Below are 144179 nucleotides of genomic sequence, written 5' to 3'. Positions count from 1 at the left end.
TATACTTAAATATCAACCTTCACTCTAATTATAGTCTCTGTTCTATACTTGGATATCTACCTTCACTCTAATTATAGTCTCTGTTCTATACTTAAATATCAACCTTCACTCTAATTATAGTCTCTGTTCTATACTTGGATATCTACCTTCACTCTAATTATAGTCTCTGTTCTATACTTAAATATCAACCTTCACTCTAATTATAGTCTCTGTTCTATACTTGGATATCTACCTTCACTCTAATTATAGTCTCTGTTCTATACTTAAATATCAACCTTCACTCTAATTATAGTCTCTGTTCTATACTTGGATATCTACCTTCACTCTAATTATAGTCTCTGTTCTATACTTGGATATCTACCTTCACTTTAATTATAGTCTCTGTTCTATACTTGGATATCTACCTTCACTCTAATTATAGTCTCTGTTCTATACTTGGATATCTACCTTCACTCTAATTATAGTCTCTGTTCTATACTTGGATATCTACCTTCACTCTAATTATAGTCTCTGTTCTATACTTAAATATCAACCTTCACTCTAATTATAGTCTCTGTTCTATACTTGGATATCTACCTTCACTCTAATTATAAGCCAGTCTTTGTTATATACTTAGTTATCAATATTTCGGTCAAGTAACTTTTTGTAAGATGACTTTTTGCAGAAAACTAAATGAATTAGTCAGTGTGAGCACGTAAAGCCAGTACGGCTGCATGTGGAATCTTAGGTCAGAGAAGAAGGATAGTCCCTTACTACACAACAGTCTCACATATCCTAGACAAACCAAACAAACTCAAGTCAGCGCAATGTTGGAACTCTGTAATGCTGCTTGACACGTTCACACAGCGCCGCCTTGCGTTTTCAGCTAACAGGTTGTATTGTCATGTACCATTTGGTTTGTCCTCATTTTCATTCGTCTTCCATTTTCCGTTTCCTCTTCCTCCTTTTTTTGTGCCTGAACACCTGTTGTTTGAAGATGCAACAGTCTTCCGTTGTGTGTTGTCAGGATCACAACTATGGCGCGCCCCCTCCCCCCACCCCACCCGCCTCCCCGCTCTCCCAAACCATCATTCCCCGCATGGAGCTCAACCCCGCCTCCCGCTACCATGACAACGCCACCAATGGCGGCCAGGAGGAGAACTCTGCCGACAGCGAAAGCTCGTCGGAGGAAGACGGGGCTGTGGCCAGCTGGTGCCACTGCAGCCTGACGCAGGATGGCTTCCTCATCAAGTGCGAGAGCTGCAGGTGAGATAACGTGTTCCTGAATACACTCTGTTGATGTGTAGAAGTGCCGGATGATTTTATACGTTAGCTATATTTGTGTGCGTCACCTCTTCTATTTGTCTTACATGAATACACAGACATACTACAAGTCATATATTGAAATAGCAGATCTGCAATTTCCTGGTTGTAATATTGTTCTGTGATTTCAGGGGGCTGGACAGAAGGAAAGGACTGTATGGCCAACGCAGGAAACCAGAAAATGTATCAGGTATTGTGAAGGGTACTTGACACAGACTGCATAACATGCATCTTAATGTCCGTCTTTCAAATATGGAACACGCATGCAGCCACAACATTAATGCTTTGGCAGTACGTACAGTTGAAGTCGGAAGTTTACACATTAAAACTAGTTTTTCAACCACTCCACAAATTTCTTGTTCACAAACTATAATTTTGGCAAGTTGGTTAGGACATCTACTTTGTACATGACACAAGTCATTTTTCCAACAATTGTTTACAGACAGATTATTTCACTTATAATTCTCTGTATCACAATTCCAGTGGATCAGAAGTTTACATACGCTAATACGGAACCCAAACCGGCGTGCGCACATTTATTTTGTCCCCCCACACCAAACGCGATCACGACACGCAGGTTAAAATATCAAAACAAACTCTGAACAAATTATATTAATTTGGGGACAGATAGAAAAGCATTAAACATTTATGGCAATTTAGCTAGTTAGCTTGCACTTGCTAGCTAATATGTCCTATTTAGCTAGCTTTCTGTTGCTAGCTAATTTGTCCTGGGATATAAACATGAAGTTATTTTACCTGAAATGCACAAGGTCTTCTACTCCACCAATTAATCCAGACATAAAACGGTCAACCGAATCGTTTCTAGTCATCTCTCTTCCTTCCAGGCCTTTTCTTCTCTTGACTTTATATTGCGATTGGCAACTTTCATAAATTAGGTGCATTACCGCCACTGACCTCGTTCGTCTTTCAGTCACCCACGTGGGTATAACCAATGAGGAGATGGCACGTGGGTACCTGCTTCTATCAACCAATGAGGAGATGGGAGAGGCAGGGCTTTCAGCGCGATCTGCGTCAGAAATAGAACTGATTTCTATTTTAGCCCTTGGCCACGCAGACGCTCGTTGGCGCGCACGAGCAGTGTGGGTGCAATAATTTAATAACAGACTTCTTTTACAACGCTCGCACACGCAAAGCAGGTGGTGTAGTCCGCCTGTTAGTTGACTGTCCCTTTAAACAGCTTGGAAAATTCCAGAAAATGATTTAATGGCTTTAGAAGCTTCTGATAGGCTAATTGACATCATTTGAGTCAATTGGAGGTGTACCTGTGGATGTATTTCAAGGCATACCTTCATACTCAGTGCCTCTTTGCTTGACATCATGGGAAAATCAAAAGAAATCAGCCAAGACCTCAGAAACAAAAATGTAGACCTCCACAAGTCTGGTTCATCCTTGGGAGCAATTTCCAAACGCCTGAAGGAGGAGACGCGTTCTGTCTCCTAGAGATGATTGTGCTTTGGTGTGAAAAGTGCAAATCAATCCCAGAACAGCAGCAAAGGACCTCGTGAAGATGCTGGAGGAAACGGGTACAAAAGTTTCTATATCCACAGTAAAACAAGTCCTATATCGACATAACCTGAAAGGCCGCTCATCAAGGAAGAAGCCACTGCTCCACAACCGCCATAAAAAAAACAGACGGTTTGCAACTGCACATGAGTACAAAGATCATACTTTTTGGAGGAATGTCCTTTGGTCTGATGAAAGAAAATATAACTGTTTGGCCATAATGACCATTGTTATGTTTGGAGGAAAAAGGGGGAGGCTTGCATGCCGAAGAACACCATCCCAACCGTGAAGCACGGGGGTGTCAACATCATGTTGTGGGGGTGCTTTGCTGCAGGAGGGACTGGTGCACTTCACAAAATAGATGCCATCATGAGGCAGGGAAATTATGTGGATATATTGAAGCAACATCTCAAGACATTAGTCAGGAAGTTAAAGCTTGTTCGCAAATGGGTCTTCCAAATGGACAATGACTTAAGCAAAATGGCTTAAGGACAACAAGGTCAAGGTATTGGAGTGGCCATCACATAGCCCTGACCTCAATCCTATAGAACATTTGTGGGCAGAACTGAAAAGGCCTGTGTGAGCAAGGAGGCCTACAAACCTGACTCCGTTAGACCAGCTCTGTCAGGAGGAATAGGCCAAAACTCACCCAACTTATTGTGGGAAGCTGGTGGAAGGCTACCTGAAACGTTTGACCCAATTTAAACAATATAAAGACAATGATACCAAATACTAATTGAGTGTTTGTAAACGTCTGACCCACTGGGAATGTGATGAAATAAATAAAAGCTGCAATAAATCATTCTCTCTACTATTATTCTGGCATTTCACATTCTTAAAATAAATTGGTGATACTAACGGACCTAAGACAGGGAATTTTTACCAGGATTTAATGTCAGGAATTGTGAAATGGAGTTTTAAATGTATTTGGCTAAGGTGTATGTAAACTTACAACTTCAACTGTACATGTATTTTGCCACTTGGCCTCAACCTCATGTAAACGCCATGGGCCCGTTTTCCTGGACACAGATTGAGCATAGGCCTGGACTAAGAAGATCAAAGGAGAATCTCTATCTCTAAGTAGCTTTTTAGTACTGGACTAGGCTTAATATTAGTCCAAGAAACCTAAGTGTTCACTGTTGACGGGCCCAGGTACCTGTGCATGCTCAAGTCTCTCTTCTTGTTTCTAGTGGGAGAGAGCAGTGCCACGGAGAGTGGCGACGAGGAGGTGTCGCCCGCCACAGTGTCCTACACGGCCACACAGCACACGCCCACCAGCATCACGCTCACTGTCAACCGCGTCAAGCGGAACAAGTCCAAGAAGAGGAAGAAGAGCACGGAGAAGGCCCGCGGAGTGCCCAAGGGCAAGAAGATCAAGGTTGGTACTAGGAAGCGAGGGCCCAATTAACACTGCAAAGAGTCCTACCTGTGTGCTAAATGCGAGGCATGCCAGGCAAAAGTGACGTGCTTAAATGTAGTGCTAGTGGAAGGTGTCAGCCGCCACGTGGGCTAAATGTAGTGCTAGTGGAAGGTGTCAGCCGCCACGTGGGATAAATGTAGTGCTAGTGGAAGGTGTCAGCCTCCACGTGGGCCAAATGTCAAGCTAGTGGAAGGTGCCAGCTGCCACGTGGGCCAAATGTCAAGCTAGTGGAAGGTGCCAGCCGCCACTTGCACCAAATGTAGTGGTAGCAGCGGCAAGTGTTGACAAAATGCCACACGAGCAAAGTTTGAAAAGGGTCTGAGTGTGCAAATGCATAACTCGCAGCTAGTAAGAAGACCAAGATCGCAAAGTTTCCTGTTTAACTTGCTTAGAAGGTTGATCTGACCGTACTCGTATATGTAATTGATAGTTTGATCAGATCAGATGATACTCGTGACTGGAAAAAAACGTGTTATAATATGCCCAAAACAGATGTTGTCAAAATTGCGTTTTATTTTTTTTAAGATAACAGGTAATTACTGAGTAAAAATCGTATCAGGAAAATAACTACTTGGCACACCCCAGCTGAGTATGCCTATTTTCGACCTCTAGAGGCCAAGAGAGGAGTTGCAGTCCTTTTTCTAGTGGCAGAAATAGTTATTTTTGGTACATTATTTTCGAGTAAACTCCGAAATGTCTAAACGTTGAATACAGACTGTCTGAAACTTTGTTTTAAAGTTGTAAGTGGACTCTGAAATGTGGCCAAAACGTTGAGTAAACAAGTGTCTGTCTTTACAGGCCTTCAGAGAGGGTTCTAGAAAGTCCATGAGGATGAAGGTAAGATTCGTTCACTCCTGAGGATCTTCTGTTTAGTTATATACCAATGTATACTACTACACATTTGAACTTCACAGCGTTAGTGTACAGTGGCTTGTGAAAGTATTCACCCCACTTGGCATTTTTCCTATTTTGTTGCCTTTTAACCTGGAATTAAAATATATTTTGGGGGGGGATTTGTATCATATGATTTACACAACATGCCTACCACTTTGAAGATGCAAAATATTTTTCTTTGTGAAACAAACATGAAATAAGACAAAAAAACAGAACTTGCACATGCATAACTATACACCCCCAAAGCCAATAGTTTGTAGAGCCACCTTTTGCAGGAATTACAGCTGCAAGTCTCTTGGGATGTGTCTCTGTAAGCTTGGCAAATCTAGCCACTGGGATTTTTGCCCATTCTTCAAGGCAAAACTGCTCCAGCTCCTTCAAGTTGGATGGGTTCCGCTGGTGTACAGCAATCTTTAAGTCATACCACAGATTCTCAATTGGATTGAGGTCTGGACTTTGACTAGGCCTTTCCAATACATTTAGATGTTTCCCCTAAAACCACTTGAGTGTTGTTTTAGCACTATGCTTAGGGTCATTGTCCTGCTCGAAGGTGAACCTCCGTCCCAGTCTCAAATCTCTTAAAGACTGAAACCGGTTTCCCTCAAGAATTTCCCTGTATTTAGCGCCATCCATCATTCCTTTAATTCTAACCAGTTTCCCATGGGGATGATATTCTCGGGGTGATGAGAGGTGTTGGGATTGCGGCAGTCATAGCGTTTTCCTTGATGGCTAAAAAGCTACATTTTAGTCTCATCTGACCAGAGTACCTTCTTCCATATGTTTGGGGAGTCTCCCACATGCCTTTTGGCGAACCACAAACGTGTTTGCTTATTTTCTTCTTTAAGCAATGGCTTTTTTCTGGCCACTCTTCCGTAAAGCCCAGCTCTGTGGAGTGTACAGCTTAAAGTGGTCCTATGGACAGATACTCCAATCTCCGCTGTGGAGCTTTGCAGCTCCTTCAGGGTTATCTTTGGTCTCTCTGGTGCCTCTGATTAATGCCCTCCTTGCCTGGTCTGTGAGTTTTGGTGGGCGACCCTCTCTTGGCAAGTTTGTTGTGGTGCTATATTCTTTAAATGTTTTAATAGTGGATTTAATGGTGCTCTGTGGGATGTTCAAAGTTTCTGATATTTTTTATAACCCAACCCTGGGCTTTACTTCTCCACAACTTTGTCCCTGACCTGTTTGGAGAGCTCCTTGGTCTTCATGGTGCCGCTTGCTTGGTGTTGCCCCTTGTTTAGTGGTGTTGCAGACTCTGGGGCCTTTCAGAACAGGTGTATGAACTCAGCAAAAAAAGAAACGTCCTCACTGTCAACTGCGTTTATTTTCAGCAAACTTAACATGTGTAAATATTTGTATGAACATAACAAGATTCAACAACTGAGACATAAACTGAACAGGTTCCACAGACATGTGACTAACAGAAATGGAATAATGTGTTCCTGAACAAAGGGGGGTTAAAATCAAAAGTAACAGTCAGTATCTGGTGTGGCCACCAGCTGCATTAAGTACTGCAGTGCACCCCCACCTCATGGACTGCACCAGATTTGCCAGTTCTTACTGTGAGAACACTGACATTCCTGTCTTGCAGGAAATCACGCACGGGACGAGCAGTATGGCTGGTGGCATTGTCATGTTGGAGGATCATGTCAAGATGAGCCTGCAGCAAGGGTACCACATGAGGGGGGAGGATGTCTTCCCTGTAACGCACAGCGTTAAGATTGCCTGCAATGACAACAAGCTCAGTCCGATGATGCTGTGACACACCGCCTCAGACCATGACGGACCTTCCACCTCCAAATCGATCCCGCTCCAGAGTACAGACCTCTGTGTAACAGGCATTCCTTCGACGATAAACGCAAATCCGACCATCACCCCATGTGAGACAAAACCGCAACTCGTCAGTGAAGACGTCCTGTCTGGTCCAGCGACGGTGGGTTTATGCCCATAGGCAACGTTGTTGCCAGTGATATCTGGTGAGGACCTGCCTTACAACAGTTCTACAAGCCCTTAGTCCAGCCTCTCTCAGCCTATTGCGGCCGGTTTGAGCACTGATGGAGGGACTGTTTGTTCCTGGTGTAACTGGGGCAGTTGTTGCCATCCTGTACCTGTCCCGCAGGTGTGATGTTCAGATGTACCAATCCTGTGCAGGTGTTATTACACGTGGTCTGTCGCTGCGAGGACGATCAGCTGTCCATCCTGTCTCCCTGTAGCACTGTCTTAGGCGTCTCACAGTACGGACATTACAATTTATTGCCCTGGCCACATCTGCAGACCTCATGCCTCCTTGCAGCATGCCTTGGGCACGTTCACGCAGATGAGCAAGGGACCCTGGGCATTTTTCTTTTGATGTTTTTCAGAGTCAGTAGAAAGGCCTCTGTACACGGAACCCAAACCGGCTGCGCGAGAGCGCCATCGTGCGCTATCGTGCATACATTTATTTTGTCCCCCCACACCAAACGCGATCACGACACGCAGGTTAAAATATCAAAACAAACTCTGAACCAATTACATTAATTTGGGGACAGGTCGAAAAGCATTAAACATGCATGGCAATTTAGCTAGTTAGCTTGCACTTGCTAGCTAATTTGTCCTATTTAGCTAGCTTACTGTTGCTAGCTAATTTGTCCTGGGATATAAACATTTAGGCTGTTATTTTACCTGAAATGCACAAGGTCCTCTACTCCGGAAATTAATCCACACATAAAACGGCCAACCGAATCGTTTCTAGTCATCTCTCCTCCTTCCAGGCATTTTCATCTTTGAACTTCTACTGTGATCGGCATCTAAACTTTCATAGTATTACCACGACTACCGGCAAAACAGTTTGACTTTCAATCATCTACGTGGGTATAACCAATGAAGATGGCACGTGGGTACCTGCTTCTGTAAACCAATGAGGAGATGGGAGAGGCAGGACTTTCAGCGCGATCTGCATCAGAAATAGAAAGGAGTTATATTTTATCCATTGGCAACGCAGATGCTCGTTGGTGTGCGCAATAATTTAATAACATTTATTTTGCGACCCACGCGACGTGTCCGGTCTGGTCAGCAGGTTAGTGTCCTAAGTTTTCATAACTGCGACCTTAATTGACTTCCGTCTGTAAGCTGTTAGTGTCTTAACGACTGTTCCACAGGTGCATGTTCATTAATTGTTTATGGTTCATTGAACAAGCATGAGAAACAGTGTTTAAACCCTTTACAATGAAGATCTGTGAAGTTATTTGCATTTTTACGATTTATCTTTCAAAGACAGGGTCCTGAAAAAGAGACGTTTCTTGTTTTGCTGAGTTTATATTCTGAGATCATGTGACACTTCGATTGAACACAGGTGGACTAATTATGTGACTTCTGAAGGTAATTGTTTGAACCAGATCTTATTTAGGGGCTTTATAGCAAAGGGGGTGAATACATATGCACGCACTACTTTTCCATAGTATTTTTTTTTTTAAAGTTATTTTCATTTCACTTCACCAATTTGGACTTTTGTGTGTCCCAATTACATCAAATCCAAATAAAAACCCATTTAAATTACAGGTTGTAATGCAACAAAATAGGAAAAATGCCAAGGGGGATGAATAGTTTTGCAAGGCACAGTATGGGGGGGGGGGGGAAGACTAAATGTTGTCATAAGTGCCACTTTCTGTTGCACCAGGAATCTATTGAGTGACCTCTGTTCCATTGAGCATAACACAGACACCAATCACCTTATTGTGACACGGTGAAGGTGATCTAGAACACAGACACCCACCCATGATAACACATAGGTCCCTAAACACTTTGACATGGTATGGCTCCACAGCAAGAAGAAACAAACCCGTTGTAGACCTGAAATGGTCATTTTTGAAAAAGGTCTTAGAATGAAGGTGAATTAAAAAAAAGAAAAGTATATTTATTTTTACCACGACACTGCTCTGAAGTAAACTCTCCTCCTCCCCTCCCCCAGAACTCCACGACGGAGGCCAGCGCGGTGGACGAGACTACAGCGGAGGGCTGGGAGAGCCGCATCCGCCAGTGGACGGACCAGTACGAGGAGGCTACAGCCAACCAGTACAGCGCCGATGTCCAGATGCTGCTCCAGCTGCACCGTGCCGTTGCCGCCGAGGGCGTGGCGAGTGAGACTACCTCACCGGCCCAGGTCAACGCCTCGGCGGACGCCATGGACACAATTAACCGTACAGAGCTGGCGTGCAACAATACGGTGCTGGGCTCTCAGATGCAGGTACAGCTGGGGCGGGTGACGCGTGTGCAGAACCACAGGAAGGTCCTGCGGGCGGCTAGGGATCTAGAGCCAGACACCCTGATCATCGAGTACCGGGGCAAGGTCATGCTGAAACAGCAGTTTGAGGTCAACGGACACTTCTTCAAAAAGTAGGCATTTTCTGAAATAAGGTTAAATATTCATACGCTGTAAACTGCACTAGTGTTTTAAAAATGTTTTATGGAGGAAATGTATGCTGTATTCAGGATAAACATTAGCACTGTAAAATATTATGTAAAAATGCACATTTTGACATTGTTTTGACTTTTTTTTATTTTTAGGCCCTACCCCTTTGTGCTGTTCTACTCCAAATTCAACGAGGTGGAGATGTGCGTGGACGCGCGGACATTTGGGAATGATGCACGCTTCATCCGGAGGTCCTGCACGCCCAACGCAGAGGTCAGCCATCTTGGTTTTGTTTGTTTGTTTTCTTCAAGAAAGGCATTGGGTTCATCTCTATCGTCTCTTCCTTTCCTCATCTCCAATCGTTAGTTCAATTCACTCATCTCAGGTGAATTTAGGTCAGTCAATCAATCAAATGTATTTATAAAGCCCTTTTTACATCAGCCGAGTCACAAAGTGCTGTACAGAATCCCAGCCTAAAACCTCGAACAGCAAGCAATGCAGATCTCACCTATCCAGATCTCTGACATCAGTGTAGATGAAGGAAAGGAGATTAGGAGAGCAGGCCACTCAGGACTATTGAGACGCACCCTTCTAGAGGGAAATGGATACAGTTATGATTATATCTCCTAGATAGAAGACACGCCTCTGTCTCCTCTCCAGGTTCGTCATATGATCGCAGAGGGCATGATCCACCTCTGTGTCTACGCTGTCACGCAGATCCCCAGAGACGCAGAGGTCACCATCGGCTTTGACTATGACTTCAATAGCTGGTCAGTGTCAATTATATCTATAAAGGCCTTTTTACATCAGCAGTTGTCACAAATCACACAAGACTGTTTCTCTCGTCTGTCTCTTGACTCCAAAGTGTCCAGCATCTTTGGGGTTCAGAAAAGTGTGATCAAAATCCTATGTTTTATTATTATTGCAGTAACTATAAGGTGGACTGTGCCTGCCACAAGAACAACCAGCAGAACTGCCCTGTGCAGAAGCATAACCTGAACCCGCGCGAGACCCTAGGCTGCCCCGGCACGGGTTCGCTGCCCCCACCCTCCCAGCTCACAGGGCACACGGGGGCAGAGACGCGGCGGCGGAAGGCCCGGCGGAGAGAGATAGAAGGGTCAGGCGGCGGCCCAGGACTGGGTGGGATGTCGGACGACAGTAACCAGCCGCCCGAGGAGAGTGGTGAGGTCCGGGAGACGCTGCAGGGCAACGGCAGCCTGGGCAACGGCAGCCTGGGCAACAGCGATGTTGAGGTGTGTGTGAATCTTAGTGCAAAGGTGTGTGTATACAAGCAGTTAATGTTGAGGTGTGGCAGTTTGTAATGGAATGTGGTGCTGTCCTACTAAGACACATGGGGTGTATCCACTGTGCAGTGAAAATGTCCCACATTTATAATTCACAATGTGTATGTGTGTTACAGGAGGGCCTCCTCAAGCAGGAGGAAGGAGAGGAGGGCGAGCTGGACCAGAACGGAGTCCTCATCTCCAGTAGACAGGTATATGCTGCCGACATCACAGCTTTGACATCATTTCCTGTCACACTGACCAACCCACTGTCATAATATGGAATCATAGTATTAGTCTTCAGTTCGTAATCCACCCTCTCTCTCTCTGTAGAAGAGGACGTCTACCACAGGGGGTATAGATGAGCCCAAACAGGAGGGCCTGGATTGCGAGGAGTGGAGCAGAGGGAACCCCACAGGGAGTAACCCCACACCCCACCAAGCAGGGGTGGGGATAAGCACCCGTCGTGCAACTTACTCGACTGTGAGTCGGACTTCCCTCCCCCTTAGCGCCACATTCTCTTTTTGAACTTGGTGTCTAATTTTCCAATTTAATTTATCCCTAAACAGAATCTCCCTCTCGGTCTCCAGGAACCATCCTCAGCAGCCGATGCAGACAAGACCCAGACGTCTGCCGCTCCCCTCCCGGCCCCCCTTGCTCCCCCCAAGCCTCCCCCGGCCCGCTCCTCCAAGCCCCGGCCTAAGAGCCGTATCTCACGCTACCGCTCCAGCTCGTCACAGCGTGCCCGGCGCCAGCGGCAGGCCCTGGCCCAGCAGCAGGCGGCCCTGGAGCAGGGGGTGGCGGCTGAGATGCAGGAGAGCCCCCTGGGGGCCCCTGGTTCAGAGCTGGGCCTGGTGGACGGGGCACTGGGAGTCGGACAGGTCTTAGACGGAGAAGGCCTGAGTGCTCTGAACAAGGGCAACCTGCCCAAGACCAAGAAGGTGAGAGGGATGGGCCTGGCTTCCAACCACCTTTTGGGGGATTTAATCATTATTATTAATTGACTCTTTATTAAACCAGGAGAACTCTTTTGAGGTTAAGAATCTATTTTTCCTTGCTGAATTACAGAATTATAGGCTAATATCAACACAATAAAAATATCACACACAAACTTGACAATTTGTCCCTAAAAAGTCTCCCCCCACCCTCCAGTATCTGGTGACAGAGTGGCTGAACGACAAGGTGCTGGACAAGGCAGCCCAGCAGGAGGTGCCCACGGTGGAGCGGCAGCTGCGTATCACCACCGACCCCACGGTGCTGGCCACCACCCTCAACATGCTGCCGGGCCTGACGGCCTCGCCGCTCATCTGCACAGCGCCCAAGCACTACGTGCGCTTTGGCTCGCCCTTCAACCCCGAGCGCCGGCGCCGGCCCGTCAGCGTGGACGCAGCCTACGGCTCCTTCAAGAAGGTACCGGTGGAGAGAGACAGCGCTGTGGGAGTTGTCATAAAGTCAGTTATGGGTTCAATGGAGAATAGGGTAGATGGGAAAATGTAGTGTAATGTGCAGCAGGTGCTCGAGAGGCTGTTGGTCTCCTTTCCCCTAAAGTGTGCACTTGTTCACTTCCCTTCATAAATGTGAAAGAGTTTCAGTATATTGTCTCAGGCTGATATCTATTTGTATCTGTGTTCAGAGATGGATCCAACAGGCCCAGTGCGAGAGTGGGCCGTGCTCGGGAGGCCTGGAGGACGGCACCGAGTCCACCTCCTCTCACCAAAGTAACAGCAGCAGCTCCACCCCCAACCCTTTCAAAGCAGGTGTCTACCACTTTTTAGTCTGTTCACTGTCTACTAACAAGTCTAGTAGTGTTTGTAATCTAGTACAGATCTGATTTCAAATACGTTGAGAATTCGTTTTAGGCTGGGTTTGCACTTTTGGTACTTTTCTATTGGTTCCACTGCAACATCCAAACTCAATTAAGCACAGATACAATATTTGAAAGGATTTTTAATAGTTTGAAGCCACGTCTGGTGTAGTGTTCTTGCAGTTGGAGGTTATTTCAAATTGATCTCAAAATAAATGTTGATTCAACATAGATTAATAACCAATTGTTTTATCTACTTTGCCCTAATTAGTCAACCATGCAAGTCATTTAATTTTAAATGAACTTAACACCAAATGAAGATCCTTTTAATCATCGTCTGTTCAACCTCTTTCGTGTCGTCTGAGATTCCCAAAGATTGAAAAGCAGCTGTGGTCATCCCCCTCTTCAAAGGGGGGGACACTCTTGACCCAAACTGCAACAGACCTATATCTAACCTACCCTGCCTTTCTAAGGTCTTCGAAAGCCAAGTCAACAAACAGACTACTGACCATTTCGAATCCCACTATACCTTCTCCGCTATGCAATCTGGTTTCCGAGCTGGTCATGGGTGCACCTCAGCCACACTCAAGGTCCTAAACGATATCTTAACCGCCATCGATAAGAAACAATACACTGCCATATAACTCTCCTTCCGTGGCCTCCAACTTAAATACAAGTAAAACTAAATGCTCTTCAACCGATCGCTGCCTGCACCTACCAGCCCGTCCAACATCACTACTCTGGATGGTTCTGACTTAGAATATGTGGACAACTACAAATACTTAGGTGTCTGGTTAGACTGTAAACTCTCCTTCCAGACTCACATCAAACATCTCCAATCCAAAGTTAAATCTAGAATTGGCTTCCTATTTCGGAACAACGCATCCTTCACTCATGCTGCCAAACATACCCTTGTAAAACTGACCATCCTACCGATCCTCGACTTCGGCGATGTCATTTACAAAATAGCCTCCAATACCCTACTCAATAAATTGGATGCAGTCTATCACGGTGCCATCCGTATTGTCACAGAAGTCACATATACTACCCACCACTGCGACCTGTACGCTCTGGTTGGCTGGCCCTCACTTCATACTCGTCGCCAAACCCACTGGCTCCAGGTCATCTACAAGACCCTGCTAGGTAAAGTCCCCCCTTAGCTCGCTGGTCACCATAGCTGCACCCACCTGTAGCATGCGCTCCAGCAGGTATATCTCTCTGGTCACCCCCAAAACCAATTCTTTCTTTAGCCGCCTCTCCTTCCAGTTCTCTGCTGCCAATGACTGGATCGAACTACAAAAATCACTGAAACTGGAAACACTTATCTCCCTCACTAGCTTTAAGCACCAGCTGTCAGAGCAGCTCACAGATTACTGCACCTGTACATAGCCCATCTATAATTTAGCCCAAACAACTACCTCTTTCCCTACTGTATTTAATTTATTAATGTATTTTGCTCCTTTGCACCCCATTATTTATATCTCTACCTTGCACATTCTACCACTGCAAATCTACCATTCCAGTGTTTTACTTGCTATATTGTATTTACTTCGCCACCATGGCCTTTTTTTTGCCTTTACCTCTCTTATCTCACCTCATTTCCTCACATTGTATATGGACTTATTTTTCTACTGTATTATTGACTGTATGTTTGTTTATTCCATGTGTAACTCTGTTGTTGTATGTGTCGAACTGCTTTGCTTTATCTTGGCCAGGTCGCAATTGTAAATGAGAACTTGTTCTCAACTTGCCTACCTGGTTAAATAAAGGTGAAATAAAATAAATAAATAAAAATCGGGATAAGCTGGCACCTGTCACCGCAGATAATCTGAGGCTGTTGCTTTCTTTCCGCTCGCCGCTAAAAAGAACTGGCGGCACCCCCCAAGAAGCGGCGGTCCATTTACGGCCCAGAGGCGGAGGCGGCTCCACCACTTCCCGGCTCAGAAGAACACAGTCTGCTACTGCGGCCCCTATCACCCATCACGCCCCCGTTGCCCTCAGACCACCCCTTACTCAGCCCCACCTCCTACGCTGCCCCCGCGCTGCTGGGTCGTTACGGCGACGAGGAGCACCGGCTGTCCAACGGCTATTCACCGCTGCCCTCGCTGCCCACCAGCCGCTGCAACACGCCGCTGCAGTTTGAGGTACTGGGGACACGGAGAACGCCCCTAGAACACACACAGACACAAATATGACATACTGAAATACACACACACACACCTACAAAACGATGGGCCACCCTAACAGGAAAATTCAGCATTGAACTACAGTGCATATACATGGTTGTTTTCATTGTGCTAACTATCTGTTTGTAGTGGTTTTTAATGTGTCTCTCTCCCTCTTTCCTACCCATCCAGAACATATCGTCTCCAGAGGCCTCTCCTGTGCACAGGCCGGAGTCCATCTCTCCAGAGGTAGGTACCCCACAGACCCAGAGCAGCTGTCAGAGCACTGAAGCCAGGGCTAGATGACTTTCACTTTAGTCTCACGGGACAGGGAACACGGGCCGGTGAGGGCAGTTTTGTGTCACAGTGTTCATCTTGTAACTCTGTTCTCTGCTCCACCTATAGCCGTGCCTGCGGCCCGACTTTGACGCCCAGTGCTGCGCCCTGCAGTTTCCAGACCTCTCCCTGTCCTCAGGCCTGGAGAGCCCCGTGCCTGCCATGTCGGATGACTTCACTCTCCTCTCGGCAACGGGGCCTCCTCCCGACACACAGAGGCCGCTCACCCCCTTGACACCGGGTACCCCCTCCGAGTCGGCCCTGCAGGCCAGAGAGCAGAGCTTCAGGACGGAGTTCAACCTCATCTACACCTGCTCCCCACTCAACGCCAACCTGGGAAACCTTGCCCCTGCTGCCCCCACCGACAGGCGCATCAGCCAATCAGAGGGCAGCTATTCCCCGGCCGAGTCCTTCTACAGCACCGTGAGTGGCCAGGGGATCCTGGCGGAGGCGGGGTCTGACTCGCTGTCGCCCTACGGCGAGCCGCACTATGGCGGCAGCTACCCGGATGGCGGCACGCCACCCCACCACACCAGCAACCCACCACAGAAGAAGAAGGCAAGTCCTCCAACTCGCTCAGCTTCTTCCTGCTTTAGTTTTTTTTCACCCTCAGAAATGAAACTGTTAATGAAGATATTTCTGTTCGAATTACATTCCCAAATGGGGGTACGATAGGTAGGTCATGTCTGTAGTGAACGTGTGGAAGTAGTGCCTACTTGCTTATTGGTATAAAGTCTGAATTTGAGTGGAGAGTGGTATTGAGACTGTGGTATGAAAATTTAAAGGATACTCAGTCATTGTGTGGTCTTTACTTTCTTTGTGTTTTCTATTCACTATGTGTCAATTGGTCTCAGTGACTCCACATCAAGATATAAATAAATCAAAATAGACCTGGGGTAATTATTTTACCAAAAGGCTACTTCGTTTTTTTGTTTTTTTAATTTATTGTTACATTGATCTTTTCTATTGTCTGTCAGTTGGCTGCATGGACTTTCACCTGTCTTCAGAATGGAATACTACGGGACTTCCCACATTTCTCTTTATGTACTGTCTCCTACTGCAGCTAGCCCAACAGGTTGTGTTGTCTACCCTGTCACTCCCCCTATGCTCCTCCTGAAACCTTTGCCAAGTCTTTCTTCCACTGTTTTTTCCAAGGCAGAGGGCCATCCTGCAAACCGTTAGTCTGCTGACAGGACAGCCAGATTACCAGGCTATAGCAGTAAGACGTGAATACAAGACAGTACAAAATATGGTGAATATTTCCATACGACCATTTAGAAGTGTGCATGTAAATATTGTTTTGCATTTGCATACAAACCCCACCCCCGTCCGCCAAACCCCCCCTCTTCTCCAAAAACGTACCATGAGTATCATCAATTTATCTAAACATCTCTATATCTAAACATCCGTTTATCTAAACATCTCTATATCTGAAACATGGTCACCCCATCAGCTCGGAGTGCCATACAACGAGGCTGATGGTTCATGATATCATCTTCAGCCTGGCGAGTTTGGGCCGGGCCTTGCTGGCTTCACTGGCCATTTGTCTATGGTCCACCTCATCCATAGTTCTGTCCTCCTGTGCCTGCATCCTCTTTCACCAGCCTTGACCCACACCCAAGTCAGATCATACCAGCAGTATGGCCAATTCCCATCTAAGAACCATACTAGCTGCCCTTCAAGAGGCACCCCCAAGGGTCCAAGGACAATCAGAAGGCCCATAAAATAAGCCTTCGGAGCCTGAAACTGTTCTAAGGGCCCAATTGGAATCAAAAGGCCCTAACAAATACAGTAGTCCTCAGATCCCAAGATCCTAGTGCGTGGCCATTCTTCAAGTCCTAAGGCCCTGATGGCAACCCTATGGGTCTAGGTGGGGCCCCCTGAGTGCCTCCCCCTACCCTTCTCTCTGCCCTCTTTTGGTTCAGCTCACCGCACCCCGATAGCCCTGATATCGGACCGTCTATTCAGCCAGCCTGCTCCATATCTCTCACCCCCCATCCCCCTGGACCCTCCTTAAGTCTCCTGCCTTTGCCATGACAACATTCCGCCAGACTGTTCTCTCTCTCATTGTCTCTGAGTGTGATTGACTGTTCTCTCTCTCATTGTCTCTGAGTGTGATTGACTGTTCTCTCTCTCATTGTCTCTGAGTGTGATTGACTGTTCTCTCTCTCGTTGTCTCTGAGTGTGATTGACTGTTCTCTCTCTCATTGTCTCTGAGTGTGATTGACTGTTCTCTCTCTCATTGTCTCTGAGTGTGATTGACTGTTCTCTCTCATTGTCTCTGAGTGTGATTGACTGTTCTCTCTCTCATTGTCTCTGAGTGTGGGTATGTGTACTGTAGTGGGTGTGGGTATGTGTACTGTAGTGGGTGTGGGTATGTGTACTGTAGTGGGTGTGGGTATGTGTACTGTAGTGGGTGCTCTGTGGTTCTGTTTACATTCTCCTTCTTTTCGTGTCTGACCTCACAGTAGTTGCTTTGTTTGATGATGACAACGACCAGTTGCCTGTTGATAGATTTTGACCGTTACTAACTATCCGTAAAGCACAGAAAGGCTTCAAAAGCAAACAGAAGGTCGGTGCGTGAACATGATTACTTCCCGATTCTGGTAATGGCACTGATACCAATAATTTGGTACAAAAAATTTATTTTGGTTACCATTCAGCAGGTGGTTGGTCCCAACACTGTAAGGACAGAATGCTGAAGCTATACTGGATTGTTTCTTCGTCTTTTGTCATATGACTCGTTCCAATGGTCATCCCTCCCAAGGTATTGTTTTTTACACCTATCAACTTCAGATAACCACTCCAACAGAGGATGAGGTTGACCAATCATAGAACAAAATAGAACTTCCAGGATGGTAGAAGTATTAAATCGTTGACCAGTGCTGGTTGCTCTTTCCGGTTAAAAGGATCTACACAGTCTTCGCAATGGATCCGACAGAGATTAGTTTGCGTTGCTCTCGACATTATGTAGTTCTACATACTTTTGTGCTCTTGAATTTTTGGAACGCCACTCATACGGAGCTCGGTAGCTCTAGTTGAGTAGACTGCGACATCACTGTGGAGAGCCCTTTAGGATTTGGGAACATTTAGGATGTTTGGTCTTTTGGACAATCAGTTGGTAACATGTAAGCGAACGTACATTCAAGGTAGAGTCGTCTTAATAGTTGATATGATGCATGACGTTGTCTGTCCATACCGCTCTGGTGGTAACGGGTGTCGCAATGCAACCAGTGGTATTGTGTGACACCATGGCGTGTGTAACCTCATGGCACTAAGCCTGTACATATGGCTGACCTAGGTTATTTTTCCTCGACTCCTCAGGTGTCTCTGCTTGAGTACCGTAAGAGGAAGCAGGGGAGCAGCAGGGACCCCGAGCACGGGGGCAGCTCCCTGGGCACCCCCACCCGCCTCGGCTCCGTCTGTGCCAGCGCCGAGTCCCCCAGAGGCCCCCATTCCCTCCACTTGCAGCCCTCGTCCTCCCCCCACAGCTCCTTCTCCTCCCCCCCCCAGATGGAGGAGGTGAGCCCCCCAGATAACCACCACCACACCACCACCTCCCACGCCCCGGGACCTACACAGCAACAGCAGCCCAGGGATCAGGAGGGCATCAGCCACTGGTAAGACTAGATATCGCTGCCACACCACGTTCTCTCACAGTACTTTGTTTCCTGTCACTGTTTTCAGGCATATCCACCTTTGCTGTCGCACGTTTTGTATGTTGTGGGGTTGACTGGTGTTTGAGACTATTTGCTTGGTAAGGTGGGACCATTAGCAACCTGAGCCCTGTGTGGTGTCTCCAGACATAGCCAGCTCATCTAAACATAAACCCCTGATTGAACGTACTGTACATGACGGTGTTGGTGTTGTGCTTTGATCCAGGATGGTGCCCACAACAGTAGAGCGGCTGAGGGAGGGCCAGGGCGTCTTAGAGCGGGTACTGAGGGGCTCCCTCAAGATGGACCGCGTGCTGAAGAGGACGGATGGCTCGGCTGCTGACAAGGACCCTGGTACTGTACTCGTTTTCACTACCAGTTTTTCTCGTTTTCACATGAATGTGGTGTAGTAGAAAATTCAGACCAGATGTCCTCCTGTCCACGTTATTGTCTGAAATGTAGATATCTAGGTGTATTTAGGCTGAAGGCCAGGTTTGTCTTGTCTGAAATGTAGATATCTAGGTGTATTTAGGCTGAAGGCCAGGTTTGTCTTGTCTGAAATGTAGATATCTAGGTGTATTTAGGCTGAAGGCCAGGTTTGTCTTGTCTGAAATGTAGATATCTAGGTGTATTTAGGCTGAAGGCCAGGTTTGTCTTGTCTGAAATGTAGATATCTAGGTGTATTTAGGCTGAAGGCCAGGTTTGTCTTGTCTGAAATGTAGATATCTAGGTGTATTTAGGCTGAAGGCCAGGTTTGTCTTGTCTGAAATGTAGATATCTAGGTGTATTTAGGCTGAAGGCCAGGTTTGTCTTGTCTGAAATGTAGATATCTAGGTGTATTTAGGCTGAAGGCCAGGTTTGTCTTGTCTGAAATGTAGATATCTAGGTGTATTTAGGCTGAAGGCCAGGTTTGTCTTGTCTGAAATGTAGATATCTAGGTGTATTTGGGCTGAAGGCCAGGTTTGTCTTGTCTGAAATGTAGATATCTAGGTGTATTTAGGCTGAAGGCCAGGTTTGTCTTGTCTGAAATGTAGATATCTAGGTGTATTTAGGCTGAAGGCCAGGTTTGTCTTGTCTGAAATGTAGATATCTAGGTGTATTTAGGCTGAAGGCCAGGTTTGTCTTGTCTGAAATGTAGATATCTAGGTGTATTTAGGCTGAAGGCCAGGTTTGTCTTGTCTAAAATGTAGATATCTAGGTGTATTTAGGCTGAAGGCCAGGTTTGTCTTGTCTGAAATGTAGATATCTAGGTGTATTTAGGCTGAAGGCCAGGTTTGTCTTGTCTGAAATGTAGATATCTAGGTGTATTTAGGCTGAAGGCCAGGTTTGTCTTGTCTGAAATGTAGATATCTAGGTGTATTTAGGCTGAAGGCCAGGTTTGTCTTGTCTGAAATGTAGATATCTAGGTGTATTTAGGCTGAAGGCCAGGTTTGTCTTGTCTGAAATGTAGATATCTAGGTGTATTTAGGCTGAAGGCCAGGTTTGTCTTGTCTGAAATGTAGATATCTAGGTGTATTTGGGCTGAAGGCCAGGTTTGTCTTGTCTGAAATGTAGATATCTAGGTGTATTTAGGCTGAAGGCCAGGTTTGTCTTGTCTGAAATGTAGATATCTAGGTGTATTTAGGCTGAAGGCCAGGTTTGTCTTGTCTGAAATGTAGATATCTAGGTGTATTTAGGCTGAAGGCCAGGTTTGTCTTGTCTGAAATGTAGATATCTAGGTGTATTTAGGCTGAAGGCCAGGTTTGTCTTGTCTGAAATGTAGATATCTAGGTGTATTTAGGCTGAAGGCCAGGTTTGTCTTGTCTGAAATGTAGATATCTAGGTGTATTTAGGCTGAAGGCCAGGTTTGTCTTGTCTGAAATGTAGATATCTAGCCTAGTTTGAAACAGAAGACGGTTGCTGAATTAAGGTTCAGAGGTTTCAGGGAATGTGCATGCATGTACCATCTGTTCTCCTGTTAAGCTTGTGTCCTGTTGTGTGTTATCCCAGATGCAGACCGGTATGAGATCCAGACAGTTCCCCTGGCCTCTCCCATGAAGAGCTCACAGACATACAGCCCGTCTGTCTACACGTACCAGGTATTGTACTACATCATTTGGGAGAATTTAGTGTTTTGTTTTGTCTGGCCAGCGGTGTAATCATTTCTTAAAACAGCTTCAAATGAAATGTTTTGCAACGAAAACTAGCGTTTCTGTTGGACAGGCTCAGCAAACCGAGAGCGACCTACCTGAATCTGTCCAATAGAAACACTAGAATAAAAATAAAATACGTTTTGTAACTGTGTGTGGGGGGGGGGGTGTTCATTTGTTTGAGGTGTGTACTGGGTGTCAGGTTCATTATAAGTCATTTGTGTGTGTTGTCATTCTAAGGTGCAACCCCCCTTATCGGAGAGCCACCAGCAGACAGTGGACAGTCCGGCCTTCTTTCAGCAGAGCGCGTCCTCTCCATTCCATGGCTCCTACAGCCCCTCGGCCCCCCTTCCCTCAGTTCAGGGCTTCTACCCTCGCCTGTCTCAAGACCACTCGCAGCATCATCCACAACAGCCACTCAACTCCTCGCCCTCCTTCCCCAACCAGACAACCTCCTCTGCAGACTCAGCCCTATGTGCGGCTTCCAGACCACCAGGAGGCGCTCTGCACCAGTCGAGCGGCAGCAGCAGTATGGACGGGTCACACACGTACAGCGCCGGGAGCCAGCTAAAAGCCAGCCTCTTGAACAGCGGGTTGTCAGGGTCTCCTACCCCTGGCTCCAGGGCTCACGGCAACCCTAAAACAGACTTGGGCGCCAGTGTGGCGGGGAACCACACCTCCAGACTGAGCCAGCAGCTGGCGTCCCGGAGCCTGAAACCAGGCAGCCCCGGGCAGACGGTGCTGCAGGCCGGCTCCAGGCTTCTGGCGGCCACCGCCGGCCAACACTACCCGCAACGCGGGGCACCACTCAGTCCGTTCCAGCACCCCCCCATACAGGGGCCAGGAGTAAGGACACAGTCAGGAAGCGTTTAGGATGTTGTGTGTGTGTGTTTTTGAGTGAGTGAAATAGTGTACCTCCTCTCCTAAACTCTCTGGAGAAACTAGGCTTGGGGATATGTACAGACCTCCGAGGAGCCACGACTCTGCTTCTTGTATTTCTCCTTATTTTCTGTCTTTCTTTTTGCGGAAAACAATTTACTGTGTTCTGCGTCAAGCTAATCGAGGAACTTCAACATCCTCAAGGAATCAATGAAAAAATAGGAAGAAAATACATGTTCAACAAAAGAGAAACCATTTGTAATTTGAAATGACCCTGACATGAACAGACTGTGTAAAACAGGCTAAGTAGATGGTGAAACTCAACCATGAGTATCTATCTGTACAGTGTTTATGTTTTTGAAGAAATGTACCTGTTGTTTTGGTACCTGGTTTGATAATGCTGAGATTTTGTTGAGGTAACTTTTTGTTATTTGGCCAGCAGCAGGGTCAGTCCTGCAGTATACATGTGTTTAGTTTGGAAAGGGTAAACGATACCAGCAAGAGCGTATGTGTATATCATCCGTTATAAAGATGCAGAGAGGGGGGCAGCTATGAGCTCCCTAAAAATCATTCCATATGATTTCCAACTTTTTGTGTAAAATGTTTTTCTGAAAACTCTTGATCTGTTTTTCACTGTTCTTTGATTTTCTTCTGCTCTTTGTTTTCCTTCCCCACTTGACTGTTTTGATTTGCTATATTACTACTTCACAGTAGATTTGCTATATTGTACTTGAGTCAAACAGATCTTGTAATTCATGGTGCTGCAGTTGTTTTCGTTTTAAGTTATTTACAGTTAAATCCAGTTATGTTTCACACAAATCGGTTGATTCAACTCGCCATCTGTAATTTGGAATCAAACTTTTGCCAGAAATGCATCCTAGTAATCGTTAACACCTTTTTGTGCTGGAATGCAGTGACAGTGAGAAGTAAGAAGAAAATATATATATATATATATATATTTTTTTTTTTACTCCGTTGTTGGGTTTGTCGTCTCTTTTGAATCCTGTCGGATTAGTTTTATCAAAATGTACTGAGAATATATTTTTCTCTCCTTCTAACCATTCCTTGCATTCCATATGCCACCTAAGAAAACAGGAGGATGGTTTGAACGGTATAAAAAAAGCTGCTGTCTTCTCCTTATTTGTTGCTGCTTCAAGAAGTCTCACTTTCCACAGAATGCTGTACCCCCATTTTATTAGGGTCCTTACCAACTGAATACTAAACAAAAAGATGAAAATCACAACGCAAAATTAGTCATGTGCCATGACCACAGCATTGGGACTTTCAATCAACGTTAAATGACATTGCTGATGCACGCTGGGAGTTGTAGTACCCTAGTGCCAGGAAGATGGAAATCGTTCTGACTGGACATTCTAATTTGGTTGGGAGTAAATGTCTTTGGGGCCCCAGGAACCACACTGGGGCTTCGGAAAGCGGGACTGGCCAGCTTGACCGGACACTTGACCTTTCTTCTTATTGCCTCATCCACAGACGTAAGGTACTCACTGTTTGAATGAATGTTTGACAGAAGACTTCCCGAGAAATGTCACCCAAAATTACCAGCACCTTAAATAAAGAAATAACCCCTAAAATGAAACAAAAATGACAATGTATGATCATGTGTACTTGTATCAAATGTGTTAAACTGTAAAGAGAAATCTAGTACACTAAATTTGCCGCATGATATTTATTTTCTGGGACTGACAGATGGTCGGATTGGGATGATTAGGTCTGTTGACAAAGTCTTTTGTTTTTACTCTTCACTTTCGACTACCAGAGAAACTGGACACTGCATTTTGGGGGGGTGACGTTTAAGTCGTTTTTATTTTTTACACAACATAGTGGTGACTATGTGGACTCCCCCATCCAAAAGAGAAAAAAGCAGAAGAGATGTAATGCATTTTCATAATAAAATACTGATGATGATGTATTTAGAAAAATGGCCATGTTGATATTTCATGCACTATGGTATCCGTTCCCAAAAACCTGTTGAGGAAATATTTGACATTTCTTTACACAGTATGTAACACTGCCATGTTTTATTAGAAATAATTGATTATATACATATACTGTATATACAGTGACGTGAACGGTGAAATATACCCTTAGCCTGAAAAACCAGTCGACGGGTGAGGCTAGGGAGTTGCCCTGTAAGGCTTAGTAAACGCCACAGTCAAGCTTTCTGCTGAGCAATTCATCACTGACAATTGTGTGAAGAGACACGCTCTGCCATGCACAGCTCAAATCTCAGTGCGGGTCAAGTCGCAAAGAGTTTGCGGAGCCTGTATGGAGCGTGCATAGTAGAGTGTAAATCCAGCCTCGGTTTGTGAAGTTGACCGATGGCGCTCTCGCTTCCTCACATTGAAAACATAGCGGTCTGCGACATACAGAAGACTGAACACCTACGAAGGAACCGATAGGAAAATATCACGGATATAACTATAGACCTTTGTAACACTGCATGGCAATGAAGGGTATCTGGTTGAGATTTGAGGGCCACACTCGGGCAGTGCCGGGTAATAGCGTCGACGTCTAGAAGCACGCCGTTTGTCTTGTCACGAGGTCAAATCAAACTTTTATTTGTCACATGCTTCGTAAACAACAGGTGATACAATATTGACATATTGTCGGAGTCCTCATCAAACTACTCAGTTGGCCGCTTACGCCTCGATCACGCCGTCATTGCATTTTGGTACACCAGAAGTACATTCCTTTCCAATGGAACGCTGTTTGCTTTGCAGAATTGCAGAGGCCGTTAGTGTGTTTTGTGTGATGCATAAATTGGATTTCTCGAACGTATGCGTCAAACTGCGTAGACTGCTCGACAGAAATGGTAGCAGAAAGTTCATGTTGAACCATTGTTGCACACAAATCCAGATGATGCCGCTTACTATTTTGCGCTATGACACTATCGGTGTGATCAAGGCGTTTACAACTCTATCACTTACAACTCTATCACATTTTTTATTTAACCTTTAACTATGTTAATCGGTGTGTACAATGGTACGCATCATCTGGATGTGTGCAACAAAAGTTCAACATTCACCTTCTGCTACCATTTATGTCACGCCGTCTACGCATACGATTTGATGCATACTGTAATGAAACAGCAGAGACCAGGTCTCGAGCCCGAGGTCAGGCGCGCTATCGACTGCCGCAAAAGCATGCTCGAGCGGCAGAGTCGATTTCCGCGGTTATAAACCCAGGGTCGTTACACATACGTTCGACAAATCGAATTTATACATGAAGCACTGTAACTGCCTCTGCAATGCAGCAGGGCAACCACAGCTTTCCATTGGAAATGTAATGTACTTTTTGTGTACCGAAAAATAATGACACTGTCGATGTGATCAAGATCAGTGGTCACTAAAGTAAGGAGAGGAGGTCAGGAAGCTGAGCACTCATATTGGATGATAGGACACTACTGTACAGTCAGAGTATGTTGCTTCTTCTTATGGTACTTGTGTTTTAAAATCTATAGGAATTTGAATCTATGCCCATTTGGAATCCGTGCCAATTGAGGTCCTTCGGTCCCACGTTTTAGTAACATTAGCACACACACACACAATCTGTCCCCCTACACACATTTATTGAAACGAAGGACAAAACTTTTGGAGTTGGGTCGTTCAATTTGGGAATTGGTTCCTTTGATTGAACAAGTTGATAAATTGAAGGTTGGATGTGGTCAGTTCTCTGCATGATAACTACTTAATTGAAGAGGTTGTCCACAGCCAGAGTCTTGAGATCGTGTATGTTGACCGTAAGGGGGCATAGGTGTCAGTCTGCCTTCACCAGATCCAGCTGTAGGCTTGACACTCCACCTCCGGGACCTCCTTTTAACCACGCGGTAGCCACACTCCGTTGGAACTTGTTGGGCCATGTGGTAGATTTCATCGGTCTGGGGATATGAACGAAAAAAAGACGTGATATTGGGAAAAACGGAATTCATGTTTGGTTTATATATTGGACTTGCATACTGTCACTAATTTGGTCCGTTTACTCACGAGAGACAGAAGTAGCCATTTTCGTGGCAGTTGCACTTGTTACAACCCCTGTAGAAGGTCTGTCCAGGCTCAAACGAAACCTCTTTGTAGATACACGGACCTGCAGTCAATGAATACAGAGAACAATTGATAACGGTACAGGTTGTTACATTGCACTTTCAACTGTAATCTGGCTATGGCATGCACAAATGCAAGGATTTGGAAATACACTCACGAGAGATTTACGTGATCCCAAACTATACTGGCCAGCATTACTTCAGCTGGCCAGTAGAGGGAGATGTTATATTAAACTGCTGAACGGTAAAGCCTTCCACACCAAAGAAGAGGGGACCCAAACTTGAGAAATAGATTCATTCAATGTACAGTACCAGTCAAAAGTTGACACACCTACTCATTCAATGATTTGTATTTCTTTTGACTAGTTTATACATTTTAGAATAACAGTGAAAACTATGAAATAACACATGGAATCATGTAGTAACCAAAAAAAACGTGTCAAAATATATTTTATATTTGAGATTCTTCTAAGTAGCCACCCTTTGCCTCTTTGCACACTCTTGGCATTCTCTCAACCTGCTTCATGAAGTAGTCAGCTGGAATGCATTTCAATTAACAGGTGTGCTTTGTTCAAAGTGAATTTGTGGAATTTAATGCATTTGAGACAATTGGTTGTGTTGTGACAAGGTAGGGGTGGTATACAGAAGATAGCCCTATTTGGTAAAAGACCAAGTCCATATTATAGCAAGAACAGCTCAAATAAGCAAAGAGAAATTAGAGTTCATCATTACTTTAAGACAGTAAGATCAGTCAATCCAGAACATTTCAAGAACTTTGAAAGTTTCTTCAAGTGCAGTAGCAAAAACCATCAAGCGCTATGATGAAACTGGCTCTCATGAGGACCGCCACAGGAAAGGAAGACCCAGAGTTACCTCTGCTTCAGAAGGTAAGTTCATTAGAGTTACCAGCCTCAGAAGTTGCAGTCCAAATAAATGCTTCACGGAGTTAAAGTAACAGACACATCTCAACATCAACTGTTCAGAGGAGATTGCGTGAATCAGGCCTTCATGGTCGAATTACTGCAAAGAAACCACTACTAAAGGACACCAATAATAAGAAGAGACTTGTCTGGGCCAAGAAACACAAGCAAAGGACATTAGAACAGTGGAAATCTGTCCTTTGGTCTGATGAGTCCAAATTTGCGATTTTTTGGTTCGAACCGCCGTGTCTTTGTGAGACACAGAGTAGGTGAACGAATGATCTCCACATGTGTGGTTCCAACCATGAAGCATTCTGCAGCGATACGCCATCCCATCTGGTTTGCGCTTAGTGGGACTATCATCTATTTTTCAACAGGACAATGACGCAACACACCTTCAAGCTGTGTAAGGGCTATTTGACTAGGAAGGAGAGTGATGGAGTGCTGCATCAGATGACCTGCCCCCCACAATCACCCAACCTCAACCCAATTGAGATTGTTTGGGAGGAGTTGGACCGCAGAGTGAAGGAAAAGCAGCCAACAAGTGCTCAGAATATGTGGGAACTCCTTCAAGACTGTTGGAAAAGCATTCCAAGTGAAGCTGGTTAAGAGAATGCCAAGAGTGTGCAAAGCTGTCATCAAGGCAAAGGGTGGCTACTTTGAAGAATCTAAAATATAAAATATATTTTGATTTGTTTAACACTTTTTTGCTTATTACATGATTCCATATGTGTTATTTCATAGTGTTGATGTCTTCACTATTATTCTACAATGTAGAAAATTGCAAAAATAAAGAAAAACCCTTGAATGAAAGAACTTTTGACTGGTACTGTGTATGAAAATGCATTATCACATTTAATTTATGGTACAATCTTTATCTAGACTGATTTGTTGAGGTTTTCTGGTAATTTGTGGGGTTATGTTGAGTAGTTTGTTTTGTCAGGTCACTTCAATTGATGGAAGAAATATGTGTGAAATGTTTCTATTTGACCCCAGCCAAATTAGATTATTTATAGGGTTATATTGTTTCTATTTGACCCAAACCAGATTAGATTTATAGGGTTATATTGTTTCTATTTGATCCAAACCAGATTAGATTTATAGGGTTATATTGTTTCTATTTGATCCAAACCAGATTAGATTTATAGGGTTATATTGTTTCTATTTGATCCAAACCAGATTAGATTTATAGGGTTATATTGTGTCACACCCTGGTCAAAGTATTTTGTGTTTATCTTTATTTATTTGGTCAGGCCAGGGTGTGGCATGGGTTTTTGTATGTGGTGTGTATGTATGGGGATTGTAGCTAGTGGGGTGTTCTAGCTAAGTCTATGGCTGTCTGAAGTGGTTCTCAATCAGAGGCAGGTGTTTATCGTTGTCTCTGATTGGGAACCATATTTAGGCAGCCATATTCTTTGAGTTTGTCGTGGGTGATTGTCCTTAGTGTCATTGTTCTGTGTTAGGTTCCACAAGTATAGGCTGTTTCGGTTTTCGCTAAGTTTATTGTATTGATTCGTGTTTTACGTTTGTTCATTAAAACATGGATCGCAATCTACACGCTGCATTTTGGTCCGACTCTCCTTCACATACAGAAAACCGTTACAGAATCACCCACCACAAAGGGACCAAGCAGCGTGTCAACAAGCAGGAGCAGCGCGAGGAGATGCGCAATAAGGATTTCTGGACATGGGAGGAAATCCTCGACGGGAGAGGACCCTGGGCTAAACCAGGGGAGTGTAGCCGCCCAAAGGTGCAGCGAGAGAAGAAACAACAGGCGCAGCCCAAAGAGGAGTACAGTAATGAGTATACGATTTGGGAGGAGATCGACAGGTGGGCGGCCGACCCAGGGAGAGTGCCGGAGCCCGCCTGGGATTCGATGGAGCAGTGCGCGGAAGGATATAGGAGAATGGAGTTTGCGAAGCAAGCAAGGCGGCGCGGACGGAGGCCCCATAGTCACCCCAAAAAATTTCTTGGGGGGGGGGCTCAGGGAGAGTGTGGCAGAGTCAGGAGCCAGACCTGAGCCAACTCTTCCTGTTTATCGTGAGGAGCCAAGGAGGAGACCAGAGCCGGTGTTGGAGGTGAGTGAAACAGAGACTGTGAAGGAGTTAATGGGGAAATTGGAGGAGAGAGAAATGAGGGAGTTGCTGTGTTGGTGCATTTTGCATAGAATTCGCCTGACGGAACGTGTCAGGGATTTGATGGCACCTGGGTTAGCGCTCCATACTCGTCCTGAGGTCCGTTTTAGTCGGCTGGTGAATTTGGTTCCAGTCTCACACATCAGGCCTCCTGTGCCCATCCCTAGCCTTGCACGTCCTGTGCCAGCACCACGCATCAGGCCTACAGTGCGCCTCGCCTGTCCAGCGCTGTCGGAGCCCTCCTCCTCTCCAGCGCTGTCGGAGTCTCCCGCCTGTTTAGCGCTGTTAGAGCCTTCCTTCTCTACAGCACTGCCGGAGTCTCCCGCCTGTTCAGCGCAGCCAGAGCCTCTCTTCTCTACAGCACTATCGGAGTCTCCCGACTGTTCAGCGCAGCCAGAGCCTCTCTCCTCTCCTGCGCTGCCGGAGTCTCCCGCCTGTTCAGCGCAGCCAGAGCCTCTCTCCTCTCCTGCGCTGCCGGAGTCTCCCGCCTGTTCAGCGCAGCCAGAACTGCCAGTCTGCATGGAGCAGCCTGAGCTGCCAGTCTGCAAGGAGCTGCCAGCCTGCAAGGAGCTGTCAGTCTGCATGGAGCAGCCTGAGCTGTCAGTCTACATGAAGCAGCCAGAGCTGCCAGTCTGCAAGGAGCTGCCAGTCTGCAAGGAGCTGCCAGTCTGCAAGGAGCTGCCAGTCTGCAAGGAGCTGCCAGTCTGCAAGGAGCTGCCAGTCTGCAAGGAGCAGCCAGTCTGCAAGGAGCTGCCAGTCTGCAAGGAGCTGCCAGTCTGCAAGGAGCTGCCAGTCTGCAAGGAGCCGCCAGAGCTGCCTGTCTGCAGGATGCCGCCAAAGCTGCCAGTCTGCAAGGAGCAGCCAGAGCTGCCAGTCAGTATAGAGCTGCCAGTCATCATAGAGCAGCCAGTCTGCAAGGAGCTGCCAGTCTGCAAGGAGCCGCCAGAGCTGCCTGTCTGCAGGATGCCGCCAAAGCTGCCAGTCTGCAAGGAGCCGCCAGAGCTGCCAGTCTGCAAGGAGCCGCCAGAGCTGCCAGTCTGCAAGGAGCCGCCAGAGCTGCCAGTTAGCATGGAGCAGCCAGAGCTGTCAGTCAGCATGGAGCAGCCAGTTAGCATAGAGCAGCCAGAGCTGCCAGTCAGCATGGAGCAGCCAGTCAGCATGGAGCAGCCAGAGCTGCCAGTCAGCATGGAGCAGCCAGTCAGCATGGAGCAGCCAGAGCTGCCAGTCATCATGGAGCAGCCAGTCAGCATGGAGCAGCCAGAGCTGCCAGTCGACCAGACTCTTCCAGATCTGTCAGTCGACCAGACTCTTCCAGATCTGCCAGTCGACCAGACTCTTCCAGATCTGCCAGTCGACCAGACTCTTCCAGATCTGCCAGTCGACCAGACTCTTCCAGATCTGCCAGTCGACCAGACTCTTCCAGATCTGCCAGTCGACCAGACTCTTCCAGATCTGCCAGTCGACCAGACTCTTCCAGATCTGCCAGTCGACCAGACTCTTCCAGATCTGCCAGTCGACCAGACTCTTCCAGATCTGCCAGTCGACCAGACTCTTCCAGATCTGCCAGTCGACCAGACTCTTCCAGATCTGCCAGTCGACCAGACTCTTCCAGATCTGCCAGTCGACCAGACTCTTCCAGATCTGCCAGTCGACCAGACTCTTCCAGATCTGCCAGTCGACCAGACTCTTCCAGATCTGCCAGTCGACCAGACTCTTCCAGATCTGCCAGTCGACCAGACTCTTCCAGATCTGCCAGTCGACCAGACTCTTCCAGATCTGCCAGTCGACCAGACTCTTCCAGATCTGCCAGTCGACCAGACTCTTCCAGATCTGCCAGTCGACCAGACTCTTCCAGATCTGCCAGTCGACCAGACTCTTCCAGATCTGCCAGTCGACCAGACTCTTCCAGATCTGCCAGTCGACCAGACTCTTCCAGATCTGCCAGTCGACCAGACTCTTCCAGATCTGCCAGTCGGCCAGACTCTTCCAGATCTGCCAGTCGACCAGACTCTTCCAGATCTGCCAGTCGACCAGACTCTTCCAGATCTGCCAGTCGGCCAGACTCTTCCAGATCTGCCAGTCGGCCAGGATCTGCCGAAACCGCCAGCCAGCCAGGATCTGGTAGATTCATCAACCTGCCTGAGCTTCCCCTCAGTCCTGAGCTTCCCCTCAGTCCCGAGCTGCCTCAGTCCCGAGCTGCCCCTCAGTCCCGATCTGCTCCTCAGTCCAGTGGGGTTCTGGGTGAGGACTACTAGGCCATGGTCGGCGGCGAGGGTGGACTATCCAGGGACGCGAGGAGAAGGGACTAAGACATTGATTGAGTGGGGTCCACGTCCCGCGCCGGAGCCGCCACCATGGACAGACGCCCACCCGGACCCTCCCTATTGTTTTGAGGTGCGTTCGGGAGTCCGCACCTTAGGGGGGGGGTTCTGTCACACCCTGGTCAAAGTATTTTGTGTTTATCTTTATTTATTTGGTCAGGCCAGGGTGTGGCATGGGTTTTTGTATGTGGTGTGTATGTATGGGGATTGTAGCTAGTGGGGTGTTCTAGCTAAGTCTATGGCTGTCTGAAGTGGTTCTCAATCAGAGGCAGGTGTTTATCGTTGTCTCTGATTGGGAACCATATTTAGGCAGCCATATTCTTTGAGTTTGTCGTGGGTGATTGTCCTTAGTGTCATTGTTCTGTGTTAGGTTCCACAAGTATAGGCTGTTTCGGTTTTCGCTAAGTTTATTGTATTGATTCGTGTTTTACGTTTGTTCATTAAAACATGGATCGCAATCTACACGCTGCATTTTGGTCCGACTCTCCTTCACATACAGAAAACCGTTACATATTGTTTCTATTTGATCCAAACCAGATTAGATTTATAGGGTTATATTGTTTCTATTTGACCCCAGCCAAATTAGATTTATAGGGTTTTCTACTTTCTTTCTTTCACACCAAGGTAGAACGGAACATATAGAAGCCCCTTGAAATAAGGAATTTATTGTCTTCAGGGGAGAACTGACTAAACATTTAACTGTGTTAAAGTGACTCTTCAGAACGTTTGTATAATTTCAGCCAGTAGTTTTGAAAGTGGTGCTCATGAGCCAAAACGGGTCCCTGTTTTTCGTCTACTACGTCATTAAATTGTGTACATCGTCCTCCATTTAGTTTATGTTACCTCCTGCACATTTTTATATGTTACGGATCTAATTCGTACAATATGTTACAAATGTGTTGTGCTTAATATCTCAGACTGCATATTCCAATTGCTCAGATTCTTAAAAATAGACAACTCTTACATGTGCACCAAAGGATGAATGGCAAGTTACCAGAAACATGTTACCCTTCTCTGGTAGTAAACTAATGTGCTACCTAGAACCATAACAGGTTCAGAACCCTTTTTTTTTAGTTCCAGGTAGAACCTTTTTATGAAAGGATTCTTAAAGGGTTGTTTGTTGGGTAAAATGTTTCTAGTTGGAACCAAAAAAGGTTCTCCCGCAGCGACACCTGAAGAACACTCCATTAACCCTATTTTCTAAGAGAGTATTTAATCAAGGTTGTACTTCATCTGCGAGTCTGTAGATGGCTGCCTGGGTCACTTGACAAGTCCAGATGAGACTGAGGGACAGACAAAAAGCCCAGAGACAGACTGACATGCTGGGTCCAAATGCACGTCTCCTCCACGCCATGCCAGCCCGACTCCACTCCAAAAAGTCACAAGAATAAAGAAACAAAGAAATCTCTCTGAGGAAGAAGCAGGTCTTTACAATCCACTAACCTCCCGACAGCAGATGCTAATCGAGGGGAGTGAGTGAACATGTGTGTTTTAGTGAGAGAGCGTGAGCGCTGGAGGTCGGTGTGTGAAGAAGCTGGGAACAGGTTCTTTAAGCGAGGGCGGGACCAGATGGTTTGTCTGAGCCCTGTCAGAGTGTGGAGGTCTTAATTCTCACTGCTCAGCGATCCCTCACTCCAGATTGCCTTTATACCCTGTCCAACACCTGCTCTGACAGCCAAGGTACTGCACAGCGAAAAAAGAGAGAGGGAGAGAGCGAGAACGGGGGGAGAGGGTGGGACTAAACAGACATTTCTGTGCTTGTTTCTTTCCTCCCTCCTTTTCCACTCCTGTCTGTTCCATTCCACTCCTGTCTGTTCCATTCCACTCCTGTCTGTTCCATTCCACTCCTGTCTGTTTCATTCCACTCCTGTCTGTTCCATTCCACTCCTGTCTGTTCCATTCCACTCCTGTCTGTTCCATTCCACTCCTGTCTGTTCCATTCCACTCCTGTCTGTTCCATTCCACTCCTGTCTGTTCCATTCCACTCCTGTCTGTTTCATTCCACTCCTGTCTGTTCCATTCCACTCCTGTCTGTTCCATTCCACTCCTGTCTGTTCCATTCCACTCCTGTCTGTTTCATTCCACTCCTGTCTGTTCCACTCCTGTCTGTTCCATTCCACTCCTGTCTGTTCCATTCCACTCCTGTCTGTTCCATTCCACTCCTGTCTGTTCCATTCCACTCCTGTCTGTTTCATTCCACTCCTGTCTGTTCCATTCCACTCCTGTCTGTGCCATTCCACTCCTGTCTGTTCCATTCCACTCCTGTCTGTTCCATTCCACTCCTGTCTGTGCCATTCCACTCCTGTCTGTGCCAGGGAGCACCCCACACCCCCAAAGATGTTGTGGGGGTGCGGAGGAGTATTTTTCTCCGCTCAAACAGGAGTAATAAAGGCCTAGTGCACACATTTATGTTTTAATCAGGGGGTGCTGCACCCCTACTTCCCGCTACTATGCCCCCATCCCTCATTGTCTGGCTCGCTCATCTCCATTCTGGAGCACTCTCACTCCGGGTCGACTGGGGTATTGGTCCATCTTGCTCTATCTTGCTCTTGCTCTGGGCAAAGGGAAAAGTTCCACTAAATATTTAGATATTTCTTCTCACTCATTGGGTTTATATGAGCAAAGCACAGCTTCCAGAATCGTAACGCTAGGTGTGGAATGTGGACCGCTTAGTTTCAGGAATGTCCTGTGGGTGTCTGTGCGGTGGAGTGTATAGTACTGTAACACGCTGGGTAGCTTCTTCACATGAAAAACACGACAAAACACACACACACACACACACACACACACACACACACACACACATACACACTCAGCCAACCACAGCTGAGGTCTTACGTGGGAACAGGCTGTCTTGTACCTCTATCTGTCGTCACTGCCACACTCTGAATAACAATCACTCAGATGGGAAACTCTGGAGAGCTAACAGACGGAATGGGAACAACAGCCTCTCCGTGTACTAACCCAGTCACCATGACTCAACCCCTTTTTCAATCCCTCCATTCAAGTCTGGGACATGGGTGGCTCCTGACCTGTTTTTTTTGGCCACATTAAGTAGTGTTTATTCCCATTTCCCACCCAACATCCTAACCAATAATTAGCAGCAATCCTACCTTCTGGCCCGACCTCAAGATCTTTGAAAATTATCCAAGCCAGGAGGGTACTTGGCTATATACTGCATCGCCGGTGATGTTGTTAAATGTGTCAGTTTTTAATGAGGAGAACCTCCTCCATGCACTCACTGTGTCATTAGAGCCATTACATAACTGGTTAATTATACCAGCTGATGAAACCAGCTCTCTCATTTTATCTTGTTGTGTCATCCAACCTGTCTCCAGAAAGAGAACCAGTAGATGCATACAAATCAAATCACATGCACCGAATGCAACAGGTCTAGTAGACCTAAATGTGAAATGCTTACTGACAAGCCCTTAACCAACAATGTCGTTTTTTTTTTAAGAAAGAACAAAAATAAAAATGTGCCTCCTATATTGGCTATTCCCAAACTGGAATGTTTCAAGCAGACCACCATAGTCCCTGTGCCCAAGAACACCAAGGTAACCTGCTTAAATGACTACTGCCCTGTAGCACTCACATCTACAGCCATGAAGTCCTTTGAAAGTCTGGTTATGGGTGAACAGGCAGTGGCTTGAGTGGTTATTGTCCTTGATGATATTTTTTGCCTTCCTATGACATCAGGTGTTGTAGGTGTCCTGGAAGGCAGGTAGTTTGCCTTCTTCACCACACTGCCTGTGTGCGTGGACCATTTCAGTTTGTTGGGGATGTGAACACAGAGGAACTTAATACTTTCCACCTTGTCCACTGCTGTCCCGTCGATGTGGATAGGAGGGTGCTCCCTTTGCTGTTTCCTGAAGTCCACAATCATCTCTTTTGTTTTGCTGACATTGAATGAGAGGTTATTTTCCTGACACCACACTCCGAGGTTCCTCACCTCCTCCCTGTAGGCTGTCTCATCGTTGTTGGTAATCAAGCCTACCACTGTTATGTCGTCTGCAAAGTTGATGATTAGGTTGGAGGCGTGCACGGCCACGCAGTCGTGGGTGAACAGGGAGTATAGGAGGGGGCTGAGAACGCAACCTTGTGGGGCCCCAGTGTTGGGGATCAGCTGAGTGGAGATGTTGTTTCCTACCTTCACCACCTGGGGGAGGCCCGTCAGAAATTCCAGGAGCCAGTTGCACAGGGCGGGGTCGAGACCCAGGGTCTCAAGTTTAATGATGAGTTTGGAGGGGACTATGATGTTGAATGCTGAGCTGAAGTCAATGAACAGCATTCTTACATAGGTATTCCTCTTGTCCAGATGGGATAGGGCAGTGTGCAGCGTGATGGCGTTTTGCATCGTCTGTGGACCTATTGGGGAGGTAAGCAAATTGAAGTGGGTCTAGGGTGACAGGTAGGGTGGAGGTGATATGATCCTTGACTAGTCTCTCAAAGCACTTCATGATGGCAGAATGATGGCAGATGCTACGGAGCGATAGTCATTTAGTTCAGTTACCTTAGCTTTCTTGGGAACAGCAGACTGCGATAGGGATTGATTAAACATGTCCGTAAACACACCAGCCAGTTGGTCTGCGCATGCTCTGAGGACCCGGCTGGGGATGCCGTCTGGGCCGGCAGCCATGCGAGGGTTAGCACATTTAAATGTTTTACTCACGTCGGCCATGGAGAAGGAGAGCCCACAGTCTTTGGTAGCGGGCCGCGTCAATGGAACTGTATTGTCCTCAAAGCGCACAAATACGTTTTTTAATTTGTCTGGAAGCAAGACGTCGATTTCCACGACGGGACTGGTTTTCTTTTTGTAATTCGTGATTGTCTGTAGACCCTGCCACATACATCTCGAGTTTGAACCGTTAAATTGCGACTCCACTTTGTCTCTATACTGACACTTTGCTTGTTTGATTGCCTTGCGGAGGGAATAATTTCACTGTTTGTGTTCGGTCATATTTCCAGTCATCTTGCCATGATTAAATGCAGTGGTACGTGCTTACAGCTTTGCGCGAATGCTGCCATCAATCCACGGTTTCTGGTTAGGGAAGTTTTTAATAGTCACAGTGGGTACAACATCTCCTATACACTTCCTTATAAACTCGCCCATCGCGTCAGCGTATAACATCAATGTTATTATCTAAGGCAACCCGGAAGACATCCCAGTCCACGTGATTGAAGCAATCTTGAAGCGTGAAATCCAATTGGTCAGACCAGCATTGGATAGACATAAGCATGAGCGCTTCCTGTTTTAGTTTCTGCCTATAGGAGGGGAGCAACAAGATCGAGTCATGGTAAGATTTGCCAAAAGGAGGGCATGCATCGCGGAAGTTAGATTAGCAATGGTCGAGCATGTTACTCGCTCGTGTACAGCAATCGATATGCTGATAGAATTTAGGTAGCCTTGTTCTCAAATTAGCTTTGTTAAAATCCCCAGCTACAATAAATGCAGCATCAGGATATATGGTTTCCAGTTTGCATAAAGTCCATTGAAGCTCATCACTAAGCTAAGGACCCTGGGACTAAACACCTCCCTCTGCAACTGGGTCCTGGACTTCCTGACGGGTAGGCAACAACACATCTGCCACGCTGATCCTCAACACTGACTCCTCAGAGGTGCATGCTAAGTCCCCCCCTGTACTCTCCGTTCACCCACGATTGCGTGGCCAAGCACGACTACAACACCATCATTATGTTCGCTGATGACACAACGGTGGTAGGCCTGATCACCGACAATGATGAGAAAGGCTATAGGGAGGAGGTCAGAGACCTCGCAGTGTGGTGCCAGGACAAAAACCTCTCCCTCAAAGTGAGCAAGACAACCAATCTGATCATGGAATACAGGAAAGAAAGAGCAGCGCAGGCCCCCGTTCACATCAACTGGGCTGTAGTGGAGCGGGTCGAGAGCTTCCTTGGTGTCCACATCACCAACAAACTGGCATGGTCCAAACACACCAAGACAGTCGTGATGAGGGCACGACAATGCCTATTCCCCTTCAGGAGACTTAAAATATTTGCCATGGGTCCCCAGATCCTCAAAACGTTCTACAGCTGGCAAATGCTTTGCATCCAACTGTAAGGCGCTACAGAGGACAGTGCGTATGGCCCAGTACATCACTGGGGCCAAGCTTCCTGCCATCCCGGATTCTATACCAGGCGGTGGCAGAGGAAGGCCCTGAAAATTGTCAGAGACTCCAGCCACCCAAGTCATAGACTGTTCTCTCTGCTACTGCACGGCAAGGGGTACCAGAGCACCAAGTACATGTACATATTACCTCAAATACCTTGACTAACTTGTACCCCTGCACATTGACTCGGTACCGGTACCCCCTGTATATAGCCTTGTTATTGTTAATTTATTGTTACTTTTTTTAAACTTTTAGTTTATTTATTAAATCATTTCTTAAAACTGCATTGTTGGTTGTCAGGGGTGGCAGGTAGCCTAGTGGTAAAGCGTTGGGCCAGTAACCAAAAGGTTGCCGGATTGAATCCTCGAGCTGACAAGGTCGTCGTGATCTGTCGTTCTGACCCTAAACAAGGCAGTTAACCCACTGTTCCCCGGTAGGCTGTCAATGTAAAGAATTTGTTCTTAAATTTCAAGAAAAAAATGGTTAAGTAACCATTTCACGGTAAGGTCTGCATATGTGACAAATAACATTTGATTTGGAAGGGAGGGCGCATTTGAAAGAGTATTCAAAAACTTTGCCTTGATGGGATTCAATCAGCTTAATCTCTTGACTAGACAAAAGTGTGGCATGATACTGGGTGTAGCAGGACACCTTGGTGCTGGTTCCGCTGGCAGTGCCATCCCCTGGCAGTGCCCCGTAATCAAAGTGAAAGGGCCCTCCACAGGGGTCCTCTGTGGCAGCTGGCTCCTCTCACAACCTGTTGGCCACTCTCACAGCCTGTTGGCACTGCTCAGGCCTGTGCCCCCTTCATCCTGCCATCTCATTGGCCCAGCCCGTGGGGAGCCCCCTCAATTCGGCCGTCCCATTAGCCCAGCCTGCAGACAGATGACGGCCTGCTGCAGCCAAGTGCCAGGCTGACCATCTGGGTCTTCTCCTCTCTTTTTCTCTCTCTATTATCTCTTTCTCTCTCTCTCTTCCCTTCTTTCTTTTTTCAATTTGCCCAGTTTTGCATTCATTTTCTGCACTCTTTCTCACTTTCTCTCTGTATCTTTCCATTTATCTTCATGCCTCTTTCTAGCCATACCTCTATCATGTTATGTTTAACTGTGTGTCATTCCAGCATTTCAAGCTTCAGTCATAGAGTAAACAGTAGTGTGGAGATCTTTTTAATTGATAGTTTACTGCGGTGTCCATTGATTAAACAGTAGTAAGGGTCATGAGTCTATTGTATTAGTTTGAGGGCATCAGTCACCTTTTATGTTTAAAATGATAACGATAACATGAGACACTAACTGGGTCTTCTACTGTAAACAGATACATTTGTGTACAGATAAATTTCGTTTGGCAGACTGGACATGAAGACAGGAAGTTTGGTCTGTCAGACAGGAAGTGAAAGACCCAGGGTTACACCTCCAGCTTCAGTCATCCTTTTTTTAGTCGTCCCTTCTACCGCTCCTGACCTCATGTAGTGTCATCATCCCTGTCCTCATCCCAGTTGACCCCTGAACACTTTGGGCACACACCACAGAGGGGGGGGCGGACTCTGTGGGTCAGATTAAATCAAGCTTTATTCATACAGCACATTTCAGACAGGCAACGCAACACATTGTGCTATACAGAAAAAACGAATAGAAAACACTGAAAATAAAAGCTATTTATTACACGATAAAAAACTAAAGAATGACAAAAACTGAACAGCTAAAAAGCACCCCAAGGAAAACCAAAGATACAAATATTAGTTTTAAGATCTTTTTGAAATATGTCCACAGTTTCGGCCCCCCTCAGGTTCTCTGGCAGGCTATTCCAGAGGCTGGGGGCATAGTAACTAAAGGCTGTCTCTCCATGCCGCTTGTCCTAGGCTTTCGGATAGTTAAAAGGCCAGTGCCAGAGGACCTGAGGAACCTACTGGGTACATAACTTAAAAGCATGTCTGATATGTATTGGTGTGCACAGTCATGGATTGATTTAAAAATCAATAGAAGAATCTGAAAATGCACCTTGGCAATGTTCCTCAGGTGGTAAAAAGCTATTTTGGTCACATGTGATTCGAAATTGAGTTCAGAATCTAAAATAACAACTACATTTTTTACCTGGTATTTTATCTTTATTGCCCGTGAATTAAAATGTCTATCTCTGTCTCTATCAACAATAAGTACCTCGGTCTTGTCTTGATTTAGCTGGAGGAAATTGTAAGCCGTACAAGTTTTTAAATCTAAAAGCTAAAATCCTCTAGTGACACAGAAATGTAAAGTTATGTATCAATTCCTTGCTTTCTGATAATGCTGCCAAGAGGTAACATATGCAAACTGACCAGTACTGGACCCAAAATGGAACCATGTGGAACACCACATGTGTTATGTATTTTCTCTGAGTTATGTTCACCAAGGGTGACAAAAAACTCTTGACCGGTTAAATAGGTCCTAAACCAATTTAGAACTGGACCGGAGAGGCCACCCCACCTCTCCTGTCTGTCCAGAAGGACATCATGGTCAACAGTGTCGAATGCAGCACTTAATTCCAAAAATACAAAGAGAGCTGTACAAAAAAAACACCAGTCTCATCTGACATAACGTGCTGCACACTCCCCCAGTCATCTTTAAGACGCTATGCCAAGGTCTAAAAATAGCGGGGGCTAGCGCTCCCTAACCGATTCAGTGGGGTGGAGTGATTTGTGTGGTGTGCCAGGAGATGTTTCCACAAGGTTGGGTTTCATGTTCATGCGTTTTACAGAATGTCCAGAGTACAGACCTCCTCCTCTCTTTGCTTGTTGATTCTGTATCCACTCCCTCCCTGCGTGGAAAGACCTACTGTTCCCACAAAAGCATTCGCCTCTGAAATGGAGATTGTTTGTCTCTGAGGCCTGTGCATGAGAGTCGCATGGCATCTTGTGCCTCATGTTCTTTGCTGTGAGCTTTAGCTTTGAGAGTATATGTGACCTCTGACCTATAGGTTAAGACTTAGTTCTGTTTCAGTCAGATCATACAATAGAAAGACTGAGGGCACAATTCAACAAATGCAGCATTGCAGTATGTATGCACTGTAAACATGTTTTTGGTCGCTGTAAAACAAAATAGCATTTAGAACACCCTTGACAGGTACTGTCAATGCTTCCAAAATAGCATTTAGAACACCCTTGACAGGTACTGTCAATGCTTCCAAAATAGGACAACGTTTTGCACGTTACTATGTCAAATTCAACTGAATCTCTCTCATTCCCTCTAAAGTTGTCTCTCTCCTCTTTATTTTTGTATATATTTTTTTTACCCCTTTTTCTCCCCAATTTCGTGGTTTCCAATTTGTAGTTATAGTCTTGTCTCATCACTGCATCTCCCGTACGGACTCGGGAGAGGCGAAGGTCGAGAGCCATGCGTCCTCCGAAACACGACCCTGCCTAGCCGCACTGCTTCTTGACACATTGCTTGCTTAACCCGGAAGCCAGCCGCACCAATGTGTCGGAGGAAACGCCGTATACCTGGCGACCGTGTCAGCGTGCATGTGCCCGGCCGCCACAAGGAGTCACTAGAGCTTGATGGGACAAAAACATCCCAGCTGGCCAAACCCTCCCCTAACCCGGACGACGCTGGGCCAATTGTGCGCCGTCTCATGGGTCTCCCAGTCACGGCTGGCTGCGACACAGCACGGGATCAAACCCGGATCTGTAGTGACGCCTTTAGCACTGCAATGCAGTGCCTTAGACCGCTGCACCACTCGGGAGGCCCTCTCTCTTCTTTCTAATAATAATTTGGTGGGCGCTTATATTTGTCCTATTTCACAGATGTACAACTGTATTAATATGCATGTGTGAATTGGAAATGTGTTTTTTGCACCTCCCAACTCTCCCTAAAATATGTGCTTTGATTGAAACTAAACACTGGTAAGCTTTGCTACAGTTTGTTAACACCGTCTGCTCTAATCTGCTCACTGTACATCATTCAAAACAACACTGTAGGCAACTTCTAATCAACACTGTCTAACTCAATAAGATCTAAATGCATATCCCCATGAAACTGATTGAGAACAAATGGTTGGTATGTAAACTCAGCAAAAAAAGAAACGTCCCTTTTTCAGGACCCTGTCTTTCAAAGATATCAAACAATCGCATAGTATGCTTTCTTTGTAATAGCTACTGTAAGAAAACAAACAACTTTCTGGTAAGAAGAGGGGCGGGGGCGTATGCCTTATGACTAACGCGACATGGTGTGATGAAAGAAACATACAGGAACTCAAATCCTTCTGTTCACCTGATTTAGAATTCCTCACAAACAAATGTAGACCGCATTATCTACCAAGAGAATTCTCTTCGATTATAATCACAGCCGTATATATCCCCCCCCAAGCAGACACATCGATGGCTCTGAACGAACTTTATTTAACTCTTTGCAAACTGGAAACCATTCATCCGGAGGCTGCATTCATTGTAGCTGGGGATTTTAACAAGGCTAATCTGAAAACAAGACTCCCTAAATTTTATCAGCATATCGATTGCGCAACCAGGGGTGAAAAGACCTTGGATCATTGTTACTCTAACTTCCGCGACGCATATAAGGCCCTGCCCCGCCCCCCTTTCGGAAAAGCTGACCACGACTCCATTTTGTTGATCCCTGCCTACAGACAGAAACTAAAACAAGAGGCTCCCACGCTAAGGCCAGTCCAACGCTGGTCCGACCAAGCTGACTCCACACTCCAAGACTGCTTCCACCACGCGGACTGGGACATGTTTCGTATTGCGTCAGACAACAACATTGACGAATACGCTGATTCGGTGTGTGAGTTCATTAGAACGTGCGTTGAAGATGTCGTTCCCATAGCAACGATTAAAACATTCCCTAACCAGAAACCGTGGATTGATGGCAGCATTCGCGTGAAACTGAAAGCGCGAACCACTGCTTTTAATCAGGGCAAGGTGTCTGGTAACATGACCGAATACAAACAGTGCAGCTATTCCCTCCGCAAGGCTATTAAACAAGCTAAGCGTCAGTACAGAGACAAAGTAGAATCTCAATTCAACGGCTCAGACACAAGAGGCATGTGGCAGGGTCTACATTCAATCACGGACTACAGGAAGAAATCCAGCCCAGTCACGGACCAGGATGTCCTGCTCCCAGGCAGACTAAATAACTTTTTTGCCCGCTTTGAGGACAATACAGTGCCACTGACACGACCTGCAACGAAAACATGCGGTCTCTCCTTCACTGCAGCCGAGGTGAGTAAGACATTTAAACGTGTCAACCCTCGCAAGGCTGCAGGCCCAGACGGCATCCCCAGCCGCGCCCTCAGAGCATGCGCAGACCAGCTGGCCGGTGTGTTTACGGACATATTCAATCAATCCCTATACCAGTCTGCTGTTCCCACATGCTTCAAGAGGGCCACCATTGTTCCTGTTCCCAAGAAAGCTAAGGTAACTGAGCTAAACGACTACCGCCCCGTAGCACTCACTTCCGTCATCATGAAGTGCTTTGAGAGACTAGTCAAGGACCATATCACCTCCACCCTACCTGACACCCTAGACCCACTCCAATTTGCTTACCGCCCAAATAGGTCCACAGACGATGCAATCTCAACCACACTGCACACCGCCCTAACCCATCTGGACAAGAGGAATACCTATGTGAGAATGCTGTTCATTGACTACAGCTCAGCATTCAACACCATAGTACCCTCCAAGCTCGTCATCAAGCTCGAGACCCTGGGTCTCGACCCCGCCCTGTGCAACTGGGTACTGGACTTCCTGACGGGCCGCCCCCAGGTGGTGAGGGTAGGCAACAACATCTCCTCCCCGCTGATCCTCAACACTGGGGCCCCACAAGGGTGCGTTCTGAGCCCTCTCCTGTACTCCCTGTTCACCCACGACTGCGTGGCCACGCACGCCTCCAACTCAATCATCAAGTTTGCGGACGACACGACAGTGGTAGGCTTGATTACCAACAACGACGAGACGGCCTACAGGGAGGAGGTGAGGGCCCTCGGAGTGTGGTGTCAGGAAAATAACCTCACACTCAACGTCAACAAAACTAAGGAGATGATTGTGGACTTCAGGAAACAGCAGAGGGAACACCCCCCTATCCACATCGATGGAACAGTAGTGGAGAGGGTAGCAAGTTTTAAGTTCCTCGGCATACACATCACAGACAAACTGAATTGGTCCACACACACAGACAGCATTGTGAAGAAGGCGCAGCAGCGCCTCTTCAACCTCAGGAGGCTGAAGAAATTCGGCTTGTCACCAAAAGCACTCACAAACTTCTACAGATGCACAATCGAGAGCATCCTGGCGGGCTGTATCACCGCCTGGTACGGCAACTGCTCCGCCCTCAACCGTAAGGCTCTCCAGAGGGTGGTGAGGTCTGCACAACGCATCACCGGGGGCAAACTACCTGCCCTCCAGGACACCTACACCACCCAATGTCACAGGAAGGCCATAAAGATCATCAAGGACATCAACCACCCGAGCCACTGCCTGTTCACCCCGCTATCATCCAGAAGGCGAGGTCAGTACAGGTGCATCAAAGCTGGGACCGAGAGACTGAAAAACAGCTTCTATCTCAAGGCCATCAGACTGTTAAACAGCCACCACCAACATTGAGTGGCTGCTGCCAACACACTGACACTGACTCAACTCCAGCCACTTTAATAATGGGAATTGATGGGAAATGATGTAAATATATCACTAGCCACTTTAAACAATGCTACCTTATATAATGTTACTTACCCTACATTATTCATCTCATATGCATACGTATATACTGTACTCTATATCATCGACTGTATCCTTATGTAATACATGTATCACTAGCCACTTTAACTATGCCACTTTGTTTACATACTCATCTCATATGTATATACTGTACTCGATACCATCTACTGTATCTTGCCTATGCTGCTCTGTACCATCACTCATTCATATATCCTTATGTACATATTCTTTATCCCCTTACACTGTGTACAAGACAGTAGTTTTGGAATTGTTAGTTAGATTACTTGTTGGTTATTACTGCATTGTCGGAACTAGAAGCACAAGCATTTCGCTACACTCGCATTAACATCTGCTAACCATGTGTATGTGACAAATAAAATTTGATTTGATTTGTAAAACGGACAGTGCAGTTAGATTAACAAAAATGTAAGCTTTCAACCGATATAAGACACTTGTATGTACCTAAATGTTTAATATCCATAATTTTTATGATTATTTATTTGAATTGCGCGCCCTCCAGTTTCACCGGAATTTGTCCCCCAAGCGTAATGCCTAGCCCACTAGAAGTTAATGCAGCTGGTGGCCCCACCAGATATTTTGACCCCCCTTTGTTCAGGGACACATTATTCAATTTCTGTTAGTCACATGTCTGTGGAACCTGTTCAGTTTATGTCTCAGTTGTTGAATCTTGTTATGTTCATACAAATATTTACACATGTTATGTTTGCTGAAAATAAACACAGTTGACAGTGAGAGGACATTTCTTTTTTTGCTGAGTTTGCATAAAGTAGAGAATCCTGCACATGTGCAGAAGCTTTGGGACCTTTAGCTGTTGGGAAGAGAGGTCCTGAAAAGACAGATCAGCAGCCAGTGATTTTCATTGTTCAACTATTTTACCCCTCAGTCGCCTACCTCACTTCAGTGCATGTATCCTAGCGGGAACAATGACTTCAAATGCACAACAGTCAAACCTCTGGGGTATTATCCTCCCAACAGGGTTAACAGGGTCATAGCTATATGAGCCCCCCTCCCCCCGCAGTAATGCAGGGAGCCCTGGGGACACAGCTTCGTCATGAACGATACTGTTGATCAGTTACAGTCCACTGGCACTCAGATGGGACCAGAGGATGGCACTCGGGCACCCAACACCACACGCCCGTCAGCCCCTATCCTCCTTTCTAACAGAGGGGACTCCACCACAGACCGTTAGCTAGCTGCCATAATGCTTGCTTTATAGGGCTCTATTGTCCCTCCATCAGGACCTAATGGCCTGGTACTCGGGGCTCTATTGTCCCTCCATCAGGTCCTAATGGCCTGGTACTCAGGACTCTATTGTCCCTCCATCAGGTCCTAATGGCCTGGTACGCAGGGCTCTATTGTCCCTCCATCAGGTACTAATGGCCTGGTACTCAGGGCTCTATTGTCCCTCCATCAGGTCCTAATGGCCTGGTACTCAGGGCTCCATTGTCCCTTTAACCATTAGGACCTTAAATGTGTCATGTATTGTCATGTTGTGTCTTGTTTCTGTCCTTTCTCTTCACCCTGTCTCCCTCTGCTGGTCGTACTAGGTTACCTTTTCTTCCCCTCTTTCCCCCAGCTGTCCCTTGTCTTCTCTGACTACCTCGTTCACCCCTTTTCCCACCTGTTCCCTTTTTCCCTCTGATTAGGTCTCTATATCTCTCTCTGTTCCTGTTCCTGTCTTTGTCGGATTCTCGTTTGTGTTACTCATGCCTGAACCAGACTATCGTCATGTTTGCTGCAACCTTGTCCTGTCCTGTCGGAATCTGCCTGTCCATCTGAGCCTACATGTGTTTCGTCATTAAAGAAACTCTGTTTTGTTAATTCGCTTTTGGGTCCTCATTCACGCACCTGACAGAAGAATCCGACCAAGAATGGACCCAGCGACTTCGGATCCTCTCCACTCTGCCGTCGAGATCCAGGGAGCGATGCTAGGCAGACACGAGCAGGAATTGTCTGCTGCTCGACATGCCGTTGAGACCCTGGCCGCCCAAGTCTCCAACCTCACAGAACAGGTTCACCATCTCCGCCTCGATCCACCGGCCACTTCCAGGGCTTTCGAATCTCCGGAGCCCAGAATCAATAACCCGCCGTGTTACTCTGGGAAGCCCACTGAATGCCGCTCGTTCCTCACCCAGTGTGATATTGTGTTTTCTCTCCAGCCCAACACTTACTCCAGGAGCACAGCTCGTATCGCCTACGTCATATCTCTCCTTACTGGACGGGCTCGTGAGTGGGGCACGGCAATCTGGGAGGCAAGGGCTGAGTGTACTAACCAGTATCAGGACTTTAAGGAGGAGATGATACGGGTTTTTGATCGTTCTGTTTTTGGGGAGGAAGCTTCCAGGGTCCTGTCTTCCCTATGTCAAGGTAATCGATCCATAACAGACTAGTCTATTGAGTTTCGCACTCTTGCTGCCTCCAGTGACTGGAACGAGCCGGCTTTGCTCGCTCGTTTTCTGGAGGGTCTCCGCGCGGAGGTAAAGGATGAGATTCTCTCCCGGGAGGTTCCTTCCAGCGTGGATTCCTTGATTGAACTCGCTATTCGCATAGAGCGACGGGTTGATCTTCGTCACCGAGCTCGTGGAAAGGAGCTCACGTTCTCCGTTGCCCCCCTCTCCGCATCACTACCATCTTCCTCTGCCGGCTCGGGTGCTGAGCCTATGCAGCTGGGAGGTATCCGCATCTCGACTAAGGAGAGGGAACGGAGAATCACCAACCGCCTCTGTCTCTATTGCGGTTCCGCTGGTCATTTTGTCACTTCATGTCCAGTAAAAGCCAAGAGCTCATCAGTAAGCGGAGGGCTACTGGTGAGCGCTACTACTCCTGTCTCTCCTTCAAGATCCTGCACTACCTTGTCGGTCCATCTACGCTGGACCGGTTCGTCAGCTTCCTGCAGTGCCTTAATAGACTCTGGGGCGGAGGGCTGTTTTATGGACGAGACCTGGGCTCGGGAACATAACATTCCTCTCAGACAGTTAAGGGAGCCCACGGCCTTGTTCGCTTTGGATGGTAGTCCTCTCCCCAGGATTCAGCGTGAGACGCTACCTTTAACCCTCACTGTCTCTGGTAATCATAGCGAAACCATTTCTTTTTTAATTTTTCGTTCACCTTTTACACCTGTTGTTTTGGGCCATCCCTGGCTAGTTTGTCATAATCCTTCTATTAATTGGTCTAGTAATTCTATCCTCTCCTGGAACGTCTCTTGTCATGTGAAATGTTTAATGTCTGCTATCCCTCCTGTTTCCTCTGTCTCTTCTTCACAGGAGGAGCCTGGTGATTTGACAGGGGTGCCGGAGGAATATCACGATCTGCGCACGGTGTTCAGTCGGTCCAGGGCCACCTCTCTTCCTCCACACCGGTCGTATGATTGTAGTATTGATCTCCTTCCGGGAACCACTCCCCCCCGGGGTAGACTATACTCTCTGTCGGCTCCCGAACGTAAGGCTCTCGAAGATTATTTGTCTGTAGCTCTTAACGCCGGTACCATAGTCCCCTCCTCCTCTCCCGCCGGAGCGGGGTTTTTTTTTGTCAAGAAGAAGGACGGGTCTCTGCGCCCCTGCATAGATTATCGAGGGCTGAATGACATAACAGTGAAGAATCGTTATCCGCTTCCTCTTATGTCTTCAGCCTTCGAGATCCTGCAGGGAGCCAGGTTTTTCACTAAGTTGGACCTTCGTAACGCTTACCATCTCGTGCGCATCAGGGAGGGGGACGAGTGGAAGACGGCGTTTAACACTCCGTTAGGGCACTTTGAATACCGGGTTCTTCCTTTCGGCCTCGCTAACGCTCCAGCTGTCTTTCAGGCATTAGTCAATGATGTCCTGAGAGACATGCTGAACATCTTTGTTTTCGTTTACCTTGACGATATCCTGATTTTTTCACCGTCACTCCAGATTCATGTTCAGCACGTTCGACGTGTCCTCCAGCGCCTTTTAGAGAATTGTCTTTTTGTGAAGGCTGAGAAGTGCACTTTTCATGCCTCCTCCGTCACATTTCTCGGTTCTGTTATTTCCGCTGAAGGCATTAAGATGGATCCCGCTAAGGTCCAAGCTGTCATTGATTGGCCCGTCCCTAAGTCACGCGTCGAGCTGCAGCGCTTTCTCGGCTTCGCAAACTTCTATCGTCGTTTCATCCGTAATTTCGGTCAGGTGGCAGCTCCTCTCACAGCCCTTACTTCTGTCAAGACGTGCTTTAAGTGGTCCGTTTCCGCCCAGGGAGCTTTTGATCTCCTCAAGAATCGTTTTACATCCGCTCCTATCCTTGTTACACCTGACGTCTCTAGACAGTTCGTTGTCGAGGTTGACGCGTCAGAGGTGGGCGTGGGAGCCATTCTTTCTCAGCGCTCCCTCTCTGACGACAAGGTCCACCCATGCGCGTATTTTTCTCATCGCCTGTCGCCGTCGGAACGTAACTATGATGTGGGAAACCGCGAACTGCTCGCCATCCGCTTAGCCCTAGGCGAATGGCGACAGTGGTTGGAGGGGGCGACCGTTCCTTTTGTCGTTTGGACTGACCATAGGAACCTTGAGTACATCCGTTCTGCCAAACGACTTAATGCGCGTCAGGCGCGTTGGGCGCTGTTTTTCGCTCGTTTCGAGTTCGTGATTTCTTATCGTCCGGGCTCTAAGAACACCAAGCCTGATGCTTTATCTCGTCTCTTCAGTTCTTCAGTAGCCTCCACTGACCCCGAGGGGATTCTCCCTGAGGGGCGTGTTGTCGGGTTGACTGTCTGGGGAATTGAGAGGCAGGTAAAGCAAGCACTCACTCACACTCCGTCGCCGCGCGCTTGTCCTAGGAACCTTCTTTTCGTTCCCGTTCCTACTCGTCTGGCCGTTCTTCAGTGGGCTCACTCTGCCAAGTTAGCCGGCCACCCTGGCGTTCGGGGTACACTTGCTTCCATTCGCCAGCGTTTTTGGTGGCCCACCCGGGAGCATGACACGCGTCGTTTCGTGGCTGCTTGTTCGGTCTGCGCGCAGACTAAGTCCGGTAACTCCCCTCCTGCCGGCCGTCTCAGGCCGCTTCCCATTCCCTCTCGACCGTGGTCTCACATCGCCTTAGATTTTGTCACCGGACTGCCTTCGTCAGCGGGGAAGACTGTTATTCTTACGGTTGTCGATAGGTTCTCTAAGGCGGCTCATTTCATTCCCCTTGCTAAGCTTCCTTCTGCTAAAGAGACGGCACAAATCATCATCGAGAATGTTTTCAGAATTCATGGCCTTCCGTCAGACGTCGTTTCGGACAGAGGTCCGCAATTCACGTCTCAATTTTGGAGGGAGTTTTGCCGTTTGATTGGGGCTTCCGTCAGTCTCTCTTCCGGCTTTCACCCCCAGTCTAACGGTCACGCAGAACGGGCCAATCAGACTATTGGTCGCATCTTACGCAGTCTTTCTTTTCGTAACCCTGCGTCTTGGTCAGAACAGCTCCCCTGGGCAGAATACGCCCACAACTCGCTTCCTTCGTCTGCGACCGGGCTATCTCCTTTTCAGAGTAGCCTCGGGTACCAGCCTCCGTTGTTCTCATCTCAGTTCGCCGAGTCCAGCGTCCCCTCCGCTCAGGCTTTTGTCCAACGTTGCGAGCGCACCTGGAAGAGGGTCAGGTCTGCACTTTGCCGTTATAGGGCGCAGACTGTGAGAGCTGCTAATAAGCGTAGAACTAAGAGTCCTAGATATTGTCGCGGTCAGAGAGTTTGGCTCTCCACTCAGAACCTTCCCCTTAAGACGGCTTCTCGCAAGTTGACCCCGCGGTTCATTGGTCCGTTCCGTATTTCTCAGGTCATTAATCCTGTCGCAGTGCGACTTCTTCTTCCGCGATATCTTCGTCGCGTCCACCCGGTCTTCCATGTCTCCTGTGTTAAGCCCGTTCTTCGCGCCCCCGCTCGTCTCCCCCCCCCCCCCCCCCCCCATCCTTGTCGAGGGCGCACCTATCTACAGGGTCCGTAAGATTTTGGACATGCGTCCTCGGGGCCGTGGTCATCAGTACCTAGTGGATTGGGAGGGGTACGGTCCTGAGGAGAGGAGTTGGGTTCCCTCTCGGGACGTGCTGGACCGTTCGCTGATCGATGATTTCCTCCGTTGCCGCCAGGTTTCCTCCTCGAGTGCGCCAGGAGGCGCTCGGTGAGTGGGGGGGTACTGTCATGTATTGTCATGTTGTGTCTTGTTTCTGTCCTTTCTCTTCACCCTGTCTCCCTCTGCTGGTCGTACTAGGTTACCTTTTCTTCCCCTCTTTCCCCCAGCTGTCCCTTGTCTTCTCTGACTACCTCGTTCACCCCTTTTCCCACCTGTTCCCTTTTTCCCTCTGATTAGGTCTCTATATCTCTCTCTGTTCCTGTTCCTGTCTTTGTCGGATTCTCGTTTGTGTTACTCATGCCTGAACCAGACTATCGTCATGTTTGCTGCAACCTTGTCCTGTCCTGTCGGAATCTGCCTGTCCATCTGAGCCTACATGTGTTTCGTCATTAAAGAAACTCTGTTTTGTTAATTCGCTTTTGGGTCCTCATTCACGCACCTGACAAAATGCAATAGAAAATCACATCAAACACTTAATCAAAACAGTATAGTGCTTTTAAAACTCAACTCACTGTGATTGATCAATCAAAAGGTTCAACAACAGGTTGACACGGAGTGGAAAACATAGTCATTGTGGATGTTGTTTCAAAGCCAAACACAATGAAATGGTGCCCTTTCGAAGGTGATGATTAATTCAAAACACTAATATGCATATTAGAGCTCATGCATAGGCCTATATTTTTTATTTTTTTTATTTTACCTTTATTTAACCAGGCAAGTCAGTTAAGAAGAAATTCTTATTTTCAATGACGGCCTGGGAACAGTGGGTTAACTGCCTGTTCAGGGGCAGAACTACAGATTTGTACCTTGTCAGCTCGGGGGTTTGAACTCACAACCTTCCGGTTACTAGTCCAACGCTCTAACCACTAGGCTGCCCTGCCGCCCCAAATATATGAGCCCAAGGCCAAAAAAATCCCTGAATTACAATAATGATTTAGACATCATACAATACATAGCCTACCACATATTACGCATTGCAGAGAAACCTTTTTAAAAAATGATTTAGGATGTCTTTGGTACATAATTGGTCTAGCCTATAATTCAAAATTAAACAAATTCGAGTAATTGTCTTTGAGTGTGGACTGTATTATTATGCATACTGGGTGGACTGGTTACCTTATGCTACGCTCCAAACGTTCTATCCTTGAGCTCTCAGTATAGTGAAGCAGGTCTTCGGATGTTGTACACATGAAATTGTCATTCCAAACATTACCCGCAACGTTATTTTCCCTTTTGTGCGACTAGAGCTGTTTCTCCGATCCAGCTGTTCCATTCTCTGTAGCCTCTGCAGAGTTCCCAACAACCAGCTGTTCCATTCTCTGTAGCCTCTGCAGAGTTCCCAACAACCAGATGTTCCATTCTCTGTAGCCTCTGCAGAGTTCCCAACAACCAGATGTTCCATTCTCTGTAGCCTCTGCAGAGTTCCCAACAACCAGCTGTTCCATTCTCTGTAGCCTCTGCAGAGTTCCCAACAACCAGATGTTCCATTCTCTGTAGCCTCTGCAGAGTTCCCAACAACCAGATGTTCCATTCTCTGTAGCCTCTGCAGAGTTCCCAACAACCAGCTGTTCCATTCTCTGTAGCCTCTGCAGAGTTCCCAACAACCAGATGTTCCATTCTCTGTAGCCTCTGCAGAGTTCCCAACAACCAGATGTTCCATTCTCTGTAGCCTCTGCAGAGTTCCCAACAACCAGATGTTCCATTCTCTGTAGCCTCTGCAGAGTTCCCAACAACCAGCTGTTCCATTCTCTGTAGCCTCTGCAGAGTTCCCAACAACCAGATGTTCCATTCTCTGTAGCCTCTGCAGAGTTCCCAACAACCAGATGTTCCATTCTCTGTAGCCTCTGCAGAGTTCCCAACAACCAGCTGTTCCATTCTCTGTAGCCTCTGCAGAGTTCCCAACAACCAGATGTTCCATTCTCTGTAGCCTCTGCAGAGTTCCCAACAACCAGATGTTCCATTCTCTGTAGCCTCTGCAGAGTTCCCAACAACCAGATGTTCCATTCTCTGTAGCCTCTGCAGAGTTCCCAACAACCAGCTGTTCCATTCTCTGTAGCCTCTGCAGAGTTCCCAACAACCAGATGTTCCATTCTCTGTAGCCTCTGCAGAGTTCCCAACAACCAGATGTTCCATTCTCTGTAGCCTCTGCAGAGTTCCCAACAACCAGATGTTCCATTCTCTGTAGCCTCTGCACAGTTCCCAACAACCAGCTGTTCCAGTTTTCAGGGGAAATGGAAAGAGACTGTGATACGACTTCCGTTTTTGGACGAAAGCAAGGTCATGGCTAGAAGGTTCCGGCTTTTGTCAAATTAACGTCAGATTTTACTTTTTGTAGCAGGTTAGGGGAATTTACGCAGCAGGTTAAAATAATTAACGTAGCAGGTTAGGATAATTAGGTTAAGGTTAGGAAAAGTGTTAGGGTTAGCTAAAATGACAAAAATTAATTTGACATTAATTTGCCAAAAGCTATCTTCCTTTTTTAATTTGTATTTATTTATTTATTTTATTGGAGAAAAATCAGCATACATACAAGAAGTATACAAACAGACAATGATAACATATGCTAGGGGGTACAACAAATGACAGATTATACAAAGACCTTAAAAGATGCACACATATTGATTGTTTTATCAGCTTTCTTATTAGAATAATGTATAATGGTCTTAATGCACTGCTCATATTCCTTATAGAAAACACAGAAGAGTGTTTTTTTTATTAGTGAATTTACATTTATGAATATTACATTTTGCCATTAGCACAATTCGATTTATAAGGTCAAATTGTTTTTCTTTATCTTTATTACAGTTAAGGAAACCGAGCAGCACATTCTCCCATAAAAAAACAAAAGTCATCAAGGATATTAACAATTATACAACTGTGAATATCTTTCCATAATTGTTTTACATGTAGACGATGCCAAAATAAATGTGAAACTGTTTCTGGATGCTCAACACAAAAAGTACAATCAATGTTAATGTATTTTTTGTCTGTCTTCCTTCCAGCCATGACCTGTTAACAAGGTGACACACCAATATAACTCCTCCACATTTACTGGACTGAACAATACAGAAGAGAACCTCGCCCAACAGTTGTTTTTCTTCTCTTCAAGACCGATTATCCATGATATTGATCAGATACTCCATTGGCCTCTCTAACAATTAAAATAAATGTCTTTAAAAAATGGAAGGCAGTCAGAAGGAGGCAAGATCAGGTGGGACCATTCTAGCCAATGAGAGGGCAAATACGCATGTGATAACAGGCACAACTCCAATATAAAGTTGTTGTTTTTTCGATTTTTTTCTCAAGGTTGCCGGGATGTCACTGAAAACCGGCACCTGCTAGAGAATACAGATTGTGGGCCCAGTTATCCCTCTCGCTTCATCTCTTCCTCTCTGATATAGGGGATCTAATGAACAAAAATATAAACGCAACATGCAACAATTTCAAAGATTATACTGAGTTACAGTTTATATAAGGATATCAGTCAATTAGATTAAATTTAGATGAATTATTTAGGTTGTAATCTATGAATTTCACATGCCTGGGAATACAGATATGCATCTGTTGGTCACTGATACCGTAAAAAAAGGTAGGGGTGTTGATCAGAAAACCAGTCAGTATCGGGTGTGACCACTATTTGCCTCAAGCAGCGCAACACATCTCCTTGGCATAGAGTTGATCAGGCTGTTGATTGTGGCCTGTGGAAGGTTGTCCCACTCCTCTTCAATGGCTGTGTGAAGTTGCTGGATATGGGCGGGAACTGGAACACGCTGTCGTACACGTTTATCCAGAGCATCCCAAACTTGGTCAATGGATGACATGTATGGTGAGTATGCAATTAATAGAAGAACTGGCCGATTTTCAGCTTCCTGGAATTGTGTACAGATCCTTGTGCCAAAGGGCCATGCATTATCATGCTGAAACATGAGGTGATGGCGGCAGATGAAGGGAACGACAATGGGCCTCAGGATCTCATCAGATTCAAATTGACATCGAAAAAATGTAACTGTGTTTGTTGTCCGAAACTTATGCCTGCCCATACCATAACCCCACCGCCACCATGGGGCACTCTGTTCACAACGTTGACATCTGCAAACAGCTCGCCCACACAACACCCTACACACTGCCATCTGACCGGTACATTTCAAAAATGGGATTCAACTGTGAAGAGCACACTTCTCCAGCATGCCAGCGACCATCGAAGGTGAGCATTTTCCTACTGAAGTCGGTCACGACGCTGGTGAGGACGACAAGCATGCAGATGAGCTTCCCTGAGACTGTTTCTGATAGTTTGAGAAGAAATTCTCCATTCGTTCAAACCCGGGTGGCTGGTGTCAGACGACGTGAGGCCGGTTGGACGTACTGCCAAATTCTCTAAAACGACTTTGGAAGCGGCATATGGTAGAGAAATGAACATGAAATTCTCTGGCAACAGGTCTGGCGGACATTCCTGCTGTCAGCATGCCAATTTCACACTGTGGCATTGTGTTGTGTGACAAAACTTAGTGTCTCCAGCACAAGGTGCACCTGTGTAATGATCATGCTGTTTAATCAGCTTGTTGATATGGCACACCTGTCAGGTGGATGAATTGTCTTGACAAAGGAGAAATGCTCACTAACAGGGATAGAACATTTCTGGGATCTTTAATTTCAGCTCATGAAACATGGGACCAACACTTTACATGTTGCTTTTATATTTTTGTTCAGTGTAGTTTCAGGAGTTTATTTTACATAGCTTACATTCTCCTGGTAGCCTGCTGCCACAGGCAACTGCCCAAACAAAGAAAACACCAAGATAAAGCGTCTTAATAGGGCGTTGGGCCACCATGAGCTGCCAGAAATCAAATCAAATCAAATGTTATTGGTCACATACACATGGTTGGCAGATGTTAATGTGAGTGTAGTGAAATGCTTGTGCTTCTAGTTCCGACCGTAACAACTACCTAATACACACAAGTGTAAAGGAATTAATAAGTACATGTACGTATAAATATATGGATAAGCGATGGCCGAACGGCATAGGCAAGATGCAGTAGATGGCATAGAGTTTATTTTATATTTATTTCACCCAGTGATCGGTTAGCCGCTCAGATAGCTGATGTTTAAAGTTAGTGAAGGAAATATAAGTCTCTAGCTTCAGCGATTTTAGCAATTCGTTCAAGTCATTGTACAGTATATACATATGAGATGAGTAATGTAGGGTATGTAAACATTTATAAAGTGGCATTGTTTAAAGTGGCTAGTGATATTTTTATTACATCCAATTTTTTATTATTAAAGTGGCTAGAGATTTGGGTCAGTATGTTGGCAGCAGCCACTCAATGTTAGTGATGGCCTTGAGATAGAAGCTGTTTTTCAGTCTCTCGGTCCCAGCTTTGACAAACCTGTACTGACCTCGCCTGCTGGATGATAGCGGGGTGAACGGGCATTGGCTCTGGTGGTTGTTGTCCTTGATGATCTTTTTGGCCTTCCTGTGACATCGGGTGGTGTAGGTGTCCTGGAGGGCAGGTAGTTTGCCCCTGGTGATGCATTGTGCAGACCTCACTACCCTCTGGAGAGTCTTACGGTTGTGGGCAGAGCAGTTACCGTACCAGGCGGTGATACAGCCCAACAGGATGCTCTCGATTGTGCATCTGTAAAAGTTTGTGAGGGTTTTTGGTGACAAGCCAAATTTATTCAGCCTCCTGAGGTTGAAGAGGCACTGTTGCGCCTTCTTCACCACACTGTCTGTGTGGGTGGACCATTTCAGTTTGTCCGTGATGTGTACGTCGAGGAACTTAAAACTTTCTACCCTCTCCACTACTGTTCCATCGATGTGGATAGGGGGATGCTCCCTCTGGTGTTTCCTGAAGTCCACGATCATCTCCTTTGTTTTGTTGACGTTGAGTGTGAGGTTATTTTCCTGACACCACACTCGAAGGGCACTCACCTCCTCCCTGTAGGCCGTCTCGCGTTGTTGGTAATCAAACCTACCACTGTAGTGTCGTTGTCACGCCCTGACCTTAAAGATCCTTATTTATTCTCTATGTTTGGATAGGTCAGGGTGTGACTCGGGTGGGAGAATCTATGTTTTCTATTTCTTTGTTGTTTTTGCTAAGTCTGGTTCCCAATCAGAGGCAGCTGTCTATCGTTGTCTCTGATTGGGTATCATATATAAGTTGTGATTTTCCTTTTAGGTTTTGTGGGTAGTTATTTTCTGTTTAGCTGTTTTGTTGCCTGACAGAACTGTGCACTTTTGTTTTTTCTACTTTGTTATTTTGTTGCGGTGTTCAGTTTATTAAAAATCATGAACGCCCACCACGCTGTACCTTGGTCTCCTTCTTCAACCCATGAGAGTTGTTACAGTCGTCTGCAAAGTTGATGATTGAGTTGGAGGCGTGCACGGCCACAAGGTAATATGATCCTTGACTAGTCTCTCAAAGCACTTCATGATGACGGAAGTGAGTGCTACGGGGCGATAGTCGTTTAGCTTTCTTGGGAACAGCTTTGATGCACCTTGGCATACATTCTACATGTGTCTGGAACTTCCTGTGGGGAAGCACCCCATACTTTCAATCACAGGAGGTTGGCGGCACCATAATTGGAAAGGATGGGCTTGGGGTAATGGCTGGAGCGGAGTAGGTGGAATGGTATCAAATACATCAAACACAAAGGGGGCGGAGATCAGAGTTTCTTATGAGAATTCTACCATCTGTTCTATTGACCAACGTACAATCACTGGAGAATAAACTGGATGAGCTCCGTTCGAGACTATCCTACAATAGGACATTAAAAACTGTAATATCTTATGTTTCACGAGTCGTGGCTGAATGACGACACAGATAATATACAGTTGGCTGGGTTTTCCGTGCATCAGAAGGACAGTTCAGCTACCTTCGGAAAGACGAGGCGTGGGGGGGTCTATTTGTCAATAACAGCTGGTCTATGTCAACAATGTCTAATATTAAGCTTGTCTCGAGGTATTGCTTGCCTGTGGTAGAGTACCTCATGATAAGCTGTAGACCGCACTATTTTCATCTATATTTTTCATAGACGTCTATTTACCACCACAAACCGATAAGGCCATAAGCAAACAAGAAAATGCTCATCCAGAAGCGGCGCTCCTAGTGGCCGGGGACTTTAATGCAGGCAAACTTAAATCTGTTTAACCTCCTTTCTAACAACATGTCAGATGTGCAACCAAAGGAAAAAAACTCTAGACCACCTTTACTCCACACACAGAGACGCGTACAAAGCTCTCCCTCGCCCTCCATTTGGAAAATCTGACCATAATTCTATCCTCCTGATTCCTGCTTACAAGCTAAAACTAAAGCAGGACGTACCAGTGACTCGCTCAATACGGAAGTGGTCAGATGACACGGATGCTAAGCTACAGGACTGTTTTGCTAGCACAGACTGGAATATGTTCCGGGATTCATCCAATTCATACAGGACTAATATTGAATCCTACTACACCGGCTCTGACGCTCGTCGGATGTGGCATCGCTTGCAAACTATTACCGACGACAGAGGGAAACCCAGCCGCAAGTTGCCCAGTGACGCGAACCTAGTAGACGGGCTAAATGCATTTTATGCTCTTTCGAGGTAAACAACACTGAAGCGTGCATGAGAGCACCAGCTGTTCCGGACGACTGTGTGCCCACGCTCTCCGTAGCCAATGTGAGCAAGACCTTTAAACAGGTCAACATTCACAAGTACGCGGAGCCAGACGGAATACCATGACGTGTACTCAGAGCATGCGTGGACCAACTGGCAAGTATCTTCACTGACATTTTCAACCTCTCCCTGACAGAGTCTGTAATACCTACATGTTTCAAGCAGACCACCATAGTCCCTGTGCCCAAGAAAGCGAAAGTAACATGCCTAAATAACTAGCACCTACGTATTTGTAGGTTTTCTTTTTAGCTTTGTTCATGTTTGAGTGAGTGGGAACTAAACAACGAAAATCATCTCGTACAAGGCAGTCAGACGGCAGGGACAGCCAGGCACCTGTAACATGTGCGTTGAGAGTCGGGAAGCAAGTTCAGGTAGTGAGTGTTTTAATAAATAAATGAAACAATAAACATGTAACACAACCAATACACAGACATGAAAACAGAGTAAATAACACCTGAGGAAAGAACCAAGGGGTGTGACAGATATAGGGAAGATAATCAAGGAGATGACGGAGTCCAGGTGAGTGTCATGAGGCGCTGGTGCGCGAGACGATGGTGACAGGTGTGCGGGATAATCAGCAGCCTGATGACCTAGAGGCCGGAAGGGGAGTTGTGTCCAAACGTATATATATATATATATATATATATATATATGTTGTTTTTTTTGTAGATTTTTGTTGGATACATCTTAATTTTATCAAATACTACTAAATGGGGTTAAAGTTAACTGAATGCATTATTATAATATTTTCCAGGTTGTTACAGTGTCTCTCTCCACCATAATATGAAATCATGGGAAAGCACGATATTCAATTGATTTATTAATACCTTTCTTTAAAACAACAACAATGTAAAACTGGTGCACGACAAAGTCTGTCACAATGGCCTCTCCTGCTGTGACAATTCTGCATAAACATTCCATTTTCATAACATTGAGAGACATCCAAGCATCTCATTAAGATAGAAAATAACATTACAACTATAGTAAAGCAAAAATAGTAAAGTCTGAAAAGAAAAGCATTCAACACACAATGCACATCAAAATAAATTGATGAATGAATTAAAAAGTATTCCACAATTTCCATTTTCTTGTTTTGGCATAGCTTGATCAAAAAAAGGAAAAACTGATTCTTAAGAAAAGTCAGAGTAAAAGTGACAGTGCATGTGACTACCTCAAACGCTCTTAACTGTCAGACATGGGTAGAGAGTATCACGTATATTGAAGTTACGTTTCATCACGTTTCTAGAGATTACAATTTACTGATAGGTCGCTTTGGAGCTAAAACAGAGAGTTGTTGTTAAAAAAAAATTCTGTCTAATTATAATAAGAACCGAGTTGGAGAGATATTTAATGTCAGTCACAGGAAAACATGAGGGAGAATATCAAAATGAAATAGGCCCCCATTCGAACCCTCCCAATACATTTCAATATACTTTACAATATGGAGATGGTAGAAGTTCCTCTGTTTTTACATACTGTACACATTGAATTAGAACTGATGTGAGGCTGGTGCTGGAGTAAAAATCTGCTCTGAAAAGACTTTAAAAATTCTGCGTCTCAAATGGCATCCTATTCCCTATATATAGTGCACTACATAGGGAACACGGAGACAAAAGTAGTGCACTACATATGGAACACGGAGACAAAAGTAGTGCACTACATATGGAACACGGAGTCAAAAGTAGTGCACTACATATGGAACACGGAGTCAAAAGTAGTGCACTACATAGGGACCACGGAGACAAAAGTAGTGCACTACATAGGGAACACGGAGACAAAAGTAGTGCACTACGTAGGGAACACGGAGACAAAAGTAGTGCACTACGTAGGGAACACGGAGACAAAAGTAGTGCACTACGTAGGGAACACGGAGACAAAAGTAGTGCACTACATAAGGAACACGGAGTCAAAAGTAGTGCACTACACATAGAACACAGAGTCAAAAATTAGTGCACTACATAGGGAACACGGAGTCAAAAGTAGTGCGCTACATAGGGAACATGGAACTAAAAGTAGTGCTCTAGATAGGGAACACTGAGTCAAAAGTAGTGCACTACATAGGGAACACTGAGTCAAAAGTAGTGCACTACATAGGGAACACAGTGACCATTTGGAAGCTCTGTCCTGAAGAAACCTTCAGGATGTTGTCATTCCTGCAGCTCTTTCCCCACACTGGGCAGTCGGGCCAATGGGTCACGAGAGTGGTTTACAGGAGACTAGCCCAATGAAACATTCAATGAAAGGTGTGCCACACGCCACTATTCAAAACAAAACAGCCTAGTGAGGTCACCCCTACTGCACAAAACACCGGTCTCTCTGCAAAATATAAATCTCCAAATATTTGTAAGGGTCCAAGTACTCGACCATGAGGTACTCCCGTACACCTGCGTCAACTTGGGCTCTTGTTCCATTAGTGCCTATAGACCAGAGGTAATTTGATGGACAGGTGTTGATATGCACAACCTCGTAACACTATAGTTGGGAGTCAACTCAGTCCTCGTCATATTGTCTTTATAAACATAATCAGAAAAGAGTACAGACATGTAGAAAACAGGTGAAAGGAAATGAATACTAAGCACACCAAATTATATATTTTTGTTATATCTGTTCCATTCTTATCCCTCTGTGGTCAGTTGTCACACCAGTCGTTATCCACCTGAGGGGCATGGGGACTAAAGGGCCTGAGGACAGGGCCTGAGGACACACTTTCCTTCAAACGAGTCTCGCTAAGCAGAAACAGTTGGTCTGAAAATGGCCTTGGCCCGGGGGGGGAAAAAAAGTTATCCAAAACACTATGATGATCCTCATTCAAATGCTACCAAGGAAACATAGATTTTTGCATTTACAAGTTCTCATTTTAGAACGGCTGATCCACAGGAGCCGAAGGAAGGAGGGATGGAGAGAGGAGAGGATGAAGAAAGGGTACCTGCCTCTGACTGACGTCTACAGTAGGACGTTGACTGTGTTTGTTTGTCAGGCTTTGCTGCCAATTTACTGGGTTCCTCCTCCTCCCTTTGTTGATCTTCATAAGCTCACCCTCTTTTGTTATTTGCCACATCTCAAAAAAAGAGGAGCACTTACATCTCCTCATCTATATTGGAGGTTCAAAGATCAAGGATGGGGGGGATTGGGAAAGCAGGGATGGGAAAGCACCACGGAGGAGTCCGTCGACCACCTAAAGAGATTGCTTTGATTCCCTCCACATCCAACATGACCTCTATTGTTGCAGCACTGACTTCTCCAAGACATGTCAAGAAACTTCATCTAAATCGCCATTGGAGAACAACCCTGGGATATCCAGGATTTATTTGATCTGAGATCCAAAAATGGTATCTGGGATCGGAAAATGGGATCTGTTATCCCAAAATGGTGAGCTCTCATTGGTCAAAAATGGAGTCAATCAACCACCGTGCGCAATGTTGGTGGAGAATTAAGATTAGAATTCAGGGAGGACCTACAACTGTCTGTATGTCCTATGACTGCAACTGAGCCTTACAGTAAGAAGATCTATGAAAAGTGTGGGGCAAAATCTCTGGGCATCTGAGGTATCAGCAACTAACATACACTCTTCTCTACTTTACTCTAGTCTACACAGGTTGAATAGTATTAATATATTCTTAATTATCTCCCTGAGAGAATACTCAGATCTGCATCCACAATACTAACATGACCTAATGTGGGTGTAGACAATGGCACGGTTTTAGAGGCCCTCCTCTTGCCTGCAGAGACAATAGGAGGGCCTCTAAAAGGAGGGCCTCTTTTGCTGTTGTATAGCTAATTTCATGCAATTATACACATTTTGTCATGGGGCTGAGAGGAAATTTGCTGTTTTAAGGCTAATTTCATGTAGTTCTACACATTTTCCCATCGATTATGCTGTGTTTTTATGACTCAAACAAAATCAATGTGGCCCAATGCCATAGTTTTTATTTAGGTGATTGTTAGTTCTCATAGATAATAAAAATATATATTCTCCATTATCTTTTCTACATCTGTTATATCTGCTTTTAGTCATTTACATTTACGCTGAGAACTTTTTACCATCCTGAAAATTATATATTTTTCAATAAAACATAATTCAGTCTTATTTTTCCTATTTTTTCAGTGGCGGCCACACTGCTATGGAGCTTGTTGTGTCTAGGTCATGGAGCTTGTTGTGTCTAGGTCATGGAGCTTGTTGTGTCTAGGTCATGGAGCTTGTTGTGTCTAGGTCATGGAGCTTGTTGTGTCTAGGTCATGGAGCTTGTTGTGTCTAGGGAATGGAGCTTGTTGTGTCCAGGGAATGGAGCTTGTTGTGTCTAGGTCATGGAGCTTGTTGTGTCTAGGTCATGGAGCTTGTTGTGTCTAGGTCATGGAGCTTGTTGTGTCTAGGTCACATGGAGCTTGTTGTGTCTAGGTCATGGAGCTTGTTGTGTCTAGGGAATGGAGCTTGTTGTGTCTAGGTCATGGAGCTTGTTGTGTCTAGGGAATGGAGCTTGTTGTGTCTAGGGAATGGAGCTTGTTGTGTCTAGGTCATGGAGCTTGTTGTGTCTAGGTCATGGAGCTTGTTGTGTCTAAGGCATGGAGCTTGGTGCCTCCAGACCATAAGAGTACTGTAAGCCGTTTTTGCAAGCCTGAGTTAGATGCAGCATACAGGGCTTTGTCTTTTGGTGGGACGAACAAACAGAACCATTGGAACATGACGGTAAGAGAAATGGGCCCAGAACAATTATGTGGTCGAAATTCAGTAGAATGAAAGAGCTGAGAGCAGTTAGGTCTTGTTTCTTTTCAATGCCTGTCAATTAATTCGGTCCATCATTACCACTGTCCTTGCCCCTGATGACTTGTGTTGGTTCTGGGATGTTGGTCGATGAAATTACACGGAGGGAAGAGATTAAATTATGCCGATAATCCACATTTTTCCCAGATGCTGATCAAAAAGAGGTTGCTATTCCAAAGGGTTTGGAGGGATGATAATAATGGGGTAATACTTGCTATGAGTCTTTTTACCCTGTTTCCATAGAAACACATTTTCTTGTGTATTTCTTGGAACCAGACTTCATATACAAAGAGGGGAAGATGAAAATCTGTCTGGATAAAAATATGTAGATTTTCATATAATACACCTGCCGCAAGAATTATCATCATCAATTACTTAATTACCTTTGTTACAGTAATATTATGTGATAATTAATTAATACTGTATATCATTTATTATTTTCCCAGAGTTTTATAAAGCTGATAATATTATTCCTTTTTATCGTAGTTCTCTTCAAACAGACATATTTTCTCTTCCATTTCCTTTCTATTTTTACAAACAGCTGGATGGAGCCTCCACTTCAAGGCCGATGGTTGGACCTGAAGAGCTGAGGTGGACAAGCAGAGGAGAGGAAGGGGAGGAGGGGAAGGTTGGGGCGGATGCTCAGTGGAACAGTTGGACACCATATCGTGGATCCTTGGTCTCCCGGATTTCAATCTGGGGAAAAAAGAAAAGCGAAAGGTAGAGAGAGGAATAAGGAAGTAACAGGAATGGATCTGGTATGAAATAAGGCTAGAGAGAGAGAGGAATAAGGAAGTAACAGGAATGGATCTGGTATGAAATAAGGGTAGAGAGGGAGAGGGGAATAAGGTTATTAGATCAACTCCCAGAGCTGACAAGGTAAAACTCTGTCGTTCTGCCCCTGAACAAGGCAGTTAACCCACTGTTCCTAGGTCGTCATTGTAAATAAGAATTTGTTCTTAACTGACATGCCTAGTTAAATAATGGTAAAATAAAAAAATACAGCGGATATGATATGTCTTGGTGGATTTGAAGGGATACGCATGAAACATGAGTCACTGTCAGTAACTGAGGTGTGGAATATGAAAGGAACTTAAAAACAAAGAAACATACAAATGTAAGGTCATTTAAAGGTCACAGCTGAGTACATTTTCTCTGACATTTCAGACCAAATAGATAGAAACAACATTTCATTATGTTTTTGTATGGGACCATCTTGTATATAACTTTTGTTATGTTTGATATTTATACCGGTATATTGAGTAGGATTCAGCACTACGACAGTAATAACCAGTCACTGCGCTACAGCACATAACAAAATCTGATGTGCCTCAGAACATGCATCTGGTCACCTTGTTTACATGCAATTGTCTTTTTGCCTGGTTATAAAAATAGTGTTTACATAAAAGAATATGCATGTGCTTGACTTGTTTTGTCCTCAACGCTTTGCAGAAAACACACAAAGAAACCAAGCTGACGTTTTCAAACGAACAGCCATTAACATTCCATACAAAACAGCTACATTGCTTAATGAGCAAAGTAATGAGTCAATTAATTAAACCCACATTGCGTGTCACACCCTGCCCTAACTCCACATCGTTAGTCCGCTTGGACCTGAGACTACATGAACTTCCTGTTTGTGACTCAGTGTGCCTGGCGGTGGATAATAACAGCTGTAGCACTTTGCCGTGATGACTCTTCCTCTACGCTATTTTAATGAAAATCAGATTATGCCAAATGTGAGTCCAACAGGGGCGGTGCTGAAAGTTAATAGGTGGAGGGGAGGGAGGGAGGAGAAAAAGGGCATAGTGTTATTAATCTGTTCAGAAGCCCAGCTCCACCTCCTCCGCCCGAACAGTTGTCACATTTGGCTAGGCCACATGAGGCACCAACTGGAACATAACCAACCCCCCCCCCCCCTCCCCTGTCCATATTAGGAAGAGGATGTGAACAGAGTGGTACCTAGATGTCTATTTTCTGTCTGTATTTTTCGACGTGCTAATTGAGGAGTTGGCTTTTAATATGAAAACATCACGAGCAGGAACCATATGAGGAGAGGTCGAGGGAGGGAGGAAACAAAACACCAGTACTACTCATTACAGAAGTGAGCAGATCAAAACATCTGAAACAGCAACAAACAGGTTCCTGGTGCATGCTAGGGTTCGTTACATGCACATTGGTTGATTGAGTGGTCATATTCCCCATCATATTGATTAAATGGGGGAAGCTGATTGGTCTTACTCTGTCCATCTTGAGGGTGGAGCCAAGGTGGAGATGCTGGAGGGGAGGAAGGTAGTATTAGCCCTGTGCATCATCACGACAACAATAGGTACAGCTATTGTCTACCACACCCGATTACTTCTGTCACCTGACTAGCATCTATAGCACTAAACAAACATGCAGTGGGGCAAAAAAGTATTTAGTCAGCCACCAATTGTGCAAGTTCTCCCACTTAAAAAGATGAGAGGCCTGTAATTTTCATCATAGGTACACTTCAACTATGACAGACAACATGAGAAAAAATAATCCAGAAAATCACATTGTAGGATTTTTTATGAATTTATTTGCAAATTATGGTGGACAATTGGTGGCTGACTAAATACTTTTTTTGCACCACTGTACATATTTCTAGTCCACTATTATGGAGAAGAGGTGCAAAAAACATAGCCAACCAGTGCCTAGTAGTTTGATTTTATTGGATGATTTATGGGACAAAACTAGCCTATCTATATCCTCTATGATAGTTCAAGTTCTTACTGCGGCCTTGAGTCAAAATGACATGGATGAGTCCACACATTAACCCAGCGTTTCCCAAACTCGGTCCTCGGGACCCCAAGGATGCACCTTTTGGTTTTTGCCCAAACAATACAAGGCTGATTGAAATGATCAAATCTGGATGATTCGATTATTATTTGAATCCGCTGTGTAGTGTTAGGGTAAAAAAATATTAACGTGCACAACTTGGGGTCCCGAGGACCGAGTTTGGGAAACCACCTTTTGGAGTGCTGTATAGCATCCAAATTAGGAAGTTGTCAGATCTCAGACAAAACACCCTATCACGACTTCCTAATATGGATACTGTACTGCTGACTAAAATGCATTACAAAAATGATCCAAAATCTCTTTGTGGAGCAGTGTCGTCAGCTCACTACAGTATATTAGATACCAGCCCTCTGTCTCTCTCCATATCGTAGGCTGATTCTATCATTACTTTCACCACCTGACGAGGACAGTTGTCTCATTCTACGTGCAAATAAAAAGGCCTTAAGCTTTCATTTCGTCCGTTTCTATTGACTGAGGCATTTTTATCGACTGAAGTCAACGTTTTCAATGTAGAAAATCTACTGTGGGCAAGGAGTTCATTTTTGCACTCGTCTAATAGAAAACCTTACTCTGATGTTACTGTCTCTCCTTGAACAACGATAACCTTCCCTCCTTTTCATCCTTAACCAAGAAAGAGCCTTTTTCCAGATCAAGCTGAAAACAGTTCTTAAAATACCCTAACATTAAGTATTCACATATTCAAACACAATTCCTTTTCATTGTGAGACTTTTTTCCCAGCACATTAAAAGTTCCTTTTCTGTGGAATACAAAGTGGTGGACACGTTTCTCCCCTTGAGCATCACTACTAGTGCTTTTAACACTTCATTTTTCATGGGCCCCGGTGCTACTGCTCACAGCTTACATATTTGTGTTTATGAGAGCTTGTTAATGGGACTCCGCTCGAAAATAGGCTAGCATTTTCCTCTCCCTTTCTCTTTCTCAATTTAAGCAGCTTTATTGGCATGGGAAGCATATGTTTACATTGCCAAAGCAAGTGAAATAGATCATAAAAATGAACATTACACTCACAAAAGTTCCAAAGGAATAGACACATTTCAAATGTCATGTTATGTTTATATACAGTGTTGTAACGATGTGCAAATAGTTAAAGTACAAAGGGGAAAATAAATTAACATAAATATGGGATGTATTTACAATGGTGTTTGTTCTTCACTGGGTGCCCTTTTCTTGTGGCAACAGGTCACAAATCTTGCTACTGTGATTATACCTCATTCCTGTGGGAGTGCATCCTGCCCCAGGATCTACTCTTCTCGCTAATCCACCTGGTCAGCAGAGGTCACTGTACACACCACATACACGACCACACAGCACAGATACCTTACAATCACAACACACCACAGATCACAAACAGTCAACAGCAGTTTGACTTACCCTGGACACTGCGAAATCTGTGAAGACAGAAGTGGAATTGTTTTGAGTCAACCTTCTTCAGTAGGATTGATATTGATGCAAATGGGAGTGGGGGATGATTTTTGACTGCACATGTATATTCTATCCAAATTTTTTTTTCTAATTTTGTCTTTTTTGGGGTGAATTTCATAATATGGTCATACATACAGAAAACCATAACCTTTAACCCTTATCAAGACAACCCCCTTTTACAACAAACATACAGAGAAACTGATTAAATAGAAAATAGTAGAACACTGATAGAAAAGGAGATGAGAGAGGCTGAAGGGAGGAAGACTGTTGCAGACCACTGATCCCTTATACACTGAATAGACTACTACAATGCTCTACTTTCCGGCTACCCGGATAAAGCACTAAATAAACTTCAGTTAGTGCTAAATACGGCTGCTAGAATCCTGACTAGAACCAAAACATTTGATCATATTGCTCCAGTGCTAGCCTCTCTACACTGGCTTCCTGTCAAAGCAAGGGCTGATTTCAAGGTTTTACTGCTAACCTACAAAGCATTACATGGGCTTGCTCCTACCTATCTCTCTGATTTGGTCCTGCCGTACATACCTACACGTACGCTACGGTCACAAGACGCAGGCCTCCTAATTGTCCCTAGAATTTCTAAGCAAACAGCTGGAGGCAGGGCTTTCTCCTATAGAGCTCCATTTTTATGGAACGGTCTGCCTACCCATGTCAGAGACGCAAACTCGGTCTCAACCTTTAAGTCTCTACTGAAGACTCATCTCTTCAGTGGGTCATATGATTGAGTGTAGTCTGTAGTCTGTGCCGTGGCGGAGGTCTTTGTGGGCTATACTCAGCCTTGTCTCAGGATGGTAAGTTGGTGGTTGAAGATATCCCTCTAGTGGTGTGGGGGCTGTGCTTTGGCAAAGTGGGTGGGGTTATATCCTTCCTGTTTGGCCCTGTCCAGGGGTGTCCTCGGATGGGGCCACAGTGTCTCCTGACCCCTCCTGTCTCAGCCTCCAGTATTTATGCTGCAGTAGTTTATGTGTCGGGGGGCTAGGGTCAGTTTGTTATATCTGGAGTACTTCTCCTGTCCTATTCGGTGTCCTGTGTGAATCTAAGTGTGCATTCTCTAATTCTCTTCTTCTCTCTTTCTTTCTCTCTCTCGGAGGACCTGAGCCCTAGGACCATGCCCCAGGAATACCTGACATGATGACTCCTTGCTGTCCCCAGTCCACCTGACCGTGCTGCTGCTCCAGTTTAAACTGTTCTGCCTTATTATTATTATTCAACCATGCTGGTCATTTATGAACATTTGAACATCTTGGCCATGTTCTGTTATAATCTCCACCCGGCACAGCCAGAAGAGGACTGGCCATCCCACATATGCTCTCTCTAATTCTCTCTTTCTTTCTCTCTCTCGGAGGACCTGAGCCCTAGGACCATGCCCCAGGAATACCTGACATGATGACTCCTTGCTGTCCCCAGTCCACCTGACCGTGCTGCTGCTCCAGTTTCAACTGTTCTGCCTGTTCATGCTGGTCATTTATGAACATTTGAACATCTTGGCCATGTTCTGTTATAATCTCCACCCGGCACAGCCAGAAGAGGACTGGCCATCCCACATATGCTCTCTCTAATTCTCTCTTTCTTTCTCTCTCTCAGAGGACCTGAGCCCTAGGACCATGCCCCAGGAATACCTGACATGATGACTCCTTGCTGTCCCCAGTCCACCTGACTGTGCTGCTGCTCCAGTTTCAACTGTTCTGCCTGTTCATGCTGGTCATTTATGAACATTTGAACATCTTGGCCATGTTCTGTTATAATCTCCACCCGGCACAGCCAGAAGAGGACTGGCCACCCCTCATAGCCTGGTTCCTCTCTAGGTTTCTTCCTAGGTTTTGTCCTTTCTAGGGAGTTTTTCCTAGCCACCGTGCTTCTACACCTGCATTGCTTGCTGTTTGGGGTTTTAGGCTGGGTTTCTGTACAGCACTTTGAGATATCAGCTGATGTACGAAGGGCTATATAAATACATTTGATTTGATTTGATTTGAATATACCAAATATTATGAACACTTGCTGTTTCCATGACATAGACTGACCAGGTGAATCCAGGTGATCCCTTATTGATGTCACTTGTTAAATCCACTTCAATCAGTGTAGATGAAGGGGAGGAGACAGGTTAAAGAAGGATTTTTAAGCCTTGAGACAATTGAGACATTGATTGTGTATGTGTGCCATTCAGAGGGTGAATGGGCAAGACAAAATATTTAAGTTCCTTTAAACGAGGTATGGTAGTAGGTGCCAGGCACACATACACAATCCAAGAACAATGTCAAGAACTGCAACGCTGCTGGGTTTTTCACACTCAACAGTTTCCCATGTGTATCAAGAATATGCTGTTCCTTTTTATTATTACTTTTTATTGTAGTCTACTTGGTAAATATTTTCTTCTTCTTGAACTGCACTGTTGGTTAAGGGCTTGTAACTAAGCATTACATGGTAAAGTCTACACTTGTTGTATTCGGCGCATGTGGCAAATAAAGTTTGATTTGAATGGTCCACCACCCAACGGACATCCAGCCAACTTGACAAAACTGTGGGAAGCATTGGAGTCAACATGGGCCAGCATGCTTGTGGAATGCTTTCGATACCTTGTAGAATCCATGCCCTGACGAGTTGAGGCTGTTTGGTATACTCAGTGTAGACTAAATGTTGTTGACATAAGCACAGGGGGCAGACTTTGCTATGTTTCAGGGGGTTTCGGTTTAAACAGACCCTCAACAGCATTTTGAAACAGGCGCCCAAATCGCTAAGTCCGCCCCTGCATATGCATTTATTACTGTTTATGTTTATACAGAGCTTAAACATGTTTGGTAATCTGTATGTAGAGTCCTTCCTTATATTAAATAATGTCTGAATGTAGGCCACAGACACCACATCACAGTTCTGTTCAAACAGTTCTGTGTCTACTTATGCACAAGCCCAGTGTCAAATTGAGAGTAGTTCAATATGATAATAATAATGGGAGGAAATCCAATTTTGCAAAGAAAAGTATACATTATGGTATAAAGTGCCTTCAGAAAGTATTCATATCCTTTGACTTATTCCACATTTTGTTGTGTTACAACCTGAATTCAAAATTGATTACATTGTTTTTTTCTCAAACCATCTACACACAATACCCCATAATAACAAAGTGAAAACATGTTTTTAGATATTTTTGCTAATTTATTGAAAATTAAATACAAAATATCTAATTTACATAAGCATTCACACTCCCGAGTCAATACATGTTAGAATCACCTTTGGCAGCGATTACAGCTGTGAGTATTTCTGGGTAAATCTCTAAGAGCTTTCCACACCTGGATTGTGCAGCATTTGCCTATTATTCTTTTTAAAAATTCTTCAAGCTCTGTCAAATTGGTTGTTGATCACTGCTAGACAATCATTTGCTGTTAAAATACAATACTAATAGTTATACTTAACTGGAACAAACTGATTGAAGCAAGATGCTTTTTGAGGCAAACACACTCACACAGTTCTGGGTTGCTCATCTACAACAGGAAGTGGTCTCCTACCTGTGTCACGGCTTCTATAAGTAGTGGGTGGAGGAGTCAGGCACAGAGAGAAGGGTAGTTCACAAGATGTGGATCTTTATTTTCCAAAAACCCAGAGAGACGGTCACGCCACACACACAACGGCGCGTAAAGACCCAGTCCAAACAAACAGGACGAAACTGATCGGAAAAATGAATACCACAAAATAATCACACACCGTAAACAGAAAAACAAGCCTGCACAACAGCCGGCGGGCCTACCGGGTTTAAATAGCCCACAACCAAAACACCAAACAGTTGCAACCAATCAGACACAACTAAATGAAACAGGAAAGGGGATCGGTGGCAGCTAGTAGGCCGAGCGCCGCCCGAACAGGAAGAGGCACCAATTTTCGGCAGGATTCATGACAACCTGACTGAGAAAGCAGGAGATGGTCCAGTTTGGCACCACATACCTATGTGAGTCAGGGTTCTCAACTCTGACATACTTAGAAAACAAGAACAGAAACAGTTTCAAGGCTGAGCATGATGTCAGTGTTGTACTGTCAAAAACAGAGCCCAGAATAGACATGTTGCTGTTAAAATACAATACATATTTTTTTCTTCTGAACTGGAATAAACTGATTGATTACATCACACAGATATAGACCAGAAAATGACTGTTTGTGTGTTTCCTGATCTATATCTGTGTGATGTGATCAATCAGTTTATTCCAGTTCAGAATAACAAATACGTATGTATTGTATTTTAACAGCAACAGTTCCAACCTAGACTTTCTTTCAACAATAATGTCTACAGTAAATGTACAGTAGGCCTGATCATTTTTCATCTGTACTGTTACTTAGGGTTGCACTATCAAAAAGCCTGTGTGTGTGTTCTGTTATTCATCTGTGTGATGTGATCAATCCGTTTATTCCAGTTCAGAATGAAAATGATTTATTGCATTTTAACAGCAACAGTTCCAACCTAGACAGATATGTAAGTGTTTAATGGGGGAAAATAAACATTCATACATATTTATATGGATATTTCAATTAATTGCCTTTTGTCTATATTGCATTTGTTTTAGGCACAAGGGCAATGAAATGTACCGATATTTATGTATAGTTGCATATTTTCCTAAGCTTGGGTCCCAGGAAAACACAGCAATTATCATTTGGGTCCCAGGAAAACACAGCAATTCTCATTTGGGTCCCAGGAAAACACAGCAATTCTCATTTGGGTCCCAGGAAAACACAGCAATTCTCATTTGGGTCCCAGGAAAACACAGCAATTATCATTTGGGTCCCAGGAAAACACAGCAATTCTCATTTGGGTCCCAGGAAAACACAGCAATTATCATTTGGGTCCCAGGAAAACACAGCAATTCTCATTTGGGTCCCAGGAAAACACAGCAATTCTCATTTGGGTCCCAGGAAAACACAGCAATTCTCATTTGGGTCCCAGGAAAACACAGCAATTCTCATTTGGGTCCCAGGAAAACACAGCAATTCTCATTTGGGTCCCAGGAAAACACAGCAATTCTCATTTGGGTCCCAGGAAAACACAGCAATTCTCATTTGGGTCCCAGGAAAACACAGCAATTCTCATTTGGGTCCCAGGCTGAAAAAATGTAAGAACCCCATGCTTTAGTGCCTTGTTGCAAACGGGTGCATGTTTTGGAATATTTGTTATTCTGTACAGGCTTCCTTATTTTACCTCTATCAATTCGGTTAATGTGGAGTAACAACAATGCAGTTGATCCATCCTCAGTTTTCTCCTATCACAGCCATTAAACTCATAACTGCTTTAAAGTCACCATTGGCCTCATGGGGAAATCCCTGAGTGGGTTCCTTCCTCTCTGGCAACCGAGGACACCGATATCTTTGTAGTGACTAGGTGTATTGATACACCATCCAAAGTGTAATTAATAACTTTGCCATGCTCAAAGTTGATATTCAATGTCTGCTTTCTTTATTTTTACCCATCTACCTATAGGTGTCCTTCTTTGTGAGGTATTGGAAAACTTCCCTGGTATTGTAATTTAATCTGTGTTTGAAATTCTCTGCTCAACTGAGGGACCTTACAGATAATTGTATGTGTGGGGTACAGAGATGAGGTAGTCATTAAAAAAATCATGTTAAGCTCTATTAGTGCATACAGAATGAGTCCATGCAACTTACTACGTGACTTGTTAAGCACATTTTTACTCCTGAACTTATTTAGGCTTGTCATAACCAAGGGGTTGATTACTTATTGGCTGAAGACATTTCAGCTTTTCATTTTGTATTAATTTGTAACCATTTCAAAAACCATAATTCCACTTTGACATTATGGGCTATTGTGTGTAGGCCAGTAACCAAACAAATCTAAACGTAATCCATGTTAAATTAAAGCTGTAACACAACAACATGTTGAAAAAGTGAATGCACTGTATTTCACTGCTATCGCTGGTTAAACCAATTGTTTATCCCCAAGGGTTGTTGAGTGAGACTATTCCTCTTGGCTGGCTCAAATAGGTTTTGTCCAAATTCTGGCCTCCCGCGGTGAGAACCTCTAGGAGGTCTGGTGTGGGAAACGAGAGGGAAACGCTCAGAATATTGTGGCTGGAAAATATCCCTCGCAATCCATCGGACACACAAACATGTCCACATCTGCTCGTTGATGCGCCATTGTATCTAATTCAAACAAAAATATAATTTAGGCAACTTTTTCATGTATATTTGTTTTCAAATTGCATTCCAGGGTGTCATATTTTCAAGACCGAGAAAATACCAAGTGTTCATGTCGCAAAGAAACGAGCCATGATGCTGTGAATGAATCTATTTTATCTGATCAATTTATGTCAAGGTATTCCAACATTTCTCTGCCTCTGGTCTTGTGGGTTGGTTTAATTAACCCTGCAAATGAACACTAGCAGTGAACATGTGTCGGCACTAGTTAGCCATGATGCTAATGGCTCCCTGTCTCCGGCTAGTGTAAAGGGTTGCGCAGATCGAATCTGGTATCAGAGAACTGGCCATCACCCTAAATATATCTTCTTTAAATACTCTGACAGTAGTAGTTCCTGCTTCCGAGCCGGCCTGTCAGAGTAGAGATCAAGTGTGGTTTAAACTTACTCAACCTATGTTGATTGTTGGCGCCCGAACTGGTCCCAGCCTCCAGGCGCTCCCATTGGCAGGTGTAGTTGTTACTGGGCAGAATATCTATGCGCTCATACCCTAAATACCGTTATCTCACATCTGGTTCTTGTTACTGCTAAGTTTGAGTTCTAACAAAAGACAGTCTGTTTTAACTGCCTACGTGTTGTACATGTCTCCCACAACTACAGATGCCTCAACACCAACCTCCACAACCACACTGCAACCCCCCTACCTCATCTTGTGCAAGCCCAGACGCACCCTTCCACATCCTTTACCCCCTCCTTGAACCAGATGAAACAAAATTAGCATCCAGTGGATGGATGATGGGGAGAGAGAAAGATTAATCGAGGGGGAATGATCGGAGGAATATGAGAGAGAGAGAGGGAGGAATATGAGAGAGAGAGAGAGAGAGAGGGAGGAATATGAGAGAGAGAGAGAGAGAGAGAGAGAGAGAGAGAGAGAGGGAGGAATATGAGAGAGAGAGAGAGGAATTTGAGAGAGAGAGAGAGAGAGAGAGAGGGGGGGGATATAAGAGAGAGAGAGGGAGGAATATGAGAGAGAGAGAGAGAGAGAGGAATATGAGAGAGAGAGAGAGAGAGAGAGAAGCCTCCTGCTGGATTATGACACGTAACCATGGAAACATATTAGAGGGCTATGACGGGGTGTTGCTGCACAGTCGATAGCATGCGGGGGGGGGGGGGGGGGTGTTGTTAGACATTTTTCTTAATGCAGTTTGACACACTGTCTTCTCCTGCCTCTGATCATGCTGCAACATCCCTCATCACGATGCCACCAATATTTTTGGTAAATCGTAAAAAATATACTGATGCACCAAATGTAGATAGAGCAACGTTGCCTCGTTATTCAACTCTAGAACACGGAAATATTTCATAGACAAAGGTTTTGTAAAGGGAACAGTGAGTAGATTATTAAAAACCTGGATGATGTAATGCACCCGACATCACAATGCATTTCACAGAAACTGAAATGCAATATAAAATATGTATGAACATGTGTCTGTCCCCTTGGTACACAAAGACTTTAAACATCACAATTTTCAAGTCCAACAAGCAGGAAAACCAGCCCTGGCTGTGCAATCTACAAGAAAAACAGTCCTGACCTGGGATAGGGTTCCCCCTGCGGTGATGCATTGGCTTTCCTCATGTAACAGGCATGAGCTCTCATGTCATTGTGGTAGCTGTACTTAGTCGTTTTCATTTTGAAATAGTTTTGGATAGCTAGCCTTTGAGCTGAGCTAGCTACATGGTGGCTTGTTTGTGCCAAAAGTTTTACTCAAAACATTGAAACTTGATTTTCAATGCAATAATAAAAAAGAACAGGGCTGCTTTTGAAATATAATTAAAACATAACTACATAGCACTTTGTAAACCCAGTACATTGCTTGATATATGAAAACAATTAGCATTAGCCACTGGTGTCTCAATATATAGAAATAATAAAAAATAATATACTGTCATGAAACAGCAGGGAGCAGGTCTCAAACCCTCGACCTTCTAGCCCAAGGTCCGACAGTGCCGCAGAAGCATGCTCGTGCGGCAGAGTCGATTTCCACGCTTATAAACCCAGGGTCGTTACAATACAGTATATGTCATTTAGCAGACGTTCTTATCCAAAGCAATTTACAGTTATGCATGCATTTTTTTAATAACCTGCCCATCTGTATAGCCCATCTGGTCAATACCTTAATTTTACGATCCTGCTGCCAAAATGTGGTAACAAATAGGAATTTTGACGCATAATTCAAAGAAAAGCTGTTAGCCTAGATTAGCATTAACCTAGCTGTTAGTCTAGATTAGCATTAACCTAGCTGTTAGTCTAGATTAGCATTAACCTAGCTGTTAGTCTAGATTAGCATTAACCTAGCTGTTAGTCTAGATTAGCATTAACCTAGCTGTTAGTCTAGATTAGCATTAACCTAGCTGTTAGTCTAGATTAGCATTAACCTAGCTGTTAGTCTAGATTAGCATTAACCTAGCTGTTAGTCTAGATTAGCATTAACCTAGCTGTTAGTCTAGATTAGCATTAACCTAGCTGTTAGTCTAGATTAGCATTAACCTAGCTGTTAGTCTAGATTAGCATTAACCTAGCTGTTAGTCTAGATTAGCATTAACCTAGCTGTTAGTCTAGATTAGCATTAACCTAGCTGTTAGTCTAGATTAGCATTATCCTAGTTGTTAGCCTGGATTAGCATTATCCCATTTGTTAGCCTAGACTAGCATTTGGCTAACTGTTAGCGTAGATTAGCATTAGCCTAGCTATTAGCCTATAATAGCATTAGTCTAGCGGTTAGCTTAGAATCATTAGCGCCTCACCTTTCTGTTCTACTTTGAGCTGCTCCTCCAGCTGGAAGTCATTCTGCCGGTTGCCCAAAACGAAGGCCAGGAAGGAGAGGATGAGGGCGTCCATGATGCCAACGACGGCCAGCATGTAGGCCCAGCGCACGGAGCAGTTTCCCAGCGTGTACTTCCCTGTCTTTTCGCCACACATGTCGCGTACCACCTCCGCATCCCAGCCATCCGGGAAGATCATACAGCCCAGGAGCAAACACACAGCTATGGGGAGAGAGGAGTTCTAGTTTAACGACCACACTGCTGCTGTATGTTTTAGCGTACTTGAGACAGGGTGAAGTACGCTATACATACAAAAGTATGTGGACACATCTTCAAATTAGTGGATTCGGCTGTTTCAGACACACCCATTGCTGACAAGTGTATAAAATCGAGGACACAGCCATACGATTGTTTATCCCATGTGTAACTCTGTGCTGTTTTTGTCGCACTGCTTTGCTTTATCTTGGCCAGGTCGCAGTTGTGAATGAGAACTTGTTCTCAACTGGCCTACCTGGTTAATGCTGCAGTAGTTTATGTGTCGGGGGCTAGGGTCAGTTTGTTAAATCTGGAGTACTTCTCCTGTCTTATCCGGTGTCCTGTGTGAATTTAAGTAGGCTCTCTCTAATTCTCTTTCTCTCTTTCTTTCTCTCTCTCGGAGGACCTGAGCCCTAGGACCATGCCTCAGGACTCCCGGGAATGATGACTCCTTACTGTCCCCAGTCCACCTGGCCGTGCTGCTGCTCCACTTTCAACTGTTCTGCCTGCGGCTATGGAACCCTGACCTGTTCACCAGACGTGCTACCTGTCCCAGACCTGCTGTTTTCAACTCTCTAGAGACAGCAGGAGCGGTAGAGATACACTCAATGATCGGCTATGAAAAGCCAACTGACATTTACTCCTGAGGTGCTGACTTGTTGCACCCTCGACAACTACTGTGATTATTAGCCATGTTCTGTTATAATCTCCACCCGGCACAGCCAGAAGAGGACTGGCCACCCCTCATAGCCTGGTTTCTCTCTAGGTTTCTTCCTAGGATTTGGCCTTTCTAGGGAGTTTTTACTACTTCATTCAATAGGGGTTTCAGTACATTTATCTAAAGCCATCCCTTTAAATACGGTGTACCTTTAAGTTAGAATTTTGTCGTCAGACTAGAATATATTGAGAGAACAGGTTCAGAATATTAGGGATCAATGAAATAAAGACATCTAAATATATGCATCTAAATAAATAAAGACATCTAAATATATGAGCGCCGATCTACGGGCGCCGTACTACGGGCGCCGATCTACCAGTGCCTATCTATGCTGTGGAGGTAGAAGGTCCTTTGATCCACTGCTGTCACACACACTCACACACCGAGGAGGAGAGGAGGCAGAGCGCTTTTTTTATTATTGATAATGAAGAAGAGGGAGAGAAAAAGATGGTGAGAGGAAGGGAAGGTGGGAGGGATGGAGGGAGGGTATGTGGGAGGGAGTGAAGGTGGGGGAATGGATGGAGGGAGGGAGGGAGGGAGTGAAGGTGGGGGAATGGATGGAGGGAGGGAGGGTATGTGGGAGGGAGTGAAGGTGGGGGAATGGATGGAGGGAGGGAGGGAGGGTATGTGGGAGGGAGTGAAGGTGGGGGAATGGATGGAGGGAGGGAAGTGGAGGAACAGAGGGAGGGAGGGAAGGTGGAGAAATAGAGGGATGATGGGAGGGAGGGATGGAGGGAGAATGCCAGAGTGAAAGAAAGCCTCAAAGGAGTAGAAAAGAAAGGGAGGATGAAAAAATGATTGGCATAGAAAGGATACAGTCAGAAAGGAGAGCGAAAATGTGGAGAAGAACCCCAAAAAAGAGAGGGGAAAGAGATGGAACAATTGTGAGAAAAATAAGATAGAAGGATATTTAGGGCGTCTGATATGAAGAAGGACATGATATTGATTCAGATTCATCATTACTATGACCCCCCCGCCCCCCCCTCCTTTCCTCTTCCCCAACCTCATATACTGTACCTCCCTGAAATTGATTCATAACACTGTGTCCTATGGGCATCTGTCCCCTTTGTCTGGAGCAGGATTTACAACTGTTCTTCGGTCACATAACAAGGAGAACTGGCCCTCGTCTTTCCCTGCTTTCATTTAGCCACACACACACACACACACACACACACACACACACACACACACACACACACACACACACACACAAACTCACACATGCACAACAGACACATGCAAACATAAGTGTACTGTAGAAACACACACACACATACACACAAAATCTAATAATTAAACACTAGATACACAACAGCAAACACCTTTATTTTTCTGGCCTGATTAGCATTTTAATGACTGAGTTTCAATTAAAACCACCATCGTAACGGGTTGCTTTCTCACGCACTATTCATCATGCCCTGGGGAGCCACTTCATCTCTTTCTCTCTCTCTTGTTCTTTGTTTGTTTGTTTCTTTCTCTCGCTACACTAACCACAATGTATTCCACTTTGGTGAACACAAATAAAATGTTTATTTCAGTGTAGACTAATAATAATAATAAACTAATAACCGATAATATCCTCTAGACTCAGGCATAACATTTTAGAAGTTATATAAGTTCATTAGATCACACTGGAATGGTGTACTAGTAACGTTATATTACTTCATTAGATCACACTGGAATGGAGTACTAGTAACGCTATATTACTTCATTAGATCACACTGGAATGGAGTACTAGTAACGTTATATTACTTCATTAGATCACACTGGAATGGTGTACTAGTAACGTTATATTACTTCATTAGATCACACTGGAATGGAGTACTAGTAACGCTATATTACTTCATTAGATCACACTGGAATGGAGTACTAGTAACGTTATATTACTTCATTAGATCACACTGGAATGGAGTACTAGTAACATTATATTACTTCATTAGATCACACTGGAATGGAGTACTAGTAACGCTATATTACTTCATTAGATCACACTGGAATGGAGTACTAGTAACGTTATATTACTTCATTAGATCACACTGGAATGGAGTACTAGTAACGCTATATTACTTCATTAGATCACACTGGAATGGAGTACTAGTAACGTTATATTAGTTCATTAGATCACACTGGAATGGAGTACTATTAACGTTATATTAGTTCATTAGATCACACTGGAATGGAGTACTAGTAACGTTATATTACTTCATTAGATCACACTGGAATGGAGTACTAGTAACATTATATTAGTTCATTAGATCACACTGGAATGGAGTACTAGTAACGTTATATTACTTCATTAGATCACACTGGAATGGTGTACTAGTAACGTTATATTACTTCATTAGATCACACTGGAATGGAGTACTATTAACGTTATATTAGTTCATTAGATCACACTGGAATGGAGTACTAGTAACGTTATATTACTTCATTAGATCACACTGGAATGGAGTACTATTAACGTTATATTAGTTCATTAGATCACACTGGAATGGAGTACTAGTAACGTTATATTAGTTCATTAGATCACACTGGAATGGAGTACTAGTAACGTTATATTAGTTCATTAGATCACACTGGAATGGAGTACTAGTAACGTTATATTAGTTCATTAGATCACACTGGAATGGAGTACTAGTAACGTTATATTACTTCATTAGATCACACTGGAATGGAGTACTATTAACGTTATATTAGTTCATTAGATCACACTGGAATGGAGTACTAGTAACGTTATATTAGTTCATTAGATCACACTGGAATGGAGTACTAGTAACGTTATATTAGTTCATTAGATCACACTGGAATGGAGTACTAGTAACGTTATATTAGTTCATTAGATCACGATAATGGGCTACAACAAAATGTGTCCTGTTGGGGGTAGTGGAGGACCAGAGTTGGGAAACAACGGTCTACAGGCCAGATGCAAACCAAGACCTCACATTACAGATGGGTCCCCAAAACGTGTTGTTTTATTGGGCCGTTCCTCCTGATTAACTCCCTCCTTCTGATTCAATCTGAAGGAAGGAGAACTCTTTGCATGAGGGAACCCTGGGCTTGTACTCATAAAGCGTCTCAGGGTAGGAGTGCTAATCTAGGATCAGGTGTTCCCTGTCCATACACATGAATCAAATCAAATCAAAGTTTATTTGTCACGTGAAGAAATACAAAATAATAAGAAAACAGAAAAATGACAGTGAAAATAACAGTAGTGGGGCTATATACAGGTGGTACCGGTACAGAGTCAATGTGCGGGGGCACTGGTTAGTCGGGCTAATTGAGGTAATATGTACATGAATGTATAGTTAAAGTGACCATGCATAGATGATAAACAGAGAGTAGCAGCTGCGTAAAAGAGGAGGTTGGTGGGTGGGGGAGGGGAGGGGTTGGGCGGGAGTGACGGGGCACAATGCATAGTCCGGGTAGCCATTTGATTACTTGTTCAGGAGGCATGGCTTGGTGGTAAAAACGGTTGAGAAACCTTTTGGTCCTAGACTTGGTGCACCGGTACCGCTTGCCATGCGGTAGCAGAGAGAACAGTCTATGACTGAGGTGGCTGGGGTCTTGGACCATTTTTAGGGCCTTCCTCTGACACCGCCTGGTATAGAGGTCCTGGATGGCAGTCAGCTTAGCCTCAGTGTTGTATCGGGCCGTACGCACTACCGTCTTGCGGTCGGAGGTCGAGCAGTTGCTGTACCAGGCAGTGATGTAACCAGTCAGGTTATGCTCTCGATGTTCCAGCTGTAGAACCTTTTGAGGATCTTAGGACGCATGAAAATCTTTTTAGTTTCCTGATTGGGAATAGGTTTTGTCGTGCACTCTACACGACTGTCTTGGTGTGTTTGGACCATTCTTGTTTGTTCTTAATGTGGACAAAAATTAGCTTTGAAGCTCTCAACCTGCTCCACTATAACCCCGTCGATGAGAATGGGGGCGTGCTCGGTCCTTCTTTTCCTGTAGTCCACAATCATCTCCTTTGTCTTGATTACGTTGAGGGATAGGTTGTTATTCTGGCACCACCCGGCCAGGTCTCTGACCTCCTCCCTATAGGCTGCCTTATCGTTTTCGGTGATCAGGCCTTCCACTGTCGTGCCCTGCCATGCAGTCGTGGATGAACAGGTAGTACAGGAGGGGACTGAGCACGCACCCCTGAGGGGCTCCAGTGTTGAGGATCAGCATGGCAGATGTATTGCTGCCTACCCTCACCACCTGGGGGCTGCCCGTCAGGAAGTCCAGGATCCAGTTGCAGAGGGGGGTGTTTAGTCCCAGGATCCATAGCTTAGTGATGAGCTTTGAGGGCACTATGGTGTTGAACGCTGAGCTGTAGTCAGTGAATAGCATTCTCACATAGGTGTTCCTTTTGACCAGGTGGGAAAGGTGCAGTGTGGAGTGCAATAGAGATGTCATCATCTGTGGATCTGTTTGAGCGGTATGCAAATTGGAGTGGGTCTAGGGTTTCTGGGATAATGGTGTTAATGTGAGCCATTACCAGCCTTTCAAAGCACTTCATGGCTACGGGCGTGAGTGCTACGGGTCTGTAGTCATTTAGGCAGGTTACCTTAGTGCTCTTGGGCACAGGGACTATGGTGGTCTGTTTGAAGCATGTTGGAATTACAGACTAAATCAGGGATATGTTGAAAATGTCAGTGAAGACAACTGCCAGTTGTCCTGATAATCCGTCTGGCCCAGCGGCCTTGTGAATGTTGATCTGTTTAAAGGTCTTACTCACGTCGGCTACGGAGAGCATGATCACACAGTTGTCCGGAACAGCTGGTCCTCTCATGCATGCCTCAGTGTTGCTTGCCTCGAAGCGAGCATAGAAGCGATTTACCTCGTCTGGTAGGCTCGTGTCACTGGGCAGCTTGCGGCTGTGCTTCCCTTTGTAGGCTGCAATAGTTTGCAGGCCCTGCCACATCCGACGAGCGTCGAAGCCGGTGTAGTACGATTCAATCTTAGCCCTGTATTGGCACTTTGCCTGTTTGATGGTTAGTCTGAGGGCATAGCAGGATTTCATATAAGGTATTGTCCCGCACCTTGAAAACGGCAGCTCTAACCTTTAGCTCAGTGCGAATGTTACCTGTAATCTATGGCTTCTGGTTGGGGTATGTACGTACAGTCATTGTGGGGACAACGTCCTAGATGCACTTATTGATAAAGCCAGTGACTGATGTAGTGTACTCCTCAATGCCATTGGAAGGAATATGTTCTGGAATCCCAGAACATATTTCAGTCTGTGATAGCAAAACAGTCCTGTAGTTTAGCATCTGCTTCATCTGACCACTTTTTAATAGACCGAGTCACTGGTACTTCCTGATTTAGTTTTTCCTTGTAAGAAGGAATCAGGAGGATATAATTATGGTCAGATTTGCCAAATGGAGGGTGAGGGAGAGCTTTGTACACGTCTCTGTGTGTGGAGTAAAGGGGATCTAGAATTATTTTCCCTCTGGTTGCGCATTTAACATGCTGATAGAAATTTGGTAAAATTGCATTAAAGTCCTGACCTCTAGGAGCGCCATCTCTGGGTGAGCGGTTTCCTGTTTTCTTATTTCCTTATACAGGTGACTCAGTGTGGTCTTAGTGCCAGCGTCTGTGGTAGTAAATAAACAGCCACAATTTTTTTTAATGAAAATTCTCTTGGTAAGTAGTGTGGTCTATAGCTTATCATGAGACTTTACTACAGGCAAGCAAAATCTAGAGACTTCCTTAGATTTCGTGCATCAGCTTTTGTTTACAAATATACACAGCCCGCCTGTCTTACCAGAGTGTGCTGTTCTATCTAGCCGGTGCAGCGTATATCCCGCCAGCTGAATGTTATTCATGTCATCATTCAGCCACGATTCGGTGAAACATAAGATGTTATAGTTTTTGATGTCCCGTTGGTAGGATATACGTGAACATACCTCGTCTAATTTCTTGTCCACTGATTGTACGATGGCAAGTGATATTGATGGTAAGGGCAGATTTCCCAGTAGCCGTCGGAGGATGTTTACGAGGCTCCCCGCCCTGTGTCCTCTGAACCTGTGTCTCTTTTTCTTGCTAATGACAGGGATTTCGGCCTTGTTGGGTGTCTGAAGTACATCCTGTGCTTCCTGCTTTTTGAAGAAAACATCTTTGTCTAATCCGAGGTGAGTGATCGCTGTCCTGATTTCCAGAAGCAATTTTTTGCCGAAAGATACGGTGGCAGAAACATTATGTACAAAATAAGTTACAAATATCACGAAAAAAGACACACAATAGCACAATTAGTCACCCGTAAAATGGCTGCAATTTCTTCCGGCACCATCTTCTTTAGTCAATAATCATAATGAATTGATTATGATTATTCATTATGATCTAAAAACGTATTGTAGATCAGCACTCCTACACTTAATGAATATGGCCCTGGACTTTAGACAATTAATTTAGGCTTGAATTCTAACTTGAGATCTGTGCTCTAATCTCGAGTTTTCACTTAATTCTTCCATTGACATCAACGTATGATTTACCTGATCAAATTCCTCCCCACTCCTGTTACTCTGTGTTCTGATTGGCTGCCTTCTGATTGTGGCTGGCAGACACAGGTGAACAAGATTTAGACTTAATGATTAATTGACAATTATTTAAATCTGTGTCAGGGATTTTGGAAAAGGCTTCTATAAATGTAATGTTGCTGAACTCCCAACTGTATTCTCTCTCACTCCCTAAGCATATGCTGGTGTGTGTGTGTGTGTGTGTGTGCGTGCGTGCGTGCGTGCGTGCATGCATGCGTGTCTGCGTGCGTTTGGGCTCGGGTTGGAGATCAGCGTAGAGCTGATCCCATTTTGAGACACGGCACTTTGAAGTAGTTTTCTTCCCATCTCTCCCAGGCTGTCTGTTCTGTCTGCAGGGAGACAGTGCCCTGATGTAACACTAGTGCCACCTCCATCACTCCTGTCCTGCTCCTGGGCTTTGCTCAAACGTAGTGCACTATGTAGAAAATAGGGTTCAATTTGGGACTCAGACAAACTCTTTCTCTTGCAGAACTGCGGCAGCTCCCAATTAAAAGGACAAGGGGATACACCCACAGGAAGTGCACTGTGGATGTACACCAAGATTATAGCTAAGTAGTGACCAACTGAGAGCGGTCTATTATTAAATACAGATCTACTTCTATGCTTTTTCTAGCTTTGCGCTTTGGGCTTTTGATCAGCTTGAATTATTTTGTGAGAAAAATACTTTATTGGGCATTTATTTGATTTGGGGACAATTACAATTACTAAACAACAAAAGAGGTTTATTTTTTGTATCAGGCAAGTCAGTTAAGAACAAATTGTTATTTTCAATGACGGCCTAGGAACAGTGGGTTAACTACCTGTTCAGGGGCAGACCTCGAGGGACACACACATACATTTTCACAAGCACATGATCACATACGGGAATAAATCAAAGCCATCAGAGGCACACAAACATACACATACTGTGAATAGTACATCAGAACTACTAAACCAAACTGGAAAAAAACATCCTGTACAGTGCTTCAGGTCTTTTAAGAATGATAAATGATCTTAACCCAGTTGTGTTAGTTAGTTTGAGCATTTAAATAAAGGTAAAACCATGATTACTGTATACACCTCAGCAACATTTCATATTGGTTGAAGCACTATCTTATTCATCTCCATAACATAACCTTTTACTCAGTTTATATCAGGTATCATTTCATTGAATGAATGCCAATTAATTTAATAATGACACCGTTCATTCTACTTCTCAGTTCCAATTTCAGCTCTTTTGAATTAGCATTGTGTTTCCTATCAGTAGCATTGTCTTTCCTATCAGTAGCATTGTGTTTCCTATCAGTAGCATTGTGTTTCCTATCAGTAGCATTGTGTTTCTATCAGTAGCATTGTGTTTCCTATCAGTAGCATTGTGTTTCTATCAGTAGCATTGTGTTTCCTATCAGTAGCATTGTGTTTCTATCAGTAGCATTGTGTTTCTATCAGTAGCATTGTGTTTCTATCAGTAGCATTGTGTTTCTATCAGTAGCATTGTGTTTCTATCAGTAGCATTGTGTTTCTATCAGTAGCATTGTGTTTCCTATCAGTAGCATTGTGTTTCTATCAGTAGCATTGTGTTTCTATCAGTAGCATTGTGTTTCTATCAGTAGCATTGTGTTTCCTATCAGTAGCATTGTGTTTCTATCAGTAGCATTGTGTTTCCTATCAGTAGCATTGTGTTTTCTATCAGTAGCATTGTGTTTCCTATCAGTAGCATTGTCTTTCCTATCAGTAGCATTGTGTTTCTATCAGTAGCATTGTCTTTCCTATCAGTAGCATTGTCTTTCCTATCAGTAGCATTGTGTTTCTATCAGTAGCATTGTGTTTCTATCAGTAGCATTGTCTTTCCTATCAGTAGCATTGTCTTTCCTATCAGTAGCATTGTGTTTCCTATCAGTAGCATTGTGTTTCTATCAGTAGCATTGTGTTTCTATCAGTAGCATTGTGTTTCTATCAGTAGCATTGTCTTTCCTATCAGTAGCATTGTGTTTCCTATCAGTAGCATTGTGTTTCTATCAGTAGCATTGTCTTTCCTATCAGTAGCATTGTGTTTCTATCAGTAGCATTGTGTTTCCTATCAGTAGCATTGTGTTTCCTATCAGTAGCATTGTGTTTCCTATCAGTAGCATTGTGTTTCCTATCAGTAGCATTGTCTTCCCTATCAGTAGCATTGTGTTTCTATCAGTAGCATTGTGTTTCCTATCAGTAGCATTGTGTTTCCTATCAGTAGCATTGTGTTTCCTATCAGTAGCATTGTCTTTCCTATCAGTAGCATTGTGTTTCCTATCAGTAGCATTGTGTTTCTATCAGTAGCATTGTGTTTCCTATCAGTAGCATTGTGTTTCCTATCAGTAGCATTGTGTTTCCTATCAGTAGCATTGTGTTTCCTATCAGTAGCATTGTGTTTCCTATCAGTAGCATTGTGTTTCCTATCAGTAGCATTGTGTTTCCTATCAGTAGCATTGTCTTTCCTATCAGTAGCATTGTGTTTCCTATCAGTAGCATTGTGTTTCTATCAGTAGCATTGTGTTTCCTATCAGTAGCATTGTGTTTCCTATCAGTAGCATTGTGTTTCCTATCAGTAGCATTGTGTTTCTATCAGTAGCATTGTGTTTCCTATCAGTAGCATTGTGTTTCCTATCAGTAGCATTGTGTTTCTATCAGTAGCATTGTGTTTCCTATCAGTAGCATTGTGTTTCCTATCAGTAGCATTGTGTTTCTATCAGTAGCATTGTCCATTCCTTTTCATAGCACCTGCATCGAAGCTGATATTGGATAATCAAAGAGCGTTATTTTGAAGGGGATGTCATCTTCTCTTTAGTTTAACATACGGTCCACAGTCGACAAGATGGAGCAGAGAAAGAGAGACATCCAGCAGGGAACCAGGTGCTATGGACGAATGTATGTATGTGTGTGTGTGTGTTATGGACAAGTGTGTGTGCGAGTGTTATGGACGTGTGTGTGTGTGTGTGTGTGTGTGTGTGTGTGTGTGAATGCAAGTATGTGTGTGTTTGTGTGTGTGTGAGAGAGCATTTCTCAAATTAGTGGAACAGTGACCCATGTAAGATTGGTCAAAGCAGCCAATTATCCAAGAGCATTGCTCTTACAACAATCAGCAACAACAACACAGCAAGACTTCAAGATGAACGCGCACACACACACACACACTCTCCACGCACACATACTCAAACATTAGATACAAGTCACGATCCCTCTGCTGTCACACTGTACTAGGTCTCTCTCACGGTATGAGAAAAAAGGAGGAGAGCGAGGGAAGGGAGAAAAGAGAGCGAGGGAAAGGAGAGACAGAAGGAGAGACAGTGAGACAGCGATAGAGAGAGAGACAGAAGGAGAGACAGTGAGACAGCGATAGAGAGAGAGACAGAAGGAGAGACAGTGAGACAGTGGTAGAGAGAGAGACAGAAGGAGAGACGGTGAGACAGCAATTGAGAGAGAGAAGGAGAGAGTGAGACAGAAGGAGAGACAGTGAGACAGTGATAGAGAGAGAGACAGAAGGTGAGACAGCGATAGAGAGAGAGAAGGAGAGAGTGAGACAGCGATAGAGAGAGAGACAGAAGGAGAGACAGTGAGATAGTGGTAGAGAGAAAGACAGAAGGAGAGACGGTGAGACAGCGATAGAGAGAGAAACAGGAGAGACAGACAGTGATAGACAGAGAGAAAGAAGGAGAGTGAGACAGCGATAGAGAGAGAAACAGAAGGAGAGACAGTGAGACAGTGGTAGAGAGAGAGACAGAAGAGATGGTGAGACAGCGATAGAGAGAGAAACAGAAGGAGAGACAGTGAGACAGAGAGCGAGACAGACATAAAGGAGGAGTAATGAGAGTGGAATGAGGAGGAAGGACAGAAACACAAACAGGGTGGCAAATAAGAAGCTACTCGAGCCGTTAGCGCCACAATATGGGAAGGTCATGAAACCATGGCAACCAACTGGGCCCACGGAGAAGGACGGATCAACTCCACCACGACTCGCCTAACGCCTTTGAGCTCAGGCCCTGTGCAGTGTGGGATAGAGGGAATGGGCAACTGGGAGAGAGAGAGAGAGAGCGAGAGAGCGAGAGAGAGAGGAAAAGGAGAAAGACAGAGGAAAGAAACAAGGGAGGAAGAGATAAAGATATATACACAAACACACACAGTATTGGCAGCCAAAACAGAGCAAACACACATGACAAATAGTCATTGTGGCAGTGCTGCTCCTGCTGTGTGTTAGAGATTGGCAGTATCTAACAATTCCCCTACCATTGCCAGGACTGTCTCCTAAAGTTGATTCAGCTGCGGGATCGGGGCACTACCAGTACAGAGTTTGCTCAGGAATGGCAGTAGGCAGGTGTGAGTGCATATGCACGCACAGTGAGGCGAAGACTTTTGGAGGATGGCCTGGTGTCAAGAAGGGCAGCAAAGGAGCCACTTCTCTATAGGAAAAACATCAGGGACAGACTGATATTCTGCAGAAGGTACAGGGATTGGACTGCTGAGGACTGGGGTAAAGTAATTTTCTCTGATGAATCCCCTTTCCGATTGTTTGGGGCATCCGGAATAAAGCTTGTCCGGAGAAGACAAGGTGAGCGCTACCATCAGTCCTGTGTCATGCCAACAGTAAAGCATCCTGAGACCATTCATGTGTGGGGTTGCTTATCAGCCAAGGGAGTGGGCTCACTCACAATTTTGACTAAGAACACAGCCATGAATAAAAAAGGGTACCAACACATCCTCCGAGAGCAACTTCTCCCAACCACCCAGGAACAATTTGGTGACGAACAATGCCTTTTCCAGCATGATGGAGCACCTTGCCATGATGGAGCACCACTTTTTGCCACAACTGTACATCACAAGATTTACTCCCATTGGTTGAGAGAGAGAAAGGTGATAATTGCAAGAGTGAGCCCATTGGTTAAATAGCGTGAGGAATTATTGTGCCATGGAGGGAAATGTTTAGTCCACAGTCAGCAGCACTACCACTGGACCAGACTCTAGCAAGTTATTATAGTCAAATTCATGATGCTATAAGCAAACAGCTGACCCAACCTGGCCTTCACTAGAAGGGTAATAGGTGAATGACATTCCCCATGTGACTAATAGAAAAAGGGAGGAGAGATGTGAACCTGTGCTGATGATGATGGTGTTTGGAACCTGTCAGCATATACACTCCCACTGTGTACATAGAATAGGAAACTATGTGAATTATATTATGTTTAAGTTGAAGGGAGAATTCAGACCAGCCTAACTGATTGAACTTCTGTAAACTATGCTGAACAAAAATGTAAATGCAACATGCAATTGAGTTACAGTTCATATCAGGAAATCTGTCATTTGAAATAAATTCATTCAGCCCTAATCTGTGGAAATGCAATTATCTGCAAACAGCTGTGGTAGACATTCTTGCAGTCACCGTGTCAATTGCATGCGCCCTCAAAACTTGAGTCATCTGTGACGTTGTGTTGTGTGACAAAACTGCACATTTTAGAGTGGCTTTTAATTATCCCCAGCACAAGGTGCACCTGTGTAATGATCATGCTGTTTAATCAGTTTCTTGATATGCCACACCTGTCAGGTGGATGGATTATCTTGGCAAAGGATAAATGCTCACTAACAGGGATGTAAACAAATTTGTGCACACCATTTGAGAGAATTAAGCTTTTTGTGAGTATGGAACATTTCTGTGATGTTTTATTTCAGCTCATGAAACATGGGACCAACACTTTACACGTTGCGTTTATATTTTTGTTCAGTATACATCTCAATTCTGCACCATGTAACTGTCTTCATCAACACAGCCATTCTCAAACCGTATGCAAAGTGAAGCATATGAAGCATAAAACAACATGTGTCTTTACACACACACACACACACACACGCACGCACGCACGCACAAACACACACGCACACACACACACACAAACACACACACACACACACACACACACACACACACACACACACAGCCATTTCCCTGCCTTAAGGCTTCTATGACAAGCAGGGAATCAATGCCTATACATTAGATTTTGATTGATAATTTCTCACTAGATGGCTTTCACTCAATTATCTCTGTTGATAGGAAAAGCCTTTTCCTTAGCCCTTCCTTTAGAAGAGGGACTGGGTACTGGACTGGACTGGGTACTGTCACCGGTCGCTCTGGACTGGGTACTGTCGCAGGACGCTCTGGACTGCCATGGTGCACTGTAGGCCTGGTGCGTGGTGCCGGCACTGGTGGTACCGAGCTGGTGACACGCACCTCAGGGCGAGTGTGGGGAGGAGGAACAGGGCGTACTGGACCCTGGAGGCGCACTGGAGGCCTGGTGCATGGTGCCGGCACTGGTGGTACTGGGCTTGTGACACGCACCTCAGGGCGAGTGCGGGGAGCAGGCACAGGACGTACTGGACTGTGGAGGCGCACTGGAGGTCTGGAGTGTAGAGCTGACACAACCCGTCCTGCAAATGCAGGGCACTGGCACAGGACGCACTGGGCTGTGCAGACTCACCGGAGACACAGTACGCAGAGCCAGCGCAGGATATCCTGGTCCAAAGAGGACCACTGGGGACCAGGAGCACTGAGCCGGCACCCTCCTTCCTGGCTGGATGCCCATTCTAGCCCGGCCAATGCGAGGATCTGGAATAGAGCACACCAGGCTAGAATAGAGCACTGGAGACACCGTGCGCTCTACCGCATAACACGTTGCCTGACCAGTAACACGCTCCCCACAGTAAGCACAAGGAGTTGGCTCAGGTCTCCGACCTGACTCATGCAATCTCCTCGTGTGCAAATAATTTGAAAAAGGGGGGTTTCCTACCAGTTGGCCAAAACTTACTTAGCCAAAAATGTTGACTTCAGGTAAATGATCCATTGATGTCAATTGAGGTCAATAGCAGATTTGCAGTTAAGTTTGATGTGAAATTCACATTTGCCCCTCGGTTAACCCAGCTGTCAAAAGCAATACATGTTAATGACATCTTTCTAAAGGGGATACATCACCCACAGAAAACAGAACAGCTGTCGATGAAACACCATTTTTGATTGTTTGACATATGGTATGACATTTTGTTTGGCATATTGTCTACAGTGGAAAACGGGAAAGGTACCGTAAAGGATGCTATCAATGTGTCACGCCCTGACCTTAGAGAGCCTTTTATTCTCAAATTGGGTTAGGTCGGGGTGTGACTAGGGTGGGTACTCTAGTTTTGTTATTTCTATGTTGGCCTGGTATGGTTCCCAATCAGAGGCAGCTGTCTATCGTTGTCTCTGATTAAGGATTATATTTAGGAAGCCTTTTCCCACTGGTTTTTTTGGGGGATCTTGTTTTGGGGGGAGGCACACGGGGTGGTCGGCGGAGCCGAGGAATGAGCCAGAGACCGCCAGGGAGTCAAAGGAGGAACTCGACGAAAGATTCCGGAGAGAGGTGGTGGTGATGAGAGTGCTGCAGAGCGGGCGTGATGAGGAGCATGACAGCAGTCCGGTGTCATCTGCACCAGTTTCACGCATCAGGCCTCCAGTGCGCCTCCCCAGTCCGGTATGTCCTGTGCCTGCTCCTTGCACTCTCCCTCAAGTGCTCCTTCCCAGTCAGGTACGTCCTGTGCCTGCTCTTCGCACTATCCCTAAAGTGCTCCTTCCCGGTCAGGTACGTCCTGTGCCTGCTCCTCACACTCTCCCTGAAGTGCATGTCCCCAGTCCGGTACGTCCTGTGCCATCTCCCCGCACTCTCCCTGAAGTGCGTGTCCCCAGTCCGGTACGTCCTGTGCCTGCTCCCCGCACTCTCCCTGAAGTGCGTGTCCCCAGTCCGGTGCGTCCTGTGCCTGCTCCTCACACTCTCCCTCAAGTGCGCCTTCCCAGTCAGGTACGTCCTGTGCCTGCTCCTCGCACTTGCCCTGAAGTGCGTGTCCCCAGTTTGATGCCACCTGTGCCGGCCCCACGCATCAGGCCTCCAGTGCGCCTCCCCAGTCCAGAGCTTCAGGCGACGGTCCCCAGTCCAGAGCTTCCAGCGACGAGTCCCAGTCCAGAGATTCCGGTAACGAGTCCCAGTCCAGAGCTTCCGGCGACGGTTCACAGTCCCGAACCTCCTGCGAAGGTCCACGGTCCGGAACCTCCAGCTCTAGGGCAGGAGCCTTCATCTGCGCCGATGTCCAGTCCAGGCACGGCGTCCAGCCCCGCTCCAAGGCCAGAGCCTTCCTCTGCGCCGGTGCCCAATCCAGGCACGGCGTCCAGTCCCGCGCCAAGGCAGGAGCCTCCAGCGAGGGTTCCCAGTCCAGAGCCTCCAGCGACGGTCCCCAGTCCAGAGCCTCCAATGATGATCCACGGTCCGGAGTCTCCGGCGACGATCCACGGTCCGGAGCCCCCAGTGATGATCCACATTCCGGTTCCTCCGACGATGATCCACGGTCCGGAGCCTCCGACGACGATCCACGGTCCGGAGCTCCCAGTGACGATCCACGTTCCGGTTCTTCCGGCGACGATCCATGGTCCGGAGCCTCCGGCGGGATCAAATTTAAGCAGCCTTTTCCTACTGTTTTTTTTTGTGGGATCTTGCTTCTGTGTAGTTTCCTGTGAGCACTGCTTGAGCTTCATGTATCGTTTATTCTTCTTTGTTGTTTTTTGAGTTTCATTTGATTAAACATGTGGAACTCTACGTACGCTGCGCCTTGGTCCGAGTATGACTACCACGACGAGCGTGACACAATGAAGATATTGTCCATGGATGGATGGATGAGTACACTCATTTAATCCAACTTAATTTTCGTATGCATTGCACACACAAGCACCATAATAACCATGTATGCTTGCTTGTGTCCCAGTCATCCACAATTCAATTGGAACTGTAATACCTATCCCCTCATTATTGGCCTTTATCTAGAATAATTATTCTATCATCTCCTGGAGTCAAACCCAGCTCACTTTAACAGCAACAAATCAATGCTGACTAGGCCAATTCATGCTTAGAAGTTTGTGGCCAAAAGTAGAATAACGATGGCGAAAGAAAAGAGAAAAAAGAGAGAGATCTTATAAGATTGGTATTCTCGGCATTCTCCAAATGTAGGCTAGTTAGAAACCAATAACTATAGTTCCCTGCTCTCTCTCTCTCTCTCTCTCTCTCTCTCTAATTCGTGGATGGGGGGAGGTAAGGGAAAGAAAGGGAAAGGGGGATACATAGTCAACTGAATGCATTCAACTGAAATGGAGAGAGAGAACCAGGAAAACATGGGATAGATAGGAAAACCAGGAAAACATGGGATAGAAAGGGAAAACCAGGAAAACATGGGTAGAAAGGGAAAACCAGGAAAACATGGGATAGAAAAGGAAAACCAGGAAAACATGGGATAGAAAGGGAAACCAGGAAAACATGGGATAGAAAGGGAAACCAGGAAAACATGGGATAGAAAGGGAAACCAGGAAAACATGGGATAGAAAGGAAAACCAGGAAAACAGGGGATAGAAAGGGAAACCAGGAAAACATGGGATAGAAAGGGAAAACGAGGAAAACATGGGATAGAAAGGAAAAACCAGGAAAACATGGGATAGAAAGGGAAAACCTGGAAAACATGGGATAGAAAGGGAAAACATGGGATAGAAAGGGAAAACCAGGAAGACATGGGATAGAAAGGGAAAACCAGGAAGACATGGGATAGAAAGGGAAAACCAGGAAAACATGGGATAGAAAGGGAAAACCAGGAAAACATGGGATAGAAAGGGAAAACCAGGAAAACATGGGATAGAAAGGGAAAACCAGGAAGACATGGGATAGAAAGGGAAACCAGGAAAACATGGGATAGAAAGGGAAAACCAGGAAAACATGGGATAGAAAGGGAAAACCAGGAAAACATGGAATAGAAAGGGAAACCAGGAAGACATGGGAAAGAAAGGGAAAACCAGGAAAACATGAGATAGAAAGGGGAGGATAGACGGCTCATGCGGAGTTGAAGATATACAGAGTTTTGCAAGCTATCCTCCATGTTGGCAGCACACATTCCAGAACAATAACATTCTTATTCATTCCAGTGTTCTGGTACCATCATGGTGCCCATTACCATTCTACATCTCAAAACGTTAAACTCTGTATGATGGGTGTAGAATAATTGGCGTAGGCTTAACCTCAGGGGGAGAGGAGAGAATTATGGGAGGAGGGAGAGTGGGCCACTGCGATGTGAAACCCCGATGTGAAACCCCGGGCAGGCACCCGCTCCGATTGGAGATCAACGCTGCATTACCAGGGTCCCAACTGGCAGCATAATTATGCAATGGCTCATCTTGTCTCTCGTGATTTTGGGACTGCATTAATAGTGGACTAATAAAAAAAAGACTAAAATATATATTTTGAGTAGGTTTCTCCTTTAAGGAGGATGATGGTACTCTACGCACACACACACACAGATGCACACAGATGCACACAGACGCACACACATGCACACAGATGCACACAGATGCAAACAGTCGCACACACATGCACACAGACGCACACACATGCACACAGATGCAAACAGTCGCACACACATGCACACAGACGCACACACATGCACACAGACGCACACAGATGCACACACACACACATGCACACAGATGCACACAGATGCAAACAGTCGCACACACATGCACACAGACGCACACACATGCACACACATGCATACAGATGCACACACATGCACACACATGCACACAGACGCACACACATGCACACAGACGCACACACACGCACACACACTCCGTAACAACATAATTACATCATGGCTCAACTTTCCTCTCGTTGAGGCACAGGTTAATGAAAAAGCCCCATGGGGAATATATAACGAGACCTTATTGTTTAAAGCACCTGGTCTCAGCTCATCTTGGAGGAAGGCTACCCGGTCAGTGTACTGCAGGAAAGCTGTGACAACCTATCCCAACATCCAACTACAGTGCCTTGCAAAAGTATTCACCCCTCTTGGCATTTTTCCTATTTTGTTGCCTTACAACCTGTAATTTAAATGGATTTTTTTATTTAGATTATATGTAATGGACACACACAACATAGTCCAAATTGGTGAAGTGAAATGAAAAAAATGACTTGTTTTCAAAAAAATAAAAAAATAAAATCAACAGAAAAGTGGTGCGTGCATATGTATTCACCCCCTTCGCTATGAAGAACCCAAATAAGATCTGGTGCAACAAATTACCTTCAGAAGTCACATAATTAGATAAATAAAGTGCACCTGTGTGCAATCTAAGTGTCACATGATCTGTCACATGATCTCAGTATATATGCACCTGTTCTGAAAGGTCCCAGAGTCTGCGACACCACTAAGCAAGGGGCACCACCAAGCAAGCGGCACCATGAAGAGCAAGGAGCTCTCCAAACAGGCCAGGGAAAAAGTTTTGGAGAAGTACAGATCAGGGTTGGGTTATAAAAAAATATCTGAAACTTTGAACATCCCACGGAGCACCATTAAATCCATCATAAGAAAATGAAAGGAGCGAGAGTAACAGAGAGAGAGAGAGTAACACACACAGAGAGAGAGGGAGAGGGAGAGAAACACAGAGAGAGTAACAGAGAGAGAGAGTAACACACACACACAGAGTAACACAGAGAAAAACAGTAACACAGAGAGAGCGAGTAAGACAGAGAGAGTAACAGAGAGAAAGAGAGTAACAGAGAGAGAGAGAGAGTAACACAGAGAGGGAGAGAGTAATACAGAGAAAGAGTAACACACAGAGAGAGTGAGTAACAGAGAGAAACAGTAACACACAGAGAGAGAGTAAGACAGATAGAGTAACAGAGAGAGAGTAACACACACACAGAGAGAGAGAGTAACAGAGAGAAAGTAACAGAGAGAGAGAGTAACACAGAGAGAAAGTAACACAGAGAGAAAGAGAGTAACACAGAGAGAGAGAGTAACACAAAGACAGAGAGTAACACAAAGAGTAACACACAGAGACAGAGAGAGTGACACAGAGAGAGAGAAACACAGAGAGAGAGAGAGAGTAACCCAGAGAGGAAGAGTAACAGAGAGATAGAGAGAGAGTAACACACAGAGAAAGTAACACAGAGAGAAAGAGAGTAACAGAGAGAGAGAGTAACACAGAGAGAGAGAGAGTAACACAGACAGAAAGAGTAACACAGAGAGAGAGTAACAGAGAGAGAGAGAGAGAGTAACACATAGAGACAGTAACACGCAGAGACAGAGTAACACAGAGAGAGAATAACACAGAGAGAGAGAATAACACAGAGAGAGAGTAACACACAGAGAAAGAAATTAACAGAGAGTGAGTAATACAGTGAGAGAGAGAGAATGAGAGAGAGAGAAACACAGAGAGAGAGAGAATGAGAGAGAGAGAGAGAGAGAGAGAGAGAGAGAGAGAGAGAAACACAGAGAGAGAGAATGAGAGAGAGAGAAAGAGAGAGAGAGAGAGAGAAGGCAGTAAACCTGGCAGTAAACCCCAAAAATACTAAAATAATGATTTTCCAGAGAAGATCCAGATCTCAGGGAATTAGACCAGAGTGAGTGAGTGAGTGACTGAGTGAGTGAGTGAGTGAGAAACACAGAGAGGAAAAGTAACACTGAGAGAGAGTAACACAGAGAGAGAGAGTAACACAGAGAGAGAGAGAGAGAGTAACACAGAGAGAGAGAGGTAGAGAGAGAGTGTACACACATCATTACAAGACTGTATATATTGTATATAACTGTTTATAATACTGTGTACATAAATACATAACATGACATTTGAAATGTCTTTATTCTTTTGGAGCTTTTGTAAGTGTAATGTTTACTGTTATTTTTGTATTGTTTATTTCACTTTAGTTTCTTTTCTATTTCACTTGCTTTGGCAATGTAAACATGCTCTCTCTGTGTTTGTAAAATAGTATCCTAAGCCACTCATACTACCCAGTGTGCAGGCTTGGCCCAATGCGTTACTGTTTAGCTATAATGGATGGATTTAGAAGGTTCCAAAGTGATTTCCCCCAAAGTGATGCTAGCTCTCATAGAGTCACCAGCGAAAAACAAGTAGATTTTTAACAATAGCGTTAGCTCCAGTTAAATGTATCGTTTAGCATAACCCCTTCACATTTTCCCTCTCGCCTCCCCTCTCCAGCTCCCTCCGGGTTGGTCGCGCTCCGTTTGAACCAGAGGCTTTTGCTGAGCCCCTCAAAATTGCTCTGGGAGTTTTGGAAAGCCTGACTATTACCCCAGTAAAGCTCCCATTGCACCTGGCTGTGGAAACAACACTGAAACGCTTCAGGATTGTACAGGATAGACCAGATGATATGACAAAAACCTACCACACAGACCATTGCATAGGCCTTATCCCAGAAGCCACTACCACACAGACCATTACATAGGCCTTATCCCAGAAGCCACTACCACACAGACCATTACATGGGCCTTATCCCAGAAGCCACTACCACACAGACCATTACATAGGCCTTATCCCAGAAGCCACTACCACACAGACCATTACATGGGCCTTATCCCAGAAGCCACTACCACACAGACCATTACATAGGCCTTATCCCAGAAGCCACTACCACACAGACCATTACATGGGCCTTATCCCAGAAGCCACTACCACACAGACCATTACATAGGCCTTATCCCAGAAGCCACTACCACACAGACCATTACATAGGCCTTATCCCAGAAGCCACTACCAGTGGTATGGTAGAGGTTTATAGGTACAAATATTAAGCTAGAAATAACATAAATAGATGTACAGTAGTTCCACATGAGCAATTTTTGTCTCTACTTGTATTACATCGATACAGCAGTACATATGTATCTACTGAATGCGCTTGTGCACCTTGCTGGTACAGGATGATTACAGTTATTCCCTCATAGGTACTCTGGAGTAATGCCTATGTAATGTAAAGTGTGGTCAAAACCCCTTCTCCTCTGCGTTGTCTGGATCTTACTCATGTCATTGAGCTAACAGTTTTGGAAATAAACATTTATCTGGATTGAGCAACTCAATATCTTATTGAGTGTACTTTTCAAGAAAGGTTCAATGAAAGGTTTGATGTGGTTTCTTCCAATTACTTCTCTTCTGATGACCTGTCAGAGAGTTCTTAACTTCTTAGCCCACAAACACTGGAGGAAACCTGTCATTGGGAGCCCGTCTGTGCCCTTCCTGACACCTTTGGAGCCGACAGTCAATATCTAATGGAATTTGCCTGCACTTCACTATTTTGCACTGACCCAGCAAACCACCTATGTGGCCTATCTTTTATAGATCATGAGCTTATGAGCTTGTGTCAGCATGACAAACGGTTGCCAGTTTAAAAAAATACATTCACAGAAATACACAGTATATTTTAAAAGAATGTTGTTCGACTCGTTTGATTTGGACTTTTTAAGGAATGTCATAGGCCAACACCGGTCATACCTTGTTGTATTCTACCCTCCATTCTCTTACGGAAGCCTATTGTTCTCAACTAGTTTACCTGGTTAAATAAAGGTGAAATAAAAATGTACCATTTAAAAAAGAAATTGCTGCTCTCAAGACTGAAGCCAGCTGTAATTTGGTACATCTCAAGACTGAAGCCAGCTGTAATTTGGTACATCTCAAGACTGAAGCCAGCTGTAATTTGGTACATCTCAAGACTGAAGCCAGCTGTAATTTGGTACATCTCAAGACTGAAGCCAGCTGTAATTTGGTACATCTCAAGACTGAAGCCAGCTGTAATTTGGTACATCTCAAGACTGAAGCCAGCTGTAATTTGGTACAGAAGGGATGTGGTTATGAAGTGCTTACGGAAACAAAATGACCTATGTAGCCTACGTATGAGGAAGGTTAATACATAGAGTCATTACTCCTGCAAGAGCAGCTCTTGTCATGTATTGTCATGTTGTGTCTTGTTTCTGTCCTTTCCTTTCACCCTGTCTCCCTCTGCTGGTCGTACTAGGTTACTGTTTCTGTCCCTCTTTCCCCCAGCTGTTCCTTGTCTTCTCTGACTACCTCATTCACCCCTTTTCCCACCTGTTCCCTTTTTCCCTCTGATTAGGTCCCTATATCTCTCTCTGTTTCTGCTCCTGTCTTTGTCGGATTCTTGTTTGTGTGTCTCATGCCTGAACCAGACTATCATCGTGTTTGCTGCAACCTTGTCCTGTCCTGTCGGAATCTACCTGTCCATCTGAGCCCACGTGTGTTCATCATTAAAGAAACTCTGTTTGTTAATTCGCTTTTGGGTCCTCATTCACGCACCTGACAGAAGAATCCGACCAAGAATGGACCCAGCGACTTCAGATCCTCTCCACTCAGCCGTCGAGATCCAGGGAGCGATGCTAGGCAGACACGAGCAGGAATTGTCTGCTGCTCGACATGCCGTTGAGACCCTGGCCACCCAAGTCTCCAACCTCACAGAACAGGTTCACCATCTCCGCCTCGATCCACCGGCCACTTCCAGGGCTTTCGAATCTCCGGAGCCCAGAATCAATAACCCGCCGTGTTACTCTGGGGAGCCCACTGAATGCCGCTCGTTCCTCACCCAGTGTGATATTGTGTTTTCTCTCCAGCCCAACACTTACGCCAGGAGCACTGCTCGTGTCGCCTACGTCATATCTCTCCTTACTGGACGGGCTCGTGAGTGGGGCACGGCAATCTGGGAGGCAAGGGCTGAGTGTACTAACCAGTATCAGGACTTTAAGGAGGAGATGATACGGGTTTTTGATCGATCTGTTTTTGGGGAGGAGGCTTCCAGGGCCCTGTCTTCCCTATGTCAAGGCAATCGATCCATAACAGACTACTCTATTGAGTTTCGCACTCTTGCTGCCTCCAGTGGCTGGAACGAGCCGGCTTTGCTCGCTCGTCTTCTGGAGGGTCTCCGCGCAGAGGTAAAGGATGAGATTCTCTCCCGGGAGGTTCCTTCCAGCGTGGATTCCTTGATTGAACTCGCTATTCGCATTGAGCGACGGGTTGATCTTCGTCACCGAGCTCGTGGAAAGGAGCTCGCGTTCTCCGTTGCCCCCCTCTCCGCATCACTACCATCTTCCTCTGCCGGCTCGGGAGCTGAGCCTATGCAGCTGGGAGGTATCCGCATCTCGACTAAGGAGAGGGAACGGAGAATCACCAACCGCCTCTGTCTCTATTGCGGTTCTGCTGGTCATTTTGTCACTTCATGTCCAGTAAAAGCCAGAGCTCATCAGTAAGCGGAGGGCTACTGGTGAGCGCTACTACTCCTGTCTCTCCTTCAAGATCCTGCACTACCTTGTCGGTCCATCTACGCTGGACCGGTTCGTCAGCTTCCTGCAGTGCCTTAATAGACTCTGGGGCGGAGGGCTGTTTTATGGACGAGACCTGGGCTCGGGAACATGACATTCCTCTCAGACAGTTAAGGGAGTCCACGGCCTTGTTCGCCCTGGATGGTAGTCCTCTCCCCAGGATTCAGCGTGAGACGCTACCTTTAACCCTCACTGTTTCTGGTAATCATAGCGAAACCATTTCTTTTTTAATTTTTCGTTCACCTTTTACACCTGTTGTTTTGGGCCATCCCTGGCTAGTTTGTCATAATCCTTCCATTAATTGGTCTAGTAATTCTATCCTCTCCTGGAACGTCTCTTGTCATGTGAAATGTTTAATGTCTGCTATCCCTCCTGTTTCCTCTGTCTCTTCTTCACAGGAGGAGCCTGGTGATTTGACAGGGGTGCCGGAGGAATATCACGATCTGCGCACGGTGTTCAGTCGGTCCAGGGCCACCTCTCTTCCTCCACACCGGTCGTATGATTGTAGTATTGATCTCCTTCCGGGAACCACTCCCCCCCGGGGTAGACTATACTCTCTGTCGGCTCCCGAACGTAAGGCTCTCGAGGATTATTTGTCTGTAGCTCTTGACGCCGGTACCATAGTCCCCTCCTCCTCTCCCGCCGGAGCGGGGGTTTTTTTTGTCAAGAAGAAGGACGGGTCTCTGCGCCCCTGCATAGATTATCGAGGGCTGAATGACATAACAGTGAAGAATCGTTATCCGCTTCCTCTTATGTCTTCAGCCTTCGAGATCCTGCAGGGAGCCAGGTTTTTCACTAAGTTGGACCTTCGTAACGCTTACCATCTCGTGCGCATCATGGAGGGGGACGAGTGGAAGACGGCGTTTAACACTCCGTTAGGGCACTTTGAATACCGGGTTCTTCCTTTCGGCCTCGCTAACGCTCCAGCTGTCTTTCAGGCATTAGTCAATGATGTCCTGAGAGACATGCTGAACATCTTTGTTTTCGTTTACCTTGACGATATCCTGATTTTTTCACCGTCACTCCAGATTCATGTTCAGCACGTTCGACGTGTCCTCCAGCGCCTTTTAGAGAATTGTCTTTTTGTGAAGGCTGAGAAGTGCACTTTTCATGCCTCCTCCGTCACATTTCTCGGTTCTGTTATTTCCGCTGAAGGCATTAAGATGGATCCCGCTAAGGTCCAAGCTGTCATTGATTGGCCCGCCCCTAAGTCACGCGTCGAGCTGCAGCGCTTTCTCGGCTTCGCGAACTTCTATCGTCGTTTCATCCGTAATTTCGGTCAGGTGGCAGCTCCTCTCACAGCCCTTACTTCTGTCAAGACGTGCTTTAAGTGGTCCGTTTCCGCCCAGGGAGCTTTTGATCTCCTCAAGAATCGTTTTACATCCGCTCCTATCCTTGTTACACCTGACGTCTCTAGACAGTTCGTTGTCGAGGTTGACGCGTCAGAGGTGGGCGTGGGAGCCATTCTTTCTCAGCGCTCCCTCTCTGACGACAAGGTCCACCCATGCGCGTATTTTTCTCATCGCCTGTCGCCGTCGGAACGTAACTATGATGTGGGAAACCGCGAACTGCTCGCCATCCGGTTAGCCCTAGGCGAATGGCGACAGTGGTTGGAGGGGGCGACCGTTCCTTTTGTCGTTTGGACTGACCATAGGAACCTTGAGTACATCCGTTCTGCCAAACGACTTAATGCGCGTCAGGCGCGTTGGGCGCTGTTTTTCGCTCGTTTCGAGTTCGTGATTTCTTATCGTCCGGGCTCTAAGAACACCAAGCCTGATGCTTTATCTCGTCTCTTCAGTTCTTCAGTAGCCTCCACTGACCCCGAGGGGATTCTCCCTGAGGGGCGTGTTGTCGGGTTGACTGTCTGGGGAATTGAGAGGCAGGTAAAGCAAGCGCTCACTCACACTCCGTCGCCGCGCGCTTGTCCTAGGAACCTTCTTTTCGTTCCCGTTCCTACTCGTCTGGCCGTTCTTCAGTGGGCTCACTCTGCCAAGTTAGCCGGCCACCCTGGCGTTCGGGGTACGCTTGCTTCCATTCGCCAGCGTTTTTGGTGGCCCACCCGGGAGCATGACACGCGTCGTTTCGTGGCTGCTTGTTCGGTCTGCGCGCAGACTAAGTCCGGTAACTCCCCTCCTGCCGGCCGTCTCAGGCCGCTTCCCATTCCCTCTCGACCGTGGTCTCACATCGCCTTAGATTTTGTCACCGGACTGCCTTCGTCAGCGGGGAAGACTGTTATTCTTACGGTTGTCGATAGGTTCTCTAAGGCGGCTCATTTCATTCCCCTTGCTAAGCTTCCTTCTGCTAAAGAGACGGCACAAATCATCATCGAGAATGTTTTCAGAATTCATGGCCTTCCGTCAGACGTCGTTTCGGACAGAGGTCCGCAATTCACGTCTCAATTTTGGAGGGAGTTTTGCCGTTTGATTGGGGCTTCCGTCAGTCTCTCTTCCGGCTTTCACCCCCAGTCTAACGGTCAAGCAGAACGGGCCAATCAGACTATTGGTCGCATCTTACGCAGTCTTTCTTTTCGCAACCCTGCGTCTTGGTCAGAACAGCTCCCCTGGGCAGAATACGCCCACAACTCGCTTCCTTCGTCTGCGACCGGGCTATCTCCTTTTCAGAGTAGCCTCGGGTACCAGCCTCCGCTGTTCTCATCTCAGTTCGCCGAGTCCAGCGTCCCCTCCGCTCAGGCTTTTGTCCAACGTTGCGAGCGCACCTGGAAGAGGGTCAGGTCTGCACTTTGCCGTTATAGGACGCAGACTGTGAGGGCTGCTAATAAGCGTAGAACTAAGAGTCCTAGATATTGTCGCGGTCAGAGAGTTTGGCTCTCCACTCAGAACCTTCCCCTTAAGACGGCTTCTCGCAAGTTGACCCCGCGGTTCATTGGTCCATTCCGTATTTCTCGGGTCATTAATCCTGTCGCAGTTCGACTTCTTCTTCCGCGATACCTTCGTCGCGTCCACCCGGTCTTCCATGTCTCCTGTATCAAGCCCGTTCTTCGCGCCCCCGCTCGTCTTCCCCCCCCCCCCATCCTTGTCGAGGGCGCACCCATCTACAGGGTCCGTAGGATTTTGGACATGCGTCCTCGGGGCCGTGGTCACCAGTACCTCGTAGATTGGGAGGGGTACGGTCCTGAGGAGAGGAGTTGGGTTCCCTCTCGGGACGTGCTGGACCGTGCGCTGATCGAGGATTTCCTCCGTTGCCGCCAGGTTTCCTCCTCGAGTGCGCCAGGAGGCGCTCGGTGAGTGGGGGGGTACTGTCATGTATTGTCATGTTGTGTCTTGTTTCTGTCCTTTCCTTTCACCCTGTCTCCCTCTGCTGGTCGTACTAGGTTACCGTTTCTGTCCCTCTTTCCCCCAGCTGTTCCTTGTCTTCTCTGACTACCTCATTCACCCCTTTTCCCACCTGTTCCCTTTTTCCCTCTGATTAGGTCCCTATATCTCTCTCTGTTTCTGCTCCTGTCTTTGTCGGATTCTTGTTTGTGTGTCTCATGCCTGAACCAGACTATCATCGTGTTTGCTGCAACCTTGTCCTGTCCTGTCGGAATCTACCTGTCCATCTGAGCCCACGTGTGTTCATCATTAAAGAAACTCTGTTTGTTAATTCGCTTTTGGGTCCTCATTCACGCACCTGACAGCTCTGTTTTGGGTAGATGCAAAGGTAGTCTTCTAAGAAAAACGGTTGACTACATTTAAAAAGAAAGGGAGGTATAAGTGCTAAAAGCCGAGAACAAACAGTCCTCCGAGTTTGTTCCCGGTGAGAGAAAAAGCAAGCATGAAGCTAAAGCACAGTTAGTTCAGCCACAGTTTCACACCGTCTGCCGACCTGATGCTACACACAATGCATCCTGGGAAAACAATGCCACCGCGACAAGGGCTAGACCTGAGGGAAGGGAGTAGGGTCGATGGAGTGAGAGGGGGAAAATAGGAAAATAATATGCAGCTGTAGAGAACATTTCAAACTACAGAGCCAAACCAAGCTGTATTGTGTTGGCCCACCATACTGTAGTAGTTGAAACCCTACAGAAAAGGGCAAGGTGAAAGTTAAATATCTAAGCCAACACAGTTTGGTTTGGTTCGTCACGAGAGGATGAAACAGTTATAGGAGTACCATAAAAAAAAACATTCAATTTTATGTCAAATCATCAAATCAAATTGTATTGGTCAAATACACATGGCTAGCAGATGTTATTGCGAGGGTAGCAAAATGCTTGTGCTTCTAGTTCCAACAGTGCAGCAATATCTAACAAGTAATCTAACAATTCCACAACAACTACCTAATACACACAAATCTAAGTAAAGGAATGGAATAAGAATATATAAATATAAATATGTGGATGAGCGATGACCGAGCAGCATAGGCAAGATGCAATAGATGGTATAAAACACAGTATATACATATGAGATGAGTAGTGCAAGATATGTAAACATTATTAAAGTGGCATTATTAAAGTGACTAGTGATCCATTTATTAAAGTAGCCAATGATTTCAAGACTGTATTTAAGCAGCAGCCTATCTGTGTTAGTGATGGCTGTTTAACAGTCTGATGGCCTTGAGATAGAAGCTGTTTTTCAGTCTCTCAGTCCCAGCTTTGATGCATCTGTACTGACCTCGCCTTCTGGATGGTAACGGGGTGAACAGGCATTGGCTTGGGTGGTTGTTGTCCTTGATGATCTTTTTAGCATTCCTGTGACATTGGGTGCTATAGGTATCCTGGAGTGCAGGTAGTTCACCCCTGGTGATGATTTGTGCAGACCGCACCACCCTCTGGAGAGCCTTGCAGTTGTGGGCGGTGCTGTTGCCGTACCAGGAGGTGATGCAGCCTGACAGGATGCTCTCAATTGTGCATCTGTAAAAGTTTGTGAGGGTTTTAGGTGACAAGCCTAATTTCTTCAGCCTCCTGAGGTTGAAGAAGCGCTGTTGCGCCTTCTTCACCACACTGTCTGTGTGGGTGGACCATTTCAGTGTGTCTGTGATGTGTACGCAGAGGAACTTACAACTTTCCACTTTCTCCACTGCTGTCCCTTTGATGAGGATAGGGGGATGCTCCCTCTGCTGTTTCCTGAAGTCCAAGATCATTTGTTTTGCTAACGTTGAGTGAGAGGTTATTTTGCTGACACCACACTCCGTGTGCCCCCACCTCCTCCCTGTAAGCTGTCTCGTCGTTGTTGGTAATCATGTTGTGCTGTTGTGTCGTCTGCAAACTTGATGCCCCCTTGTGGGGCCCCAGTGTTGAGGATCAGTGAAGTGGAGATTTTTGTTTCCTACCTCTACCACCTGGGGGCGGCCTGTCAGGAAGTCCAGGACCCAATTGCACAGGGGGTGGGGGGGGGGGGGGGGTTAGACCCAGGGCCTCTAGCTTAATGATGAGGTTGGAAGGTACTATGGTGTTGAATGCTGAGCTATACTCAATGAACAGCATTCTTACATAGGTATTCCTCTTGTCCAGATGGGATAGGGCAGTGCAGTGTTATGGTGATTGCATCGTCTGTGGACCTATTGGAGCGGTAAGCAAATTGAAGTGGGTCTTGGGTGACAGGTAAGATGGAGGTGATATGATCCTTGACTAGTCTCTCAAAGCACTTCATCATGACAGAAGTGAGTGCTACGGGGCGATAGCCATTTAGTTCAGTTACCTTAGCCTTCTTGAGTACAGGAACAATGGTGGCCATCTTGAAACATGTGGCGATAGCAGACTGGGATAGGGAGAGATTGAATATGTCTGTAAACACACCAGACAGCTGGTCTGTGCATGCACTGAGGACACGGCTAGAGATGCCGTCTGGACCGGCAGCCTTACGAGGGTTAACACGTTTACATGTCTTATTCACGTCGACCACGGAGAAGGAAAGCCCACAGTCCTTGGTAGTGGGTCGCGTCAGTGGCATTGTATTATCCTCAAAGCGAGCAAAGAAGGTGTTTAGTTTGTCTGGAATCAAGACGTCAGTGTCTGTGATGTGGCTGATTTTCTTTTTGTAGTCCGTAATTGTCTCTAGACCCTGCCGCATATGTCTTGTGTGAGCAGTTGAATTGTGACTCCACTTTGTCTCTATGCTGACATAGAGCCTAGGGCTACACACATTTAGAGCGCATTTATTTGCACAATGTATAATTCATTTGGAGGTTGTGCAATTAGAGATCAGTGAGGGGCTTCTGTGCGACAGAGCGCATACATGTATGTGAATTGGCGTGTGTGTGGCACGTACGTGACACCTGAGCTGAAATAATTGGTTCCCTCTATAAACCAAGGCCAGAGATCCCAAACAAACAAAACTGCTGTCACAGTTATTCCTGTTTTTGTCAGAATTTTCTCAGTAAAAGAAACAACAACAAATAGAGCTATAAGGGCACAAGGCGAGACCCGAATGCAGACACAGGAGGCAGGTGGTTGGGCTCCGATATTTATTATAACAAAAGTGTAGGCAAAAGCCAGGTCGGGGACAGGCGAGAGTTCATAAACCAGGTCAGACTCCAAACAGTACCAGGCGATAGGCAGGCTCAAGGTCAGGACAGGCAGGGATTCAGTGATCAGGTCAGACTCCAAACAGTACCAGGGATAGGCAGGCTCAAGGTCAGGACAGGCAGGGATTCAGTGATCAGGTCAGACTCCAAACAGTACCAGGGGATAGGCAGGCTCAAGGTCAGGACAGGCAGGGATTCAGTGATCAGGTCAGACTCCAAACAGTACCAGGGGATAGGCAGGCTCAAGGTCAGGACAGGCAGGGATTCAGTGATCAGGTCCGAGTCCAAACATTACCAGGCGATAGGCAGGCTGGTAGTCAGAACAAGCAGAGTGGTCAGGCAAGCGGGTTCGGCGTCAGGATAGGCAAGGGTCAAATCCAGGAGGGTTAGGAAAAAATAGGAGCTAGGAAAAATGCTGGTTCACTTGGCAAAACAAGACGAACTGACAGAGAGAGACAGGAAACACAAGAGACAGGAAACACAGGGATAAATACACCGGGGACTAATGGGGAAAACAGGAGACACCTAGAGGTGGGTGGAGACAATCACAAAGACAGGTGAAACAGATCAGAGCATGACAAGAGCTCATACGGCCTCATTGATACCAGGCAAACCACTGTTTTGCTTTACACGTCCTTCACTGGGTTCCATTCAAAACTAGTCAAAAAATAAAATCATATTTTCTCTTTCAAATGTCTGATCCATTGTTGCCATATAGGCCTACACTAGTGTCATTGGCATTACACACAGAATTATAAAATGATAAGAACCAAATTAACTTAAACAATATAATGTGAAAAATATCAGGAATTAAATCATGCATGATGTAGGCTATGGCTAAATGGACGCCCCCCCCCCTCCCCACACACACACACAGGCTGCAACAGTACACTCACGCGTCAACGAACAGTGTGTAAAGTAATTGACCCATCAATGTTCGTGAGCAGAATGCATGAATGCATTGCGCCCATCCGTGGAGGTGGCTACCCAAACGCCAATCTCTTACCGCATAGCAGCTGCATCCAGGCGCACGTCTTGTAGACAGTGGCAGTGTTGCAGAATAAGAAAAGGGTGAAGCAGGCAATACAACCCAAGATTAGCACCATGGACAGCAACACGAAGAAGGAGGCAGCTTTAAACGCGCTCGAGGGGATGCCGCTGAATTCGGCGAAGGTTCCTTGGCAAGTGAGCTCCCGGTTGGAGTTTCCAGTGCCCACGCAGTAGTGGAACAAGCCGAAATAGCCTGCGTGTGGGGTGTTCACGCTGTCCCCAATCCAGTAGGGCAGAATAAACACCACTACGTTAATAATGGCCAAACATATGGTGAATATAGCCCACAGAACCCCAATGGCCCGCGAGTTCCGCATGTAGTTGTCATGGTAAATCTTGGAAGCATCTTGCGAAGGCAGCATGTTCCCCCACCACTGGCGTTATATCGTATTCCCCTCGTCTCTATCTCCCCCTATCTTCGTCAATGATTCCTCAGCAACTGTTTTGATAAGAACACTCCGTTGTCTCTGAAAGATAGAGAACAAACAAAAATCTTACACGTAAGAGTCCACACAAAGGTCAGCACTGTCTCCCCTGGTAGTCAATCAAAAGGTCCAGGTGTCTGGATGTTATATAGTCCAAATGGTTTCCAAATTAATCAATTCAAGACCGAAGCGTGATTAAACAGCGATGGAGAAAATCCTCTTAATGCCTAAAGACACAGCAGAGTCGAACAAGCTCGCATTGCAAAAATCAATGGTCAAGGAAAAAAGAGACCAGGCGCGTTATTCGCAATTCACCACCCCCGTCGGAGTGTGAAGAATAAAGCTATATCGACTCCCATTAGACCCAACGCTTCAAATGAGAGACAAGCACCGCTGTCGAGCCCCACTGATGAATCTTCCGCAAACTATTTAAGTTAGGTCAACTTGAGCATTATTTACATCCGGAATAAGAGACCGATGCGTGTCCTTTGAAGAATGAAGACGAGAAAAGATGGGCATTGGTCTTATCACTATAAATACCAAGACCCCATGCTGGTGGTTTTCTGATGCTGTCTTCTGACTCTCACTCTCGCTCTCCCTTTTCCCCCACGTCTCTCCTCCGCGCGCGCAGGCTCCCCAAACAAACTGCTATAGCCTGCACAGAAAACTGTTGAAACAACCTGGATTAGGTGCATGGAAGCAGTGCTTAAGTAAAAATACTTTAAAGTACTACTTAAGTTTATTTTTTGGGGTACTTTTTACTCCATACATTTTCCTTGACACCCAAAAGTACTCGTTGCATTTTGACTGCTTAGCAGGACAGGAAAATAGTCAAATTCACGCATTTATCATCCCTGGACATTCCCACTCCCTCTTATCTGGCGGACTCACTAAACACACATGCTTCGTTTGTAAATTATGTCTGAATGTTGGAGTTCACTAAACACACATGCTTCGTTTGTAAATTATGTCTGAATGTTGGAGTGTGCCCGTGGCTTTCCGTAAATAAAAAAACAAGAAAAATGTGCCATCTGGTTTGCTAGGTATAAGGAGTTTGAAATGATTTATACTTTTACTTTTGATACTTAAGTATATTTTAAACCAAATTATTTTATACTTTTGCTCAAGTATGTTTTACTGGTTGACTTTTACTTCTACTTGAGTCCTTTTCTATTAAGGTATCTTTACTTTTACTCAGGTATGGTTTTAATGTCCTGTTAAGAATAAAATATGTAACGAGTACTTTTGGGTTTCAGGGAAAATGTATGGAGTAAAAAGTACATTATTTTCTTTAGGAATGTATTGAAGTAAAAGTTGTCAAAATATAAATATTAAAGTAAAGTACAGATACCCCGAAAAACTACTTAAGTAGTGCTTTAGAGTATTTTTACCCAAGTACTTTTCACCACTGTTGAAAGGCAACCTAATGTTGATCAATTTCCTAATCACATTGCATCTTGAAACGTATAGCCTACAACTCATTCATGTTGTGTAACGAGTCTTCACACCAACTCGTGGTTTTTGCAATATTGCAATTGACAATACCATTTGGATTTAACACTATCAACCAACATGAAAATAATTGCTCCCTAATTCAAGAATTTTCTGAACAGGAGTTGTTTTGTAGGTAATCATTTATTGCAAGCGCAATGTTTTTTCTTGTTCAGTATGAGTAGAATTACTACTGCATTAATTAAATCAAGGTGATGGAATTTTACGTTGCAAATCATGACACATCTCAAGCAAAATATGTGAGTGTGTTTCTTAGGGTAGGTTATAGCCTATATACACGCATCTACAATACCTGCAAATTCATATATTATTCAGGAGTTGTACTACTGAATGGGTACATACAATTTCACAAAGCAGGAATGGTGGATACTGTGTTGTAGTACGGTTTGCCTATAAATTACTACACTGGCGGTGAAAATATAAGAGCACCGTTTGAACAGAACAACCAATCTAAATCTCATTGAAACAATATCAGAATCAGAATCACCTTTATTCTTCAAGTACATTTACATTTACCAGGAATTTGACCTGGTGGAATGGCGCTGACAACAATAAACAAAATATATAGACAGAATATAATGGTGATACAGTCTCTACAATGAGTATTTGTGTAGGCTCGATAAGCAATGACAGTAGTTCCAACATAGGCCTACACCAATGTAGCTCAATGTCTTAGCCTATTGCCCTACTCCGATAAAAACAAAACAAAAAAACATAAACTGCCTTTTAACATTACTATTATAAAGAATTATTCATTTTTGACACCATTAAATAAAGTAAAAACATGTATACAGGCTGTTGTTCATTATTATTACGTCCTAAATTAAACGGTTCGTACATGCCCACTTGTGGAAAAAATAAGAAAAAAAGATGTCATACTTTACAGTTTATTAATGGTTAACAAACCATTTATTAGGCCTAATGGAAAAATTACAAACAGCCTAAAACTATTCTCCATTATAGTCTATGTGAAATGCGGTTATGAGGGGAACTATAGGACGATAGGGCTATTTACATTGATGTAAAAACATTTACCCATGATATTAACCTTGGTAGAGCATGGTAAGCTAAATAGCTCATTATTAAATAATGATATAGTTAAGTTTGAGGTTAAAGGTCTTTGCTCACACTTTTGGGAAACTGTCACGTCTGCTCCCGCTCCCCTTCTCTGGCGCTCGAGGGCGCCAGCAGGCCCATCATTACGTACACCTGTCACCATCGTTACGCACATCAGCGCTTCAAGGGACTCACCTGGACTCTTTTACCTTATTGATTGCCTCCCATATATCTGTCACTTCCTCAGTTTCTTCTCCATCTGCATTAATGTCGTTTTGTTCCCCCTGTCCAGACGCTGTCCTTGTTTTGTTTCATGTCCGTCATTTATTAAATATTCACTCCCTGTACTTGCTTCTCGTCTCCCAGCGTCTGTCCTCACAGGAAACAGCTTGTGCAGAAAAATCTTATTTCAAGAACTGACAGTTCTTTAAATTTGAAGTGGCCAAATAGCTTCAACAATCTGGTAGCAATCTGGCTAAAACCAGATGAGCTGAGGATGGTTAGGATAACTTCCATTTCTCAGAGGTCCCCAGCCAGTCTTGGGGGAAGAGAACGTGGAACTGATTGAGTTACAAAATCAACTGGATAATATCTATAGATTAAATAAACTGGATAATATCTATAGATTTAATCAACTGGATAATATCTATAGATTAAATCAACTGGATAATATCTATAGATTAAATCAACTGGATAATATCTATAGATTAAATCAACTGGATAATATCTATAGATTAAACCAACTGGATAATATATATAGATTTAATCAACTGGATAATATCTATAGATTAAATCAACTGGATAATATCTATAGATTTAATCAACTGGATAATATCTATAGATTAAAAGCAGAAGGCGCCTTTGTTAGATCTAGGAAAAAATGTATTGATGAGGGAGAACAGAATTCACACTATTTCTGTCATGTATTGTCATGTTGTGTCTTTCTGTCCTTTCCTTTCACCCTGTCTCCCTCTGCTGGTCGTATTAGGTTACCTTTTCTCCCCCGCTTTCCCCCAGCTGTTCCTTGTCTCCTCCTAACTACCCATTCACCCCGTTTCCCACCTGTTCCCTTTTTCCCTCTGATTAGGTCCCTATATCTCTCTCTGTTTCTGCTCCTGTCTTTGTCGGATTCTTGTTTGTTGTGTTTCATGCCTGAACCAGACTATCGTCCTGTTTGCTGTAACCTTGTCCTGTCCTGTCGGAATCTGCCGGTCTGTCTGAACCTACCTATGTTTGGTTATTAAAGAAGCTCTGTTAAGTTAATTCGCTTTTGGGTCCTCATTCACTCACCGTGACAGAAGAATCCGACCAAGAATGGACCCAGCGACTTCGGATCCTCTCCACTCAGCCGTCGAGATCCAGGGAGCGATGCTAGGCAGACACGAGCAGGAATTGTCTGCTGCTCGACATGCCGTTGAGACCCTGGCCACCCAAGTCTCCAACCTCACAGAACAGGTTCACCATCTCTGCCTCGATCCACCGGCCACTTCCAGGGCTTTCGAATCTCCGGAGCCCAGAATCAATAACCCGCCGTGTTACTCTGGGGAGCCCACTGAATGCCGCTCGTTCCTCACCCAGTGTGATATTGTGTTTTCTCTCCAGCCCAACACTTACGCCAGGAGCACTGCTCGTGTCGCCTACGTCATATCTCTCCTTACTGGACGGGCTTGTGAGTGGGGCACGGCAATCTGGGAGGCAAGGGCTGAGTGTACTAACCAGTATCAGGACTTTAAGGAGGAGATGATACGGGTTTTTGATCGATCTGTTTTTGGGGAGGAGGCTTCCAGGGCCCTGTCTTCCCTATGTCAAGGCAATCGATCCATAACTGACTACTCTATTGAGTTTCGCACTCTTGCTGCCTCCAGTGGCTGGAACGAGCCGGCCTTGCTCGCTCGTCTTCTGGAGGGTCTCCGCGCAGAGGTAAAGGATGAGATTCTCTCCCGGGAGGTTCCTTCCAGCGTGGATTCCTTGATTGAACTCGCTATTCGCATTGAGCGACGGGTTGATCTTCGTCACCGAGCTCGTGGAAAGGAGCTCGCGCTCTCCGTTGCCCCCCTCTCCGCATCACTACCATCTTCCTCTGCCGGCTCGGGAGTTGAGCCTATGCAGCTGGGAGGTATCCGCATCTCGACTAAGGAGAGGGAACGGAGAATCACCAACCGCCTCTGTCTCTATTGCGGTTCTGCTGGTCATTTTGTCACTTCATGTCCAGTAAAAGCCAGAGCTCATCAGTAAGCGGAGGGCTACTGGTGAGCGCTACTACTCCTGTCTCTCCTTCAAGATCCTGCACTACCTTGTCGGTCCATCTACGCTGGACCGGTTCGTCAGCTTCCTGCAGTGCCTTAATAGACTCTGGGGCGGAGGGCTGTTTTATGGACGAGACCTGGGCTCGGGAACATGACATTCCTCTCAGACAGTTAAGGGAGTCCACGGCCTTGTTCGCCCTGGATGGTAGTCCTCTCCCCAGGATTCAGCGTGAGACGCTACCTTTAACCCTCACTGTTTCTGGTAATCATAGCGAAACCATTTCTTTTTTAATTTTTCGTTCACCTTTTACACCTGTTGTTTTGGGCCATCCCTGGCTAGTTTGTCATAATCCTTCCATTAATTGGTCTAGTAATTCTATCCTCTCCTGGAACGTCTCTTGTCATGTGAAATGTTTAATGTCTGCTATCCCTCCTGTTTCCTCTGTCTCTTCTTCACAGGAGGAGCCTGGTGATTTGACAGGGGTGCCGGAGGAATATCACGATCTGCGCACGGTGTTCAGTCGGTCCAGGGCCACCTCTCTTCCTCCACACCGGTCGTATGATTGTAGTATTGATCTCCTTCCGGGAACCACTCCCCCCCGGGGTAGACTATACTCTCTGTCGGCTCCCGAACGTAAGGCTCTCGAGGATTATTTGTCTGTAGCTCTTGACGCCGGTACCATAGTCCCCTCCTCCTCTCCCGCCGGAGCGGGGGTTTTTTTTGTCAAGAAGAAGGACGGGTCTCTGCGCCCCTGCATAGATTATCGAGGGCTGAATGACATAACAGTGAAGAATCGTTATCCGCTTCCTCTTATGTCTTCAGCCTTCGAGATCCTGCAGGGAGCCAGGTTTTTCACTAAGTTGGACCTTCGTAACGCTTACCATCTCGTGCGCATCAGGGAGGGGGACGAGTGGAAGACGGCATTTAATACTCCGTTAGGGCACTTTGAATACCGGGTTCTTCCTTTCGGCCTCGCTAACGCTCCAGCTGTCTTTCAGGCATTAGTCAATGATGTCCTGAGAGACATGCTGAACATCTTTGTTTTCGTTTACCTTGACGATATCCTGATTTTTTCACCGTCACTCCAGATTCATGTTCAGCACGTTCGACGTGTCCTCCAGCGCCTTTTAGAGAATTGTCTTTTTGTGAAGGCTGAGAAGTGCACTTTTCATGCCTCCTCCGTCACATTTCTCGGTTCTGTTATTTCCGCTGAAGGCATTAAGATGGATCCCGCTAAGGTCCAAGCTGTCATTGATTGGCCCGCCCCTAAGTCACGCATCGAGCTGCAGCGCTTTCTCGGCTTCGCGAACTTCTATCGTCGTTTCATCCGTAATTTCGGTCAGGTGGCAGCTCCTCTCACAGCCCTTACTTCTGTCAAGACGTGCTTTAAGTGGTCCGTTTCCGCCCAGGGAGCTTTTGATCTCCTCAAGAATCGTTTTACATCCGCTCCTATCCTTGTTACACCTGACGTCTCTAGACAGTTCGTTGTCGAGGTTGACGCGTCAGAGGTGGGCGTGGGAGCCATTCTTTCTCAGCGCTCCCTCTCTGACGACAAGGTCCACCCATGCGCGTATTTTTCTCATCGCCTGTCGCCGTCGGAACGTAACTATGATGTGGGAAACCGCGAACTGCTCGCCATCCGGTTAGCCCTAGGCGAATGGCGACAGTGGTTGGAGGGCGCGACCGTTCCTTTTGTCGTTTGGACTGACCATAGGAACCTTGAGTACATCCGTTCTGCCAAACGACTTAATGCGCGTCAGGCGCGTTGGGCGCTGTTTTTCGCTCGTTTCGAGTTCGTGATTTCTTATCGTCCGGGCTCTAAGAACACCAAGCCTGATGCTTTATCTCGTCTCTTCAGTTCTTCAGTAGCCTCCACTGACCCCGAGGGGATTCTCCCTGAGGGGCGTGTTGTCGGGTTGACTGTCTGGGGAATTGAGAGGCAGGTAAAGCAAGCGCTCACTCACACTCCGTCGCCGCGCGCTTGTCCTAGGAACCTTCTTTTCGTTCCCGTTCCTACTCGTCTGGCCGTTCTTCAGTGGGCTCACTCTGCCAAGTTAGCCGGCCACCCTGGCGTTCGAGGTACGCTTGCTTCCATTCGCCAGCATTTTTGGTGGCCCACCCGGGAGCATGACACGCGTCGTTTCGTGGCTGCTTGTTCGGTCTGCGCGCAGACTAAGTCCGGTAACTCTCCTCCTGCCGGCCGTCTCAGGCCGCTTCCCATTCCCTCTCGACCGTGGTCTCACATCGCCTTAGATTTTGTCACCGGACTGCCTTCGTCAGCGGGGAAGACTGTTATTCTTACGGTTGTCGATAGGTTCTCTAAGGCGGCTCATTTAATTCCCCTTGCTAAGCTTCCTTCTGCTAAAGAGACGGCACAAATCATCATCGAGAATGTTTTCAGAATTCATGGCCTTCCGTCAGACGTCGTTTCGGACAGAGGTCCGCAATTCACGTCTCAATTTTGGAGGGAGTTTTGCCGTTTGATTGGGGCTTCCGTCAGTCTCTCTTCCGGCTTTCACCCCCAGTCTAACGGTCAAGCAGAACGGGCCAATCAGACTATTGGTCGCATCTTACGCAGTCTTTCTTTTCGCAACCCTGCGTCTTGGTCAGAACAGCTCCCCTGGGCAGAATACGCCCACAACTCGCTTCCTTCGTCTGCGACCGGGCTATCTCCTTTTCAGAGTAGCCTCGGGTACCAGCCTCCGCTGTTCTCATCTCAGTTCGCCGAGTCCAGCGTCCCCTCCGCTCAGGCTTTTGTCCAACGTTGCGAGCGCACCTGGAAGAGGGTCAGGTCTGCACTTTGCCGTTATAGGACGCAGACTGTGAGGGCTGCTAATAAGCGTAGAACTAAGAGTCCTAGATATTGTTGCGGTCAGAGAGTTTGGCTCTCCACTCAGAACCTTCCCCTTAAGACGGCTTCTCGCAAGTTGACCCCGCGGTTCATTGGTCCGTTCCGTATTTCTCGGGTCATTAATCCTGTCGCAGTTCGACTTCTTCTTCCGCGATACCTTCGTCGCGTCCACCCGGTCTTCCATGTCTCCTGTATCAAGCCCGTTCTTCGCGCCCCCGCTCGTCTTTCCCCCCCCCCCCCCATCCTTGTCGAGGGCGCACCCATCTACAGGGTCCGCAGGATTTTGGACATGCGTCCTCGGGGCCGTGGTCACCAGTACCTCGTAGATTGGGAGGGGTACGGTCCTGAGGAGAGGAGTTGGGTTCCCTCTCGGGACGTGCTGGACCGTGCGCTGATCGAGGATTTCCTCCGTTGCCGCCAGGTTTCCTCCTCGAGTGCGCCAGGAGGCGCTCGGTGAGTGGGGGGGTACTGTCATGTATTGTCATGTTGTGTCTTTCTGTCCTTTCCTTTCACCCTGTCTCCCTCTGCTGGTCGTATTAGGTTACCTTTTCTCCCCCGCTTTCCCCCAGCTGTTCCTTGTCTCCTCCTAACTACCCATTCACCCCGTTTCCCACCTGTTCCCTTTTTCCCTCTGATTAGGTCCCTATATCTCTCTCTGTTTCTGCTCCTGTCTTTGTCGGATTCTTGTTTGTTGTGTTTCATGCCTGAACCAGACTATCGTCCTGTTTGCTGTAACCTTGTCCTGTCCTGTCGGAATCTGCCGGTCTGTCTGAACCTACCTATGTTTGGTTATTAAAGAAGCTCTGTTAAGTTAATTCGCTTTTGGGTCCTCATTCACTCACCGTGACAATTTCTTTAGACTTGAGAAATGTCACTCTACAAATAACACTATCCATAATTTAAAACATTGATGGTATTATTACAGATGACCAAAAATGAATGGCTAACTACTGTAGCCATTTTTACATAAAATTGTGTAACTCTACATACTGTCAGGAATCCACAGATATGTTTTTAGACTCACTGAATAATGTTCACTCTATCAGTGATATAGAATCTAAACAGTGTGATGAACCCATCATAGTTGAAGAGATTATTGAGTCTATCAAACATCTAAAGAACAATAAATCCCCAGGCATTAATGGAATTCTGACAGAATTTTACAAGTTATTTAAAAAAAAATGTATTTAACCTTTATTTAACCAGGTAGGCAAGTTGAGAACAAGTTCTCATTTACAATTGTGACTTGGCCAAGATAAAGCAAAGCAGTTCGACACATACAAAAACACAGAGTTACACATGGAGTAAAACAAACATACAGTCAATAATACAGTAGAAAAACAAGTCTATATACAATGTGAACAAATTAGGTGAGATAAGGGAGGTAAAGGCAAAAAAAAGGCCATGGTGGCGAAGTAAATACAATATAGCAAGTACAACACTGGAATGGTAGATTTGCAGTGGAAGAATGTGCAAGGTAGAGATATAAATAATGGGGAGAAAAATAAATGAATAAATATAGTAGGGGGAGAGGTAGTTCTTTGGGCAAATTATAGATGGGCTATGTACAGGTGCAGTAATCTGTGAGCTGCGCTGACAGCTGGTGCTTAAAGCTAGTGAGGGAGATAAGTGTTACCAATTTCAGAGATTTTTGTAGTTTGTTCCAGTCATTGGCAGCAGAGAACTGGAAGGAGAGGCGAACAAAGGAAGATTTGGTTTTGTGGGTGACCAGAGAGATATACCTGCTGGAGCACATGCTACAGGTGGGTGCAGCTATGGTGACCAGCGAGCTGAGATAAGGGGGGACTTTACTTAGCAGGGTCTTGTAGATGACCTGGAGCCAGTGGGTTTGGCGACGAGTATGAAGCGAGGGCCAGCCAACGAGAGCGTACAGGTCGCAGTGGTGGGTAGTATATGGGGCTTTGGTGACAAAACGGATGGCACTGTGATAGACTGCATCCAATTTATTGAGTAGGGTATTGGAGGCTATTTTGTAAATGACATCGCCGAAGTCGAGGATCGGTAGGATGATCAGTTTTACAAGAGTATGTTTGGCAGCATGAGTGAAGGATGCTTTGTTTTGCGAAATAGGAAGCCAATTCTAGATTTAACTTTGGATTGGAGATGTTTGATGTGAGTCTGGAAGGAGAGTTTACAGTCTAACCAGACACATAGGTATTTGTAGTTGTCCACATATTCATATATAAGTCAGAACCGTCCAGAGTAGTGATGTTGGACAGGCAGGTAGGTGCAGGCAGCGATCGGTTGAAGAGCATGCATTTAGTTTTACTTGTATTTAAGAGCAATTGGAGAACACGGAAGGAGAGTTGTATGGCATTGAAGCTCGTGTTAGTGTCCAAACAAGGGTCAGAAGTATACAGAATGGTGTCGTCTGCGTAGAGGTGGATCAGAGACTCACCAGCAGCAAGAGTGACATCGTCGATGTATACAGAGAAGAGAGTCGGTCCAAGAATTGAACCCTGTGGCACCCTCATAGAGACTGCCAGAGGCTCGGACAACAGGCCCTCCGATTTGACACACTGATCTCTATCAGAGAAGTAGTTGGTGAACCAGGCGAGGTAATCATTTGAGAAACCAAGGCTATCGAGTCTGCCAATGAGGATGTGGCGACTGACAGAGTTGAAAGCCTTGGCCAGGTCAATGAATACGGCTGCACAGTATTGTTTCTTATCGATGGCGGTTAAGATATCGTTTAGGACCTTGAACGTGGCTGAGGTGCAACCATGACCAGCTCTGAAACCAGATTGCATAGCGGAGAAGGTATGGTGGGATTCTAAATGGTCGGTAATCTGTTTGTTGACTTGGCTTTCGAAGACCTTAGAAAGGCAGGGTAGGATAGATATAGGTCTGTAGCAGTTTGGGTCAAGAGTGTTCCCCCCTTTGAAGAGGGGGATGACCGCAGCTGCTTTCCAATCTTTGGGAATCTCAGACGACACAAAAGAGAGGTTGAACAGGCTAGAATTAGGGGTTGCAACAATTTCGGCATTTCATCATTTTAGAAAGAAAGGGTCCAGATTGTCTAGCCTGGCTGATTTGTAGGGGTCCAGATTTTGCAGCTCTTTCAGAACATCAGCTGACTGGATTTGGGAGAAGGAGAAATGGGGAAGGCTTGGGCGAGTTGCTGTGTGTGTCATGTATTGTCATGTTGTGTCTTGTTCCTGTTCTTTCTCTTCACCCTGTCTCCCTCTGCTGGTCGTATTAGGTTACCTTTTCTCCCCCTCTTTCCCCCAGCTGTTCCTTGTCTTCTCTAACTACCTCGTTCACCCCTTTTCCCACCTGTTCCCTTTTTCCCTCTGATTAGGTCTCTATATCTCTCTCTGTTCCTGCTCCTGTCTTTGTCAGATTCTCGTTTGTGTTTCTCATGCCTGAACCAGACTATCGTCGTGTTTGCTGCAACCTTGTCCTGTCCTGTCGGAATCTGCCTGTTCATCTAACCTTGTCCTGTCCTGTCGGAATCTGCCTGTCCATCTGAGCCTACACGTGTTTCGTCATTAAAGAAACTCTGTTTTGTTAATTCGCTTTTGGGTCTTCATTCACGCACCTGACAGAAGAATCCGACCAAGAATGGACCCAGCGACTTCGGATCCTCTCCACTCAGCCGTCGAGATCCAGGGAGCGATGCTAGGCAGACACAAGCAGGAATTGTCTGCTGCTCGACATGCCGTTGAGACCCTGGCCGCCCAAGTCTCCAACCTCACAGAACAGGTTCACCATCTCCGCCTCGATCCACCGGCCACTTCCAGGGCTTTCGAATCTCCGGAGCCCAGAATCAATAACCCGCCGTGTTACTCTGGGGAGCCCACTGAATGCCGCTCGTTCCTCACCCAGTGTGATATTGTGTTTTCTCTCCAGCCCAACACTTACTCCAGGAGCACTGCTCGTATCGCCTACGTCATATCTCTCCTTACTGGACGGGCTCGTGAGTGGGGCACGGCAATCTGGGAGGCAAGGACTGAGTGTACTAACCAGTATCAGGACTTTAAGGAGGAGATGATACGGGTTTTTGATCAATCTGTTTTTGGGGAGGAAGCTTCCAGGGTCCTGTCTTCCCTATGTCAAGGTAATCGATCCATAACAGACTACTCTATTGAGTTTCGCACTCTTGCTGCCTCCAGTGACTGGAACGAGCCGGCTTTGCTCGCTCGTTTTCTGGAGGGTCTCCGCGCGGAGGTAAAGGATGAGATTCTCTCCCGGGAGGTTCCTTCCAGCGTGGATTCCTTGATTGAACTCGCTATTCGCATAGAGCGACGGGTTGATCTTCGTCACCGAGCTCGTGGAAAGGAGCTCGCGTTCTCCGTTGCCCCCCTCTCCGCATCACTACCATCTTCCTCTGCCGGCTCGGGTGCTGAGCCTATGCAGCTGGGAGGTATCCGCATCTCGACTAAGGAGAGGGAACGGAGAATCACCAACCGCCTCTGTCTCTATTGCGGTTCCGCTGGTCATTTTGTCACTTCATGTCCAGTAAAAGCCAGAGCTCATCAGTAAGCGGAGGGCTACTGGTGAGCGCTACTACTCCTGTCTCTCCTTCAAGATCCTGCACTACCTTGTCGGTCCATCTACGCTGGACCGGTTTGTCAGCTTCCTGCAGTGCCTTGATAGACTCTGGGGCGGAGGGCTGTTTTATGGACAAGACCTGGGCTCGGGAACATGACATTCCTCTCAGACAGTTAAGGGAGCCCACGGCCTTGTTCGCTTTGGATGGTAGTCCTCTCCCCAGGATTCAGCGTGAGACGCTACCTTTAACCCTCACTGTCTCTGGTAATCATAGCGAAACCATTTCTTTTTTGATTTTTCGTTCACCTTTTACACCTGTTGTTTTGGGCCATCCCTGGCTAGTTTGTCATAATCCTTCTATTAATTGGTCTAGTAATTCTATCCTCTCCTGGAACGTCTCTTGTCATGTGAAATGTTTAATGTCTGCTATCCCTCCTGTTTCCTCTGTCTCTTCTTCACAGGAGGAGCCTGGTGATTTGACAGGGGTGCCGGAGGAATATCACGATCTGCGCACGGTGTTCAGTCGGTCCAGGGCCACCTCTCTTCCTCCACACCGGTCGTATGATTGTAGTATTGATCTCCTTCCGGGAACCACTCCCCCCCGGGGTAGACTATACTCTCTGTCGGCTCCCGAACGTAAGGCTCTCGAAGATTATTTGTCTGTAGCTCTTAACGCCGGTACCATAGTCCCCTCCTCCTCTCCCGCCGGAGCGGGGGTTTTTTTTGTCAAGAAGAAGGACGGGTCTCTGCGTCCCTGCATAGATTATCGAGGGCTGAATGACATAACAGTGAAGAATCATTATCCGCTTCCTCTTATGTCTTCAGCCTTCGAGATCCTGCAGGGAGCCAGGTTTTTCACTAAGTTGGACCTTCGTAACGCTTACCATCTCGTGCGCATCAGAGAGGGGGACGAGTGGAAGACGGCATTTAACACTCCGTTAGGGCACTTTGAATACCGGGTTCTTCCTTTCGGCCTCGCTAACGCTCCAGCTGTCTTTCAGGCATTAGTCAATGACGTCCTGAGAGACATGCTGAACATCTTTGTTTTCGTTTACCTTGACGATATCCTGATTTTTTCACCGTCACTCCAGATTCATGTTCAGCACGTTCGACGTGTCCTCCAGCGCCTTTTAGAGAATTGTCTTTTTGTGAAGGCTGAGAAGTGCACTTTTCATGCCTCCTCCGTCACATTTCTCGGTTCTGTTATTTCCGCTGAAGGCATTAAGATGGATCCCGCTAAGGTCCAAGCTGTCATTGATTGGCCCGTCCCTAAGTCACGCGTCGAGCTGCAGCGCTTTCTCGGCTTCGCAAACTTCTATCGTCGTTTCATCCGTAATTTCGGTCAGGTGGCAGCTCCTCTCACAGCCCTTACTTCTGTCAAGACGTGCTTTAAGTGGTCCGTTTCCGCCCAGGGAGCTTTCGATCTCCTCAAGAATCGTTTTACTTCCGCACCTATCCTTGTTACACCTGACGTCTCTAGACAGTTCGTTGTCGAGGTTGACGCGTCAGAGGTGGGCGTGGGAGCCATTCTTTCTCAGCGCTCCCTCTCTGACGACAAGGTCCACCCTTGCGCGTATTTTTCTCATCGCCTGTCGCCGTCGGAACGTAACTATGATGTGGGAAACCGCGAACTGCTCGCCATCCGCTTAGCCCTAGGCGAATGGCGACAGTGGTTGGAGGGGGCGACCGTTCCTTTTGTCGTTTGGACTGACCATAGGAACCTTGAGTACATCCGTTCTGCCAAACGACTTAATGCGCGTCAGGCTCGTTGGGCGCTGTTTTTCGCTCGTTTCGAGTTCGTGATTTCTTATCGTCCGGGCTCTAAGAACACCAAGCCTGATGCTTTATCTCGTCTCTTCAGTTCTTCAGTAGCCTCCACTGACCCCGAGGGGATTCTCCCTGAGGGGCGTGTTGTCGGGTTGACTGTCTGGGGAATTGAGAGGCAGGTAAAGCAAGCACTCACTCACACTCCGTCGCCGCGCGCTTGTCCTAGGAACCTTCTTTTCGTTCCCGTTCCTACTCGTCTGGCCGTTCTTCAGTGGGCTCACTCTGCCAAGTTAGCCGGCCACCCTGGCGTTCGGGGTACGCTTGCTTCCATTCGCCAGCGTTTTTGGTGGCCCACCCGGGAGCATGACACGCGTCGTTTCGTGGCTGCTTGTTCGGTCTGCGCGCAGACTAAGTCCGGTAACTCCCCTCCTGCCGGCCGTCTCAGGCCGCTTCCCATTCCCTCTCGACCGTGGTCTCACATCGCCTTAGATTTTATCACCGGACTGCCTTCGTCAGCGGGGAAGACTGTTATTCTTACGGTTGTCGATAGGTTCTCTAAGGCGGCTCATTTTATTCCCCTTGCTAAGCTTCCTTCTGCTAAAGAGACGGCACAAATCATCATCGAGAATGTTTTCAGAATTCATGGCCTTCCGTCAGACGTCGTTTCGGACAGGGGTCCGCAATTCACGTCTCAATTTTGGAGGGAGTTTTGCCGTTTGATTGGGGCTTCCGTCAGTCTTTCTTCCGGCTTTCACCCCCAGTCTAACGGTCAAGCAGAACGGGCCAATCAGACTATTGGTCGCATCTTACGCAGTCTTTCTTTTCGTAACCCTGCGTCTTGGTCAGAACAGCTCCCCTGGGCAGAATACGCCCACAACTCGCTTCCTTCGTCTGCGACCGGGCTATCTCCTTTTCAGAGTAGCCTCGGGTACCAGCCTCCGCTGTTCTCGTCTCAGTTCGCCGAGTCCAGCGTCCCCTCCGCTCAGGCTTTTGTCCAACGTTGCGAGCGCACCTGGAAGAGGGTCAGGTCTGCACTTTGCCGTTATAGGGGGCAGACTGTGAGTGCCGCTAATAAGCGTAGAACTAAGAGTCCTAGATATTGTCGCGGTCAGAGAGTTTGGCTCTCCACTCAGAACCTTCCCCTTAAGACAGCTTCTCGCAAGCTGACCCCGCGGTTCATTGGTCCGTTCCGTATTTCTCAGATCATTAATCCTGTCGCAGTGCGACTTCTTCTTCCGCGATATCTTCGTCGCGTCCACCCGGTCTTCCATGTCTCCTGTGTTAAGCCCATTCTTCGCGCTCCCGCTCGTCTCCCCCCCCCCCCCCCCATCCTTGTCGAGGGCGCACCTATCTACAGGGTCCGTAAGATTTTGGACATGCGTCCTCGGGGCCGTGGTCATCAGTACCTAGTGGATTGGGAGGGGTACGGTCCTGAGGAAAGGAGTTGGGTTCCCTCTCGGGACGTGCTGGACCGTTCGCTGATCGATGATTTCCTCCGTTGCCGCCAGGTTTCCTCCTCGAGTGCGCCAGGAGGCGCTCGGTGAGTGGGGGGGTACTGTCATGTATTGTCATGTTGTGTCTTGTTCCTGTTCTTTCTCTTCACCCTGTCTCCCTCTGCTGGTCGTATTAGGTTACCTTTTCTCCCCCTCTTTCCCCCAGCTGTTCCTTGTCTTCTCTAACTACCTCGTTCACCCCTTTTCCCACCTGTTCCCTTTTTCCCTCTGATTAGGTCTCTATATCTCTCTCTGTTCCTGCTCCTGTCTTTGTCAGATTCTCGTTTGTGTTTCTCATGCCTGAACCAGACTATCGTCGTGTTTGCTGCAACCTTGTCCTGTCCTGTCGGAATCTGCCTGTTCATCTAACCTTGTCCTGTCCTGTCGGAATCTGCCTGTCCATCTGAGCCTACATGTGTTTCGTCATTAAAGAAACTCTGTTTTGTTAATTCGCTTTTGGGTCCTCATTCACGCACCTGACAGTGTGGGGTGCAGTGCTGTTGACCGGGGTAGAGGTAGTCAGGTGGAAAGCATGGCCAGCAGTAGAAAAATGCTTATTGAAATGCTCAATTATAGTGCAGTCCTCAGTGCAGTGGGCATCTGGGAGTAGGTGTTCTTATTCTATTCCATAGACTTTACAGTGTCCCAGAACTTTTTTGAGTTTGTGATGCAGGAAGCAAATTTCTGCTTGAAAAAGCTAGCCTTGGCTTTTCTAACTGCCTGTGTATATTGGTTTCTAGCTTCCCTGAAAGTTGCATATCACGGGGGCTGTTCGGTGCTAATGCAGAACGCCATAGGATGTTTTTGAACAATTTAATGAGCAAGTTTCTAAAAATACTTTAAAAACAATATTCTCCCTCTAACAATGACTCGGGGGTTAATAACACTGCTCATCGATAAGTGGTGTCTAATTTATTAGCCTTACTACTTGAAAAAGAATTAAAGAATTCCTGGATGCAATCATTGATGAAACACAGTCTGGCTTTATGAGGAACAGACATATTTCTAACAATATCAGACATACTTGACTACTCAGACCTAATAACCGAGGATAGCTTCATATTATTTTTTATATTTTTAGAAAGCAGCAGTTCCTCTTCCACTCCCTTGAGAAATTTGGCTTTGGGGATTTTTTCTGTAAGGCTATTAAGACTCTCTATACGAATGGTAACAGCTCTATCAAACTGAAACATGGCACCTCCCCTAGATTTCAGTTAATAAGGATCTAACCCTTTTTTTAAATTCTCCCCTAAAATGACATACCCAAATCTAACTGCCTGTAGCTCAGGACCTGAAGCAAGTATATGCATATTCTTGATACTATTTGAAAGGAAACAGTTTGAAGTTTGTGGAAATGTGAAATTCATGTAGAAGAATATAACACATTAGATCTGGTAAAAGATAATACAAAGAAAAAAACATGCGTTTAAAAAAAAATGTATACCATTATCTTTGAAATGCAAGAGAAAGACCATAATGTATTATTCCAGCCCAGGCGCAATTTAGATTTTGGCCGCTAGATGGCAGCAGTGTATGTGCAAAGTTTTAGACTGATCAAATGAACCATTGCATATCTGTTCATAATGTTGGATCAAGACTGCCCGAATGTACCTAATTGGTTTATTAATATATTTTCAAGTTCATAATTGTGCACTCTCCTCAAACAATAGCATGGTATTATTTCACTGTAATAGCTACTGTAAATTGGACAGTGCCGTTAGATTAACAAGAATGTAAGCTTTCTGCCCATATCAGATATGTCTATGTCCTGGGATTTTTTTGTTTGTTACTTACAACCTCATGCTAATCACATTAGCCTGCGTTAGCTCAACAGTCCCACAGGGGGGATATCGATCCCATAGAGGTTAACTTTATGTTGGTTTGCAATTATAATATTGACAAAGTTCCAATTAAACTCTATGCTTTTCATCTGCAGGTTTTCTTGTCATGATCCTTAAAATATAAATATAATTTTTCTCCACACAGATATTATATATGGAATAATCAGGACATATACTTCTTTGTTTTTAGAATATTGGTCCTGAAATAATATCCTATTGGTGAGCCAACTTGTAAATGCAGAGGGACTTTTACCACATTATACGGAATTCTTATCACTTTACAAGATCCCTCTAACACCTAAAGATTTTGCAATTGTTTTAGATGCCATTCCCTCAGGTGTTGCTTTATTATTCAGGAACGTGTCAAGACCTGACCCTCAGAACCTACCTTCCATTGACCCTGTTGACTCATCAGTAGGAAAGATTTGTTTTTCTTTTAGTCTATTCAACAACAATAGATTGTTAACAGCCTTGTTTCAAAAGGATGTTGTACCTTATTGGAATGGTTGTATTGATAATGTCTGTTGGAAAAAAGTTTGGATGGTGCCACACACATACCTACTTATTAACAAAATGAAGGAATTTATTCATAAATATTATCCTGCCAACCACTAAATGAAGAAGTAAAAAATAATAATCTAATTGTACATTTTGTAATGACCACCCAGAAACAGTGTTGCATATTTTTTTTGGCATTCTATTCATGTAAGGAATCTGTGGCAAGACATCAGTAGATTTATAATTTAACATATTTATGAAGATTTTACACTATTATGGAGAGAGATGCTGCTTGGATTCTTTACTTATGATAGAAATAAGTTGAAACAATTTGAAGTAATTAATATCATTATTCTTGTAGCCCCATTTCATATTCACAAATGTAAATTTACAAACAAAACACCACATTTTACTACCTTACAAAAATAAATGGAACTATATTTTAAGACAATGAAATACTTTGCCAACAAAAAAGCTGTTAGAATTATAATTGTGTGTATGCCCCTTAAGGTAATGTGATATTGTACCCCCTAGCCCAATTGTACTTTGTATATTCTTTATACATACACTTGTGTTCCCCATGTACTTTTGTATTGATTTGTTGTTAATAAAAATATATATATATATATATATATATTTCAGGGGGCGATGTTGGTCACGTGCTGGTTTCAACTTCCTGTTTACCACTTGTTCCTTGAGACAGTTCACCGATTGCAACACTTCAACAGTCGTGTGATTTTTGATCAAGACTAATAAATACGCTTTTGAATCGCTGCTGCTACGGATTTAATCGTTTTGGAACCGGTAATACTTTTTGTCATTACTGGGGAAGAGGAGAGCAAATGAATAAATGACAGAGGAAACGTGACTAGGCCAGGAGTCCTCGCGATTTCCTGAGTCAGGCGCCCGGAGTATTCCTCTGCCAACAAAGGCTCAATACCAAACATACGAGTGATGAGGGCAAGGACTAAAAACCAGTCAGCATTCATTTTTCTCCGCAAAACGTTTAGTAATGTGTTGGATTTAACTTTAAGTGTGGATACTTCCTAACATTATTTAACTAACGTCAGCTACCTTAGCTAGATAACCAAATCCGCCACCACTAGCTTAGCCACGTAAACAAATTACTATACATTCTGCTTGCCTGGCAAGTTTTACTCGGAAGGGTTTGCTAGCCTGCTGGCTGGTTAATACATCCTTGTTTCTAGAGGGTACCAGCACAGCGGTGCCCTGAATTCGGGGAGAATACCCGGCTCCGGCCCTTTCAAGCGGGCAGTCAGGAAGAAACTGGCTGGGAAGGGATGGCCTGGTGGGTCTTCCCGTTCCCAAGGTGCTGCGGTGTTTGAGGGCGGAAGAGTTCGGATAGAACCTACGGTGGGTCTCGGCACGATGATGTCTGCATTCCCTTCCGTGTCTGGGAGTCTCACGGACTCCGGGCTAATGATATCAGGCAGAAAGATTGAGGAAATAGAGGATTTGATAGATTTGTTTTCGAAGACACAGTACAGAGCGAAAGAAGTCACGCCACGGGTAAGTCCGAGGTTCTCAGCATACATGTTTTTAACTGTTATTTCTTCATGTCATTATAGCCAGTTTTAGCTATGTGTTTACTCCGAGATGGTGTGCCATCCACCAAACGTCCCTTTACGCGTGCTTCAAATAAACAACAGCCTGCAGTGCCTAGTGCCAGCAATCAAATCAATTTTATTTATATAGCCCTTCGTACATCAGCTGATATCTCAAAGTGCTGTACAGAAACCCAGCCTAAAACCCCAAACAGCAAGCAATGCAGGTGTAGAAGCACGGTGGCTAGGAAAACCCTAGAAAGAGACCTCACCTGCTCACCTGCTCCAGACGTTAGGCTACCTCTGAAGGAAGGAGATTCTATTTCTTTAACTGTCCAGATACTCAGGCTTAGTCAAGCCTTTTTCATACAACTTCAAACCCACCAACACATAACAAACGTGCATGGAACGATATTCTCAGTAAGACGCATGCCATGTGAATAGCACTTAGCTAAGTCATTTATGATAGTGGTCAAAGAATGACATGGTCAAAGACTATACAATGAAGGAAGGTGTCCTTATTTTGGGGGTAATGATGAGATGGTACACATATCGGTTCATATTCTTCATAAATCTAGTGGTTATATTTCATATGATTTAGAAGTGACCAAACACGCAGCAGGAAATCCTTCACAAGCCACCTTTTAATGTGTATGTCTGCAGTTTCTCATGAGCATCACCTAAATGTTGACAGAAACCACGGTGGTTGAAAATAGGCCTACATTTTGGGACATGGGACAACTGTACCATTGGCTCTTCCCAGGTTGTGGCCAATTAACTGAGCTACACATCCTGTTTTTCCTTCTTTGTGTGGGGGGTGACTATGCGTTTCACGGAAGTCTATCAATCACCACTTTGGAATATTTGTCTCTTACAGGTCGAGACGATAGAGAAGCGTTGCTTGGAGCTCTTTGGCCGAGACTACAAGTACAGCGTCATCCACAACGCCAACGGGGAAGTGTGTGGCCACTACCCCCGACAGATGGTCTTCCTGGAGTATGAATGTACAGAGCTCCATAAAGACGGGTACCGTACCTACCTACGTTACCTTAACAAGGTCATCAATGAGGCTGTGTCTGCAAATATTAGACCTACTAGATGTACAGTCCTTGTTTCCCCAGTCCTTGTTTCCTCAACTTCTCTCAAAGCACATTGGAGGAGGAGGACCGAGGGAGGGACCTTGGATCCTCTCCCCCAATAGGCTTTGAGGGGAGTTGAAGAAACAAGCAAGGATTTGACACCCAGTAACATTCTCAGTCACAGCCTGAGACAAAGTTCAGTCCACTTAGTCACCAATTACACTGTTGTTTATTTGTGTGTACCATAGTCCACAGCCCATATTCAGATATGATAAATGGAGTAGGAGTGCCGATCTAGGCTCAGGTCACCCGGTCCCTATAGTCTTATTCATTATGATCTAAAAAGCTAAACTGATCCGAGATCATCTTTTCTAATCTGAGCTGGATTAAGAAAACAGGCCCTGAAAACAAAACGGGGTTAAATGTAGTCCGGTCCACATCTTCATGATTCATGACACCGAGTGGGTTGGAAATGTCTGAGGTTCTCTAATTATATTTATGATTAAATGGGAAACGTTATGGGAGCGTTCTATTTTGGAATGTGTTCGGAAATAGAATATGTACTTTTGACTTATGAGTAGAGGAACCCAACGCTTCTAAACTCTGTGAGGAAGATGTCTCTAGGTTTAAAAAAGTGCTTTTGTCAGACTGGACAATATGTTCATGGGGAGAATGTATTCCCTTCATGCGTTATGTTTCCGAATATCTGTGACCTGTCCCATAGTTGCCCTCTATGTGAATTCATAAGTCGGGGGAAACAGCCACTCAATAGTTCATGTAAACACCCATAAAATGTTTGCCCAATCAGGTTATCTAGAGCTAACAAACACACGAGTGAGATGGATTTGATGTGTCATTGTTTGTGTTGTTGATTGACACTAAATAGGGGCTTTAGGCTATGAGCTCACTCAAGAATAACCATTAGTTTAGATGTTAAAATTAAAACGCTGAATACTAAATGGGGTTGAGTTACATGCTGACCAAAACACTCGCGTGCATGCTGATTTTTGTACCCCCACACCAGACACGATCAGGACACGCAGGTTGAAATATCAAAACAAACTCAACCAATTATATTCATTTTGGGACAGGTCGAAAAGCATTAAACATTTATTGAAAATTAGCTAGCTAGCTTGCTGTTGCTAACTAATTTGTCCTTTGATATAAACACTGGGTTGTTATTTTAACTGAAAGGCACAAGGTCCTCTACTCTGACAATTCATCCACAGATAAAACGGTACACCAAATTAGTTTCTCGTCACTGGTCAAAAGTAGAGCACTAAATAGGGAATAGGAGGCCATTTGGGACATCCTCCTCCTCCATTCACCCCTAAGCTGCTCCAGGGACTTTGGCTGTACTGTGGTTGAACCTGTACCTCTGGCGCCGAGCCAATCTTACTGGACTGTATGTGAGCCGTCAGTCTATTGGGGCAGTTTGATGTGTTATTTCGCTACACTCGCATTAACATCTGCTAACCATGCGTATGTGACAAATACAATTTGATTTGATTTTTCACTTGCTACATTATATAATATTGCTATATTGAGGACTATGATTCATGTAGGTATTGCTTTGTTTTAACATATCAATGAAGATATATTGCTATTTGGTATATTGATGATCCATGTATTGCTGATTTTTATAATTTATTTCTCCATTGTAATGAAAATATATTGAGGATCCATATATTGCTTTGTTAGAATAGATCAATGAAAATCTATTGCTGTAGTGAGGAGTATGTTGCTCGATATCTTGCTGCTGCTGTCTCCTTAGGTTTGAGAGCACAGTCCAGATCACCAAGCTGCAGGATCTGGTGAACCGCAGTAAGATGGCCCGCTGCAGAGGGAGGTTTGTCTGCCCTGTCATCCTCTACAACGGCAAAGTATGATTCGTATATTTATATATATATAGAGATTTTTTATCTATTTACATATTTATTTATATGTAAATATATTAATTATATACAGTACCATTCAAAAGTTTGGACACCTGCTCATTCCAGGGTTTTTCTTTATTTTTACTATTTTCTTCATTGTAGAATAATAGTGAAGACATAAAAACTATGAAATAACATATATGAAATCATGTAGTAACCAAAAAAGGGTAAACATATTTGAGATTCTTCACAGTAGCCAGCCTTTGCCTTGCGCACTCTTGGCGTTCTCTCAACCAGCTTTTTATTTATTTAACCTTTATTTAACTAGGCAAGCCAGTTAAGAACAAATTCTTATTTTACAATGACTGCCTACCCAGGCCAAACCCCTCTCCTAACCTGGATGACGCTGGGCCAATTGTGCGCTGCTTTATTGGACTCCCGATCATGGCCGGTTGTGATACAGCCCGGGATCGAACCAGGGTCTGTAGTGAAGCTTCTAGCACTGTGATACAATGCCTTGCGCAACTCCTGCTCCATAAGGTTGTCACCTGGAATACATTTAATTTAAAACGTGTGCCTTCTTAATATGTGTAATTTCTTTCCTTAATGCATTTGAGCCAATGAGTTGTTGTGACAAGGTAGGGGTGGTATACAGAAGATAGCCCTATTTGGTAAAAGACCAAGTCGTTATTATGGCAACAACAGCTCAAATAAGCAAAGAGAAATGACAGTCCATCATTACTTTAAGACATGAAGGTCAGTCTGTCCGGAAAATGTCAAGACCTTTGAAAGTTTCTTCAAGTGCAGTCTCAAAAACTATCAAGCGCTATGATGAAATTGAATCTCATGAGGACTGCCACAGGAAAGGAAGCCTCAGAGTTACCAATGCTGCAGAAGGTAAGTTAATTAGAGTTAACTGCACTGCACCTCAGATTGCAGCCCAAATAAATGCTTCACAGAGTTGAAGTAACAGACACATCTCAACATCAACTATTCAGATGAGACTGTGTGAAGCAGGCCTTCATGGTCAAATTGCTGCAAAGAAACCACTACTAAAAGTGCACCAAAAAGAAGAAGAGACTTGATTGGTCCAAGAAACATGAGCAATTAGACCGGTGGAAATCTGTCCTTTGGTCTGATGAGTCCAAATTTGAGATTTTTAGTTCCGACAGCCGTGTCTTTGTGAGACGCAGAGTTGGTGAACAGATAGATGATCTCCGCATTTGTGGTTCCCAACATGAAGCTGGAGGAGGAGGTGTGATGGTGCTTTGCTGGTGACACTGTCAGTGATTTATTTAGAATTCAAGGCATACTTAACCAGCATGGCTTCCACAGCATTCTGTAGCAAAAAGCCATCCCATCTGATTTGTGCTTAATGGGACTGTTTTTCAACAGGACAATGACCCAAAACACACCTTCAGGCTGTAAGGACTATTTGACCAAGAAGGAGAGTGATGGAGTGCTGCATCCGATGGCCTGGCCTCCACAATCACCCAACCTCAACCCAATTGAGATGGTTTGGGATGAGTTGGATCACAGAGTGAAGGAAAAGCAGCCAATAAGTGCTCAGCATATGTGGGAACTCCTTCAAGACTGTTGGAAAAGCATTCCTCATGAAGCTGGTTGAGAAAATTTCAAGAATGTGCAAAGCTGTCAAGGCAAAGGGTGGTTACTTTAAATAATCTCAAATATAAAATATTTTGATTTGTTGAACAGTCTTTGGATTCCAAACGTGTTATTGCATAATTTTGATGTCTTCACTATTAATCTACAATGTAGAAAATAGTAAAAAACTTGAATGAGTAGCTATGTCCAAACTTTTGATGGCTACTGTGTATGTATATGTGTGTTTGTAAATGTATTAAAAAAAATGTTTTAATGGATATGTTGCTTTTATTTTACTCCTCACCTTTGAACAAGGAAGTGATTGTGTCAAAAACAACAATGAGAGGGAGGCTTGATTGACAGGTTTCTAGACTATTGAGATGAGTTGTATGCTAACCAGCGTGTGTGCTAATCCTTTGTTGTCTTCCCATTGCAGCATATCTGTCGATCATCCACTCTGGCAGGCTGGGGGGAGCTATATGGGCGCACAGGCTACAACTACATCTTCTCAGGTGAGACTGGTACAAAATACATTTTGTCAGCAAGGAAAACTCTTAATATAGTTCACTAAGCGTCTCAGGGTTGGTCAGTTTTCCCCTTTTGATCATAGTTAATAAGATTACATGGACAGGGAGAACTAGATCCTAGATCAGCATTCCTGCTCTGAGAAGCTTTATGAATACAGGACCAGATCAATTTTAATCTGGACCCATTTACAAAAGAATAAGTTTTCATGCACCGCTTCCACCCAGTTTCACTTTTGTGTCTGAAATGCTAACGTTTGGATCTACTCACCTTTGTCAGAGCGACTGCTTTGTCAGCAAGCGTCTCACTTTTTACTGCTGCTCTTCAATTATTTGTTACTTTTTTTCTCCTTCTTTTAAAAAAACAGTATTTTTCATAAGATCAAACGTTGCTGCTGTATTTTCACTTGTTTGGCTGTAGTCCATTCCCCAAGCCAGTTTTTGAATATGCATCCCTTTCCTGAAAAAGTGTCTGTATTCGATATTTGAAACGTCCCTTTATTGCGGATAAATGGATCCAGTTTAGAATTTTGTTGTCGTGATGCAGCTCTGTCTCCGTCTTCCTCTCCCTAGGGGGGATTGATGACACATGGGGGGCAGAGTCTGAGCCAGAGGTTCCAGAGGACGACAGTGCCAGGTTGGTGTCTTTTCACATGAGGGATTGGTTTGGTTTCTTTGCTTGATTCAATACTCAAAATGCCACAGACATTTGAGTGGTAATGTGATGACGTCTAAAACCTTAATTTCTTTGCACTATTTCTCTCCCTCCTATCGCTCTCTCTGTGTAGCCCTTCTCATTGTCTTTCTCTCCCTCCTATCGCTCTCTCTGTGTACCCCTTCTCAATGTCTTTCTCTCCCTCCTATCGCTCTCTCTCTGTACCCCTTCTCAATGTCTTTCTCTCCCTCCTATCGCTCTCTTTCTTTTTCTTGCTTGATTGAATGCTGAAAATACTAAATACATGTTAGTGGTTCTGTGTACTTCTCTGCTCAACCATCTCTGTCTCACTTTCTCTCTGTCTCTCTTCAGCAATGGGGACTCTCAGCTCTTTGACAAGGTGCGGGGTCTGGACATCAAGCTGCTGCGCTACCTCTCTGTGCGCTACATCTGTGACCTCATGGTGGAGAACAAGAAGGTCAAGTTTGGCCTAAAGTAAGTCAACACACCCACACCCTCACCCAGCCAGCATTCTTAATGTATTCAACACACCCAGCCAGGATTCTTAATGTATTCAACACACCCTCACCCAGCCAGGATTCTTAATGTATTCAACACACCTTCACTCAGCCAGGATTCTTAATGTATTCAACACACCCAGCCAGGATTCTTAATGTATTCAACACACCCTCACTCAGCCAGGATTCTTAATGTATTCAACACACCCTCACCCAGCCAGGATTCTTAATGTATTCAACACACCCAGCCAGGATTCTTAATGTATTCAACACACCCTCACCCAGCCAGGATTCTTAATGTATTCAACACACCCAGCCAGGATTCTTAATGTATTCAACACACCCAGCCAGGATTCTTAATGTATTCAACACACCCTCACTCAGCCAGGATTCTTAATGTATTCAACACACCCAGCCAGGATTCTTAATGTATTCAACACACCCTCACTCAGCCAGGATTCTTAATGTATTCAACACACCCTCACCCAGCCAGGATTCTTAATGCATTCAACACACCCAGCCAGGATTCTTAATGTATTCAACACACCCTCACCCAGCCAGCATTCTTAATGTATTCAACACACCCTCACCCAGCCAGGATTCTTAATGTATTCAACACACCTTCACTCAGCCAGGATTCTTAATGTATTCAACACACCTTCACTCAGCCAGGATTCTTAATGTATTCAACACACCCAGCCAGGATTCTTAATGTATTCAACACACCCTCACTCAGCCAGGATTCTTAATGTATTCAACACACCCTCACCCAGCCAGGATTCTTAATGTATTCAACACACTCAGCCAGGATCCTTAATGTATTCAACACACCAAGCCATGATTCTTAATGTATTCAACACACCCAGCCAGGATTCTTAATGTATTCAACACACCCTCACCCAGCCAGCATTCTTAATGTATTCAACACACCCTCACCCAGCCAGGATTCTTAATGTATTCAACACACCCTCACTCAGCCAGGATGCTTAATGTATTCAACACACCCAGCCAGGATTCTTAATGTATTCAACACACCCTCACCCAGCCAGGATTCTTAATGTATTCAACACACCCTCACTCAGCCAGGATTCTTAATGTATTCAACACACCTTCACTCAGCCAGGATTCTTAATGTATTCAACACACCCTCACTCAGCCAGGATTCTTAATGTATTCAACACACCCTCACTCAGCCAGGATTCTTAATGTATTCAACACACCCTCACTCAGCCAGGATTCTTAATGTATTCAACACACCCTCACTCAGCCAGGATTCTTAATGTATTCAACACACAAAGCCAGGATTCTTAATGTATTCAACACACCCAGCCAGGATTCTTAATGTATTCAACACACCCAGCCAGGATTCTTAATGTATTCAACACACCCAGCCAGGATTCTTAATGTATTCAACACACCCTCACTCAGCCAGGATTCTTAATGTATTCAACACACCTTCACTCAGCCAGGATTCTTAATGTATTCAACACACCCTCACTCAGCCAGGATTCTTAATGTATTCAACACACCCTCACTCAGCCAGGATTCTTAATGTATTCAACACACCCTCACTCAGCCAGGATTCTTAATGTATTCAACACACCCAGCCAGGATTCTTAATGTATTCAACACACCCAGCCAGGATTCTTAATGTATTCAACACACCCAGCCAGGATTCTTAATGTATTCAACACACCCAGCCAGGATTCTTAATGTATTCAACACACCCTCACTCAGCCAGGATTCTTAATGTATTCAACACGCCCAGCCAGGATTCTTAATGTATTCAACACGCCCAGCCAGGATTCTTAATGTATTCAACACGCCCAGCCAGGATTCTTAATGTATTCAACACGCCCAGCCAGGATTCTTAATGTATTCAACATGCCCAGCCAGGATTCTTAATGTATTCAACACGCCCAGCCAGGATTCTTAATGTATTCAACACGCCCAGCCAGGATTCTTAATGTATTCAACACGCCCTCACCCAGCCAGGATTCTTAATGTATTCAACACACCCAGCCAGGATTCTTAATGTATTCAACACACCCAGCCAGGATTCTTAATGTATTCAACACACCCAGCCAGGATTCTTAATGTATTCAACACACCCAGCCAGGATTCTTAATGTATTCAACACACCCTCACTCAGCCAGGATTCTTAATGTATTCAACACACCCTCACCCAGCCAGGATTCTTAATGTATTCAACACACCCAGCCAGGATTCTTAATGTATTCAACACACCCTCACCCAGCCAGGATTCTTAATGTATTCAACACACCCTCACTCAGCCAGGATTCTTAATGTATTCAACACACCTTCACTCAGCCAGGATTCTTAATGTATTCAACACACCCTCACTCAGCCAGGATTCTTAATGTATTCAACACACCCTCACTCAGCCAGGATTCTTAATGTATTCAACACACCCTCACTCAGCCAGGATTCTTAATGTATTCAACACACCCAGCCAGGATTCTTAATGTATTCAACACACCCAGCCAGGATTCTTAATGTATTCAACACACCCAGCCAGGATTCTTAATGTATTCAACACACCCAGCCAGGATTCTTAATGTATTCAACACACCCTCACTCAGCCAGGATTCTTAATGTATTCAACACACCTTCACTCAGCCAGGATTCTTAATGTATTCAACACACCCTCACTCAGCCAGGATTCTTAATGTATTCAACACACCTTCACTCAGCCAGGATTCTTAATGTATTCAACACACCCTCACTCAGCCAGGATTCTTAATGTATTCAACACACCCAGCCAGGATTCTTAATGTATTCAACACACCCAGCCAGGATTCTTAATGTATTCAACACACCCAGCCAGGATTCTTAATGTATTCAACACACCCAGCCAGGATTCTTAATGTATTCAACACACCCTCACTCAGCCAGGATTCTTAATGTATTCAACACGCCCAGCCAGGATTCTTAATGTATTCAACACGCCCAGCCAGGATTCTTAATGTATTCAACACGCCCAGCCAGGATTCTTAATGTATTCAACACGCCCAGCCAGGATTCTTAATGTATTCAACACGCCCTCACCCAGCCAGGATTCTTAATGTATTCAACACACCCAGCCAGGATTCTTAATGTATTCAACACACCCAGCCAGGATTCTTAATGTATTCAACACACCCAGCCAGGATTCTTAATGTATTCAACACACCCAGCCAGGATTCTTAATGTATTCAACACACCCAGCCAGGATTCTTAATGTATTCAACACACCCAGCCAGGATTCTTAATGTATTCAACACACCCAGCCAGGATTCTTAATGTATTCAACACACCCAGCCAGGATTCTTAATGTATTCAACACACCCAGCCAGGATTCTTAATGTATTCAACACACCCAGCCAGGATTCTTAATGTATTCAACACACCCTCACTCAGCCAGGATTCTTAATGTATTCAACACGCCCAGCCAGGATTCTTAATGTATTCAACACGCCCAGCCAGGATTCTTAATGTATTCAACACGCCCAGCCAGGATTCTTAATGTATTCAACACGCCCAGCCAGGATTCTTAATGTATTCAACACGCCCAGCCAGGATTCTTAATGTATTCAACACGCCCAGCCAGGATTCTTAATGTATTCAACACGCCCAGCCAGGATTCTTAATGTATTCAACACGCCCAGCCAGGATTCTTAATGTATTCAACACGCCCAGCCAGGATTCTTAATGTATTCAACACGCCCAGCCAGGATTCTTAATGTATTCAACACGCCCAGCCAGGATTCTTAATGTATTCAACACACTCTCACCCAGCCAGGATTCTTAATGTATTCAACACGCCCAGCCAGGATTCTTAATGTATTCAACACGCCCAGCCAGGATTCTTAATGTATTCAACACACCCAGCCAGGATTCTTAATGTATTCAACACGCCCAGCCAGGATTCTTAATGTATTCAACACACTCTCACCCAGCCAGGATTCTTAATGTATTCAACACGCCCAGCCAGGATTCTTAATGTATTCAACACGCCCAGCCAGGATTCTTAATGTATTCAACACACCCAGCCAGGATTCTTAATGTATTCAACACACCCTCACTCAGCCAGGATTCTTAATGTATTCAACACACTCTCACCCAGCCAGGATTCTTAATGTATTCAACACACCCTCACCCAGCCAGGATCCTTAATGTATTCAACACACCTTCACTCAGCCAGGATTCTTAATGTATTCAACACACCCAGCCAGGATTCTTAATGTATTCAACACACCCTCACTCAGCCAGGATTCTTAATGTATTCAACACACCCTCACCCAGCCAGGATTCTTAATGTATTCAACACACTCAGCCAGGATCCTTAATGTATTCAACACACCAAGCCATGATTCTTAATGTATTCAACACACCCAGCCAGGATTCTTAATGTATTCAACACACCCTCACCCAGCCAGCATTCTTAATGTATTCAACACACCCTCACCCAGCCAGGATTCTTAATGTATTCAACACACCCTCACTCAGCCAGGATGCTTAATGTATTCAACACACCCAGCCAGGATTCTTAATGTATTCAACACACCCTCACCCAGCCAGGATTCTTAATGTATTCAACACACCCTCACTCAGCCAGGATTCTTAATGTATTCAACACACCTTCACTCAGCCAGGATTCTTAATGTATTCAACACACCCAGCCAGGATTCTTAATGTATTCAACACACCCAGCCAGGATTCTTAATGTATTCAACACACCCTCACTCAGCCAGGATTCTTAATGTATTCAACACACTCTCACCCAGCCAGGATTCTTAATGTATTCAACACACTCAGCCAGGATCCTTAATGTATTCAACACACCAAGCCATGATTCTTAATGTATTCAACACACCCAGCCAGGATTCTTAATGTATTCAACACACCCTCACCCAGCCAGCATTCTTAATGTATTCAACACACCCTCACCCAGCCAGGATTCTTAATGTATTCAACACACCCTCACTCAGCCAGGATGCTTAATGTATTCAACACACCCAGCCAGGATTCTTAATGTATTCAACACACCCTCACCCAGCCAGGATTCTTAATGTATTCAACACACCCTCACTCAGCCAGGATTCTTAATGTATTCAACACACCTTCACTCAGCCAGGATTCTTAATGTATTCAACACACCCTCACTCAGCCAGGATTCTTAATGTATTCAACACACCCTCACTCAGCCAGGATTCTTAATGTATTCAACACACCCTCACTCAGCCAGGATTCTTAATGTATTCAACACACCCAGCCAGGATTCTTAATGTATTCAACACACCCAGCCAGGATTCTTAATGTATTCAACACACCCAGCCAGGATTCTTAATGTATTCAACACACCCAGCCAGGATTCTTAATGTATTCAACACACCCAGGCAGGATTCTTAATGTATTCAACACACCCTCACTCAGCCAGGATTCTTAATGTATTCAACACGCCCAGCCAGGATTCTTAATGTATTCAACACGCCCAGCCAGGATTCTTAATGTATTCAACACGCCCAGCCAGGATTCTTAATGTATTCAACACGCCCAGCCAGGATTCTTAATGTATTCAACACGCCCAGCCAGGATTCTTAATGTATTCAACACGCCCAGCCAGGATTCTTAATGTATTCAACACACCCAGCCAGGATTCTTAATGTATTCAACACACTCTCACCCAGCCAGGATTCTTAATGTATTCAACACACTCTCACCCAGCCAGGATTCTTAATGTATTCAACACGCCCAGCCAGGATTCTTAATGTATTCAACACGCCCAGCCAGGATTCTTAATGTATTCAACACACCCAGCCAGGATTCTTAATGTATTCAACACACCCTCACTCAGCCAGGATTCTTAATGTATTCAACACACTCTCACCCAGCCAGGATTCTTAATGTATTCAACACACCCTCACCCAGCCAGGATCCTTAATGTATTCAACACACCCTCACCCAGCCAGGATTCTTAATGTATTCAACACACCCTCACTCAGCCAGGATCCTTAATGTATTCAACACACCCAGCCAGGATTCTTAATGTATTCAACACATTCAGCCAGGATTCTTAATGTATTCAACACACCCTCACTCAGCCAGGATTCTTAATGTATTCAACACATTCAGCCAGGATTCTTAATGTATTCAACACACCCTCACTCAGCCAGGATTCTTAATGTATTCAACACACCCAGCCAGGATTCTTAATGTATTCAACACGCCCAGCCAGGATCCTTAATGTATTCAACACACACTCACAGGTTGGTCTTTTGGTAGCGTTATGTAATATACTTGACTCCTAAAGTGTACCCTTGTTTGCACGTTGACCTTTGCATGTGTGGTGGTGTTTTTGTCAAAAGGTTGTGTGTGTTTATTTACCTAGGTGCCTACGTACTTGTTTGATGTAATTGTGTGCGGCAGGTAGCCTCAAGGTTAGAGCGTTGGGCCAGTAACTGAAAGGTCGCTGGTTCAAATCCCAGAGCCGATTAGGTGGGGAAAAAATCTGTCGCTGTGCCCTGAGCAAGGCACTTAACCCCAATTTCTCCAGGGGCACTGGACAATGGTGACCCTGGCTGTGACCCCACTCCCTCCGGGTGTCTCGGTGGAGTTGGAATATGCAAGACACACATTTCCAGTTCACACTTGTACAAGTGTGTAACAGGACAAATATAAGCACCCCCCAAATTATTATTGTTATGTAATGATGATGTAAATATTGTCACATAATGATGTATGTGCGTGCTTGCTATGTGTGACAGTTAATTTGGGAATCATGTCATGTATACGCACCGTTAGACAAGAATGTTCAGTATGAGGTTAGTGCTTCAGGTGTGTTGTAGCTGCTTCATCACATTGGGAATATTTTCTCTCTTTACTCTTTTATTTGATCTGTCGTCCAGTGTCACCTCGTCTGAGAAGGTGGATAAGGCTCAACGATATGCAGACTTCACCCTGCTCTCTGTGCCGTACCCAGGTAAAAACCCTTATCCAGGAAAATCCCTAACTCGTACCCGGGTAAAACCCTAGCCCTTACCCAGGTAAAACCCACATCTCTCTACAACCCAACCCCCTACATTTTAAAATACATTTATTTGTTAACTTTTTATCTACTTTTTATAATGTTGGTTTTATTAGGAAAAGTAGGTTTCCACACAGTTTATGTACAATAGTTACATAGACAACAGAAAGGCAGTTGGTAAGCCTTACAATGCATTTCAACATCCTTATTGTTATAGCTACACTCATCCTCAGAGAGAGAGAGAGCTGTGCTCTCCTCTATGCATACCATTTTTTTACCACAACTCCAGGGCTGTATTCATTAGCGTACACGGTTTTCAACTGAAACCCGAAACAAGTGGTTCTTATTGGATCCTCCCTGTTTCTGTTTTCTTCTGTTCGCTGTCTAATGAACACCACCCCTCTCTCTGTGTCTCCAGGGTGTGAGTTCTTTAAGGACTACAAAGATAGAGACTACACCGCTGAGGGACTAGTATTCAACTGGAATCAGGTATAGTGTTTGACGCACACACACAATCTCTGAGATTCCTCATATCTATCCATCCAGATGAACTATTCTCAGGGCTTGTATTGACAATGCATCTTGAAGTTAGGACTACTGATGTAGGATCCGGTCCCCCCCTGTCCATTTATCTTATTCATTGTGATCTCAAAGACATAATTGAACCTAGATGAGCACTCTTACACGCGTTATGAATAGGAGCTCAGATCTCAGACATAACTGAACCTAGGTGAGCACTCTTACACGCGTTATGAATAGGAGCTCAGATCTCAAAGACAACTAAACCTAGATGAGCACTCTTACACACTTTATGAATAGGAGCTCAGATCTCAAAGACAACTAAACCTAGATGAGCACTCTTACACACTTTATGAATACGAGCTCAGATCTCAAAGACATAACTGAACCTAGGTGAGCACTCTTACACGCTTTATGAATAGGAGCTCAGATCTCAAAGACAACTGAACCTAGGTGAGCACTCTTACACACTTTATGAATACGAGCTCAGATCTCAGACATAACTGAACCTAGGTGAGCACTCTTACACGCGTTATGAATAGGAGCTCAGATCTCAAAGACAACTAAACCTAGATGAGCACTCTTACACACTTTATGAATAGGAGCTCAGATGTCAAAGACAACTAAACCTAGATGAGCACTCTTACACACTTTATGAATACGAGCTCAGATCTCAAAGACATAACTGAACCTAGGTGAGCACTCTTACACGCTTTATGAATAGGAGCTCAGATCTCAAAGGAAACTGAACCTAGGTGAGCACTCTTACACGCGTTATGAATACGAGCTCAGATCTCAAAGACAACTAAACCTAGATGAGCACTCTTACACACTTTATGAATACGAGCTCAGACCTCTACTGTTTCATTGTTAACCTTCATCAACAGGATTTTGTGGATGCTCCTTTGACAATCCCTGTGTGCTTTACCAAGAACTTGAATATAGACTGGAGTAAATATCAGGTATGTCTACTAATACCTGAATATCAGGTGCATCTACTACTTTCCCTATATAACCATAATTATACTGTATTCAATACTTCAGCGAGCTGTGATTCTGAGTCTTTCCTGATATTAGTGGTCTCACAGTGACCTCTGTAGGTGGGTTATGAAGCTGCATCTGTTTGCTGGCGAATTAGCAGATTTTTTGGGGCAAAGTTTTACTTGCTATAACTGTGATATGTGGTTTTCGCAACTAGTTACCTTAAGTTGAATGATTGAAATGTAATCTAGAAACGGTTTAAATTCAGTCTGTTATACCTAATCTGGTAACTCAAGCCAACTTTTTGTAATTTTATCATACTTTTTAATTTTTATTACTGTGGCTAATGACATTGTCTGAAAGCTTTGAAAACATCCCAAATACAGCATCTATACATCATCTATACAGCTAAGAACAACAATGTGACTTGAAAACAAGTTGACACTGAGGCTAAAGAAAGTGTGCTTTATCAATATACCTGATTTGGCTAACTGTTACTTTGGACAAAATCAAGACGTTAATATTCTTGTAATGATTTTTGTGTAAAAAAAATCTTAAATTACACCTCCAATTAGAGCAAATTCTGAAATAAGTAAAAAAAAAACAGCCCTAGTTTAAATGCATATGTTTAGGTTATAAGTGATGCAGTCCCCACACCAGGGCCACGTTCACTTGGCAAATGTTGTGGAATGTTGCAGATAGACATGAAATGAATACCGCTGATGTGATTCCTTATTCCACATGTCTGTCTGAACGCTAGTGCACCCCAGATGAAAATGTGTTGAAACTCTGTGTTCCTCTGTTTCAGTCTTGGGACCTGGTCCAGCAGACCCAGAACTACCTGAAGCTGTTGCTTCACATCATCAACAGCGACGGTCAGTGCCTGTGTGTGTGTGGGTCTGGTGTGTGTGTGTGGGGGGGGGGGTCTGGGGGGTGTGTGTGTGTGGGTCTGGTGTGTGTGTGTGTGGGTCTGGTGTGTGTGTGTGTGTGGGTGTGGGGTGGGGGGGTGTGGGTGTGGGTCTGGTGTGTGGGTCTGGTGTTTGTGTGTGTGTGGGGAGGTGTCTGGTGTGTCTGGGGTGTGTGGGTCGTGTGGGGGGTGGGGGGGGGTCTGGTGTGTGGGTGGGTCTGGCTCCTAGGGGGTGTCTGGCTCCTTGGGGGCTGTAACCAATTTCTTTCAGGAAGTAAATTGACCTAGAAAAGACTGGTTAAGTCCTATCTCATATCTCATAAGGGTCCAGTGAGGGTCTCTGAGATGTTGAACTACTAGTCTTGTTCATGGGCTTTATTCCTCATCACTTCCTAATCTCTATAAAACCTTGTGTCAACCTTCATTTCTTAAGTGGTTCTGATTTGGTTGTGATTGGGTTTGCTCCCTGTAGACGAGAGCGGTCTCCTCGTGCACTGCATATCCGGTTGGGACCGGACACCTCTCTTCGTGTCCCTCCTGCGTCTCTCGCTGTGGGCAGTAAGTGTTCTCCTCTTATCTCTCTCTTTTATTCCTGTCCATCTGTTTCTCTATTTTTCTCTCCTAGGCATGGGCGGCCTTCATACCGACCTTGTGCGGCTTTCATACCGACCTTGTGCCGTACCAGGGTATTTGGTAATACCGGCATTGCTCACAAGGGGCGCTAGTTTCAAAACCCACTGAGCCTTTGTAATCCGAAGGTTAGCAATGCTAACAAGTATATGTTAAATCCCATAGGGAATGCTAACTTAATGCTAACGATTGCATTGTGAACATTTTATAGTCTCTGACTTAAACTATTTTCATGACAGACATCCCAGCTCATAAAAGTATACAAGTAACCAAAGTATACAAGTAACCAACAAAATTCTACTCACAGTTTTCTGCACCCTCAAAACAAATATTACACAGCAAGGCTCATGATCCAGAAGGAGATTCTCTGCTTTCCGGCATGCAAAGCTTGATTTTGAAAGAAGCTAACAACTTGGATTCCGCTATTTCAGCCACACCCGTTGCTGACAGGTGTATAAAATCGAGCACACAGCCAATAAATCTCCATAAACAAACACATTGGCAGTAGAATGGCCTGTACTTAAGACCTCAGTGACTTTCAATGTGGCACTGTCAAAGGATGCCACCTTTCCAACAAGTCAATTGTAAGTGCCCCGGTCAGTTGTAAGTGCTGGAGCAACAACGACTCGGCCACAAGCTCACAGAACGGCATCGCCGACTGCTAAAGCGAGTAAAAATCATCTGTCCTCGGCTGCAACACTCAGGCAAAGTTCCAAACTGCCTCTGGAAGCAATGTCAGCACAAGAACTGTTCGTCGAGATCTTCATGAAATGGATTTCCATGGCAGAGCAGCCGCACACAAGCCTAAGATTACCATGTGCAATGTCAATCTTCGCCTTGAGTGGTATAAAGCTCTCTGCCACTCTGGAGCAGTGGAAACGTGTTCTCTGGAGGAATGAATCACGCTTCACCATCTGACAGTCCGACGGACAAATCTAGGTTTGGCGGATGCCAGGAGAACGCTACCTGCCCCAATGCATAGTGCCAACTGTAAAGTTTGGTGGAGGAGGAATAATGGTCTGGGGCAGTTTTTTATGGTTTGGGCTTGGCCTCTAAGTTCTAGTGAAGGGAAATCAAATTTTATTGGTCATATACACATGGTTAGCAGATGTTATTGCGAGT

General features: G+C 45.3%; 3 protein-coding genes and 1 long non-coding RNA gene across 14 annotated transcripts in view; 2 read left to right on the top strand and 2 right to left on the bottom strand.

Moving 5' to 3' along the window:
- Positions 1 to 23716, top strand: part of LOC110528515 (histone-lysine N-methyltransferase SETD5) — a 42122-nt gene extending 18406 nt beyond the window's left edge. The window contains exons 4-24 of one of the 4 annotated variants that reach the window (XM_021610624.3): positions 1007 to 1245; positions 1434 to 1492; positions 4017 to 4204; positions 5045 to 5083; positions 9084 to 9508; positions 9680 to 9797; positions 10185 to 10294; positions 10453 to 10777; positions 10945 to 11019; positions 11141 to 11290; positions 11398 to 11748; positions 11960 to 12217; positions 12441 to 12564; positions 14478 to 14755; positions 14969 to 15025; positions 15182 to 15670; positions 16272 to 16364; positions 18437 to 18732; positions 18995 to 19122; positions 20758 to 20846; positions 21138 to 23716. In XM_021610624.3, coding sequence (XP_021466299.3) covers positions 1007 to 1245; positions 1434 to 1492; positions 4017 to 4204; positions 5045 to 5083; positions 9084 to 9508; positions 9680 to 9797; positions 10185 to 10294; positions 10453 to 10777; positions 10945 to 11019; positions 11141 to 11290; positions 11398 to 11748; positions 11960 to 12217; positions 12441 to 12564; positions 14478 to 14755; positions 14969 to 15025; positions 15182 to 15670; positions 16272 to 16364; positions 18437 to 18732; positions 18995 to 19122; positions 20758 to 20846; positions 21138 to 21770 — 4524 coding nt within the window. In that variant the 3' untranslated portion in view covers positions 21771 to 23716. Of the gene's footprint in view, positions 1 to 976; positions 1246 to 1433; positions 1493 to 4016; positions 4205 to 5044; positions 5084 to 9083; positions 9509 to 9679; positions 9798 to 10184; positions 10295 to 10452; positions 10778 to 10944; positions 11020 to 11140; positions 11291 to 11397; positions 11749 to 11959; positions 12218 to 12440; positions 12565 to 14477; positions 14756 to 14968; positions 15026 to 15181; positions 15671 to 16271; positions 16365 to 18436; positions 18733 to 18994; positions 19123 to 20757; positions 20847 to 21137 lie in introns of all 4 variants that reach the window. The other 3 variants (XM_021610623.3, XM_090241879.1, XM_021610625.3) reach the window with 3 other exon arrangements.
- A 66-nt stretch (positions 23717 to 23782) lies between these two features.
- Positions 23783 to 26051, bottom strand: LOC149982662 (uncharacterized). Its single transcript, XR_002474268.3, has 3 exons — positions 25995 to 26051; positions 25781 to 25880; positions 23783 to 25674 (listed from the first exon to the last, which is right to left on the bottom strand). It is a non-coding gene; the product is annotated as an uncharacterized LOC149982662 (long non-coding RNA).
- Positions 26052 to 64514: 38463 nt separating this feature from the next.
- On the bottom strand, positions 64515 to 107406 carry LOC110528514 (LHFPL tetraspan subfamily member 3 protein). The gene is made up of 4 exons (XM_036984098.2): positions 106922 to 107406; positions 75760 to 75999; positions 66755 to 66771; positions 64515 to 64815 (listed from the first exon to the last, which is right to left on the bottom strand). Exons 1-4 carry the CDS (start codon positions 107325 to 107327, stop codon positions 64570 to 64572), a joined length of 909 nt encoding a protein of 302 aa, XP_036839993.2. The 5' UTR covers positions 107328 to 107406; the 3' UTR covers positions 64515 to 64569.
- Positions 107407 to 125803: 18397 nt separating this feature from the next.
- LOC110528513 (phosphatidylinositol-3,5-bisphosphate 3-phosphatase MTMR14) overlaps positions 125804 to 144179 on the top strand; it is a 48052-nt gene continuing 29676 nt past the window's right edge. For 4 of the 8 annotated variants that reach the window (XR_016497435.1, XR_016497434.1, XM_036984094.2 and 1 more), the window contains exons 1-11: positions 125804 to 126700; positions 127613 to 127761; positions 129589 to 129697; positions 131733 to 131808; positions 132394 to 132457; positions 132848 to 132970; positions 139902 to 139975; positions 140439 to 140509; positions 141427 to 141501; positions 142329 to 142395; positions 142900 to 142985. Coding sequence is in view for 6 of the 8 variants with exons in the window: in XM_036984094.2 (XP_036839989.2) it covers positions 126560 to 126700; positions 127613 to 127761; positions 129589 to 129697; positions 131733 to 131808; positions 132394 to 132457; positions 132848 to 132970; positions 139902 to 139975; positions 140439 to 140509; positions 141427 to 141501; positions 142329 to 142395; positions 142900 to 142985 (1035 nt within the window). In the remaining 2 variants the exon portion in view is untranslated. Of the gene's footprint in view, positions 126701 to 127612; positions 127762 to 129588; positions 129698 to 130379; positions 131357 to 131732; positions 131809 to 132393; positions 132458 to 132847; positions 132971 to 139901; positions 139976 to 140438; positions 140510 to 141426; positions 141502 to 142328; positions 142396 to 142899; positions 142986 to 144179 lie in introns of those variants that run through there. The other 4 variants (XM_090241876.1, XM_090241875.1, XM_090241878.1 and 1 more) reach the window with 4 other exon arrangements.

The sequence above is a fragment of the Oncorhynchus mykiss genome, chromosome 7 (genome assembly GCF_057628025.1).
Source record: "Oncorhynchus mykiss isolate SJ-2025 chromosome 7, ASM5762802v1, whole genome shotgun sequence".
NCBI classification, from domain to species: domain Eukaryota; kingdom Metazoa; phylum Chordata; class Actinopteri; order Salmoniformes; family Salmonidae; genus Oncorhynchus; species Oncorhynchus mykiss.
Note: the sequence above shows the minus strand (reverse complement) of the source record. Positions and strands in the feature narration are given on the sequence as shown.

Bases quoted from the DNA above. Each gene is read 5' to 3' on its own strand.
- LOC110528514 (XM_036984098.2), bottom strand. From the start codon at position 107,327: ATGCTGCCTTCGCAAGATGCTTCCAAGATTTACCATGACAACTACATG. The intron at 76,000-106,921 runs GTAAGAGATTGG...CTCTCCCCATAG, and splicing joins CTGGATGCAGCTGCTATGCG to CTGTGTGTTTGCTCCTGGGC.